Here is a 140623-nt window from a genome sequence, read left to right on the forward strand (position 1 = left end):
CTTAATAATAAATCTTCCTATTCAACCTAATCATGTAACGTCTTTCAAAATTTTGAAGATTCAGTACGTTTAACCTGATTATGTACATTGCTTACGACACATTTTTATTCATAAGTTTGGCATATACTGCTAACTACTAACTTTGGAATGTTTTAATTTGTTGGTTGAAGGATTCTTCCCTCTTGCATTCACATTAGTTGACGGTGAGGACCAAAATAATTGGACATGGTTTCTTAAAAATTTGGCTAAGATTTTGGAGCCACAACAACGTACCATAACTTTCATATCTGATTGACACAAGGGGTTGATTCCGGCTATGACACATACTTTTCCGGACTCCCCTCATGCATATTGTTTGTTTCACATCAAGCTAAACATATTAAAAAAGTTATCTTGCTAGTCTTGGATCTGTTTTTCGAAATAAAATTGTTCAAAAGTTTAATAAGTGTGCATATGCTACCACCCCCGAGATGTATGAATTGAAAATGGCAGCATTGGTCAAGGAAGGAGGTAATATAATGCGCAAATTTTTGAAGGATCTCCCAAAAGAGATTTTTTGCAATGCATTTTTCAAGGGTAAAAGGTAACAGTTCTTGTTAATTTACAATCTTCCATAACACAATACATGTTTCGTTTTTATTAATGCATGTGTCATTTTATTAAAAAACATGTAAATGACTCGTTGTTTCTACACTGTTTGATTTCTCTGTTTTGTCATATCACCAAATTATGGAGATTGCTTTTTATTATTTCAATGTGTTAGGTACGGGGAAATGTGATCGAACGTTGTAGAATCATTTAATGCCTGGATTAGTAACGAACGTCTCTTACCAATTTACCAATTGGTGGATGGTATAAGAATTAAGTTGATGGAAATGAATGCTGAAAGACATCTTGAGGCAAACAAATGGACCACTTTCTTATGTCTAGAAATGGAGGCTGAGATTGTTGCATCTATTGAGGTTGGGAGGCATTGGCTTGTTAGACGGTCTAGTGAGTGTGTGTTTGAAGTGCAAACCGATGATACTTCATTGATGGTTGACTTGGAAAGTCAAATTTGCTCATGTCAACAATGGCAGATAAAAGGCTTCCCTTGCTTACACGCACTTGCTGCAATCTCGAAAAATGGTGCAAATCCTTTTGATTACACTGATTACTACAAGTCTTCATATTCATTTCCAATTCAACCTGTTCCTCAAATAGATAAGCCTCCTATGAGTGAAGATACATAATTTATAGTGAAAACTCCTAAAACAAGGAGGCAACCTGGTAGAACAAGGATCAAGAGAATCAAATCTGTTGGGGATGAAGCAAGACCATTAGAGTGTGGTTGGTGTCATCAAGTGGACCATCACAATCAGAGGACTTGTTCAGTTCTAATATAAGCTTATGCTACTACTTCCATTGTTATTCTGACTTTGCATAATATTTTTACATTTAAGTTGTACACAATTTGAGCTTGGTGTGACAATTTTGCTTCTATTTTATGTATTCAAATTTGGTTTGTTTTTATTTAGAAATTTAGAAGTTGAGCTACAGAGCACAGGTTACAATACTGTTTGCATTGGCTACATTTTTTTAGTTCAGAGAACTTGTCCTTCCATTGTTGAAGGTGTAGTTTCTTTAGATCCCCCTTATTTTTGGCTCGAAGTTGAGCTACCAAGCTATTTACTTTACTTAGCAAAATGAAGAATGCCCGAATGATACCTCATGTTACCCCTCACACTTCTCGTGAGTGTGGGTGCAAATTAACACTATTAATTAACATTAACCAGTTTAGAAAAAAATTCAAGACGACGAGAATGTACCGATTGAGGTTGGGAATTAACACCCACACTCGAACTATACCTCATGTTACCCCCTCACACTTTTCGTGAGTGTGGGTGCAAATTAACACAATTAACTAACATTAACCAGTTTAGAAAAGTTTTCAAGATGTCGAGAACGTACCTAAGATGCTGATGTGGAAATATATTAACAGTAAAATGAGGTAACAAGAAACGAATTGATCATACAAAGTGTCCCAAAAAAAAAAAATCGAACTTTTCAAAAATCTAGCTTAACCCAAGCGACAAAATGCTAAAATCGAGCTGATCATACAAACCTTGAGAGTCGTAATCAATCGAGGCTGAGCACTCCCAGCTCAGAAGGCCAAGTGTCGCCATTGCTACAAGCGTAGTGACCAATAACCCCACCAACAAGCGATGTAACAAGAAACGAGTCGTCCGAGTCCAAGCATTTCTCCTGCAATCCCGATTTTGCCCCGAGAACCAGAACCAAGATCGACGCAATCCCACTGTTGGATAAGAGCTGCACCCAATTCCTCTGCCCACCCTCTCTGAAGTCGGCATCGACACGCCGCTTCTTGTCCTCCCCGACCTTGGTCAGCTTCGACGATGTGAAGAAGAACACCAGCAGCAGAGATCTGTATCTTCGAGGAGCAAAAGTGTGTTAGCAATAATAAGGCTATTTGGATGCCGAGAAAATGAAAGAAAGTGGAAAGAAAATTTGATACCTGTATCCGACGGCAATGTGGATGGTCATGACGGCAAAACCCGCGATTGCCCCTGAGGGGTCGAGTGATTTTCGTCAGGAGTAGAAATAGGTATCACCAACAACTGCTTCAGTGCTACATCATATGCGCATTTTGTAGTGAGAAATCCAAAAACCACAAATGTCAGTCCGATAACAGCGCCTGTAGCTGCCAGTAGTCCCGCTTTTGTAACTCCGCCATTGGTACCCTTCTGAACAGGCTGCCAATACAATGTGGAAACCCAAAATAGTATCCATAGTCTACGTATTCAAGCAGCCAGATAATTTCATTTTGTTCAAGCTTGACCAATACATTCCCCAAAACTCTATAAATCCCAATCATGACAGAACAAATACTTGATACCCTTAGTCTATAAGGCGATCGGTATTCTTTAGAGCAGTTCAAAGAATAAAAAGATGCACAATTAACACTCATAAGCAACGGCACGAACGTAACTAGGCTTTTAAAAGAAAGATGTGAGACGACAGGGAACTGCGAAAAAAATAATGATACATATGTTTGTGTGTTCATATGATAATTGAACTATTTATCGAGTTTAAGGAAACGTTTTCTAGCCAAGACTTTGATTATTAAGTACGAATGAGAAATTTACCTACACCGGGATGCCAGGTAGGTAACGCAGCTCAATCACGCTTAGCCATTCATTTTAACTTTCCAAAATGATTGTGAGTTATTAGATTTAAATACCGCCACAATAACATCCCGTTATGTAAGTTTCTCCAGCTCAAAATATCAATAGAAATGCGGGCACATGCAGCAAAGCGGAACAAGATTGGGAAAGAAAAAAAATTGAAACTTTTCAAAAATCTAGCTTAACCCAAGTGACAAAATGCTAAAATCGAGCTGATCATACAAACCTTGAGAGTCGTAATCAATCGAGGCTGGGCACTCCCAGCCCAGAAGACCAAGTGTCGCCATTGCTACAAGCATAGTGACCAATAGCCCCACCAACAAGCGATGTAACAAGAAACGAGTCGTCCGAGTCCAACCATTTCTCCTGCAATCCCGATTTTGCCCAGAGAACCGGAACCAAGATGGACGCAATCCCACTGTTGGATAAGACCTGCACCCAATTCCTCTGCCCACCCTCTCTGAAGTCGGCATCGACGCGCCGCTTCTTGTCTTCCCCGACCTTCGTCAGCTTCGACGATGTGAAGAAGAACACCAGCAGAAGAGATCCGTATCTTCGAGGAGCAAAAGTGTGTTAGCAATAATAAGGCTATTTGGATGCCGAGAAAATGAAAGAAAGTGGAAAGAAAATTTGATACCTGTATCCGACGGCAATGTGGATGGTCATGACGGCAAAACCCGCGATTGCCCCTGGGCCCTGAGGGGTCGAGTGATTTTCGTCGGTAGGACCTGGCGGGGATCAACAACGAGATTAGGACCGCGATTAGGGGTCGGATTAGGAGTTTATCCATGCTTATAGCTCTAAACTTGTGATTAAGTTTCGGGATTATGGTGGGAAAGAAGGAAACAAAGGGTGGAATGGGGAAGAATTTGTGTTCATTGTGTTCATTATGCACTGCGCCTAATGATGTTTAACATGCCCTGTTTGGTAGATCGGATAAAGGATCGGATAGGATTAGTTATACGGACCCGGGTGTTTGGCGTTCACTCGTACTAAATAAGCACCGGATTAATTTAACCGGTCGGATAGGATAATACGGTATACACCCGCTTAATAAAACCAACCAAAACGTTTGGATTATTTAGTCGGGGAAGAAGAATATGGGAGAGAAAGGGAGGGAGTTTGGGGGGTGTGGCGGAGAGAGCTGGGGAACAATTATTTGGGATTCTTCTATCGTCGGGGAAGAAGAAGGGAGAGAGAGGGAGGATGTTTGGGGGGTGCGAAGAGACCTGGGAACAAAAAAATGATTTCATTTTTTAAATTTTTTTTTTTTTAAAGTTTGATGCCTCCTATCTAGTATAATATCAAACACAGTATAAATAATACGGTCACTAGTCCGATACTGCACCAAACACCCGACTAATTTAGTCAGTACTATCCGGTGGCTATTTATCCTATCCGACAGAAATAGTCAGTAGGAAGATTAAATTTGTACACAAATTTACAAACTTCCAATAAGAATGAGCATTATCAATTCTTGAGTAATAACTTAATCATCAATTTTTATATCATTTAGTTTACAAAATGTTGTTCACAAATTTAGTCTTCCTAACATTACCTATATCATATAGGCTATATACATATGAAGAAAGACTTGTTACCCTAGCTGTGACGGTATTTCGAGACTACTCACACGTTGACATCATGCAATGTAAAGGTAGTGAAAGCCACGACAGTATTTCAAGACTAACCCCAAACTGACGCTCTGAAATCCTGCAATGTGATGGTCAGTGAAAAATTCAATTTTCAGGCGCGAAGTAGAGTATATTAGAGAAATTGTTGACAAGAATGTTATGAAATGGCTTCCAATTACAAACGAATTTGATGTGGCCAAGCACCCGGTTGGAATCAATTGTCGCGTTCAAGTTGTTATCACTCTTCTTTCATGCGGTGAATCGGATGTTGTTCGCATGGTTGGAATTTGGAGGATGGGTGGATTGGCAAAACAACAATTGCCAACGCCATTTATAACCAAATTCATGGTGGGTTCCAATTCAAAAGTTTCCTTTCCAGCGTCAGGGACACTACAAGTAAACCAGACGGTCTGGTTGATTTGCAAAAAACACTTATGTATGACATCTTGGCAAAGATGGCTGAAATAAGTAGTGTTGATCATGGTATCAGTCAGATAAAACTATAATGTGGACATAGAAAGGTACTTGTCATCATGGACAACATACATAAAGAGGATCAACTGGATGCAATAGTTGGAAATCACAATTGGTTTGGTCCAGGAAGTAGAATTATCATAACGACATGAGATAAACATTTATTAAAGAAAGTGGATGGGATATATCCAGCTCAGAAATTGAATGATGAAGAAGCTTTGGAGCTCTTTAGTTGGCATGCTTTTGGAAAGAGTTGGCCTAACGAAAATTATTGTCAACTCCCAAAAAAGGTTGTTTCTTACTGCAAAGGTTTGCCACTAACCCTTAAAGTTTTAGGTTCTTTTTTGAAGCTGAGAACCAAAGCAGAATGGGAAAGTCATTTGGAGAAATTAAAAAAAAATTCCAGATAGAGAGACAATAAAACGACTAAGAATAAGCTTTGAAGGGCTAGATGATTCGCAGAAGGTTATATTCCTTGACATATCTTGTTTCTTTATTGGATGGAGCAAGGAATATGTCGCAAAAGTATTAGATGGAACAATAGATATTAGCATTCTTTATGAACACTGCCTTATAACTATTGAACGCAATGTATTGAATATGCATGATTTGATTCAAGAAATGGCTAGAGAAATCATTTCTAAAAAATTCCCGGATCACCCTGGAAAATGGAGTAGGTTGTGGAATCTTCGAGAGGTCACAGACGTATTGACAAATGAATTATAAGTACATTTCCGATAAAATTTTGGATTATTGCATCTTACAAGAAAAGCATATATGTAACTGTTTGGGCCCAAAATATTATTGGGCCGAGTAGCAGGATGCGCTGGACCCAATGTAATGACAAATACTATGGGCCGAATAATGAAACTTGGGCCAGTTGGCAAGGTCGGCCAGATCCTATCCTAAGTAGTCCAGATGAATAGGAAAGGTCAAGGAAATCCTGGTGTGATCAGGATTCTCGACCAACGAGGAATAAAACCCCAAAAGGGAGGAAAATTCAGAATCCCAGTAGGAGTTGGATTATCCGAGTCAGAGGTGAAATGGGACAAGGACTCCTAATCTGAATCAGAACGCGAATTGATCTCAAGGAATTGGGTGCTATAAATACAAGAAATCACGTAATAGAAAGGACCTTCAACATCAGCACACAATTGCCCTGCGCAAAACCTCTCAAACACCTTGAGATTTTTCTTTTCTTTTCCTGCCGACACACCTTCAGTTTGGATAAACAGCACTGTGGAAGCAACCGGTGAGCACCTTCAGTTTGGATAAACAGCACTGCTGCCGCAGAATCAGCCGACCGAGAAACACCTTCAGTTTGGATAAACAGCACTGCGTCGAGGTCGACCGATTATCTATCTAAGTCTCGGCCGAGAAGGGTTTTCGAACCTTTGTTGGTAGAGGTCATCTGACTAAGCCTTTTCGGCATAGTTGGGTGTTACGAATTGCATTGCTCGGCGTATTGGACGCCGAGTGAGTTTATGATTGGATACTCGCAAGTAAGTTTCAGGGTTCGGCATTCCGACGGCCGAACTACGTTTACCATCAAGACATACATCACATTCGAGTACCTGTGCCCATATAGTTTGGTCTCGATTCGGCGCGCTTATACTCTTACGAATATAATCACAGTGACCGAATCAGGGTCCGACGACTTGTGAACTCTGTAGAATTAGTAGCCTTGTCTTCAGGCTATAGAACCCAGAGGCCGAGAGCGTTCCTTCCTCGGTCGCAATCGCAAGGTACAGAAGTCAATAGCGCACCCAACGCGACAACATCACATTTTACTCCTCGGCCGAGCTCGGCCGACGAGTTGGCACGCCCCGCATTCAACCGAAGGACGTAGTTAGCTCATTAGTTACTCGGCCTGCGCGCCACGTAGGCTTTGTAATTTTTAGGGTCAACAGTAACATACAGTATGTCTATTATAAATTAAACGACATTCACTTGTAAATATATGCATTTGCATTAAGAAGCTCAATTAGGCAAAATCACGTCAAATTATATGCAGATTATCCTTTTTCTTACTCAGTATAACCTTTTCTTTAACAGGAAACTGAAGATTTGTTCAAAAATCAAAAGGGGGAAACTGAAGAAGTTGTAGGACTAATTATCGATTTCCAAAGCTCGAACAATGCTAGTCTCAGTACAGTAGCATTTGCCAAAATGAAGAAATTGAAATTTCTCCAGCTATACCACGTACATCTCAATGGAGAATACAAACATCTTTCCAAAGAGTTAATGTGGTTGCGCTGGTATAGATGCCATTCGGAGTCCGTACCAGATGACTTTTTTAGTCAAGATAACCTAGTTTTTATAGATATGCAGTGGAGCAAACTGGTACAAGTTTGGGAGGGTTCCAAGGTACAATCAATTACACATGATCATGTTCTATTTCTATTTGTTTTTGGATTTCCTTCTTTTTTTAAATTTTTTTATGACATCTTCCCTTTGGATATTAATTTTACTTTTTCTTTGGTTTTCTGCAACAGTCGTTAGAGATGTTGAAATTCATAAATCTCAGTCATTCTAAATCCTTAAAAAAATCACTGGACTTTTCACAGGTCCCAGATCTTAAAGAGTTGATATTGGAAAACTGTGATAGGCTGTCCGAGATTCAACCCCTCATTGGTCAGCTTGAAAATCTCTCTTTCGTAAACCTTAGAAACTGTTACAGTCTTATTTCTCTTCCAAGGGGATTCTATACGTCGAAATCTGTTAAGACTCTTTGTCTTAATAATTGTCGGCAATTCAGTGAATTGCATGTGGATATAGGGGAGATGGAATCTTTGGAAATACTTGAAGCAGAGGATACAGCCATAAGACGTGTACCACCTTCCGTTTTTAGGTTGAACCTCCCTCGTTTATCTATAAGGTTTGGGTACTAGAATTTGGGCTAGAGAACACCATTCCATTTGGTGGCAAACCTCGATTGCCTCCAGATTAGAATATCATATTTCTTTTTCTTTTTTATTTCTTTTTTTCTTTCTGTGAGGAAACAAATTGTAATATAAGAATAAAACAACAAATTTGCATAATTGATCTTTTATACAATTTTGTACAAATGTTGGTTATGAACAGACTGAAAATTTAGAATCAATGAAGGGCTAAGGGACAAGATTAAGCTACTTCAGAATAGGGATGGACAGAATGCCCATGGGTTTGGGTAACCACAGTTATCCGCTCATTTAAGTTCGCGGTTATGGTTATGGGTAATTGTTTAGACGAACAAACGGTTATGGGTATAATCGTTTATCCGTGAAATTTAAATGGGCGGTTATGAGTATTACCCACGGTTATAACGAGTATCCATCGGTTATGGTTATTACCCAAGGTTATAACGGGTATCCATTGGTTATGGTTATTACCCGCAGTTATAACGGATATCCATTTACCCATTTAATTTAATATATGTAAAATTAAAAAAAAAAATTAAAAACCCTAAATTTTCAATCTCTTCGCCGAACTTAGAGTCTCAAATGCCCCATCCCCTGCTCATCTCTCCCTCCTTGTTGCCCTCTCTCTCATCTCCGAACCGATCCCGAAAGTTTCGGCTTGCGATTCGGCCACCTCTTTAAAAGGGTTCGGTAATCCCGAACTGACCGAATATTATAATATATATACATATATATATATATATATAACATAGGCATATATTAAATTAGAAGGCATACATGATACTGAAGCAGTAAACTATATATACACACACACACACACACACACACATTGAAGCAGTAAACAAAATGTTAAAAGGAATTTCGGGTTTAATATAGCTCTTCCAAGCAACTCTGCCCTCTCTCTCGCTTCTGTCGCCCTCTTCTGATTCCTCGCATCATACCTATCCAAACTATCTTTCAAAGACTGAGACTATAACGGTGTTTAATTGTTAGAAAACGAAAATTATGACAAATTTTTCTTTGCATATATAAAATTAGAAGGCATACATGATACTGAAGCAGTAAACTATATATATATATATTATATACACACACACACACACTAAAGCAGTAAACAAAATGTTAAAAGGAATTTCGGGTTTAATATAGCTCTTCCAAGCAACTCTGCCCTCTCTCTCGCTTCTGTCGCCCTCTTCTGATTCCTCGCATCATACCTATCCAAACTATCTTTCAAAGACTGAGACTATAATGGTGTTTAATTGTTAGAAAATGAAAATTATGACAAATTTTTCTTTTGTAAATATCAAGTTGTTAAAAAAAAAAAACATGTAGAGGGTGAAACAGGGGTAATTGGGTAAAAAAAGGATAAACAGGTTCAAAAACGGGTAAACGGTTATGATTAAATGAGTACACGGTTATGAGTATGGTTAACTGTTTATAAACGGTTATGGGTATGAGTATAACCGTTTATACAATTACCCAACGGGTAAACGGTTATGCGGGTATGAACATAAACAGTTATGGGTAAATAACTGCGGTTACCCGCCTGCCATAGTTGTTGCCCATCCTTACTTCAGACTGACATTTGCCCCTTACGCAAAGATAACAGCTTCCTATAAATGCATAGCACCACTTTAACTGGTCTAAAGTGCTTGTTTTGCAAATCCTTGTAACATCTTTGCTCCAAGCTATCAGTGATCTGTGGGGAGAAAAATGGAAACACATGAGATGGAATGTAGAAAGAATTTCTTTTTTAAAGCAAAAGTATAGAATTGGACATGAACATAATTTTTCCTATTTCAACAGAATATAAGTATGTACAAATGTTTAGGCACCATAGGAGAATATAACTGAAAAAGGAGAATACAAATGCATAACACTCACAGGATGACCAGAAAACTTCTGTATCTGCAGCCGCAGTTGCTAATATCTTCCCATCTGGTGCGGAGAATAGGCTATCCACGATGTAGTATCAGCAAAATACCAAACTACAAAAAAGGGCCTTTTGGGACGGTAAGAACGCGTTGCAAAATCTGCAAAAAGCTCCGCAATAACTATGGTCGTAAATGTTGGTAGATTATATGCGATGCTATGAGCGCGTTGCAAATACTATTACTATAGGCTTCCGACGGCAAGTGAGCATTGCAAATAATTGCCACTAGGTTTTTAAAAAAAATATTGGGCGTCAAATTGGACGCCAATGACATTATTTTTAACAGCTTCAACAAAAAAAATTCATGTGAAATTGTACTACAGGTTCCAAACTAAAATGAAATTCAAATCAATGTTACAATTCATAATTTACAAAATGAAAAACACTTATTTGAAATCTTTGAGATTGTAATGTATTTCATTTGGAGTAATTAAACATATTTACATGATTAGACATTTATATAGTCTATAATACAACATCAGACCAGTGCTTCTCTGTCGGACCTAGCAAGAGATCGCCTTGAGTGTTTTTCGTTCTAAACTTTATGCCTCTCCTCTTCATCTTCCAGTCTCTGTAGTTGACAAGAATTTACTACCTCAAAAATGATATCAATAATGACAAAGGAACAAAAGTAACTTGCAGACCACTGATACAACTATAACAAACGGCACAACGCCAGCATTTGTACAATTACTTTCGTAAGAACAATTTCAGTACCACAGATACAACTATAACTGAGCTAATAACCGGATGTCATATCAAGAAATGGAACTCAACCTAGAAATTTTATGTATTACCTGTTATAGTGGAATTTTGATGCAACTCATCTCAGCAACATCTGATTTCACTCGACTTTAGCAGTAGCTTTTACCCAACCAAGCCAATTTCTAGGGAAAGAGGAACAAAATAAGGGGAAAAAACACAAGAAACAAAGATGGAGGGGAACAGTAAGACACCAATTTATAACATAGATCAGCCTTTTATACAGACCAAGTTATTACAGCAAAACAACACAAAAGTAGCTACATTTCTTGAAGATAAATAGTGGAGTAATTCTTAATCTAATAATAGAATTAATGGTCTAACATACATGAATCAATAGAAGAAGCTGACTACAAACACATGATGGTTGAATATGGATGATATCATAACACATTGAAATATTTAAATCATATCCAAACCAAATCAAACATCATTTACTGGATTCTACTCAGACAACTCACTTCAAAAGGTGGTGGCCATTCTAACAAAACGAACTCAATTAACCCAACATCTTAGTAAGTTATTAATCAGAAATATTAAAAGATACAGAGCAAATTAATGCACGGCATTATGTATGCAAGGAATACATAATCGTTTCTTCTTACACTCTTTGCGGTGAACTTGAGCAATTTCGTTAACTAATGACATAAACATAGATTTTTATACAACAGTCATAACAAATGACAACATAAACATAGAATACTAGTTATGTATGCATACCAGATCAATTACATTATAAATCACAACATTGACAACAAATGACATAAACATGGAATTTACAAATTACTTACTTTCTTGGACTGCTTATTTAATTTTCTTTCTTCCTGCTTCGTATGATCCTTTATGGCCCTAAGAAAATAACCTACTCTCTTGCTTCTTTGCAAACCTTTCTCTCTATCGATGTCATCAGAATGCCCCACTTCATCTTCTACCTTTAAACTACACCCCATTCTCACTTTTCTTAGAGGCCCGCTTTCCATTTTATCCTCCGTCTTGCTCTAATTTCGACTCATCATTCACCATTCCTTTGCAAACAGTTCTTCCATTTTCCTCTACAAATCTCACCTATTTTTGACCACTCCGTGCTTCTTCACAAAAGCACCGCCATTGTCTCTGCATTCGTCAATGCTTTCTTCCTCATCCTTCTCCAATTAATCCACCCCCAAATTTTTGCTTCTCTTGCTAATTGAGTTACCAGTGCCACTAAAGAATAAATAAACAAAACCAAGCCAACATACTTCTTTGACTAGCTCCAATTACAAAAAAATCCTCCAACAATATTAGCAATTAGTGATGAAATTGAACATAGAAAAGACAAAAAAAACCCTAAACAACGGGAGAACTAATGGAGAATAGATAAGACTGGAATTTGCGGAAAAATGATGAAACAACACCAAGAAAAAACAAATTAGAAGATAATTCCACAAATATTCTTACTGAATGAGAAGGGATAAGGTTGAATTCAAATTTCTAGCAGCAAAAGAAAAAACTGAGAGATGACAAAAAATATTAGGGTTAGGGAAAGGGGAGATTTGAGAGAGGAACAAGGAACATAAATCCTTGCCAGGTTCAATTGTGTCTCAACATCAGAGGTTGTGGCAAGAGTGGCAAAGAAGGATCTATGCTTTGAAGAGAGGGAGATAGGCGAAGAACGAGAACGAGAGAGGCGGAGAGCGAGAGGAAGATGAGAGCATGCAGTTGTGTGTGTGTGTGTGTGTGTTTTTTTTTCCTTCTACTTATTCACAATGGAGGTGTGTGCGACGGAACTTATTCCTGTCGCAAACAACAGAGCGCCAAAGTTTAGCGCGTAGAAAATAATGAAATTTAATAGTTATTGCGAGGGCCACATCGTGTGTCATAGAAAAGGTGTCGCAATTACCATAATTTCTTGTAGGACAATCTAACAATACAGTTTCAATCCTTGACAAATAATGCAAAAGTTTACATTTTTTTAGCATTAACTACTATACACTTGGAAGTTAGAACTACAATTTGCTTCAACAATCTGACTGAAACCTAATCACTATGAGCCTCTACCAATACACAGGAACTGCAACTAGAATTATAACTAATTTCACCACCGAAATTCCTTTTCTTCTTTCTGTGACTTATGACAAATAATTTGTGAACTACTTGAAGTCTGTTTCTGTTCTATTTTTGTTCGATTTAATTTAAATAGCAAATCAACTCCAAAAATCCCAAAAATTTGTGTGACTGTAGCTCTGTGTGTCTAGTGTTTGCCTATAAAATTCATGGACTTTAGATCAGTATAAGTCGGTCTAATAATTATTTTTCGGTGCCTGGTCAGTAGGGACAGTAACCCAGTTTTTGTGACATTTTAAGTAGTTAGATAAAACAATTTTCTGCGGAAAAGACCGTTATTTTCATATGCTACAATTGACAAATCTTAGTGTTAATAAGGAAAATCAATAGGATATTTGTGTGCTACTTTGTGGTGTGCTTTTAATCCTATCATAAACTTGCAAGGTGGGTCCGTTTGCTCAATCTCGTCAATGAAAGGTAACCTACTTATGTTGGCTACGTCCTTTCGGAGTGCTTCGTTAGTGGTTTTGATGTGCCGGAATTCACGCAGTTGCTTAACTAAGAGCCTCCTTACTTCCTTCTAAATTTTCCTCTGTTGAGCCAGTGGAAACTCTAGTTGCCTCGAATGGTGATCTTCAAGTCTGTGTTGCTCTTCCCCGTGTTCTACTCGTCTATGTTGCATTGCGACACATGTGGTTCATCTCTGATAGGTGAGCGGGCTGCTCGTGGCTGCCTTTGGGGCTAGCTGCCAGTTGAATTCGAGTCAGACTATGATTGTGCTTCTCTTCGTCTCTTTCACAGGCTACCTTAGTTCCTGTAACTAAGTTCTTTCCAAATTCTCCAATTGACTTTCCCACTCTGCTATGGTTCTTTTAAACAAAAATGAACCTAAAACTTCAAGGGCTAGTGGCAAACGTCCACAATAAGAAACAACCTTTTTTGAGAGTTCAATATATTCTTCGTTAGGCCATCTATTTCCAAAGGCATGCCAACTAAAGAGCTCCAAAGCTTCTCCATTATTCAATTTCTGAGCCGGATATACTTTTTCCACAGTTAGTAGTAGACGTTCATCTCATGTTGTGAAATTACTATTGGTCCACCAAGCTACGGAAAGACTACGCTACTATTGGCTCTTGCTGGACGCTGGGAACCGGTTAGCAGGTAACTCCATTACTTTTTTGAGTTTTTATGTTGTGAAATCACTGCACTTTTCAGATTTAGTGACAGATTTTCTACTAGTTGCTTTCCCCGTTCGACATTTCCTCTTGCTCATTTGTACTTTGATTATTTCGAAGATGTTAGGGAAGGTCACGTAGATTGGACATGGCTTGAAAGAGTTTGTCCCACAGCGGACATCTGCCTATGTCAGACAACAGGATTGGGATGCGCCAGAGATGACTGTAAGGGAAACTCTTGAGTTTGCAGGACAATGTCAAGGTGTTGGAACCAAGTATGATAAGCTTTGCGAGGTAACATGTTTGTGTATGAATCGTTCTTGTTTATATGCTGACTTGTCATCATAGGTGTGTTAGTAGAGCTTGCAAGAAGAGAAAAGTGCGCGGGGATAATACCCGACGAAGATCTTGACATATTCATGAAGGTACTTGCACTTGTTAGATTATGTCAATTCCATTGTATATGAATTGATTGCTGACACAACTTCTTTTCCAGTCATTAGCTCTCGGGGGGCGGGGGCGGGGAAGTCGATAAGCCTTGTGGTGGAGTACACAACGAGGAACTAAGTCATGGATAGGGTTTTTACCATCTGCAAAAGTAGAAATAAAAACACTTAAAAATACTTGCAAGAGTACAAGGTTATCATAATATAGCGGCTCAAGCAATGTCGTTTTCTAGAGGGATTGAATGAATAATTTGTATTTAAACTAATCCTTAGTTAATTATTTTGAACAAAGTTCCGAAAAGGTTGATTTTGGAATTTAAAATAATAAAAACGAATTTAAATAAAAACGATTAAATAATTGGCAAATTAAAGAAAGCAAAAGAAAACGGTTTTGGAAAACAATTTAAATACTAGGGTTCTGTCGTCACCATTAATAATCCTTTGTAATTCTACTAATTACTTATGAATTTTTACATACATGCTTTGAAGGTTAGGTTTTCCTAATGCATATTTTCCTCATGATGTTCAAGCGAAAATATATATCTAACATGCAACCCATCTGTGATGTTCAGATCAAATATAAACATACAAGACTTATTAAGCTTGGTGAAAACCCTTTGAAAAACCATGCAACCCTTAAGAGCATGATGTTCACCATAAGTGAACTTACAATTACTAATCACAAGAAGCCCTCTTCAATTTCAAAGTGATGTTCCAACAAAAATTGCATCAAATTACTTGTCTAAAAACCCTAATGGTCACAAATCACTAAGACAATTAGACAGTTTAATCTCGGTGATTAATAATTCAAAGCAAGCATGCATCCATTCATAAGCAAATTAATAAAATCACATATTCATGCTAAGGCTCGTGGCTGCGCCCTAGCAAAATGACTAGTTACAAACAATCATAATAAAAACTAAAGAAAATATATTAACTAGGAAAAGGATTGAAAACACCTTAAAATAAAAAGTCTGAAGTTCTCCAAAATAATGTGTGTGTTCTAGTAGCATATATTTATGCTACTAGAAAATAAAACCCTAACTAGAAAAGGTTTTCTAAAAACTAGGAATAAAATAATAAAAGGATAACTAGGAATTACATTCCTATTCTGACTAAGAAATCTGCCCACCAAATAGATAGCCACATTTCTGGACATTCAGGGCTCCAAAACAGGCCTAAAATGACTCGAATTAAAGATTATGACCTCCTCTTCAAGTTCCAAGTGGAGCCCAAGTCCAAAATCCATCATCTTCCAGCTCAAAAGTCGCAAATAAGCTCTGCAGCCCAATCTGCCAGCACTGCACGCTAAACATAAATTAATTCGCCATGATCTGATGCTTCAAGATAAAATAATGAAATTTTGCTACAACCTTCCTAACAGATTCATGAACCCACTCCAATTGGAATTACTCAAAAATTCCACCGTTTGTTTTAGCTCAAAACAAGTTCGCATGTTCTACATTAAAAATATATAACAAAGCATCAAAATCTCACCAAAATAATAACCAAAATATACCAAGAATAAGGAATAATATATAGTATAAAATCGACTCATCATCAAGGTGTTGGAACCAAGTATGATAAGCTTTGCGAGGTAACATGTTTGTGTATGAATTGTTCTTGTTTATATGCTGACTTGTCATCATAGGTATGTTAGTAGAGCTTGCAAGAAAAGTGCGCGGGGATAATACCCGACGAAGATCTTGACATATTCATGAAGGTACTTGCACTTGTTAGATTATGTCAATTCCATTGTATATGAAATGATTGCTGACACAATTTCTTTTCCAGACATTAGCTCTTGAGGGGGGGGGGGAAGGCGATAAGCCTTGTGGTGGAGCACACAACGAGAAACTAAGTCATTGATGCAATATTTTCGTAAGGCGAAGTCGCTTTACCCGAACTTCCGTCTACCTTAGAACATCTTTAAAGGCACTCCCACAATTACCTTTGAGTACTCATCTAAGGACTTAAAAAAAAATTTTGTGTCCCTAAAGAATATTAGAATCCTTAAATTTGCGGTTTTACAATTTTATGTGACAATTTGATTAGGTGCACATTTTTTGTTTATGTTAACATTTTGAATTAATTTAACATTATGTTTCATAACATATTTTTGTGAACATTTTAGCAAAAAAAATTTTAAATTCTGGCAACAATTGTTTTTTTCACAAAAAAGTAACTAAAACGAGTGAACTGAGCAGAAGAGATGAAGTTGTAGTAAGTTTTTGGTTAGATAATTTGATATTTATAGGAATGATGAGAGAACAACATCAGAGAGAGACCCAAATTGAAATTGTTAACCTTTCAAAGAGAAAAAAAAAGACAATTTGAAAGCCAACATAAGAGAGTAACCTAAATCGAAACGGTTATTTAATTGGAACCATTGATCTTTTAATGATAAAAAAATTGAAAAGCAAGAATCAATCTGGACCCTCCATTTTAATGGTTGAAAAGGAAAAAAAAAAAAAAACAAGGCCATGTGACTGGGATTCACACTTGCCTTTCCACTTAAATTGTCCTATTGGGTCCACTATTTCAGTCCATATATAGTCCTTATATGTGGGTATATACATCAAATATCCGGCGAGTCCCTATACTTTAAGAACTCACTTTCCGATCCATTTTGTCCCTATATTTATTTTATACTCATTTTATACGGTGGTTGTCCCTATATAAGGACTTCATTGAAGATGCTCTTAAGAAAGCCCTACCACCATCTATGATTTGTCTGGCTAATGCATCACCAGAATAATTTAGACGTTGTATTCCATCGAATATGACTAAGAGCAAGTGCAGCACGATCGTCGGTAACGGTAACAAACTCTATTGGACTTACAAAACAAGTATCTATTATAACATAACAAGAAAAAACTCTGGTAAATTAGTGCAAATGTAGCTAAATCACCAAAATTCTTATATTGGAAGCTACAGTTTCACTTTGACAATAAAAGAAAAGACACTATGATTTCACGCCATTGAAATTGGCTGACCAAAATCGATATTTTGGGTTCTTGTGTTAGAACTTAAAAATGTATATAATCGAACAACGTGGATAATGCAAGGTTTATAATTGGGCTAAAAATCTATTCATTTTTTAAATGTAAATGGGTACCTTGGGTAGTGTTGGATTATCTAAATTGGTTATGGAGGGTGAAACACTGTCTCATGTCTATTACTCTTATTTGGTTTATCTAAATTAGTCATATGCCCACACGTTATTCATGTACAATTTATTTTTGTTCAAAAAAAAAAAAATCTATTATTTTATTATAAACATTTATCAACTTTTTTAATGTAAAATGAAAACTTTTTCAAAAAAAAGTTGGGCGTGGAAAAAGAGGAGGGTGTCAAAGTGGAGAGATTTTTCAATGTGACCGGTACACGGGATAGGCAATATGTGTTACTATACAAATTGTGTGATATGTGTGTTAAAAAGTTAATAATTTAAAAAATACAATTTCCCATCACTTATATAAAAATACATAGTGTATCACTCGTATTTCAGTCACAATAAAAAATTTCTCGTCAAAGTGGGAGACGTGGGGTTAAAACTTTCTCAATATTTTTATTTAGTTTTTAGTTTTGAATAGGATGTGCTATGTTTACATGGATGTGAGGTTTGGGTAAAAAAACATCAAAATTTGTGGTGCATGTAATTTCTTAATTTTTGATGTTTTTTATTTTTGTTCAGTTTTGATTACAAGATTAGAATGGTAATTTTGTAAAATTTTGATTAACAAACAAGATTTTATTAATAGGTAGTTTAAATTTATCTTTTTAGCTCTGCTCATGAAACATCGTCGTAGAGGGTATTGGTTCCTCTTCTGTGAGAATGAGGACCAATGGGTCCAAAATTAACGCCTACAATGTAATGGACAATGTCCGCCTCATGTGTAGCGTTAAAGGTCGATATATTGGTCTTGTTTGGGTGGGCCGAAGGCATGAAGATGTTTCGCGTTTGGATGTCGTTTTCACGTGAAACGTGGAGGATGACTTCTGCTTTTCTTGAATCTTGACTGAAGGAGCTTCACTTGGTGTTCTTGCTTCACGTTTCATTATTCCCACCACAACACGTTGCCAATTATCTCGGTCGTATTCATCTGTGAATCTTTTGCCCAACTTCAATCTCAATCTCAGCCGTTCAGTAATCAGATCGTGTGGTCACGTGGTTTTTCACTGAAAACGTCCTTCACTTGGTTTTCCTTCTTTAAAAAGAAGAAAAAGTCAATATCTGATTACGGGCTGGTTTGGTATTGTTGTGCTTTGAAAAAAAGCTGCTTCTGCTGTGCTGTGAGAATAAGCAGCTGTGAAATAAAGCAACAGAGTATTTGGTAACTTTTTTTATAAAAGTGCTTTTGAAAAAAAAAAAAAGCAGTACTATAGTGTTTGGTAAACTTTTATGTAAAATAGATGTGAAAAAAAAGTCAGTTTTTCAAATCTAGGTTTTGCAGCTTCTTGTTTTTGGCTTTTTTTCATCCAAAACTGTGAAAAAAAGCTGAAGCTGAATGTTTACCAAACACAAAAACAGCTCCTAGCTTTTTTTGATATCAACTTTTTTCAGAATCACCTCAGTACCAAACCAGGTCTACGTATCGGTTAGGTTACGGGATCACTTTTTCTTCCTGGCCTGTACTGAAGCTTGTTTGCTATGAGAGGAGACTTGACTTTTGAGCATTTCACTTGGAGCGAATGATTACACACATCATTTTTCAACATTGGATCCAATAAGCCTGCCCCTGCTTGTTTGAGTCAGATATTGGATAAGTTTCACGATTTTAAAACCTTTTCTTCCTAATCCCAAACGAATGATTTTAAAACTTTTAATCTGTCATTTTCTCCTAGTTTGACGAATAATTTATTGAAGTGTTTTAGAGTTATTAAAGGTGCTTCCAGACAACTTTTTTAAGTGTTTATGATGACGTTAGTAAAAAAAAATTATAAGTGTTTGGCTAAATAACCAAAATAGTTCTTGAGATTTGCATAACACATCACTTTAATCCCTGAAATTGAAAATCAATAAAAATGGTCCCTGAGATTGTCCACCATCCATCATTTTGGTTATTCCGTTAAAAACTCAATTAAGTGTCCCGAAGCTCTTGGCCTGAAGTTTGGGCAATTTTCAAAACTTTGTAATTCAATCGTTTCTTAACCAAATTCGACCTATAATATATCAAAATGAAGATAGAAAAGTGTAAAATAAGATTATACCTATTTGGAAGCCCAATGGTTGCTGGAGATGGCCGGAAAATAGCCTTAAAGTTGACTGGTCCGCGGGAAAACTGGAAAACTCGCCGGAAACTGGGTAAACTTTAAACATTCATAACTTCTTCAATACTCAATGAAATCGAGTAATACTTCTTGAAAAGACGAAGAGAATGGTACCTTTCTTGATGGCTAATTCGCCGTGGTTTGGCCGAAAAACGGCTCGAAAGTTGTTAACTCATTTTCTACAGCTAACTCATTGTGGTTTGGCCGGAAAACGATTCAAAAGTGGCTAACTCGAAAATGAGTTAACAACTTCCAATCCATTTTCTGGCCAAACCACGGCGAATTAGCCATCAAGAAGATGTACCATTCTCTTCGTCTCATCGAGAAGTATGATTTTTATTTTTGAATCACTCGATTTCATTGAGTATTGAAGAAGTTATAAACGTTTAAAGTTTACCCAGTTTCCGACGAGTTTTCCAATTTTTCCACGGACAAGTCCACTTTGAGGTTATTTTACAGCCATCTCCAGCAACCATTAGGCTTCCAAATAGGTATAATCTTATTATACACTTTCCTATCTTCATTTTGATATATCATGGGTCGAATTTGGTTAAGAAATGATTGAGTTGTGAAGTTTTGAAAATTGCCCAAACTTCAGGCCATGAGCTTTGGGACACTTAACTAAGTTTTTAACATAATGACCAAAATGATGGATAGTGGACAATCTCAAGGACCATTTCTATTGATTTTCAATCTCAGGAACCAAAGTGATGTGTTATGCAAATCTCAGGTACCATTTTGGCTATTTAGCCTAAGTGTTTTTAAAGGATAGAAGTGCTTTTTTGAAACAAACGATATTATCTATACTAAAGAGATAGAGTAGGCTAAGCCTCACAATGGACTAGCAATACTGTGATTCAAATTTACCTTTGAAGATAATCAAACCTAAAATCTCTCACTTACAAATGAAGAGGAATATCATTAGATCGTAATACTATATGACAAGGATAAAAGTGCTTTTAAAGAATAGAATATACTCAAAATTTTGACGTGCTCTTAGTAAAGTGCTTGTATGCTAAAATGGTTTCTAAAGAACAAAAGTGGCAAACAGAAATGGTTTCTAAAGTGCTTTTGGTAAAGTGTTTTTTAATAAGAAGTCAGTTTTATTTATAATAGGATAAATTGCCAATTTAGTTCTTGAATTATCATATTAGTGAAAATTAGGTCCCTAAACTATTTTCTTTCAAAAAAATCAGTCCCTGAATTATAAAAATCTGCCAATTACATCCCTAATATTATATTCGAAGCTTTTATATTCAATTTTCCTTCAATTTAAGTCACGTTACTTGCATATGATACACATTGAAGAGTATATTGGTAGTTTTTCATAAATAAATAGTGTATGGAGTTGAGTTTGGAGGATAAATTGGTAGTTTTTCATAAAATAATAGTGTAAGTTAACTTTTGAGGGTAAATTAGACATTAAATCCACAACCTATATGAAATGTTATGGGCTTATAGACGAAAAAAATGATGGTATTACACTCTAACGTGTGTCAAATGACTTAAGTTGACAAAAAATTGGATAATTAAAATAGTTTTGAATATAATTGTAGAGATGAAATTAGTAATTTCTAATGAATTTAGCAATTTGTAATGAATTTAGGAACTTATTTTACTGCAAAAATAATTTAAGAACCTAATTTTTACTAAGGTGATAGTTCAAAGACTAAATCGGCACTTCACCCTTTTATAATATAGCACATCGAATTTGGTGGCTTGTTGGTATAGTAACGTTTACTAGCTAATGATGGCTAATATAAGCTCTCATCTTATAACGTTTTACAATCAACTTTGAAAAATGAAAACAATATGCGGTGTCTAATTATCAATATTATTTGACTGAAATGTATTGGTCTTTAGTTTTGATCGAAGTCCCTAACATTAACGTAATAATGTATTTCACTACTTAATATTATTGTCTAATGGGATTCCTTTTCACTTGTAAATGAGAGGTTTTAAGTTATATTTTCGCCAAAAGTGAATTTAAACCACATTATTACTAGCTCATTGTGAGGCTTAGCTTATTCCCCTATCACATTAAGGTAGATAATATTGTTTGTTAAAAAAAAACATAATAATGTATTTCTATGTAGGTTATTATATATTTGACTTAAAAATTATTTTTGTATTTGTTTATATTAATTGATTTTAAATAAAATTAATAATTTGTGGGATTAAATATATTAAAAACTAAATTATACTTTCCAATATATATATATATATGGTGAGTTCATCAAAATTAACTAAAAAATATGGTACCAAAACATGAATACTATGAATTCCCGTTTCCGGATTTCACTATTTAAGTTTTGTATTTCGTAGTACAACGTGTTTTTATTTTCGGTATAGAAATTTTTTTACGAATTTGTAAAAGGATGAAAATGTTCATGTTGGGCTGCGAGGAGTTTTACTTGGACGTATTAAATGAGCCCTTTTTTTTTTTTTGGTCATTTTGGTACCGGTCCCTAATTAACCTAATTGTTAGACTAAAACCTTGTTTGTTTAAATATTTTAATCGAGGTCCTTAACCTCATTTAAGATATTTAACACATGAATTTATGCATTTAACGTCCAACCAATTATGAAATTTAAACAAATTCAAATAATATTTTTAAAATAATAAATACTTAAAAATCAATTTTAGAGTAATATTGTTCTTCACAAAAATTATAGCAAAAAAATAATGTACCCACATAGTTATTGACATATTTAAAAAAAAAAACTATTGATATATTTTAAAACATAAAATAAATACATATAATTAGCATGAGTATATTTAGCAAAATTAAAAATGGGTACAAATACGAATAAAAGTTTAAAAAGTATGGGCACAAAAAGGAATTAATATATGGGTACAAATTAAAACTAAAGAGAATATTGGTACAAATTAAAAAAAGGGTTGTAAGTTAAAAATGGGTACAAACTAAAAATAAAAATATATGATTAAAAAATTTAACCATAAATATAAATATACCAAATGTGACGTTTCTACACTAAATGAATATATTTAGAAATAAAAAATATTTCATTATCGAAATAATTAATGATGTTTATTAAAATCTAAGGACCTTAATAAAAAAAATTGAAAAGAAATAAGGTTTTAATTAATGGAGTAGGAAAAATAGGGATGAGAATCTCTTTTTTTTTTTTTTTTTTTATAACTAACGATATTATCTACACTAAAGGGGAGGGGGTGGGCTTAGCCTCACAATGTGTTAGCAATAATGTGTTCAAATTTGTCTTTAGCGAGAATCAAACCTAAGACTTCTCACTTATAAGTGAGGAGAAATACCACTAGATCGTAATACTAAGTGACCCATATTTTGCCACATTTCTTTGCATGGTTGGATAGTACATATCGATATAAACGCGTGGGTGCAAGCAGAATGTAATTCAGAACTAGAACGAAAATTTTATGAAACTTCGTCTCCTCCTTTTTTTCCTCACATCTCTCTCTCCATATCTCCAGGGCCGGTCCTGAGAATTTGGGTGTCCTAGGCGAGTTTTCAAAATGGGGTCCTAATATTCTCTGATTTCCGGTTCTTTGTAGATTGATATGTATAAAAAAGAATTCGTTAAATACATAAATATTCTATTCCCACATCCAATATCATTAAAAATTAATATAAAAAGAAGATAAATATGCAAACATTACTTAAACATTAAATGACTCATGTTTTTAGACTCAAATGTACTAAATGTTTGTAGTAAAAAATCTAAGATTGAGAGTGAAGAACAATAAAACTTGATGATCAAGGGAGTAAAGAATAATAAAACTTGATTGATGAGTATAATAAATTCAACAACGTCAATTGTTTCTTTTGTGTTTTTTTCATAAAATCAATATCACACTAACGAATCGAATACCAAAACAATCCATTGAATAAAAAATTATTGAAAAGAAAAATATAAATTCAAAGTTTTGATTACCTTTAAGTACAATCTTCAAGACCATGTGATGATAGTTGGTTTAAAAATTCAATAGAAATGAGGAGATTGGGAAGTTGAAAGAAAAAAAGATTGCAAGGGGACTTGAATTTTATAATTTTATATGCATTTGGATTGATGGATTATGAGTTGGACAGATGGATTGGCAGTAAATTTGAAATGAGGAGATTGGCAGTAACTTTATAACTACCATGTGATGATAGTTAGTTTAAAAATTCAATAGAAATGAGGAGATTGGGAAGTTGAAAGAAAAAAAGATTGCAAGGGGACTTGAGTTTTATAACTTTATATGCATTTGGACTGATGGATTATGAGTTGGACAGATGGATTGGCAGTAAATTTGAAAAACAAGAAAAATTTAGTGACTAAAAAAGACATCTCTATGTTTTGAACTCAACACTCCAAAGAAAAAGAAAGCCAAACATTTCCATTGCACCAATAAATGAATTATAATATCTCTTCCTTTTTTTTCGTATTTATATATTATTTATAGGATATAAAAAAAATTTTGGAAGTCCCTTCAAAGTGGGGCCTAGACGGGCGCCTACTTGGGCTACCTCTGGGCCGGCCCAGCTATCTCTCATCTCTCACGCCTCTTCTTTCTCGTGAAACCATAACCATCAGCGCCTCCAAACTTTGACGATTTGAACACCAAAGCACAATCAAAAGATTCCTTTCGTCCCAAAAAAAAAATGAATATAGCAGTTGTTTTCTGAAAATCTGTGAACAGACGCGATTCCATGAACTCCGGTTGGAGCCGAGATTTTCCCGTCAATTTCAGACCGTTTCCACCCATCTTATGAACTCCAAACAGGTAAAAACATGTTCGACCCTTCTCTAGCTTCATTTTGGTATATCGTAAAATTTGGTGAAGAATTGAAGAAGATACAACGATTTGAAAAATTACCCAGAAATACGGTGAAATTCTGCAGAATCCGGTGTACTAGCTAATCACTGCCAAGAAAGTCATTGCATGCAATTTGCAGCCAGAAGTCCAAGTCCAAGTCGTATAAAAAGACACTGTTAGCTCCCTTGTCCTCTCAAAACATTGTTTATATAATATGCATATACGGCATCCATTATATGGTTCATTTCACAATAGTTTTTAGCAGTCTTAATCCTAATGCGCATTTTGCAATAGTTTTTAGCAGTGTAGCCTAAAAATTGGTGCATTTGGGTGTATTATATGGTCTAACCCCCCATATGCCTCCTTGAAATTTCTAAGAAAAAAGGGCATCTCTTTTGTCAATCATATTTGACATGCATCTTTATTACAATATCACTCTAACCCTACTTTCTCTACCTGCAATATTTCTACATGAAGATCGATCTGGTCCGTTCTATAGTTCTACTTTCCCTGTTGAATATGATCAACTGCTAGTAGCCTAGCTGATAGCAAGTCGTGGACTCGTCGTTTGAATTAATCACCTCACCTCCTAGCCATATATAGAAACTAAATTTGTTTCATCACTAATTAATTTCCTTGACGTATATACTACTCAGTGATATAATAAATTATGCACGTTTGTGGTCTTGAAATTATATGATCATAATGATTATAAGGCCTAATTTGATAATTAGTCCCCGTGGTGATAGGGTAGTTGGAAGATAGTTCATGTGGTAAAAAAAACTAGAACTTAAGCCCTTGTGGTGAAGTCTATTAGGATTTATGCCCAAGGGCTTAAATCCTAGTTCTTTTTTTTTTTTTTAATACCACATGGGCTATCATCCAACTACCCTATCATCATAGGGAATATTAATCCAATTAAGCCTAATTATAATGAGATAATGAATATACGAAAATACTTGGCTCCTTACCTAAGTTGTTCTCACTCACAGTTGTAGACAAATTATTGTTTGACACGTGCAAAAAAATATATATTTTTATAATTTAATAAATAACTTTTATACATGTGTCAAACTGTAATTTACTATTAACTAGCCTTTCTACATGCACATACGTGCGTGCAAAAGACCTTCTATTTATCACGGGTGCTGGACGCTCTTAAATTTTTTAAGAGAAAATTTGATATGAGTCCAATTTTGTGAGCCTTTGTGAGGTATAGTCCAATTTTGCTTAATTATTGACTTAGGTCCAATGGCTCATTGTACACATCAGCTTATTTTTGTTCTTTTGCCAAATTTATCCCTAAATTGACTAATTAAGTAATTAATATATTATTAATTTTTTTATATTTATGATGATTTTTAATCCTTATTCATAGGATTATCTTATGCTTAATGATCGGATTAAGTATAGGAATTTAATTCTCTTTAAAACGTTTCCTATTCTTCCTTCTCTTTCTCCCTCACGAATCACGATGTCTCCTTCTCATGCCTCATGATATCTTCTTTTTTTCCCTCCTCCCTGCTCCCAAGCGTAGATGATCAAAGATGTCCAACTCAAATTTCTATTGTTGGTTTGATTTGTAGAATTTAGCCAATCTTGTATATGCTTTAATTCTTTTTTTTTTTTTTTCATGTTTCTCTGTTCTTTTTTTTTTTTTTCTATTCTATACCTCTTCGTGTTTTACTCCCTCAGCATCATCTTTTTATTCATCATTTTCTATGGATCTTCTTGGTATATATATCACATCTTTTTTTCTAATCAACCTATGTGTGTTTTATACTACATGTGTCATGGATAAATTGTATTATCTACCTATCACACATTATTGATAATTTGTCTCAAGTTAATTGTGTTTTTCTACCTGTATCATAGGTTATCTTGTTCTATCTACCTTATACCATGGATTAATAGTGCACACACACATTAGTTCTTGATATTCTAATTCAAATTAAAAATATTTATCTACCTATACCATAGGTTTTTGTTCATTGCTTATATTACAGATTTTTGTTCATAGTCTACCTATATCACAGGTTTTTGTTCATAGTCTACCTATATCGCAGGTTTTTGTTCATAGGTTTTTTCATATGTTTTATATATATCATTCATTTCAACTTAAGTCGTGGGTTTATAGTCATACACATGAACTTACTTTTAAATTTTTTTTCCTTAAATTGTGGCTAGACTGAGGAATTTGAAGATTCAAATTTTGAAATTCATATTTGAGTAAATAATGCATAAATTAGGAAATTTAAATATATATTTATTTTTACTATAAAGGGCAAAACGGGAATAAGATGAGATCAACTAGACCTAAACTGGGAAGAATATCTAACTAGACTCAATCCAAACGTAGCTGATTTTTTTGGACCTGGATCTAAATGCCCCTATATTATAAACCTTTGTTTTTGTTGACTGAAGGATCTTGACTTGTGTTTAGCTATTTCAGTATCATCCTTCGGCAACACAAATACGACGACTGCAGGGCCATAATGGTGGATACCGCCATGACAGCTGCCTCCTCTTCATCCTACTCCAAGTCAAAACTTTGGAAGTACGATGTGTTCTTGAGCTTCAGCGGCGAAGACACGCGCAATGGCTTCACGAGCCACCTCCACGCGACATTGAAAGACAGAGGATACGAGGTCTTTATTGATGAGGACGATCTAAAAAGAGGGGAAGAAATAAAAGAGGAACTGTTTCGGGCAATCAAAGCGTCGAGAATCTCTGTCATTGTCTTCTCAAAGACGTATGCGGATTCGAGTTGGTGTCTTGACGAGCTGGTGAACATCATGGAGTGCAGAGACAAACTGGGGCGACATGTTTTGCCAATATTCTATCACGTTGATCCTTCGCACGTCAGGAAGCAGGACGGTGATTTAGCCGAAGCATTTCAGAAGCACGAAAAGGCCATCCGTGAAGAAAAAGATGACAAGAAACGTGAAGCTAAACAAGAAAGGGTAAAGCAATGGAGAGAGGCTCTCACAAAAGCTGCAAATTTGTCTGGCCACCCTCTTAAAATCATTAACTATAGGTCAACATTCAGCTGATTTTCAAGATTTAAGTTGTATTACTCTAATTAACATGCTTAATATAGCTTAATCTCTATGACAAAAAAAATATAACTGAAATCTCTCACGTTGAACCTTCATATGTCAGGAAGAGGCGGAGGGAGGCTCTTACAGAAGCTGCAAATTTGTCTGACAACCAAACAACTAACAACGGGTAATCATTCACATGCTTTTGAAGATTTGGAACATTTTAGTATATCACTTTAATCTCTCATATAATTAACATGCTTAATTAACATTTTACAAACTCAACATTAATTCACAGGCTTAATGAATACACCTTAGCCCCTCATATAAAACCTAAACCGTAATTGGAGCGATGAATGATTTTCTTTCTTTCATTCAAGTTCGTCACAAAATCACATACTAGCTAGTTGCTTGTTAGTTTATATATACGAAGGAAAGAAAGAAAATTGTTTATGCACTGATATCTCCTACCAAGCCTTCGTTGAGCCCCACTAATGCTTACAAATTGAATTTTTAGGCGTGAAGCAGAGTTCATTAGAAAAATTGTTGACGAGAATATTTGTGAATGGCTCACCAGCACAAACAAATTACATGTGGCCAAGCACCCTGTTGGAATCGATTCTCGCATTCAAGATATTATCACTTATGTTTCAAGTGGTGGATCAAATGATGTTCTCATGGTTGGAATTTGGGGGATGGGTGGATTGGGTAAAACAACAGCTGCCAAAGCCATTTATAACCAAATTCATCCTAAGTTTGAATTCAAAAGTTTCCTTGCCGACGTTCGCGATGCTACAAGTCAACATGATCTGGTTGATTTGCAAAAAAAACTTATTTCTGACATCTTGAAAAAGAAGCCTGAAATAAGCTGTGTTGATGAAGGTATCGGTCTAATAAAAGAACGATTTCGACATAGAAAGATACTTGTCATTGTGGACAACATAGATAAAGAGGAACAACTGGATGCAATAGTTGGAAATCATGATTGGTTTGGTCCAGGAAGTAGAATTATCATAACAACACGAGATAGACGTGTACTACTAAATGTGGACAAAGCATGTGAGGCTAAGAAAATGAATGAAGAAGAAGCTCTTGAGCTATTCAGTTGGCATGCCTTTAAAAATAGTTGTCCTAATCAAGGATATCTTGAACTCTCAGAAAAAGTTGTTTATTACTGTGGAGGTTTGCCACTAGCACTTGAATTTTTAGGATCTCTTTTGATTAAAAGAACGTTGGCAGAGTGGGAAAGTCAATTGGGGAAATTGGAAAGATATCCACTTAGAAACATTGTAAATCGACTCAGAATAAGCTTTGAAGGGCTAGATTCTTCACAAAAGGCTATATTCCTTGACATATCTTGTTTCTTTATTGGAAAGGACAAGGACTATGTCACAAAAGTATTAGATGGATGTGGATTTTTTGCACCAATAGGAATCGCTGTCCTCTTTGAACGATGTCTTGTAAATGTTGAAGGCAACAAGTTGAATGTGCATGATTTGCTTCGAGAAATGGCCAAAGTAATCATTTCTGAAAAATCTCTCGGTCAACCTGGAAAATGGAGTAGATTATGGAACCGTCGAGAAGTCGCCGATGTCTTGAGAAATAAATCGGTAAGTACATTCCTAATAAAATTTTGCATTAGTGCATCGTACTTGAAAACATATATATAACCCACGTATGTGTAAATATGTTCACCTTAGGTGATTTTGCCTAATGAATAATAGTACATGAAAACATGTGCAAATAATCCATTTCTTACACACGAATATAACCTTTTGTTAACAGGGAACTGAAGAAGTTGAAGGAATTGCTCTAAATTTCCCTCTTCCTTATCCTCGAATCTTTAACAGGCCTAGTTTCAGTACAAAAGCATTTGCCAATATGAAGAAACTGAGACTCCTCCAGCTCAGCCACGTAGAGCTGAATGGAGAATACAAACATCTTTCCAAAGAGTTAATATGGTTGTGTTGGAAAGGATGCCCTTTGAAGTCCATACCAGATGACTTTTTTAATCAACCAAGACTAGTTGTTTTAGAGATGCGGTATAGCAATCTGGTACAGGTTTGGAAGGGTTCCAAGGTACAATCAATTACATGGTGATGTTCTGTTTTTATTTGTTTCTAGATTTCCTTCTTTTTTTATAACATTTTTTTTAGATATTAATTTCAATTTTCCTTTGGCTTTGTGCAACAGCGGCTTCAAAAGTTGAAAATTATTGATCTCACTTATTCCCCTTACTTAAAAAAATCACCAGACTTTTCACAAGTCCCAAATCTTGAAGAGTTGATATTGGTAGGCTGTAAGAGATTGTCCGAGATTCACCCATCCATTGGTCATCTTAAAAGACTTTCTTTGGTGAACCTTAGCGGATGTTACGAGCTCATTTCTCTTCCAAGGGATTTCTATAAGTCAAAATCTGTTGAGACTCTTCTTCTTAATTGGTGTACAAGTTTCAGAGAAGTGCATGAGGATTTAGGGGAGATGATATCATTGAGAATACTTGAAGCAAAGCATACAGCCATAAGACAATTACCACCTTCCATAGTAGGATTGAAGAATCTCACTCGTTTAAATCTCTCATGGTGCAATTTAGATGATGATGCAATCCCTAATGATCTTGGGAGTCTAATTTCTTTACAAGTTTTGGATCTTTCAGAGAATAATTTTCATTCCCTACCCAACCTCAGCGGTTTTTCAAAGCTTGAAACTCTGCGGTTAGACAAATGCTTTAACCTTCATAAAATCCCTGACTTACCAGCAAATTTGAAATTTATGTATGCCTATGATTGCCCTGCATTGGAAACAATGCCCAGTTTTTCGGATATGTCAAATATGAGAGAACTGGTTTTAATTTGTTCACCCAAACTCATTGAGGTTCCAGGCTTGGACAAGTCATTAAACTCCATGACACAGATTGATATGCGAATGTGCACCAATCTCACAGCTGATTTTAGAAAGAACATCCTACAGGTATCCTCTCTCTCTCATTGCCTTCCTATCATGCGCATGCACACACAAACGCACAAGTATGTGTGTGTGTGTGTGTGTGCGCGCGCGCGCGTGTGTGTGTGTATGTGTGTGCGTGTGTGTGTCTATATATATATGACACTTGCATTGTATATATAGGGATGGACTTCCTGCGGATTTGGTGGCATTTTCCTCCATGGGAATTATGTTCCTGATTGGTTTGAGTTTGTCAACGATGGCAATAAAGTCAACCTTGTTATTCCCCCCAATGATGGTCGTAAATTTGAAGGGTTGACTCTGTTCTGCTTGTACAGCTCAGGGAAGAGAATTGATCGTCCTCTTCCTCTTGCTATTACTGTTATAAATAATACTCAGCGTACTAAGTTGCAAGCCAACATAAGCAGAGAAGATTGGGTGAAGCAGCTAAAAGATGAACAAAATTATCTTTGGCAGGGGCAATTATCGAACAATAAGCTCAAATTGCAAGGCGGGGATAAAGTCGAAGTTGGTATAATTTTTGCAGAATCTAAATATTCCAGGTCATTGAAGAAAACAGGGGTTAAACTAGTATGGGACAAGTCTATGAAGGAAAATATGCATGATTTGGATCGTGCTAGTTATGTTTTTGACCCACATCCAGCTCGTTTCTATGGTGAAGCACAATCAAGGTGGTGATGCATCATCATCATCACGCTCATCATCACATATCTGAGTCAAACACCCCTTTTGTTTTTCTCTTTCCCAATTTGATGACGAAGGCAAGTACATATTTCATACTTCTTTCATATTCGTATGATTTTTTCGATAAGTAGCTGTTTTGAATTTTGAAGATATATTGAATCTAGAAACATTTCAACATTACAACAATCAATACAAGACATTCATCCCTATATTTGACAAATACTACTCAGAATTCGCACAAATACTTGCCATGCTTCCACCACATATTCCAGGAATTTACTTTTAAGGTTAGAAAATCAAGGATAGCCAGGTAATAGTTTCTAATACCTTTTTATTAAATTTGACTTGCCCTAACATGTTAGCAGACTACTGACCGTACGTTTTAGTAGAAGAACTGCTACCCTTTCTAGTACCTTTGCAGTCGATGAACTATTTGCGCAATCAGAAAATAGTCTTCTGTCGGATTCTCCAAAACTATCGACGGAAGTTGTTTGTAAGATCGTAAAGTTGTTCCTGTTAAGATTAAAAAGCTCATCAACGACGGTTTTGCTCAATAGAATATCTCGGAAATCTTCTCCACTTCCCTTTCACTATGACTGATGTGTTCATAAGCTACTTCTACAGTTTTACTGTTTTAGTTTCTACTAGCGAAGGTGCCCGTGCGATGCTGCAAGTTTTAAAACCATATAAAATATGCCAAAAGTTTTAAGTATATATACAATATGCTATATTTACACACATGCAATTCATGTCTTCTTCACCATTAATCGAACAAACTAACAAAATGAAAACCAAAAATTCAAAAACTACACTACTACTACAACTGCCACCTGGTCTGAAAACGGTCAACTTCGACTGTTCCCACTTTATGAGTGCTTATTACATCCCTTACCTGAAAACCCATAGCAAACCCCACCCCAGCCCACGTTCGGTTTCTTTGGCCCTTACAAAACGCATTTGCTACATGTTGTGTCCTTCTTTAAACACTATCCAGTTAAATAAAATAAAAAATAAAAAAAATAAAAATTTCATGAGATTTTGTGAAATTTCGTGAGAAAGTTGAGGAATTAGAGGGAATTGTAAAGATTTCGCAATGTATTTTAAGCATTCATAAATCTCACCTCTCCCCATGAGATTTCTAGGAAATTGAATCAAAATTTTATATTAAATTCCTACAAATCAATTATACTCCATAAAAATCTATGAATTTATAAATCCATTAAAATCTCTCAAATTCTCAATTGAATACACCCTACAACTCTCCCTTCTCAATTTCTGACGGCAAGCTTTTGCCCTGATCTAGAGCACGAATCTGTTCGTCCTCTTAATACCAAAACACCACCAATCAAATAATCAATTTCGTGACAAACAGTTTGGACCTAAAATTTCCAAATTCATTGTAAATGTAGTGGGCGAGTTTAATCTACACCAGAAAATACCTTAGTTCCAAGAACGACGTCGTCTGCGGTTGCCGGGATATGAGAATACTCCTCAGCTGCTACCTCACCACGGCCGTCTCCGAGCCCAAGTTCCAAAAGCCGCCAACTACTCGAATTCCTCTTAAAATCCTCCACACGGAATGTAGTAACGTCTATTGACCACGCTATCTGATTAAAAAAAAAAAACGCAAACGAAAGACCACATTTTTCTTTCTCTTCATCTATTTTCTCAGCAACCAAACACAAAACACGAGAAACTAACGAGGACTACAAAGAGGTGCGATTGACCTGCAGGAATTTGGGGCCGAGGAGGTGAGAGGACTTTCGGAGCGTAATGCGGGTCGGACAAGGACTTGGCGGTAAAAGGGCAAATGTACGGTGCAATCTCATATAGGTCATGAAACGGCGCCGTAGGAGTATTTGTTCCACTTTTGCGAGTGAGGGCCAATAGCCCAAAATTAAGGCCTACAAGGGCAGGCCCATGTGTAGCATGAAAGATCTTTCGCGTTTGGAAATCTTTTTGAGAAAATTTGTTTGAACTGAGCTTTCTTATTTCTATACCTAAATAGAAAAATTTATCTACCAAACTTCTAAATTTGCCCTTAAATAAATGAAAAGGAAATAATTAATTTTGTAACCCTAAACACAAAAACAAACAGCAACAATATAATCCGGTAAACACAACCCTCCACTCTTTTTTTCTATTCTTTCTATTACATGATGACGAAAGTAGCTTCTTTTTCTTCATCTGATTGGTTTTTTCACATAATAATGCTAAGGTGATCATATTTTTGTACCATCTGATATAATAACTGATACATACAACTAATGTCTAATCAAATAGATTCATTAACTGATGCGGCATGTATCCCACATAAGATCGTATATTTAAATGGTACAAAAATATAATCTCCTTCACATTTTTCATTTTCGCAAACACATTTTGGGTGGTGTTGTTTTATTGTGCTCTGGCGAAAAGTGAACAAGTACAATTTCATTTTTTATTCTTGTTAAATATATGTTTTTTCTCTAACGGTTAAAAAACTCTATTCTTTTTAATTTGGTTTAACGTTCAGCAAGATGGGTTGGAGGGAAAATGCACATAAACCTTGTGCGGCTCTGAGGTTTGGGAGGGTTCCATGGTACGATCAATTACACATGATGATGTTCTGCTTCTATTTGTTTTTTTTATTTCCTTTTTTATTATGAGATCTTCATTTTGAATATTAGTTTCAATTTCCTTTTTCATTATGGCTTCTAGAAAGCAAAAGCGACAAACATAAGTGGTTTCTAAAGTGCTTTTAGAAATGTGCTTATCCGTTTTATAAGTGCTTTTTCATTAGAACCCAGTTTTATATATAATATAGCACACAGACTTTGGTGGCTTGTTGGTATAGTAATGTTCACTAACTAATGATGGCTAACATAAGTTAAGGGTTCATTTGGTAACGTCTTACGAACAATTTTGAAAAATAAAAACAAAAAAAATAGAACTTTACATTTTTTTTTATTAAAATCTCAAAATGACAAAAGCTACATGACTTTGACTCTGCGTTAGTTTGTATGTACGTGAAGATTATCATACTAAAATAGATTGTCTCTGCAATTTCGTGCGTCTTTCCGTCCCCGGTCGTTTCTCAAGTTTAAGACGTGAAGATTATCTGATAAACTAAAAAAGACGTGAAGATTATATTATTATAGACATGAGGCTTGGGTATTTATTTCAGTATGGTCGCTTACCACACACACATAACAAATGCAAATATTGTCAAGATTCGTAAAGACTGATCAATGACCCACTATTAACTACATTGATACTTTCTTTCAACTTGAATTTTACCGTATGTACAAAATATCATGTAACAACCTATTCCTAATTTTACGTTTTTATTAATTTTAAAAGCGTGAATTTACGAAAATGCCCTAGAGGCAAGGACTTTGACTTCTGTTAACCACCGTCTAGAGGAACGTAGGACTTATTCTTTTAGCATAATCTCGTAGTACTCGTCACTACGAACGCATAGGCGAAAGTCGTTTGCGAGTCCGGATTATAATGGTATAATTACGGACGTTTGAATTTGGTTACTAAAAGTTTGGTTTTAATTAAATTAAATTCCTACCTTGTGGGATGAATCAGCCTTCCGCAAGGAATAAAGGACCAATCAAATTAAAGGGACAATGAACCAAATTAGACCATCTCTAACTCTTGGGCTAAAAGCTAAATTTAGCTTTTAGCCCATAAACAACTTTTCTGCTCCCACCATTCTGCCCTAAAATTTTAGCTCAGGATTATTAAAGAATGAACTTAGGCTAATTTTTTTCTTAAATTAAACTTAAAAAATAAATAAATATGTAGACTATCATAAATTAATTTTACGAACATTTTAATCTTAAAAAATTTTAATTCCGATAAATATTGAAAAATCATAAACTTAATACAACTAATAATTCATAAACCACATTATTAATAAACTACATAAACTTAATACAAACAACAATTAATAAACTTAATTAATAAAGCACATAATTCATACACTATATAAACTTAATAATCATATCCACCATCTTTACTTGGTGATGGACTTCGTGGTTGAATTGGGATATAGGGTTCAAAGGATTCATCATCTTCCTTTTGCTTACCACGTAAGAACTTCTTCCTCTTTGGAGTGTATTTGCTAAGGTCTTCCATCATCAAATTAATTTCAAACCTATCTTGCTCCCTATCTGAGATTCCATTTGCAAACGCATTCGGGCCGTTTCTTCTTGGCGAGCGCTATGAGTTTCGTTCAATTTTGCAATTCCAATAGCAAAATGTGCACTCATCGGATCTTGAGACTTCCCTTTTCTCTTTGCTTTCTTTTGCTTATCTTTTCCCGGGGGCCTTGCAAAAGAAAGAGATGGGGTCATTTCATCGACACCTTCATCTCCGGCATTTGTCTGTGCGGCTTCACGTTGAAATAATCTTCCCCATTGTTGGTCCGCATTGGTTCCCCACCTCGGACAATCCTTGAGGACATCCCAAGCAGGTCGCAACTTAAAAACTTGATTTTTTGGTGTTACTCTTGTCTTGTAAATTTCCATTACTTTGTCACCCTATGCAAAAAAATACATAAAAATAATTAGTTGCAAACTAATATTATGTACATGACAAATAAAATATCAAGAACAAAACTCACAATTTCTATGGCGCTCCTTCCACTAGGCATGCCAACCACGACTCTCTCCAAGCTTTCCTTTCATAAAATGCATGCTTTGTTGATAGTCTTCCACCTATCATAAACACCACCTTCATCCCGCCCGCGGTCGTTGCAGTTTTCTTGAAACAATCATAAAGCAACATCTTCCTCACAGGTCCAATTACGACTTCTAATATGCTCTCTTGCCATGTTGAACAACTTGCAAATGGAAAGAAATGGTAGAAAGATAAGTTGGAAGAATTGTAGGAGAAAATTGAGTTTTGTGTGGATGTTTGAACAAATACATATGTATTTGTAGAGTTTTTGGGTGAATTTTGAGTTAAATATATATTTTTTATTATTTTAAACGTTGGATTTAAATTTGGGCCGTTAAATTTGATTATATTCGATCTCAGTCGTTAGATTCAATGTATTTTAAAATAACATATTTTTTAAAAATGACATTTGAATATGGACCGTTAGATCAACCAACGGTCCTTAAATGATGGTTGTCGGATAGGAAAAAGAGGCGTTAGGCTCACGGGAAGTGGCCGACAAGGCCCTGACAGTGGGCCCCCACTCTGTCAGGAGCAGATTCGAAGCAAGCCCGTGGGCGGGCCGAGAGTGGCCCAATTTCAAGCGAGTCGACGCTGATTGGGGGGAGGGGGGAATTTGGCCCAGCTTTAGCATTTGGCTTTTAGCCTAATGTTTTAGCTTGGGTTGGGTGGTGTTTGGGGGGAATTTTGGCAAATAGCTCATGGTTGGAGTAGGTCTTAGAAGAGAGGGAGAGGGCAGCAGCCAATCAGGAAAAAGAAGGATTTCTCCCTTCCATTCCTGTCAGCCTTTCAACCCATACAACCCAATTCGACCTCCCATTTTCCAAGGCCGATTCCGGCTAACTCCGGTAGAGTTTTTCGACGCCACCACCACCATCTTAAAGCTCTCATTCCCCTCTACAAAACCCACCCAAGAACCACCTTTATTAACCATGGTATGTGGCAGTTTGAGGCCACAAAAGTCGACGAAAATCAATAATGCTCCAGCCACTCTTTTCAAATTTTCAGCGAATCGACAAAGTGATGGTCGATGCCACCACTTGGGCTTTATAGCCCATCATCCCAGGAGAAAATCCCAACCAACCTTGACCTCGTTGGACCACCATAGATGACGAATCGACGCCGAGAAGCTTTAGGCACCCTCCGGCTTTGTGGGCAAAATTGACCATCTTCCGTCCACTTTTGAACTTCGTGGTAGGTATGAAAGTTTTTCCCTCTCTTTGAGATCTTCATTTATGTGAACTTTGAGAATTTTTAGAAATAATGGAATTTTTTGGTGAACCGTGGTGGCGGCGAGTGGGCCGAGACCCCACCTGACCATCTTAGGCTAATTTTGAAGCCTCGATTCCATATTTGACATCTGTTTAGTGAAATTATGATGTTTTAATGTAGTATCGTAGTTGCCCACCTAGTTGGCTGTCACGGGATCCTTGCATGAATTGACATTCGGAAACTTTAGGATGTTGTTCTAGAGGCATAATGTGGATCTTTGGAAGTTACGGATCTGAAATCTGAGGCATAGATCTTTCGAATCGAATTACATAGGGTTGTGGACCCTACCGCCAACCTTTGACCAACAGTTTACTTTTGGTCAATGGGTTTCAAATCATTCTAGAACGTCCTTGGAATGTGTTTTACATGAGTTGCGTATTCTATCGATAAGAATCCTGAGTTGTGATTTGATAATTGTTTTAGGCGACGATCGCTTATGATGCCTTGATATTCGTGCTAGGAAGTTGTAGCGCGGACTCCAGGTGAGTGGGCAATTTACTTTTATATATATATATGAATTATGGTTTCCACAAATGCATTTAAATGGATTCATGCATATTATGCCATAATTTTAGTTAGTTTGGTAAATGTTGCTTTGTGATTGGAATTATAAAATGGCAATGGCATATTCATACGCATTTTACCTGATTATTTATATAGTATTGTGGAAGAATACTAAAATGATTCTACAGGACACGCAGGTAAATTCAGGTGAGTTTATTATATTGATTCAAATTGTATGGCATACATATATTCATATAGTTAGCTTATCATTACTACACCTAGGTGTTAATGCTTTCGCCTAGGGCCAGAGCCAGCCTTCACGTGTATGTTCACCTCCCACACCGTATGCTCATCTTAGATCCAAGTTAGGTGCTACCATGTCGTACAGGTCACATTAGGTGACTGCGTTTAGCGCAAGCCTTACGTGATCATAGCACTAGAGTGTATATTATTATGACACCTAGCTTGTCGTACAAGTCACATTAGGTGACTCCGACTTGTGTGATAGTTTAGATTGATGTGACTCCGACTTGTGTGATAGTTTAGATTGATGAGCCATAGATGCAGTTGTACAAGTCACGTTAAGTGACTCCGACTCACGTGCTAGTATATTGTCAAGCACATGCCTATATTTCCATTATTGTTGAATTATTCATGTTGTGGCATATTTCTGATATATATTGTTGGCATACATTAAATCTTCATACTTATACGTAGTATGCTTTAAGGAAACTATACTTGTATTCTGAAGGGGAAAAAACGCACGATTTGGATTCTGAAACGGAAAAATTTCTCGGGCGAACTTACAATTTGAGTGCATGTCCCTTTCTGTCTCCCAAATTTGCTAGTCCTGTGATGGGTTTTTTTCTACCGGAATAAAAGTGAATATATATATATATATATATATATTTTTTTTTTTTTTGTTGCAAGTTGAAGAAGAAGGAGATAATATTTTTTTTCAATTGCAGAGTTTTATGTCTTCCTCTCTCATAATATTGTTTGTTTTTCAACGGGCAATTTCAGGACCTGCAAATATGATCCAGGGATACCATTTTGAAAGTGAGAAATGATTTGAGATTTTTACAGACTCTGCGTTCATCATGAGGAATAGAGAGGCTGAGGAAGAGAGAGAAAATGTTAACTTTAATTGTTATTAATTGTGGAGCCAATACGAGGCTTAATCAAATAAGTGGAAAACCACGTGAATAAAGCACCTTTCAGAGTTCCTAATATATTATATACCCACCACAACAAGTTACCGATTATCTCGTCGTATTCAGATACGAATTTTTTGCGAATCTTCAATTTTAGCCGTCCAGTGATCAGATCTTGCGGCTACTAGTGGCATCGTGGTTTCCAAAAGGAAACTTCCTTGTTCTTTATTTTAAAATGCAGCTCCTGCTTTTCCACCGCCCTATTAAGTGTCGGTAGGTTTACACGACCACTTTTGGCTCTGTGGAGTGTGGAAAGCTTTTGTCTCAAATGCTTCCACTCCCGCGTCTTTTTAAATTCTTCTTCACGGGTTGTGGCATCATTTTAATAGTCTATCCTTTCGCATTCCTTTCTTTCCTCTCTTCTTCTCTTTTTCCTGCACCTTCTCATCAGGCACTATGTCGTTTCTCAAGTTCATACGCCAACATTATCATATTATAGATTTTTGCTTTTATTGACTAAAGGAGCTTGACTTGTGTTGTTTTTAGTCGAGCGATAGCGTTAATACGTTAGATATTAGATTAACCATTAACAGAATTCGAATTCACGCTGTCATGCAAGGGCATAACACATTTCCACCACTGTGATAAATAACTTATGTTTAGGTAACACAACCACTGCCATTTTTTCAATCGTCTTCTAAACCACTCAGTGTCATGGTAGATACCGTCATGACAACCCACGAAGCTTCCTCTATTTTGCCTGTCGAAGTTTTGTCAGGCTAATGCATCACCGTAATAACTTATACGTTGTTCCCCTTAAAATATGACTAAGGCTTGGTTTGGTATTCTGAAAAAAGCTGGTATCAAAAAAAGCTGGGAGCTGTTTTTGTGTTTGTTAAACATTCAGCTTCAGCTTTTTTTCACAATTTTGGGTGAAAAAAAGCCAAAAACAAGAAGCTGCAAAACTCAGCTTTGAAAAACCGGCTTTTTTTTCACATCTGTTTTACATAAAAACTTATCAAACACTATAATATTGCTTTTTTTTTTTTTTTCAAAAGTATTTTTACAAAAAAGTTTACTAAACACTCTGCTGCTTATTCTTACAGCACAGCAGAAGCAGTTTTTTTTCAAAACACATCAATTACAAAGTAAAAAATTTAGAACATTAATAACAAATAAATAATAAGTTAACTAAATGCGTTTCTTGTGTGATCGTTGATACAAACAAAACATAGCTGAAATTTCGTTCACCCTCCATTCCAATGATTCAAGTTTTATCGTGCCAACTTACACCTGCAACCATATATGCACCACTAGAAATAATCAGTGAACAAATCCAAGTGTAAAAACATCGGTCCCCTCTCGACCTCTTCCCCGCAACTAAGTGACATAAAATTAAACTTAATACTACATTAGTAGTGGTTGAACTCCGCATAGAACGGATGTGGCCAAATTAATAGGGATATTTTAGTCAATTGGGAATAAAAATCACGTGAATTTTCTGAGTTTCTTTTTACTCCACAATTTATTCTCCAGTATTTCATACAGACTATACCCTCAGTCCATCCTGCAGCAAACTTGCCAAAGCACAAATCATTAACAAATGATGAGTGTTACACGAACCTAGATTCCAATTGATGAAAAAAAAATAAATAAATAAATCTTAAGATCTAATCACAACTAATTAATCACTACTAGACCTCTAAACTAGAAAAAAAGTTCCACTTGCTGAGGAATCCGGTGTCTAATAAAATTATTTTATTACATTAGTTAATTAGCACCAATAAGATTTGGGGTCGTTACTTGCATATGTAATCACTTCATATTTTATACATATTCATAGTTGAGTAGGTGAATAGTCTCTGTCCTTTCGTGTTCATTTCCTTCCCCTTTCCTCTCTCTTTCCCTTTTTAAACTGACAAAGAGTTGACACTCTCATAGAGAATTGTGGCATCCATCAGTTTCTTTGTCTCCTGATCATTCATCTATTTGCTCAGGCCACATTCAGCCGGACACCTGACTCTCTTGGCCTTACCATTTGGAGAGTGTGAGACTGTGAGAGTTGAATAGCTGTACTAGCTAATCACCTGCTCGAAGGTCATTACATACAATTTGCAGCAAGAACTCCAAGTCCAGGTCATATAATTCAAAACAAATTTTATATATGCATAAATGGCATCCATTTGGGCTCACTATATGGTTCATTTCGTAACAGTTTTTAGCAGTTTAATCCTAATGGCATTTTGCAATAGTTGTTAGCAGTGAGGCCTAAAAATGGGTCCATTTGGGTGTATTATACGGTCCATCCCCGTATGCCTCCTTGAAATTCAGTAGAAAAAAAGAGCATCTGTTTTGTCAATCATATTTGACATGCATCTTAGTATACATACAGTTCGTTTTTTGTCTTCCTTTTTTCGCTGTGTGGGTGTATTTATTTATGTATAAACACAATTCTCAAATATTGTAAATCTAAGTTAGGCTAATACATGCATTTGAAACTCCTTTGTGCAGAAAGGAGATATCTCATTACAAGCAACGCAATCCAACAAAACTATACTACTCTTAAAAGGATTATGTGAACTCTCAGCTCAAGTAAGTCCTCAGTTCCCATAAACTTTTTATTGCTTGATGTCGAGGTGGTTTACATAATTTTTAACCATTAGGTCACATAACTTTACATTTACAATTAAATTGTTTTTGATTGTTTATATAAATTTCTTTTTGTTCCCAGCAAGATGATGTCGTGGTGTTGAATATAATTGAAGAAACTGTTTCTTTAATCTATTTATGGTGTGAGATTTTCAAAGTTGAAAACCACTTGTTTTCAATATTTTTTGAAACAAATTAGCTTTGTAAAGTAACAAAACAAGGACATTTCAAGAGGAAATAAAATTGTTTGGTTTGCTGAGGAAGTTCTGTTTAGATTAATCAATGTTATAGTACACTTTGAAACCTAAGTTATGGATTCGTTTAGCAAATCTTAAATTATCAGTATACAGAAGAAAGATCTGTTACTTTTGATTCTTAATTACCAGTATGCAGAAGAAAACAAATCTATTAGTTTCAATTTTTTTTTTGAACAAACGATATTATCTACATTAAGGGGTAGGGGGTGAGCTAAGTCTCACAATTGATTAGTAATAATGTGATTCAAATTCTCTTTGGAAACTTTTTTTTTTTTTGGAACAAATAATATTATCTACACTAAAGGGAGGAGATTGGGCTAGCCTCACAATGGGCTAACAATAATGTCGAAAGTTAAAGATACATTTATTAGTTAAAAAAAATAATCGCCTTTGAAAGCTTAAAGATACATTTATTAGTTCAAAATTATATACTACTAGAAAGTTAGAGATCTCTAGTTACACTAGATTTAAATTTGATAATCTCGTGTGAAAAAAAAAAATGATAATATTTCAAACATAATTATCCAAACAATCTCTAATTCCGGAACAACACGTGAGCATCACTTTCTAGAAAGTTAACTGAATGTGTTTCTTGTGTGATCGTTGATACAGACAAAACTTAGCAGAAATTTGGTTTTCCCACCATTCAAATGATTCAAGTTTTATTCTGCCACCTTACACCTGCCTATCTACAACTATGGCTTGGTTTGGTACTGAGATAATTCTGAAAAAAGTTGGTATCAAAAAAAGTTGGGAGTTGTTTTTGTGTTTGGTAAACCTTCAGCGTCAGTTTTTTTCATAGTTTTGAATGAAAAAAAGCCAAAAACAAGAAGCTGTAAAATTCAGCTTTGAAAAACCGACTTTTTTTCACATCTATTTTACATAAAATTTTACCAAACATTATAATACTGTATTTTTTTAAAAGTACTTTTACAAAAAAGTTTACCAAACATTCTGCTGCTTTATTTCACAGCTGCTTATTCTCACTTCACAGCAAAAACAACTTTTTTTTTCAAAGCACAACAATACCAAACCAGCCCTATATATGGTCCACCCCATATGCCTCCTTGAAATTCCTAAATATTATATTAAAGCACCATTTAATAGTTAATACAACGATTTAGTAGATTATGATCTTAAGTTCAAATCTTGAAAACGACTTAATCTTTTACCATCCATCTTGAATAATTGTTTTAATTATCCTTTCACATTTGGGTCTTTTTAAATTACTTTTGTTTATTATGTGTTATTGCTATCCTACTTCAAAAATACTTTTAAATTTCAACATAAAATAATGTATTATTGATACTTGAATAGCTTAATCACCGTCAAGAATCTTTTGGATGGTCTTCATCGTGTTTGTTTGTTTCCTCTTTTCCTCTCTCTTTCACTGCACCTTCCCGGCCTGCAGTGAAGAAAGATTAATTATTATGGACGCCTTTGTGGACTAAAGAATGGTTGACTTGGCTTCGGTATTTCAGTAACATCGGTTCGAATACAAACAAAACCGGTGAACCACTCCCATTTTTTCAGTCGTGATCTGAAGCTCTGCAGTGCCATAACGGTGGATACCGCCATGACAGCCCAGGGAGCATCCTTTTCATCCTCTTCCAAGTCTAAACTTTGGAATTACGACGTGTTCTTGAGCTTTAGAGGCGAAGACACGCGCAAGGGCTTCACAGGCCACCTTCACAAGGCATTAAAAGACAAAGGATACAAGGTCTTTATTGATGATGACAATCTAAAAATAGGGAAAGAAATAAAAGAGGAACTGTTGCGGGCTATCGAAGAGTCGAGGATCTCTATCATTGTCTTCTCAAAGAGGTATGCAGATTCGAGTTGGTGTCTTGACGAGCTGGTGAAGATCATGAAGTGCAAAGACGAACAGGGGCAATATGTTTTGCCAATATTCTATCATGTTGATCCTTCACATGTCAGGAAGCAGGACGGAGATTTATCCGAAGCATTTAGGAATCACGAAAAGAGCGTCCGTGAAGAAAAAGATGGCAAGAAACGTGAAGCTAAACGAAAAAGAGTAAAACAGTGGAGAGAGGCTCTTACAAAAGCTGCAAATTTGTCTGGTCACCATCTTCAAACCAATGGCAATAGGTAATCATTCAGCTGCTTTTCATGATTTAAGTTGAATTATTCAAATTAACATGATTAATCAATTAATACATCTTAATCTCTCATATAAAACCTAAACCATAATTGGAGTTTAATTAATAAACCTAACTTGTATATGTCAATGGATGACTTGGTTTCGTCACAAAATCAGAGTCTAGCTAGTTAGACCATCTCCTATAGAAAAGTATAAAAATCTAAAAGTAAAAAAATAATCTGATTTATTCAAAAATTCATCTCTGATAGAAGATTAGACTATAAATCTAAAAAGCCCACTAAGCCGAATAATAGCCGAAAGGCCAATGGGCTGGCTAACTCCAGCCCGTTTGATGGGCCAGCAGCCAGGCTTTATTAATGTTTCAAATCCAATGGTGGGATTTGAAAGCATCCAATTAAACTAAACAGCAAGCAAGTCTTCAATTAGCTAACCTGAAAGCGACACAAAAGCCACAAATACGTGATTAAATAGTTGCGTGTCCTCCTTAATTTTTTCAAATCACCAGGACCCTCATCCCATAATCCCAATTATTAATTTACTATCTTAAGATTGTGTTTCCTGCTTAATCAATGGGTTAATGGGTATTATTATCTCAAGAACCCACTCTCTGAGTAATTGAGTATGATTCCATGTCAAGAACAAATTAATCTCAAGCAAAGTTTCAAATCAAGGTTTCTGATCTACTTTGTTCATTTAAATTCAATTGGGTAAATATATCTCAATTTCGAGAATATTTAATAAAATATGTTGCAATATCAAATAAATTTGAAAAATATTACAAACTTAAAATGTTGTATTACTTAAAATCATGTCTGGATAACCTTATTTTAATATGGTAGTTTAATTTAATTAATCAATAAATTTAAGAATAAACTTTAAAATAATAAATTATTAAGAGACTATGTTTAGCCTTTTCAGTTGCAAATAATATATGAATATGACATGACACTGTTTATTAAAAATAATTTTATGCAGTGCTATAATTCTGAACGGGATTAAATTTAGCCCATTTGGTTGAGATGGTCTTAGTATATAAGCTATATAGACTCTTTAAGAGGATAGATCACCGTTTTACTTAAAAATGAGGATGGTGCTCTCAGCCGTGGGGTCTTTTTTAATGAGATCGTGCGGCTGAAATTTAACATGCCTTTTTTCTTTTATTTTTTTTTCTCCATTTTTTTCTTTTAACGGAGGAAGAAGGGCTGGCGAACAAGACGAATCGGAAATCCTGGTGTGTCATCTTTCAAATTCATATATCTTTTTGGGCGATTCGATAAGTGGATTCAATGATCAGAGGGTTCTTTTTCTTTCTAGTTTTATGTAGAAATGGGTTCAAGGAATTGGGATTTTGGTTTTTCCAGTTCCATTTTACAGCTAATGGATTCAGTTTGAGTGTCATCTTCCTTGATTCAATTTCGCAGTTCCATTTCCTGTTTTTTTTTTTTCTTTTTAATTCCAGTTTTGGAGATTGGGTTCAATAATAGGGGATTTTTTTTCTTTTAAAAATCTGATTATTCTTCAAATCTGATTCTAATTTAGACAAGAAAATTCAAAGACTGCGATTACTAGGAAGATTAATTTTGTAGATAAAATTTGTAAACTAAATAACATAGAAATTGATAATTGAATTATTACTTAAACGTTAATAAATGCACTCATTTTCTATTTGTGACACATCATTTGATTTAGTCTTCTTTCTTTATTCTTGTTTTCTCTTCCCCCGGGGGCGCATTCGCGCATTCTTTCTCCCGACTAAAGAAAAAAAGGAAAAAAAAGCTTGTTAAATTTCAGCCGCACAATCTCATAAAAGAGATCTGACGGCTGAGAGCATTATCCCCATTGGAGACCCCACTAGAGCCTATATATCTATATATATATCATAAAATCCACTAATGCTTGCAAATTCAATTTCAGGCGCGAAGCAATGCTTATTGAAGAAATTGTTCACGAGATTACTACAAATTGGTCTCCAAGCACAGACAAATTATATGTGGCTAAGTACCAAGTTGGAATCAATTCCCGCATACAAGATATTATCACTTATCTTTTAAGTGGTGGATCAGATAAGGTTCTCATGGTTGGAATTTTGGGGATGGGTGGATTGGGTAAAACAACAATTGCCAAAGCCATTCATAACCAAATGCGTCATAAGTTTGAATGCAAATCTTTCCTTGCCGACATTAGTGGCACTACAAGTAAACATGGTCTGGTTTATTGGCAAGAAACACTGGTTTCTGACATCTTGAAAGAGACCAAGAGTCAGAAGATTCATAGTGTTGATAAAGGTATTAATCTGATAAAACAACTTCTTCGACATAGAAGGGTACTTGTCATCATGGACGACATAGACGATATGGAACAACTCAATGCAATCGTTGGAAGTCATAATTGGTTTGGTCCAGGAAGTAGAATTATCATAACAACAAGAGATCAACATTTACTAAAGCGAGTAGATAAGACATATCATGCTCAAAAATTGGATAATGAAGAAGCTCTTAAGCTCTTTAGTCGGCATGCATTTGGATATGATCGGCCTATCATAGGATATCGTGAACTCTCAAAAAAAGTTGTTTCTTACTGCGCGGGTTTGCCACTAGCCCTTGAAGTTTTAGGTTCATTTTTGTTTAAAAGAACCCAAGCAGAGTGGGAAAGTGAATAGGAGAAATTGAAAAATACTCCTCCTGGGAAAATAATAAAACAACTAAGAGTAAGTTTTGAAGGGCTAGATGATGCATACAAGGCTATATTCCTTCACATATCTTGTTTCTTTATTGGATGGGATAAGGACTATGTTGCAAAAGTATTAGAGAAATGTGGTTTTTATGCAACAATAGGAATCGCTGTCCTTTGTGAACGATGTCTTCTAATTGTTAAAGACAACAAGTTGTACATGCATGATTTGCTTCATTATATGGCCAGAGAAATCATTTCTGAAAAATCTCCTGGTCACCCTGAAAAATGGAGTAGGCTGTGGAACCGTTGGGAGGTCACTGATGTATTGAGAAATAAATCTGTGAGTACATTCCTAGAAAAACTTTGGATTAATGCATCGTATATATAACCCACGTATATGTCAATTATATCTTAAACAACACTCATGTGTAAATATATACACCGTACATGATTTAGCCTAATGAATATAACCTTCTGTTTACAGGGAACTGAAAAAGTTGAAGGACTTGCTCTATATGATCCTATTCGTCATCATAAGTATAGTTTCAGTACAGTAGCATTTGCCAAAATGAAGAATCTGAGCTTTCTTTATCTCGACAACGTAGAGCTCAAAGGAGAATACAAACATCTTCCCAAAAAGTTAACATGGTTGTGCTGGCGTGGATTTCCTTTGCACTCCATACCAGATGACTTTTTTAGTCAACCAAGACTAGCTGTTTTGGACATGCAGTGGAGCAAATTGGTACAAGTTTGGGAGGGTTCCGAGGTACAATCAATTACACATGATGATGTTCTGTTTCTCTTTTTTCATGAGATAATCCTTTTGAATATTAGTTTTAATTTTCCTTTGATTTTGTGCAACAGTCGCTTTACGAGTTAAAAATCATCAATCTCAGCTACTCTAATAACCTCAAAAGATCACCAAACCTTTCACGAGTCCCAAAGCTTGAAGAGTTGATATTGGAATCGTGTGAGAAGTTGTCCGAGATTCACCCCTCCATTGGTCATCGTAGACAACTTTCTTTGGTGAACCTTCAAGGTTGTCCAGAGCTTATTTGTCTTCCAGAGGATTTCTACAAGTCAAAATTTGTTGAGACTCTTCTACTTAATGGATGTAGAGGATTCAGAGAAGTGCACGAGAATTTAGGAGAGATGATATCATTGAGAATACTTGAAGCAGATTTCACAGCCATAAGACAAGTACCACGCTCCATAGTAGGATTGAAGAATCTCACTCGTCTATCCCTTAAATATGTGACGGGTATTCGTTTCCCCTCTCTGTTACGTGGCTTAAACTCTTTAAAGGAATTAGATCTCTCAGGGTGTAGATTGTTAGATGATGAAATCCCTGATTTTGGGAGTCTAAATTCCTTACAACATTTGTATCTTCCAGAAAATGATTTTCATACCCTACCCAAACTCCCTAAGGATCTTGAATTATTGGTGACACATGGATGTAAAAATCTTCAACAAAGCACAGATTTACCACCAACTGTGACGGTTAAGAGTGAAACGTGCAATATTATGTAGGCAGAGAACATTGGGAGGAGCTAATGTATGAAGACCATCTGTTCAAGCTTTTACTTTGGAGTTTGAGGTTCTTTAGGGGAAGCAGAGCATACAGCCATAGGACAAGTACCACCTTCCATAGTAGGGTTGACGAATCTCACTCGTTTATCTCTACGGAGTACTGTGCCTATTCATTTTACCCATTCATTACATGGCTTGTGCTCTTTAAGGGAATTAAATCTCTCGTGGTGCAAACTACCTGATGATGCAATGCCTAAGGATCTTGGGAGTCTAATTTCTTTACAACATTTGAGTCTTGGAGGGAATGATTTTCATACCCTACACAGACTCAGTGGCATCATACAGGTCTCTCTCTCTCTCTCTCTCTCTCTCTCTCTCTCTCTCTCTCTCTCTCTCTCTCTCTCCCCCCGAAGTTCTAATTGCCTTCCTATCGTGCGCATGCAGATTCCTATGATTTTTTCAAAAAGTAGTTGTTTTGAATTCTGAAGATACATTGCATCTAGAAGCATTTCAACATTACAACAATCAATATAAGCCATTCATCCAAATATTTGACAAATACTACTCAAATTTGCACAAATACTTGCCATGCTTCCACCACATATTCCAGGAATTTACTTTGAAGGTTAGAAAGAAAATCAATGATAGCCTGAAGATGCCAGTCAATAGTTTCTACTACCTTTTCATTAATCTTGACTTGCCCTGACAGGTTAGCTGAAGATTGATTGTATATTTACTAGAAGATTTAGTACCTTTTCTACTACCTTTGCGGTCGATGAACTCGTTTGCGCAATCAAAAAATCGTCCCCTGTTGGATTCTCCGAAGCTGTAGAAGGAAGTTTTTTGTAAGATTGTATAGCTGTTCCTGGTAAGATCAAAAAGCTCATTTGCAAGACTCAGAAATGGATTGCCCAATAGAATATCTCAGAAATTTTCTCTACTTACCTTCCACTCTTACTGATGTGTTCATGAGCTTTTTTTACAGTTTTCTACTAGTGAAGGTGCCCGTGCAATGCTATGGGTTTTAAAATCATATAAAACACGTCAAAAGTTCTAAGTATATATGTGATATGCAAAACTTACATACATGTGATTCATGTCTTCTTAAACCATGAACAGAACACAAACTGAAAAAATGAAAAGCAAAAATATGAATTGTACATGAAATTGCATTTGATCCAAAAACAACACTTGAAGGATAAATATACATGCGCTCTGCAATTTCATTCCTCAGTTCTATAACTCAAGTGCCACTTATTCTAAAAAGCGTTAACTTTGACTGTTCCTAATTTATGAGTGCTTATTACATCCCTTACTTGAAAACCAATTGCAAACCCCAGCCCATGATCAGTATCTTCGATCTTTTGTTTTGTCAAATTTTTTTCAAAACACAGTATTAAAAACAAAAGTTGCTCACTCAGCTATATTCTTCTGCATGGCTTGTGGCATATATTCATCTGAAAAGACAAAACTGGATTGGGGGAAACACTTTGGAATCACAGATGTGAAATTATACCAAAACATAAGCACTTGATGGCAACTTCTCATTTTTCAGTCTCAATTCATTAGTTTTTGTAGCAAGAGAAATTCAAACACCTGCATAAAAAAAAAAAAAATTCAAAATTTACAATCCACGCAAATCCCAAATTGCAAAACAGTAAAATTCAACAGAAAACCACCATTCATACTGGATTGGGGGAAACACTTTGGAATCACAGATGTGAAATTATACTAAAACATAAGCACTTGATGGCAACTTCTCATTTTTCAGTCTCAATTCATTAGTTTTTGTAGCAAGAGAAATTCAAACACCTGCATAAAAAAAAAAAAATTCAAAATTTACAATCCACGCAAATCCCAAATTGCAAAACAGTAAAATTCAACAGAAAACCACCATTCATACTGGATTGGGGGAAACACTTTGGAATCACAGATGTGAAATTATACTAAAACATAAGCACTTGATGGCAACTTCTCATTTTTCAGTCTCAATTCATTAGTTTTTGTAGCAAGAGAAATTCAAACACCTGCATAAAAAAAAAAAAATTCAAAATTTACAATCCACGCAAATCCCAAATTGCAAAACAGTAAAATTCAACAGAAAACCACCATTCATACTGGATTGGGGGAAACACTTTGGAATCACAGATGTGAAATTATACTAAAACATAAGCACTTGATGGCAACTTCTCATTTTTCAGTCTCAATTCATTAGTTTTTGTAGCAAGAGAAATTCAAACACCTGCATAAAAATAAAAAAATTCAAAATTTACAATCCACACAAAAATCCCAAATTGCAAAACAGTAAAATTCAACAGAAAACCACCATTCATTTCATCATTACAAAACAACCCAATTCTTCAAAAAATGTAAAAAAATATAATTTGAGATTGGACACATACCTGTCATTAAATCTCTCCCTCCTCAATTTCTCACGGCAAGCTTTTGCCCTGATCTAGAGCACGAATCTGTTCGTCCTCTTAATACCAATCAAATAATCAATTTCGTGGCAAACAGTTTGGAGCCATAAACTGTAAGTTGTGACCTAAAACTTCCAAACTCATTGTAAATGTAGTGGAAAATACTTTAGTTCCAGGAACGACGTCGTCAGGGATTGCCGGGATATGAGAGTACTCCACAGCTGCTACCTCACTGTGGCCGTCCGTGAGCCCGAGTTTCAAAAGCCGCCGACTACTCGTATTCCTCGTAAAACCCACCACACGGAATTTAGTAACGTCTCTTACCCAACCTATCTCCTAAAAAAACGCAAATGAAAGACCACATTTTTCTTTCTCTTTATCTATTTTCTGAGCAACCAAACAGAAAACAAGAAAAATTAACGAGAAGTACAGAGAGGTGTGATTTACCTGGAGGACTTTGGGGCTGAGGAGGTGACAGGGCACTGGCGGAGATGGATTTGAGGTCTATGTTGGTGAGCTTGGTTTCCACTGAAATCACCACCGTACGCATGTCGTCGGACAAGGCGGAATGGATCAGGATCATCCCCTTCATTTGTTCGATTTCGCCGAAGCACCACTCTCTGGTTCTAAGGTTTCGATTGCGGCGTCGGAAGCGGCGCCGGAACTCCCCTCCAATTTTTAGGGCCTGTTTGCCGCGACGTTTGATTTTGGGGTTTTTCGGAATTGTACAACGGAGAACGGGAAATGTACGGTACAGTCCCGATTAGCTCATCAAACGGCGTCGTTCGGGGTATTGGTTCGTGTTTAGTATAATGAATTTGGTTTTACTTTAGTATAATGATCTTTAAAGAGTAATATCAAAAATAAAAAAAATTAAATTACGACATTGCTGAATAAAAACAAAATAAAGACACAAAGCAAAAAAATTTAAAAGAGAATGTTCCTGACATTCGTTGGGACTTAATGTAAGAAAAAAATATAATGAGGTGGATTTTAATTATTTCTACCCTCATATCCTTGAAAACCAAACATGAGCCTTTTTTTTAACATGAATGCACAAGAAGGTGCCGACGATGTCCATCGTATTCATATAGAATAATGCTACACTTCCCAATTAGTTATATTATTTTTTATACCATTTCTAATAAAGATAAGGTTTATGTGGATTTTCTATATTTATTAGAATAGAAGTCACTTCTCTATTAGAGAGATGATACAACTAGATAATAAGAATCTTTTGTAAAACTTCAATCTTAACCGTCCAGTGATCAGATCGTGAGACCACAAGTGACATCGTGGTTTTCCACGGAAAACATCTTTCCGTTGGGTTGTTTTTCTCAAAAAGAAGCTACTGCTTTTCCACTTGGTTTTTACCAAACGGCAGCTCGTGTTTTCCACCGTCCTCTTACTTGTTGGTAGGGTTACAGAACCACTTTTGTTTACCCCTTCAAAATTGATGATAAGTGCCTCGGGGTGCAAGAAGCACGGAGACGGAGAGACGACGACGGAGATGATTATGCCCCGTCAGCATGCATAGAAGGTGTCGGCCATGATGTGGATTATGGTTATGCCCCAGCAACATCCATGGGATGGAAGGTGATGACGGTTGCGACCACGATGGTGGCTATGATTATGCACCTGCTGCATAAAAGTTCTTTTCTTGTTTTTATGCAGGCTAACTAGCTTTTTGATGAATTAAGGAATTATAATGTGCTAGCAGGATTGCTCAATCCCTTCGAAATTTTTTGTTAAGGGTCGAACTGATTACGATGACATTAATATATGGATCTTATCATCAAATGGAGGAATGAGGATGCTTGTAATTAAATTAAGGGTTGTTTAGATATAAGCCCATACAACTCATATATTTCGGATAAAAACCCACCTATGAATCAACATCTAGTAAAAACCCAAAATTTAAATAAATTGCCACATAAGAAAACAAGTAACCTATTAATATAAGTTATTTACAATTTATGCCACAACTTTCTATAACTGTTCTCATACAAACATTATTAGCCAACCATTATGGCTAACGTTTTTAACAATTTCTTTTACCAATCTAATAATGGATTAATATAATGCATTACAATATCTCTTAACTATATAACTTTAGATAAATTATATTGCGAACACATAAACATACATATGATAGTAAAACATAAAATAGAAGATACATTTTTTGAAAAGTTAAATTGTAGGTAAATTATATTCATACGAAAACAAAATTGTAGATACACTAGTGTTGTTAAAAAAGGTAAATCTTTTATGTAGTATTGTAGATACATTATTGTCACAGTAGGTAAATTAGTTTCATATAAAATCAAAAAGTAGGTAAATTATATTCATACAAAAATAACATTGTGGATACATTATTGTTAAATAAGAACAGGTAAAATTTTATCCTAAAATTTGAACAATAGGTACATTATTTTATTGATAAATATGTTAAAAGATAGACTATTTCACTAATGTATATATATTTAAATTGAAAAATGTTGTTAAGATTAAGAAAACTTGCCAAATTAATTCCTATATCGAATTAGAAGCAAATTTTATGGAGTGAGAGAAACATGAATCAACCAAATTAATTACAAAGCGTGGAAATATTGAATTCTCATATAACATGCAATGCATTTAGAATATTAGTACTTTTTTTGTTTTTTTTTTAAAATCATTAATCCTCCTTAAAATCTACATATGTTTAATTGTGCACATTAAACATGCAAAAAGGGGTATTTTAGGCATTCGAAAAATTTAAAATGTGTAAAGTCAAACATAATTAATGATTTTGCTTATGTGGAGTCTAGTTATTGGGTTTTATTTGAGTAAAAAATTTATTTCAGGTTTTGTATGAAAGAAATTGAGTTTGAGGGGTTAAAGTCATATTTTCAGTTAAATTAACAAGCAAAATTATGCATGGGTTAACTTGTTATTAGGATATACTGTTTCTTTCCTAGCATACTGAAAAGTACCGCAATATGTATGGAGAGACAGGTCATGCAGGAATACACTGAGGCTAATTAGTGGTTATGGGAGTGGGCAGATTAAGAGTATGATAAGCACGTGGTTACTAATTAATAATAAGTTATTATGGAATGATTAAACCCGAATTAGGAAGACAATTAAGAAAAAAACAAGTAGCCACTTACGACCTGGGATTCTCTATGGATCTCACTGTCCGATGTGAACAGATGCAGATTTGGACCACTTATTTTAAATTATGTAGTTCTCATTAGCTGATTTTACAAGTCCACCTCACATAAATTAAGAATCAAGATCTCTCTTTTTCCTCTCTTCAACGATCCTTCTGCTCCAACACAGAGATCCAGAGAAGATCTCAACTGAGGATGGGCAACGGTTATGGCGAACAGGTAACCGTTGTCATTTACCCATAACCGTTTAAACTTTTACTTGCATAACCGTTTACCCGTTGGGTAATTGCATAAACTGTTATACCCATCCTCATAACCGTTTAAAAAAGTTAACTATACCCATAACCGTATACCCATTTAACTATAATCATTTACCCCTTTTTTTTACCTATCATGGCTTTTTAACAACTTCAAAATTAAAATAGAAATTTGTCATAATTTTTTTTTTCTAGCAATTAAACACCATTATAAGTAGATTGAACATGCATTTTCGTATTTTAATATTATAAATCCTGAAAAAATATGTACATATTATTGTATCGTTGATTAAAATAATTACGACTGACATATGCTCATGTCATACAAGTCATTGTCAATTAGTATCATAAGAAAAAGAGTAAATAAAACAAATACCGAGGCATTAAGATAAAAACCCAGTGTGCGAGTGTCCATGAAAATAAATTAGGAAGCAGGGACTCTCGCCTTGGAGATTAGTCAGCAGCACCGCAAACAATTGCCTCCTTCCTTAATTATTTACCACATGTGAGACCAATCCAAACCTCCAATTCAATTAAATCCAAAATATAAATCATTGAAATAATTTTGAATAAAAATAAAAAGAGAAGAGAAGTGGGTTTTGTGGTTGACGGAAGTCGGAATTAGGTGCCGCCATCATTGACGACAAAAAAGGGGCAATGAATTCACTGTTTTGCAGGAGATTAGAGAGGCGGATATGAGAGAGGGTAGCAAGAAGAGAGATGAGCGGCGGAAGTGTGGGAGGCCGAATAATTTTAGAGTTTTAGTTTTTTAATTTTTTTTTTTTAATGTGACGTATATTAAATAAATGAATAAATAGATACCCATTACAATTGTACATGATAATTATGGTCATTTATTTAAATTTTATAGATAAATGGTTACCCATAATTATAATCGTGAGTTTTAAATAAATAGTAATAACTCATATCCCGGATATTTTGCCCATTAGTAATCTCAACTCGCCACTTCCCAGAAAGCAAGGAGAAAGCCAAATGGTGGAATATTCTGTTGGGGATCAGGATTCTCTTCTAATCTAAGGATGAGAATCTTTTTGATCAAAGAGTGTGGGACGTTGGATGAAAATTTAACATTTATAAACAGAAGGTCTCTTTAAAGTTATAATAATTATAACCGTTGAATTTTTATCTAACAACCCATATTTCTTGATCAGAAGGATCCCCATCCTTAGATCAAGAGAGATCCTGATCCTTGGGTTGGGATGTGATCATGTGAGTGGAGTACACGTAGGCGTTCTTATGTATATTTTAGTGCTTTTGGCAATTGCTCCATCCAACAATTTCCTTGCCCTGCCTGTCACTTGCCAAAACTATGTCACTGTAACCCAACTTTCTCTACCTTCAATATTTCTGTACATGAAGATCGATCTGGTCCGTTCTACAGTTCAACTTTCACTGTAACCCAACTTTCTCTCAAACTCTTCTCCAAAGCGTACTCTTTTTCGGCTCTCTGATTAATCATTTTTATTGAAACTTTAATTCAACTGCAGGATGTTTCTCTCTCTGTTCTGGGTGCTAAGGTTCATTCTCTCTCTCCCTCTATCTATATATCTATCTATCTCTTTCCCTTCTGCCAATTTCTCTGCAGAATTTAACCTTGAAATTACAACCTGAAATTATAAGGAATGGGTTTTTTATTTTCTGTCAGTTAAATTGAATTTACTTAATTGTTTGGGACTAATCCTTTTTCTTTTGGGGTTATTTTCTTCTGGTTGTAGTAGTTTCTGAAGAGAGGAAGGGAAAGCTGCTGTTTTCAGTAAAACGGTACTAACTTTCTTACTTTTTAATAATTTTTATCTTCTGGGATTTTATCTAGATCTTTCTTATGGCCCCAACTTTTGTTTCTGGGGGTTTTGTTACAAATTGCCCATCTGGGGTATTCTGTACATTTCAAAATCTATGTTGATTTTCCCTTTTTTTATTTATAATATAACATTTAGACTTTGGTGGCTTGTTGGTATAGTGTCTTTTTAGAGTAATTAGGACTAATATAAATTAAAAGCTCATCTGGTAACGTTTCACTACCAGTTTAAAAACCAAAACAACAAAAATAGAACTTTAATTTTGTGCAACTCTCCGTTTCCGGGACACGGTCATTTCTCAAGTTTTTAACGTGAAGGCTATATTATTAAGATTTAGACTTGGGTATTTATTTCGGTATTATCTTTGGTAGCTTACCACACACACATAACAAATGCAAATATTGTAAAAGATTCATACAAACTGATCAACGACCCTAATCACACCAATATTTTCTCTCAGCTTGAATCTTACCACATGCACAACATATCATATGTGAAAGTTTCATCATAAAATACTTTGGTATAATTAGAAGTGGAAACCGCACAATATAAGTTATCTTTAATTTTGTCAAATTTTATATGAGCTTCTTGTACACTTCAACATGTATAGGGATGGACTTCTTGTGGAAATGGTGGCATTTATCTCATGGTATTTATGATATTCCCGTGTGGTTTGAGTTTGCTTGTGAGGGAAATGTAGCTGACTTTGTTATACCTGAAAGTGATGGTCGTAATTTTTAAGTGTTGGTTGTCTGATGCATTTACTCGTCAAGTGAACAACCTGAAGGTCCTCATGAGGTTATTGTTATAAATTCTACCAAGCATACTACTTTGCACACCTTGATAACATTTACCTCAGTACTACCAAAATCTCATGAACGCGAAAGCGATTATCTTTGGCAAGGTGAGATACTGCAGAATAAAAACATAGTGCGAAAAAAATTAAGTATCTGTTCTTGAAGAAAATTAATGTATAAAAAGCAAAATTAAAACATGAGCCTTTTCCTTGTGTTCAGATTTTCTTGAAAAGCAAACATGAGCCTTTTCCCTTCACGTGAATATAGCATCTTTCAGAGTTCCTTTCTTTCCTGCTTTCCACCATCCTATTACGTGTCGGTAGTCGGTCCTTTCGTGTTCTTTTCTTTCTTATTTTCCTCTCTTTCCTTGCACGGTAGCGTGTCGTTTCTCAAGTCCATACGCCAACATTATTATATTATAAACTTTTGCCTTTGTCTACTGAAGGATCTTGACCGGTGTTTAGGTATCATCCTTCGGCGACACAACCGCAACCGTTGCCATTTTTCAGTCTCTGATCTGAACCATTGCAGTGCCATAACGGTGGATACCGCCATGACAGCCCACGAAGCCTCCTCCTCGTCCTTCTCCAAGTCAGAACTTTGGACTTACGATGTGTTCTTGAGCTTCAGAGGCGAAGACACACGGAATGGCTTCACCAGCCACCTCCACGAGGCATTAAAATACAGAGGATACCATGTCTTTATTGATGAGGTCGGTCTAAAAAGAGGGGAAGAAATAAAACAGAAACTGTTTCGTGCAATCGAAGAGTCGAGGATCTCTATCATTGTCTTCTCAAAGATGTATGCGGATTCGAGTTGGTGTCTTGACGAGCTGGTGAAGATCATGGAGTGCAGAGACAAACTGGGGCGACATGTTTTGCCAATATTCTATCACGTTGATCCTTCGAATGTCAGGAGGCAGGACGGAGATTTAACCGAAGCATTTCAGAAGCACGAAAAGGACATCCGTGAAGAAAAAGATGACAAGAAACGTGAAGCTAAACAAGAAAGGGTAAAGCAGTGGAGAGAGGCTCTCACAAAAGCTGCAAATTTGTCTGGCCACCATCTTCAAAGCGCTAATAATAGGTAATTATTCACCTGCTTTTCAAGATTTAAGTTGTAATACTCTAATTAACGTACTTAATTAATACACCTTAATCTCTCACGCTGATCCTTCACATGTCAGGAAGAGGCGGAGAGAGGCTCATACAGAAGCTACAAATTTGTCTGACCACCAAACAACTGGCAACGGGTAATCATTTACCTGCTTATTTCAAGATTTGAAACATTTTAGTGAATGACTTGATCTCTCAATTAGTTAACATGCTTAATTAACATTTTACATAATCTTTTTTTTTTTTTTTTGAAAAACCTCGACAGATCTAAACTTTAGTTCACATGCTTAATGAATACACCTTAATCTCTCATATAAAACCTAAACCGTAATTGGGGTTTAATCATACACCTAACTTTTATGGATCAAGGAATGACTTTCTGTCTTTTATTCAAGTTATCGTCACAAAATCACATGCTAGCTGCTAGTTAGTGTATTATATATATAGACACCTCTTGATCGTTAGATAATTGAAATCTCATCCCATCCTGCGTTTGAGTCAAATAAACAGCAACTCCTCCATTCTTTTTCATCCCTCACGCACGTCACCTCTAAACTCAATCCATCATGCTTGTTCATTCTCAAGACCCCAACCAATATATTTATGTATCAACTTCTTTTCTTCTTTTTATTTTTTATTTTCCTTTTATTATTGAATATTAATCATTTTGTTTAAAGAATATTGAATATTAATCTTGATTGTTGAATTTATGGTTGGCTATACTTTTGTATTTCATGGGTACAATTTTATTCTACATTTTATTTCATTCTAATATATCTATGGATACAATATATTTTGTGAGTACAATTTCATTATACATATATATATATACCCATGAGTTTTTTCTCTTTTATTTATTTTTATTTGGGTACAATGTGAATTATATATATATATATATATATATATATATATTTTGTAAATTTAGTATATGTACCATTTGGTATTTGTGTGTTGTGGGCACATACATTTTTTTTTTTTTTTTAATGTTCGTTGGTACTTTTTTTGTCAAGTTTGTGGGTACATTGTTTTTGTATGTACTCATAATAAATTTAATACGGTACATTATTTTCCTTAATACCACTTGATAAAATTTGCAGAAATATGGGCACTATTTTTAATTGTAGACTTTTTTTTTTAAGTCTCATTATCTGTAAGATTTGTAGATCTATGATCCAATAAATTTTGGGAATTTAAATTTCATAAGTTTTTAGATTCGATCTTGGATTCAAATCCTTTAAATTCGTGAGATATTAATTAATTATTTTTTTGGGTCAAATGATAGATTTTGTTAGATTAGATGTTAGGTTAGCCACTGACGGGATTTGAACTTATGCAGTCATAAAAGAGCTCAACGCCATTGCACCACTGTAGTAAAGGGCCACTTGCGATATGAATTAAATTAATTATTTGATCTAAATCCCTTAAATGTTGTTAACTAAAGCCATTTTCACATTTTTTAAAAAAAAAAACAGAAGTCAAAGTGTTTTAAATGTTGGACTCAATCAACAATGTTTAATTTAAAAAATACAAAAAAAAATGACATGGAAATTTAATCAATACTAAAATGCAGGTGTACAAAGTCAAAGACTTTGATAAAAAATTGAAAAACTAAGGTTTCAATCTAACAATTGAGATGACCAAGAACCGCAATTAAAATGACCTATATGTATATATATATGTATGTATATTTACCACTAATGCTTACGAATTCAATTTTCAGGCGCGAAGCAGAGTTCATTAAAAAAATTGTTGATGAGAGTATTTGGGAATGGCTCCCTAGAACAAACGAATTACATGTGACCAAGCACTTAGTTGGAATCAAATCTCGCATTCAAGGTATTATCAGTGATCTTTCAAGTGGTGGATCAAATGATGTTCTCATGGTTGGAATTTGGGGGATGGGTGGATTGGGTAAAACAACAGCTGCCAAAAGTATTTATAACCAAATTCATTGTGAGTTTGAATTCAAAAGTTTCCTTGCCGACGTTAGCGATGATACAAGTAAACATGGTCTGGTTTATTTGCAAGAGACACTTATTTCTGACATCCACATCTTGGAAGAGAAGTCTCAAATAAGAAGTGTTGACAAAGGTATCAGTATGATACAAGAAGTAGTTAAACATAAAAGGGTACTTGTCGTCATGGACAACATAGATGAAGAGGTACAACTGCATGCAATAGCTGGAAGTCGCGATTGGTTTGGTCCAGGAAGTAGAATTATCATAACGACACGAGATGAACGTCTACTACTAAATGTGGACAAAGTTTATCCGCTTCAGGTAATGAATGAAGATGAAGCTCTGGAGCTCTTTAGTTGGCATGCCTTTGGAAATAGTTGGCCTGACAAAGTATATCTTGAAGTCTCAAAAAAGGTTGTTTCTTACTGTGGAGGTTTGCCACTAGCCCTTGAAGTTTTAGGTTCTTTTTTGTTTAAAAGGCCCATAGCAGAGTGGAAAAGTCAATTGGAGAAATTGAAAATAACTCCTGATGGAAAAATAATAAAACCCCTAAGAATAAGCTTTGAAGGGCTAGATGACACACAAAAGGCTATATTCCTTGACATATCTTGTTTCTTTATTGGAAAGGACAAGGATTATGTTGCAAAAATATTAGATGAATGTAAATTTTTTGCAACAATAGGAATCAGTGTCCTCCGTGAACGATGTCTTGTAACTGTTGAAGACAACAAGTTGAATATGCATGATTTGCTTCGTGAAATGGCTAGAGTAGTAATTTCTGAAAAATTCCCAGGTCGCCCTGGAAAATGGTGTAGGTTGTGGGATGAACGAGAGGTCATGGATGTATTGATAAATAAATCTGTAAGTACATTCCCAATAAAATTTTGAATTAATGCATCGTACTAGAAGAGCTTATATGTAATCTACTTATGTGTATTATAAACTAAACAACGTTCATGTATAAATATGCATTTGCTTTAAGAAGCTCAATTAGGCAAAATCACGTAAATATATATGCACATTATCCTTTTTCTTACTCATTTAACCTTTTTTTTGTTAACAGGGAACTCGAAAAGTTGAAGGACTTGCTCTAAATATCCCATTCTACTCTAAAAGTTTCAGTACAAAAGCATTTGCGAAAATGAAGAAACTGAGACTGCTTGACCTCAGCTTCGTAGAGCTCAAAGGAGAATACAAACATCTTCCCAAAGAGTTAATATGGTTGCGTTGGGAATGCCCCTTAAAGTCCATACCAGATGACTTTTTTAATCAACCAAGACTAGTTGTTTTAGATATGCAGGGGAGCAGTCTGGTACAAGTTTGGGAGGGTTCCAAGGTACAATGAATTACACTTGATGATGTTGTGTTTCTATTTGTTTTTTGGATTTCTTCTCTTTTTATTTTATTTATTTTTTTATAACATCTTCATTTCAGATATTAATTTCAATTTTCTTTTGATTTTCTGCAACAGTCGCTACATAACTTAAAAACCCTTGATCTCAGCTATTCCAAATCCGTACAGAAATCACCGGACTTTTCACAAGTCCCAAATCTTGAAGAGTTGATATTGGAAAAGTGTGACAATTTGTTCGAGATTCACCCCTCCATTGGTCATCTTCAAAGACTTTCTTTGGTGAACCTTATGAGGTGTCGCAATCTTATTTCTCTTCCAAGGGATTTCTACAAGTCGAAATCTGTTGAGACTCTTCTTCTTAATGGTTGTAGTCAACTAGAACTGCATGAGGATATAGGGGAGATGATATCACTGAGAACACTTGAAGCAGAGCATACAACCATAAGAGAAGTACCACCTTCCATATTAAGATTGAAGAATCTCACTCGTTTATCCCTTCACCACATCAGCTACGTAGAACTCAGCGGCGTAGAGTTAATATGCTTGCGTTGGGAAGAATGCCCTTTAAAGTCCATACCAGATGACTTTTTTAATCAAGATAAACTAGTTGTTTTAAAGATGCAGGAAAGCAAACTGGTACAAGTTTGGGAGGGTTCCAAGGTACAATGAATTCCACCTGATGATGTTCTGTTTCTATTTGTTTTTTGGATTTCATCTCTTTTTTTTATAACATCTTCATTTCGGATATTAATTTCAATTTTCTTTTGATTTTCTGCAACAGTCGCTACATAACTTGAAAACCCTTGATCTCAGCTTTTCCTATTACTTACAGAAATCACCGGACTTTTCACAAGTCCCAAATCTTGAAGAGTTGATATTGGAAGAGTGTGAGAGTTTGTCCGAGATTCACCCCTCCATTGGTCATCTTAAAAGACTTTCTTTGGTGAACCTTCAAAAATGTGATAAGCTTATTTCTCTTCCAAGGGATTTCTATAAGTCAAAATCTGTTGGGACTCTTCTTCTTAATTGGTGTTTAGAATTCAGAGAAGTGCACGAGGATATAGGGGAGATGATATCACTGAGAACACTTGAAGCAGATGAAACAGCCATAAGAGAAGTGCCACCTTCCATAGTAAGATTGAAGAATCTCACTCATTTATCCCTATCAGGTGTGGAAAATATTCATTTGCCATATTCGTTACACGGCTTAAACTCCTTAAGGGAATTAGATCTCTCATTTTGCAGATTAGCTGATGATGCAATCCCTAAGGATCTTGGGAGTCTAATTTCTTTACAAGTTCTGGATCTTTCATGGAATGATTTTCATACCCTACCCAATCTCAGCGGTCTTTCAAAGCTTGAAACTCTGCAGTTAGATACACGGTTTAACCTTTGTACAATCCCTGATATACCACCAAATGTGAAAGTTCAGCGTGGGTATCCTGAGGTCAATAAGTGCAATGCTCTAACCTTCGTACAATCCCTGATATACCACCAAATGTGAAAGTTCAGCATGAGTAATATCCTGAGGTTGATGCGTGCAATGTTATGTAGGCAGAGAAGATTGGGAGGCGCTACTATATGAAGACTATCTTTTCAAGCTTTTACTTTGGAGTTTTAGGTTCTTTGGGGCTCTTGAAGCAGATTCTACTGCCATAAGACAAGTACCACCTTCCATAGTAGGATTGAAGAATCTCACTTTTATCTCTGAATACCTTGCCTAGTCATTTGCCCAAAATTACCTGATGATGCAATCCCTAAGGATCTTGGAGGGAATGATGTTCATACCATACCCAGCCTCAATGGCCTTTCAAAGCTTGGAGGGAATGGATGCATATATCTTCATACAATCCGTGATTTACCAAGAAGTTTGAAATTTCTATATGCTGTTGATTGCCCTGCATTGGAAACAATGCGCAATTTTTCGGAAATGTCAAATATGAGAGAACTGGAAGCAAGTGATTCTCTCAAACTCACAGAGGCTCCACGCTTGGATAAGTTATTAAACCCCATGACATGGACTGATATGAAAAGGTTTACCAATCTCACAGCTGATTTTGGCAAGAACATCATACAGGTATCTCTCTTCCCCCTCCCCCTCTCTCCCCTAAGTTCTAATTGCCTTCCTATTGTGCGAATGCAGATTCCTATGGTTTTTCCAAAACGTAGTTGTTTTGAATTTTGAAGATCTATTGCATTCAGAAACATTTCAATATTACAAGAACCGATATAAGATGAATCCTTGAGATATAAGATGCATCCAATGATTCGAGAAATAGCACTCGAATTCGCAGAAATACAAATGCACCAACGTTTTCTTGTCAAATGCACGTTCTCATTTTACGAGTGCAACCATACTTAATATTCAACACTGGACATTACATAATCAAGTTCTTGTAATTCAAAAAGGCCATACCTCCACTCACTCTGAGATATAAAGGCACCTGTTTCTTCTTCCTTAGGGTTTTCGTCTGCAAGACCAGCTTTGATTGGGGAAGCGTCACTTTTATAGTCCGTAATAATTCTCTTCTCACTTTCTTCACTTTCAACATTTTTGATCTGCATAAAGAACATTACTACATTCTGAGATGAGCGTTTCAAGATTGTGATTGTCGCAGTAATTGGCTGCCGAGATATTGACTAGAAACAGTCTTCTCACCTTCCTCAAACTGTTTCTTTAGAGCGGCCTGCAAAGGTCTCGATGGGTACTCTTCGATTCCCATGAGCTTGGCAATCAGACTCGGCCCTTTCCCAACCATTTGCGAAGCAGCTGTTGTTGCTGCAATGGTGGAGTCACTGGTGGTATGAAACATAGAACTCTGGGTTGAGCTGGTGGAGGGAGTATCCAAGCACGAATCCATATATCAAAAAAAGGAGCTAATTTGTAAGCTTTTGGATTTCCTGCTTATGTGGGAGGCACAGGTTGACTTGGAGTGATTCCAAACTTAGTCACCTTCGCTGTGATGCCTGAATTTATCTAATTCTATTGGGGTGATTTCCAATGCAGCCTTGTTGTGATGCCAAAGGCCAGAGTGATTCCAGATCTCTCTTTTGTTCCCATCTCTTCTTATTGTTACACACTCTAGATAAGATATACGGTCACTCGTGCAATCAAAAATCTTCTTCTAAGAAGAAGACAATTAAGCATCCAAGTTGAAGAAAATCAAACCCTAGCTTCACTGAAGTCGGATAGAAACTGTCTTTACTGAAGTTGTCTCTAGCTAGGGTGAGATGAAGAGAGAAAATGGATTACAAACTTAGCTCAGCAACGTCAAACCCCAAGACTACTTTAAGTTAGAATATGCCAATCCAATAATGGGGTTTAAGGTATGCATTTCAGAATACAACGTAACAAAAATGTTGATTCCAAGTTGAGCATATATTGGAGAGAAGAAGCTATCCAAAAAGCTTTAACCACCACTTGATATAGAAAGTCACTACTGGAAATAGGATCACACTGCAAAAGAACAAAGAGTGAACATGATCAAAAAGCAATCTCGAAGAAGAGAACGAAGCCTTGATCTCATTAGCTACTAGATTAAAAAAAAAAAATTCACTCACACGACATGATTAGCGTAAAATTATATGAAATGGGCTCGGTCTAAAACTATTAAGAAATTAAGTTGTGCATTTCTTGAATTCATCTAACGGGAGGCTATTTTTCTATCTTATCCAACTATTCCTTTGCGTGGAACAAAACTCCTAGAGTTCAAACAAATGAGAAAAGAATAGAGAAAAATAGATTATAAACGCATGCCAACAATCCAAGTTTAAGTTCCTATCACTACTTAAAGCATTCCATCTTTCAGCATATCTCATGGCTCAAGCTAATAAATTTAACTACTCTCAGCTCTATATTTTAAGAATAATCAGAAATCCAACAACTTTAAAGATATTTGACCCTCCCCACAGCATAGGATTGATGGTTGACACACACAGTATTGATATAGTATTGCATATGAACATGATTTGAACAAAATAGGAGTCAGAAGAAAGAAATGGCCATCATCCTATCATGAACTTTTTGGATGACCAACATCTAACAACTTTGGAAAACGTCTGCGCAGAGATAAAAGAGATAAGAATGATTGTTATGAAGATTAGAAAAAGGAACACAAACACTCAAAAAGTATGAGAAAACTTATGCGGCAGCAACTTAGGCCACCAAAAGTAATCAACTTTGACACACTCTAACCGGTTCTTGATAAATTACCGCTGACTTACGGGACAAATTTTTACGTGCATACCAGTGGTATAATGCAGCAGGGACACCTTTAAACTGACTAAAAGTAAAACGCAACGATGTCACTAAATTTCTTGTAGAAATGCTTAGATATACCCGAATCAATTGTTTGATCTTCTTATCACATTACTTGGAAGCTCGAGCAGAGAAATAGAGCTCTACTCACACCCAAATTTCAAACAAATGAGCGGAAAGTAATACCGAAAATCCAAATTAGCACATTACAAGTCCAAATGAACACAAACAAAACAAGACCCAAATCTGAGTTTGCTCCTCCATTAGCCTCAGAAAACACTAAATCAGACAATGTCAAACACAAAATTAGAAATTTAATCGCAAAAATCAACCCATAAATCACAATTAGCACACACTAACTTCAATTCGCAACCTACGCAAAAACTTTCAGCTTTTCCCTCGAATTTTCCTCCATTTTCTCAGCAACCAAACACAACATAACACGCAAAGCAATGAAAAGAAACAGCAATCGAAACTCACCTCGCGGCCGGTGCGGTAGGAGGAGGAGGAAGACGAGGAGGGTTTGGACGATGCATCTTCGTCGCCGTAGTCCGCCAACGGAACGAGAAGCTCACGATCACGGTTCTCTGTCTCTGCTAGCCGGATTATTACGTGTGAGGAGTTGAAGGAAATGTTGTGTTTTGTTGTATCGCTAATTAAACAGGGGGCGGATTAATTAATGCTTAATCTCTCATTGTTTCTCAATTGTTTGGCAATGAAATCTTTAGATATGAGAGTTGTTGCTCGCTTCTTAATTAGGAATGTAATTTGGATGCTCTTTTAAATTATTCAACCTCAGTTTTGGATTTCTAAGAGCGGATTGGAATGAGTAGAACCGAGCTTAAAGTGAAAAATGATAAGAGCATTTTAAATGACATGTCAAATTTATAGTAACATCATTAACTTTTAGAAAACACAATTGAGTTTGGCTTTAACTGAAATGTTTTAGTCACATGAAATAGCGGCTTCAATAAGTACTGCTAATTTTAACATTATTTTTTTATTCTCTCTTTTTTATATATCATGTCCACCTGTTTCTACTATTAAATTTAAAGAGGGACTCAATGTAGATACATAAATAACTTTTACAAATTAAAAGATCTCAATTGGAGATAGCATTTGTAGATGAACAAAGGGAGGGAAAAAAAGAAAAGAATTTAAGTTGGTTTTTGTTAAGGGAAAGGAAAGACATAACATGGCTTGGGACTTAGACTTGGACATCTTATTTCCTTATGATTGCAACATTTTTGAAAGTTGAAGTTTGAGGAAGCCTAAAGAAGTTGAAAAGTATGTTTTAAAGTTTGTGTGTTGAACTTTAAACATCATATAACATAAATCAGGCATCATAGATTAAGAAATACTTGCACCAAATACTTCACTCAATATTAAAACGCGTCTTTTACGCTGTAAAAGTCACTTCTTTATAACATAAAAGCACATATTGGGTTGTTTGCCAAATAACAAACTACTTCTTCGTAAACGTGCTACTAACAAAAGTGTTTTATAGAGAAGCGCTCTCAAACAACCCAGTATTCGTCTAGTTTTATATATATTTCTTCCTAATAATAATGAAATATAGAGAAGTGCTCTCAAACAACTCCTAACAAAGAAATATTGAGATAAGAGAGGTCTTTTTTGGCAATTTGTTCCCCTTTCAAAATTGATGATAAGTGCCTCATGGTGCAAGAAGCATGGGGATGGTGACGACGATGGTGATGACAGATACGATTATGCCCCTGCAACATGCATAGAAGGTGATGGTGATGACGATGATTTAAATTATGACTATGCTCCAGCAGCATCTATGGAAGGTGATGATAGCGACAACAATGGTGATGGTTATGATCATGGACCTGCTGCATAAGAAACTAGTAGTTTATTTTTCATGTTTTTATGCAGGCTAACTAGTTTTGATGAATTGAGGAATTATAACGTGCTAGTAGGATTGCTCGATCCCTTCGAAATTTTTTGTGGTCGAACAATTTATGAAGTACGTTGAATTTAAGTCAATCAGTTATTGTCTCTGATGACATTAATACATGGTTAAATGGAGCAAAATTGTGCAAGGTTAACTTGTTATTATTGGGATAAACTGTTTCTTTCCTATCATACTAGAAAGTGCCACAATATATATGGAGAGGAAGATAATGGAATTCTTAGAGACTAATTAGTGGTCATGGGAGTGCAGATATTTGTCAGTTTGTCAGATACACAACTTGGTACAACAAGTGTCATAATACAATTAGTTTAAAACTTTAAAAAAAAAAAAAAATTCAACCATTTGTATTATAACATTAGGTGTATTGAAAAATTTCTCATAGGAGTGGGCACATTAAAAGTGTTATAAGCACGTTGTACTGATTAATAAGTTATTCCGGAATGATTAAACCCCAGTTAATAAGAAAATTAAGAAGAAGAAACAAATTAGCCACTTACTAGTAAAGGCATGGAGAAAGCAAAAGGTGGAATATTGGATTGGGATGTCAGTAGAGTACACGTAGCCGTTCTTGTATATATATATGAATGCCTTGCCCTGCCCGTCATGTGCCAAAACTGTATCACTCTAGTCCTACTCTCGTCCTTCAACAATTCTAAATGAAGATCGATCTGGTCCGTTCTATAGTTCTATTTTCACTGTTGAATATGATCAACTGCTTGTAGTTATTTTTAAGAGTTCTTTCAAACAATCATTAGAGTATCAATAACTTCTTTCGTAAGTATTTACTATTAAGTCCCTCTAGATGCTAAAAATACGATAAAGACCGCACATGTATATAAACAGTGGTCTCTTCTTTTCTTTTTGCAAGTATTTTCTAGGTAGAAAATTCTGTGTGTTTCTTATATTATAGATCTGTAGGCAACTAATCCATATGAAAATTGAAATTGTGTTTATCATATGATGACATGAAGTCAGTGCTACAAAGAATAAAATGATTCCTCTTGAGCTAATGGTACATTAAATAATAAATACCTAACATGTATGTCTTGAGCTAAATGATGTTACATAATCGAATGGTAATATACGATGATCGGAACCATTTTTCTAATTCACCATTTAAGAACAACTCTGCAAAAAATCAACCAAATGAGTGATAGTTTAAGGTTAACCACTGATTAAAGTTGTCAAAAATTTCAAGGTTTATTAAATAACATAGTTTGTCTATTTATTACATATCTATCAGATTACTACACGGTTTCATATTTGGTTAAGCCTTAGTATTGTTCATGTTTAAAGGGTAACTTTGAAAATAAAAAGTTTAAATCATGTTTACAGCATTACAAAATGAGAAACAAAATAAAAAAGAGAGAGCGAGGAAATTTTAATTTGAAAGTTGCTAGTATTCGTTCATAAAATGAAGTATGACTATTAATTATTTCTACCATAAGATTGAAAAGCAAACATGAGCTTTTTCTTTAATGCATAAATCATATTGTTCCCACCACAAAACACGTTGCCAATTACCTCGATCGTATTCATATATGAATCTTTTGCAAAACTTCAATTTTAGACGTCCAGTTATCAGATAGTAGCCTCGTGGTTCTTCATTGGAAATGTCCCTTTAAAGTTCATACCAAGAATATAACAAACTCAAGTGCATGTGGACAACAAGAGATTACAGAAATTCCTCTTTGTTCTCATTCATTTGTCATTTATAACTGGTGCATTACTCCGTTTATGTGTGCAATCGAGTCATAAAATTATGGTTCAATCTATAAAGGGTATATACCGTTTACATTTGTTTACTATGTATATAAACAATTTTATATATGATTTTCTAATTCTTATGGTTGATCGCGAATTTGTTCATAGTTGCTCACCAATGTGAACTACTCTCCACCAACCAGCATATAACGAGAGAAGGAAGTTCTTGATGCAATAGTCGCTCACAGGTCATCTCAATTCGAGTGAAAACATGCGTGTGTGCCATGCATATTTCACCTACAAACGATATTATTCGCGTACAATAACAATAAATATTGGATTAATCTCATACATCAAGTATTTTTTTCGTCCTAGTCTGATACCTAAAGTTATTATTCTTGAACACTTTTATACATCCGTTAATTTTCTGTCAGAACCTCCGTTAACTAATCACATGATGTCCATATAAACAATAACTGAGACTACGTGTCAATATGGGCCATAAATCATTTCAAACTGACATATGGTTTTGTACGTATGATCACGTTGTTCTAAAACATGTTCAATTATGTAAATGCCTTAGCAGTCTGGTCAATTTTATTGAAACTTCAAACAATATTTTTGTTAAGGTGTGCACATCGAAAACACATTGCCACAAATTCCACCAATTCTTGGGTGGATTAGAAGGACCAAATTAGAAATGAGGATATTCGATATAAAATAGGAGTGACAGTAATTGAACAAGACGAGAAAAAATCGATTAAAATGGATGAACATGTGAACCAAAAACTTACAAATACTCTTGTTAGAAAAAGCAATTTTGAGACGTAAGGTCACGGTAAAAGGGGTAAAGGAAAACCTCATAATACTTGGAAAGAGACTTAAGAAAAGACATGAAGTACATGGAGATGATGGAAGACTTGGCACAAAGCCAAGCACAGTAACGTTCTAGAAGATATACAGCCGATCCCACTTAGTGAGATAAGGCTTTATTGCTATTGTATATGGTGGATTGGAATGAATTATTGAGTTTTTGCAACTATATATGAACCAGCAGTTGTGATGTTACATATTTCAATGATGTGCCTTGGGCATTAAGTTTTGTCATTGACATCCCAACGCCATTACCAACTATACATGAACTAGCACGCTATGCTAGTCTACTTTTTCAGCGGATGAGATAGGCCTTGGGCATTAAAAGCGACTGTATTTTCTGTTAGCATTTATTTTTACATTTCATACATATTTGTTAATTTTTTATAATTGATATTTTTTAACTCATTTAATTTGACTGCTTAAAATTAAGAATAACTTGTGAAGAGTAAAAATAAGTATGAGAAGAAATCATGTTAAAGATGAAGTGACAAAAATCCATAATTTGAATGTAAAAGATTCAAATTATGCATACCAGATGAAAATAAATAAAAAAATTAGAGCGAAATTATTTTAATGAGAATATTACTGTCATTACAATTAATGGAAGAGGAAATATAATGAGCTAGTTCTTATTTTTTCAAATGAGAATATTAATATCATTACAATTAATGGAAGAGGAAATACAATGAGCCAATTCTTATTGTCTCTGCAATTTCGTGCAACTCTCCGTTCCCGGGACTCGGTCATTTCCCAAGTTTTAGACTTGAAGGCAAAATTATTATGGACTTTAGACTTGGGTATTTATTTCGGTATTATCCTTGGTAGTAATTTTAAGGGTTGGCTGTTTGATGCGTTTACTCGTTAAGTGAACAACCTGAAGGTCCTTTTGAGATTATTGTTATAAATTATACAAAGAATACTGCTTTGCACACCTTGATAACATTTACCTAGGTACTACCAAAATCTTGTGGATGCGAAGGCGATTATCTTTGGCAAGGAAAGATATCAAACGCTTAGATGATCAATTTGCAATACGGGGGAAAAAATTATCGGTGTGTAGTCAGTTGATATTGCAGATGATTATTCTGTGAGAGTGAAGAAAGTAAGGGTTAATCTAATATGGGTGTTATGCCTATGAAGATTCAATAAAGTCTTTGGGTATGAATGAAAAATACAGATAGTGTTTGTCCTTTCGTGTTCCTTTCTTTCCTTTTCACACTCTCTTTCGCTGCACCTTCCGCCGGCCAGTGAAGAAAGATTATTATATATTAATTATTATTGACGACTTTGTGGACTGAAGAAATGTTGACTTGTCTTCGGAATTTAAGTACCATTCGTTCGGCAACACAAACACAACCATTGCTATTTTTTCAGTCTGTGATCTGAACCACTGCAGTGCCATAATGGTGGATACCATCATGACAGTCCACGAAGCCTGCTCTTCGTCCTCCTCCAAGTCGAAACTTTGGAAGTATGATGTGTTCTTGAGCTTCAGCGGCGAAGACACGCGCAATGGCTTCACGAGCCACCTCCACGTGGCATTGAAAGACAGAGGATACCAGGTCTTTATTGATGAGGACAATCTAAAAAGAGGGGAAGAAATAAGAGGGGAACTGTTTCGGGCAATCGAAGAGTCGAGGATCTCTATCATTGTCTTCTCAAAGATGTATGCGGATTCGAGTTGGTGTCTTGACGAGCTGGTGAAGATCATGGAGTGCAGAGACAAACTGGGGCGACATGTTTTGCCAATATTCTATCACGTTGACCCTTCGCATGTCAGGAAGCAGGACGGAGATTTAGCCGAAGCATTTCAGAAACACGAAAAAGACATCCGTGAAGAAAAAGATGACGAGAAACGTGAAGCTAAACGAAAAAGGGTAGAGCAGTGGAAAGGGGCTCTCACAAAAGCCGCAGATTTGTCTGGTCACCATCTTAAATCCACTCATAATAGGTAATCATTCAGCTGCTGTTCAAGATTTAAGTTGTATTACTCTAATTAACATGCTTAATTAATACACCTTAATCTCTCACGTTGATCCTTCGCATGTCAGGGAGAGGCGGAGAGATCCTCTTACCGAAGCTGCAAATTTGTCTGACCACAAAACCACTGACAACGGGTAATCTTTCACCTGCGTTTCTAGATTTGAAACATTTTAGTGAATGACTTAATCTCTCAATTATATAACATGCTCAATTAACATTTTACATAATCCAAACATTGATTCACAGGCTTAATGAATACACCTTAATCTCAGATATAAAACCTAAACCGTTATTGGAGTTTAATTCATACACCTAACTTTTATTTATCAATGAATGACTTTCTTTCTTTTATTCAAGTCACATACTAGCTAGTTGCTAGTTAGTATATATATACATACATACATATATATATATATATATATAGGAAAAATTAGGTTTTCATCTCCCATTTTTATATTGCATTGATTGAAACCTTATTGTTTTTCTATTTTTCATCAAGGTCCTTTGACCTTGTCCACAACATCATTTTAGAATTTGAAAAATTACACGTTAACACTTTGCTAATTATTTATAGTTTTCAGTTAGGGAATTGTTATTAGCATTCCAAAATTATCATTTAGCACTACAAACTTTCTATATTTAAAATACACTTGTGATGAGTGTCAAATGAGATTTTTAGAGTGCTAATAATAGTTCCTTCAGTTAAAGTATTAGCCCTTTTTATGTTGAAATTAATATTAATCGCTTTGTCCAGATTTTTAGTTGATAATTGAAATCTCATCCCTTCCTACATCTAAGTCAAATAAACAGCCATTTAAACTCCTCCATTCTTTTTCATTCCTCACGCACATCATCATGCTTGTTTGTCGGGTCCCTGAGATTTGCATAACACATCACCTTGGTCCCTGAGATTGTCCAACATCCATTATTTTGGTCCTTCCGTTAAAAACTCCATTAAGTGTCCTAGAGCTCTTGGCCGAAAGTTTGGGCAATTTTCCAAGTTTTGTAACTCAATCGTTTCTTAACCAAATTTGACTCATAATATATCAAAATGAAGATACGAAAGTGTAGAATAAGATTTGGAAGCCCAATGGTTGCCGGATATGGCCGGAAAATAGCTTAAAAGGTGACTGGACCGCAAGAAAATTGGAAAACTCGCCGAAAACTGGGTAAACTTTAAATGTTCATAACTTCTTCAATACTCAATGAAATAGAGTGATTCAAAAAGAAAATCATGCTTCTCAATGAGACTAAGAGAATGGTACCTTTTCTGAAGGCTAACTCGTCGTGGTTTGGCCGGAAAACGACTCGAAAGTGGCTATCTTGGTCTCCAGTTAGCCAATTTCGAGTCGTTTTCGACAAAATCATGATGAATTAGCCATTGAGAAAGGTACCATTCTCTTCATCTCGTTGATAAGTATGATTTTTGTCTTTGAATCACTCGATTTCGTTGAGTATTGAAGAAGTTATGAACATTTAAATTTTACCCAATTTCCGGCGAGTTTTCCAGTTTTCCCGTGGACCAGTCACGTTTCAGGCTATTTTCCGGCCATCTCCGGCAACTATTGGGCTTCCAAATGGTATAGTCTTGTTCTACACTTTCCTATCTTCATTTTGATATATTACGAGTCGAATTTGGTTAAGAAACGATTGAGTTATGAAGCTTTGAAAATTGCCCAAACTTCTGGCCAAGAGCTCCGGGACACTTAACGGAGTTTTTAACGGAATAACCAAAATAATGGATAGTGGACATTTTCAGGGACCATTTCTATTGATTTTCAATCTCAGGGACCAAAGTGATGTGTTATGCAAATCACAATGACCATTTTGGCTAAAAAGCCCTATGTTTTATTGTAGATATTTTTTTTAAGTCTTATAATCTGCAAGATTTGTAGATCTTTGATTCCAATAAATTTTGGGAATTTTAAATTTCATAAGTTTTTAGATATGATCTTGGATTTAAATCCGTGAGATATGAATTACATTAATTTTTTGATTTAAATCCCTTAATGTTGTTAATTAGAGCCATTTTCAACAAGACAAAGTGTTTTAAATGTTGGACTCAATCAATAATTTTTAATTTAAAAAAAAAAAAACTGACATGGAAATATAATAAATACTAAAATGGTGAGGTGTACAAAGTCAAAGACTTTGATCAAAAATTGACAAACTATAAGGTTTCAATCTAACAATTGAGATGACCAAGACCGAAACCAAAATGACTCATATATATATATATATGAAGAAGAGAAAGAAAATTGTTTATGTACTGATATCTCCTACAGAGCCTCATTTAGTCCCACTAATGTTTACGAATTCAATTTTCAGGCGCGAAGCAGAGTTCATTAAAAAAATTGTTGACGAGAATATTTGGGAATGGCTTCCTAGAACAAACGAATTACATGTGGCCAAGCACCCAATTGGAATCAAATCTCGCATTCAAGGTATTATCAATGATCTTTCAAGTGGTGGATCAAATGATGTTCTCATGGTTGGAATTTGGGGGATGGGTGGATTGGGTAAAACAACAGTTGCCAAAGCCATTTATAACCAAATTCATCGTAAGTTTGAATTCAAAAGTTTCCTTGCCGACATTAGCGACGCTACAAGTAAACATGGTCTGGTATATTTGCAAGAAAAACTTATTTCTGACATCTTGGAACAAAAGTCTGGAATAAGCAGTGTTGATGAAGGTATCGGTTTGATAAAACAACATCTCCAACATAGAAGGGTACTTGTCATCATAGACAATATAGATGACCTGAAACAATTGGATACAATAGCCCGAAGTCACGATTGGTTTGGTCCAGGAAGTAGAATTATCATGACGACACGAAATGAACATTTACTGAAGCAAGTGAAGGTGAACAAGACGTATTCGCTTCAGGAAATGAACAAGGAAGAAGCTCTGGAGCTCTTTAGTTGGCATGCCTTTCAAAAAAGTTGCCCTAATGAAGAATATCTTGAAGACTCAAAAAAGGTTGTTTCTTATTGTGGAGGTTTGCCACTAGCCCTTGAAGTTTTAGGTTCTTTTTTGTTTAAAAGACCCATTAAAGAGTGGAAAAGCCAATTGGAGAAATTGGAAAGAATTCCTGAAAGAGAAATAATAAAATCACTAAGAATAAGCTTTGAAGGGCTAGATGATCCAGAGAAGGCTACATTCCTTGACATATCTTGTTTCTTTATTGGAAAGGACAAGGACTATGTCGCCAAAATATTAGATGGATGTGGATTTTATGCAACAATAGGAATCAGTGTCCTTCGCGAACGATGTCTTGTAACTGTTGAAGGCAACAAGTTGAATATGCATGATTTGCTTCGAGAAATGGCCAGAGTAATTATTTCTGAAAAATCTCCTGATCATCCTGGAAAATGGAATAGGTTATGGAACCGTCGAGAGGTCATTGATGTATTGACAAATAAATCTGTAAGTTCATTCTCAATAAATTTTGGATTTATGCATTCATACAAGAAAAGCATAGATGTAACCCACACAAGTCAATTATACATTAAACAACATTTATGTGTAAATATATTCACCGTATGTGATTTTACGTAATGAATAATAATAATAGATGTAAACATATGCAAATATACCGTTTCTTACCACTATAACTTTTTTTTTTTTTTTTTGTTAACAGGGAACTGGAAAAATTGAAGGACTTGCTCTAAATTTCCCTGACGAAACTAAGACTGCTAGTTTCAGTACAAAAGCATTTGCCATAATGAAGAAACTAAGACTGCTTGCTCTACTTTTCCATAAAGAAACTAAGATTGCTAGTTTCAGTACAAAAGCATTTGCCAAAATGAAGAAACTGAGATTGCTTCAACTCAGCAACGTCGAGCTCAAGGGAGAATACAAACATCTTCCCAAGGAGTTAATATGGTTGTGTTGGGAAGGATGCCCCTTAAGGTCCATACCAGATTACTTTTTCAATCAACCAAGACTAGCTGTTCTAGAGATGCGTCGTAGCAAACTGGTACAAGTCTGGAAGGGTTCCAAGGTACAATGAATTACACCTGATGATGTTCTGTTTCTATGTGTATTTTTTTTTTTTTTTGTAACATCTTCATTTCGGATATTAATTTCAATTTTCTTTTGATTTTCTGCAACAGTCGCTACATAACTTGAAAACCCTTGATCTCAGCCTTTCCAAAGCCTTACAGAAATCACCGGACTTTTCACAAGTTCCAAATCTTGAAGAGTTGATATTGGAGCTGTGTTGTAGTTTGTCCGAGATTCACCCATCCATTGGTCATCTTAAAAGACTTTCTTTGGTGAACCTCAAGTTTTGTCGCAATCTTATTTCTCTTCCAGGGGATTTCTACAAGTCTAAATCTGTTCAGACTCTTCTTCTTACTGGATGTTCAGTATTCAGAGAATTGCATGAGGATTTAGGGGAGATGACATCATTGAGAATACTTGAAGCAGAGGATACAGCCATAAGAGAAGTACCACCTTCCATAGTAGGATTGAAGAATCTCACTCGTTTATCTCTGAAGGATATTCAATCGCTACATTCGTTCAGAGAATTCGATCTCACACGCGGCGCATTAGATGATGCAATTAAGGATCTTGGCAGTCTAATTTATTTACAACATTTGCATCTTCGATGTATTATGTTTCATAGCTTACCAAACCTCAGTGGTCTTTCAAAGCTCGAAACATTGTGTTTAAATGGAAGCAGATATCTTCGTACAATCCCTGATCTACCAACAAATTTGAAAGTTTTGTTAGCCGATGATTGCCCTGCATTGGAAACAATGCCGGACTTTTCGGAAATGTCAAATATGAGAGAACTGGATGTAAGTGATTCACACAAACTCACTGAGGTTCCAGGCTTGGATAAATCATTAAACTCCATGGCGTGGATTGATATGAAAAGGTGCTCCAATCTCACAACTGATTTTAGGAAGAACATCCTACAGGTATCTCTATCTCTCCCCCTCTCATTGCCTTCCTATCGTGCGCATACATGTCTATATATATATCACTTGTATTGTATATATAGGGATGGACTTCTTGCGGATTTGGTGGCATTGCTCTCCATAGGAATTATGTTCCTGATTGGTTTGAGTTTGTCAACGAGGGCGCTAAAGTCAGTTTTGATATTCCCCCGACCGATAATCGTAATTTTGAAGGGCTAACTCTATTCTGCTTGTTCCGCATATGCACATGGAAATATTTCCCTAATCTTGCCATTACTATTATAAGTAATACCAAGCGTACTAAGTTGCAAGCCTACAAATCCAGTGGAGGTTATGGGACTCAGAATTATGAAGATGAGTATCTTTGGCAGGGACAACTCTCGAACAACGAGCTCAATTTGCAAAGCGGGGATAAAGTTGATATACTTTTTGAAGGTTGGTATGGTACGGTTGGGAATATGTTAAAATGATGAGAATAGGGGTTAATCTAGTATGGGACAAACTTATGAAGGAAAATATGCATGGTTTTTTTTCGGTAAACGGAAAATATATATGATTTGGACGACACCAGAGCCGTTCTTCACTGAGATTCGGATGAGGAAGGACCAAGCCATGATTTGGATGAACCTAGATATGTTTTTGACTCGCAACCAGCTCAGTTCTATGATGAGGGAGGACGAAGCCATAACGCATCTGATAAACTCATTTGTGCAAAATGAAGGTGAAAGCATCACAGTCAATTCGTCAAACACCTCACCACTTTTCGCTTTCCTAGTTCGATAATGGAGGCGAGTCCATATTTCATGCTTTTTTTTTTTTTTTTTTTTTTGCAGATTCCTATGATTTTTTCAATTAATTGTTTTGAATTTTGAATTATTGCATCAAGTAACATTTCAAAATTACAACAATCAATATAAGACATTCGCCCAAATATATGACAAATACTACTCAAATTCGCACAAATACTTGCCCTGCTTCCGCCACATATTCAAGGAATTTACTTTTGGACATGGATCCTCTCCGAATCTAGTGGTCCTAATCCACCAAGTCTAATCATCCGAACCACTGAAATTTAATCCAACGGTTAAAGTTATTATAACTTTTAAAGCAAATTCCTGTTTGTAACCGTTTGATCAAATTTTAATAGCCCGAATAATTGAACTTGGTGAATTAGGACCACTAGATCCAGAGAGGATCCATGTCCTTTACTTTTAAGGTTAGAAAGAAAATCAATGATAGCCTCAAGATGCCAGTCAATATATAGTTTCTACAACCTTTTCATTAACCTTGACTTGCCCTGACATTTTAACAGAAGATTGACTCTACATTTACTAAAAGATTTATTACCTTTTCTAACACCTTTGCAGTCGATGAACTCGTATGCCCAATAAAAAATTGTCTTCTGTTGGATTCTCCAAAACTTTAGACGGAAGTTGTTTGTAAGATTGTAGAGCCGTTCCTGTTAAGACAAAAAATCTCATCTGCAAGACTCAGAAACGATGGAATTCTCAATAGAATATCTAACAAAATTTCTCCACTTCCCTTCCACTCTGACTGATGAGTTCATAAGCTTCTTCTCCGGTTTTAGTTTTTACTAGCGATGCTGCCCGCAGGATGCTACGGCTTTTAAAACCATATAAAACATGCCAAAAGTTCTAAGTATATATACGATATGCAATATTTACATACATGTGATTCATGTCTTCTTAACCAGTAACAGAACAAACTGAAAAAATGAAAAGCAAAAATATGAATTGTACATGAAATTGTGTTCAATCCAAAAATTACACTTCAGAAGGATAAACATACATGCACTCTGCAATTTCATTTCTCAGTTCTACTACTGCCACTTATTCTAAAAATGGTCCACTTCAACTGTTACCCACTTTATGAGTGCTAATTACATCCCCTACCTGAAAATCAATTGCACACTGACATGATAATCATCCAAATCAAATTGATTTTGGAGCTGCCGTGCAATTTCCTTCTCACGACTACTACCTGTACAGGCACCTCCAATTGAAGGCTTCGCCCTGGCTTTTCTCTTTTCCCATCGGGCTCTTCCTCTTGCCTCCCCTTTCCCCCAAACTGTCTGCCTCTTGAATGCTTGTCATCATGGTCTCGATGACTCATTTTTTGGGGAAGCTTTTGTGCGGCTGCTTGGTTTTGAACAGGGACAGATTCAATTGCTGTGGAAGCCATGAATATATCAATATGAAATTACAAAGTGAAAAAAATGTATAAATAAGTTCAACTAAATGTGTTTCTTGTGTGATTCAAGTATAAGTCCATTACAGACAAAACTTAGCAGAAATTTGGTTTTCCCTTCATTCAAAAAATTCAAGTTTTATTCTGCCACCTTACACCTGCCCCATCTACAACTATATATTCACCACTAGAAATAATTAGTGAACAAATCCAAGTGTAAAAACACCGTCTCCTCTCGACTCCTTCCCCACAACCAAGTGACATAGAATTAAACTTAATACTACACAACCCGGATGCAGCATAGAATAATAGTAAAATTTAATAACAAGCTGCAAGCTGGACATGAATGAAGATCCACCTTCTTTTGGCCTCGTAGTCGTTGCAGAACTACTCGGTTTGTCTTGAGTTCTTTCATCATGGGAATCTGCCTTACGAGTGTTATCTTATCTGTATCAATTTTTTTATAAGATTTATCCTCTTGCTTTCAATTGAAGGTTCTGCTGCCTTCCAACTGATCTAAACTCATAATTTCTGGCAATAGCCCACTACTGTCGGAGCTAACATCAGAGTAATTAATCTGCCTATGATTGCATCATGCCCATGAGTTATGCATGCAATAGCAACATTGAGTGGTTGAATATTATGGTAATAGCAACTTGCCCTGCTGTGGAAACCGACTTTTAGCTGCCCCAACTTGGAACTTCTCGAATGGAGGGGGGCGTTACCATCACTTTCCTGTGAAAGCCTTAAAGATAAACGAAAAAAAACCTGGAATATTTTTTATTCATCTGCCATTGATTGAAATTCATATTGAGTTTAGAGAGACACCTAAAACTTCTTATGAAATTCATATTGAGTTTCATGAAAATGTACTTACATCAATTAAAAATTTGATGTGGATTCGCTTTGAGATTACATACACAAATACGAAGCACAATGTTCATTACTAAGTTCTAAGAAAGTGTTAGTTTCTTAATCTAGCTTGAATACTAAATTTGATGTGGAGTCATTTTGTCGGGTATTATCCCACTTGCCGTTGCTTTCCATAACTAGCTGAATTTCATACTAGCTTGAATACTAAACTGAACATATTCAAAATCCAAAATGGAGGTTTTTTCTTAAAAGAAATTTGATATGTGTGGTGCAGATCAAGAGGGAAATATCTATCATGAAGCTTGTCAGGCATCCCTACGATGTTCGTCTGCATGAGGCATGTCGTATCTTTATTTTTAGCTGCAAAAACTTTCTGTTTCTGTAAATTGTTTGATTTGTGCAGTCGGTCACTGAGGATGAATGTTGTTTTCTCCAGGTTCTAGCGAGCCGTACTAAGATTTATATAATCTTGGAGTTCATTACTGGTGGTGAATTGTTTGATAAAATCGTGAGTACTCCTAACTTTTCAAATACCACAACTCAATTTCTAATTGTGGACCATTAGGTCCTTGAGAAAATGGTGATGGTAACGTTGAAGTGGCCTGTTTTTAGGTTCATCATGGGCGACTAAGTGAAGGCGAAGCGAGGAGATACTTCCAACAGCTTGTTGATGGGGTGGATTATTGCCACAGCAAGGGAGTATATCATAGAGACTTAAAGGTCTTCCCTTTATAGCATTAAGCTAGCTATTGTGATTCTTATCATGAGATTCTTATCAGTGTTCTTTTGCACGAGATTCTTATCGTTGTTCTTTGCAGCCGGAGAATCTGTTGCTTGATTCTCTTGGAAATTTAAAATTTCCGATTTTGGTCTGAGTGCATTGCCTGAACAAGTAAGATTCTTATCCGAATCATTCTTGTCCATTGAAATGGAGGGGGACGTTACCATCACTTTCCTGTGAAAGCCTTAAATATAAACGTAAAAAACCTGGAATATTTTTTATTCATCTGCCATTCTTCGGAACGTGAATGAAATTCATATTGAGTATAGAGAGACACCTAAAACTTCTTACGAAATTCATATTGAGTTTCATGAAAATGTACTTACATCAATTAAAAATTTGACGTGGATTCACTACAAGATTGCATACACAAAAACGAAGCACAGTGCTCATTACTAAGTTCTACGAAAGTGTTAGGTTTCTTAATATGGTATTATTCCATTTGCCGTTGTTTTCCATAATCTAGCTCAATTTCATACTAGCTTGAATACTAAACTGATCATATTCAAAATCCAAAAAGTGATCGATCAAAGAAATCTCTAACTTATTTACATGTATAATACAAGCTGAGCATTGAGCAAGCATCAAGTAGCAGTAAGTACCTTACTTCCAGGAACGACGCTTCTGTGGGCCCAAGTTTCAAAAGCCGCCGACTACTCGAATTCCTCGCAAACGAAAGACCACATTTTTCTTTCTCTTCATCTATTTTCTCAGCAACCAAACAGAAAACGAGAAAATAACGAGAAATACAGAGAGGTGTGATTTACTTGGAGGACTTTGGAGCCGAGGAGGTGTGATTTACCTAGCGGATACGGATTTGAGGTCCATGTTGGTGAGCTCGGCTTCCACTGAATTCACCACCGTACGCTTGTCGTCGGACAAGGCGGAGTGGATCAGGATCATCGCCTCCACTTGTTCGTGGTCGCGAAGCTATATCCTCTGGCTCTTAATGTTTCGATTGCGGAGTCGGACGCGGCGCCGGAACTCCCTCCATTTTTCAGCGCCTGTTTGCTGCGGCTTTGATTTTGGGGGTTATCTGATTTATTTATTTATTTATTTTCCTGCAACACAAAACGGCAAATATATGGTACAGTCCCAAATAGTTCATGAAACGGCATCGTCCGGGGTATTGGTTTGCCTTTTGTGAGAATGAGAGCCAGTGGCCCAAAATTAAAGCCTAAAATGTAATGGACCACCGACAAGGTGATATTTTGTATACGCCGAAAGCATGGATTATTACGGCCGAATGGCTATAGCATGAGAGGTCTGAAACTTAATTTTCATGAACGGTAGGTTTGATATAACTTTGTACTTCTGCTTCTAGTGCAAATATATTGTTGTATTAAAAACCAATCCAAGTAGTTTGGTTTGGCTTTTAGAATGAAAACGTAAAACTTTAGGTTGAACTAAATTAAATTATAATTAGCTTGGTTTGGTTCAATTCGAATTGACGTATTAAGAAACTATTAAACCAAAACCAATCTTAACGATGTTGCTACATTGATTGGGGTATTGTTTAAGACTTGAAACGAATCAAATTGAACCACGCTTATCTCTACAAAGTGAACTCCGCTTGTTACATCACTTATTATTGATAATTGACATTTAAATTTACAATCTAAAATTGTAATTCATTTAGAGTATCATCTTCACATTCATATTGTTTATATCTACTAGTTCTCCTTTATTTTATTTAATATAAAAGAATATAACAAACTTAAAGAGTGCATGTGCATTAATTACCCCGTCTTTGTGTACAACATTGTCATAAAATTCCGGTTCAACCTATAAACTGTATATAAGGTGGATTAGTTGTGGGACCCACTCCACATTGAATTTCAACAATCTAAACCGTTTATTTTGTAAGTCTTGATTCATAAATCATCCTTACAAAAATTCAATTCAATATGAAACCATTTAACTATTTAATTATCACGATGAAATTTCATTATTTCTTATAGAACAAAGTGTTCATTAATTTCTTTGCACCCATTTAGATATTTGAAGTATATCCAATTTGGCTATATTTTGCAATAATGATCTATGAGGTACAACTTGAAAAATAAACGGTTCAGATCATTGAAGTTCGATGTAGTATGAACCTTACAACTAATCCCTATTTAAAAAATTAAAGATAAAAAATTAAAATAAGAATTCCTTTGCTTAAAGGCCTAATACACACACACACACACATTGTACATGGTTTTCTAACTCTTATGGTTGATCGTGAATATTGTTAATAGTCGCTTACCATTCACCAATGTGAACTACTCTCCACCAACTAGTACACAATGAGAGAAGTAAGTTTTTGACGCAATATTGCCCGTTAAGATTCAAGAGAGGTGAGGAAGTTTGGTTTTCTTGGTGTAATAATTAAACAACTCACAGAGTCACTAGTCTATGCGCCATGCACATCTCAACCATGCATATTTCAAACTTCAGACATATGGTTTGTATGTATGATCACGTTGTTCCATAAACATGCTCAATTATGTAAATGCCTTGGCATCTTGGTCAATTTTATTGAAACTTTAAACAATATTTTCGTCAAGGTGTGCACATCAAAAACATATAGCAATAAATTCCACCACTTATTTGGTAGATTAGAAGGATAATATTATGATCGAGGATATCTGAGATAAAGTGAGAATAATTGCAATTGAAGATAGATGAAAGAAATTCAGTTTAAAATGGTTGGACATATGAACTGAAAGATCTACAAATTATCATGTTAGAAAATGCACTTTTGACATAGAGGTTTAGGGTAATAAGGGTAAATGATGATTTGACGCAAAACGAGCACAATGATGTTTCAGGATTCATACAAAACAAATTTTATTGTTGTATTTGAAGGATTGGAAGGAATTATTGAGTTTTTGCAACTACATATGAACCAGCAGTGGTGGTGTTACATATTTTCAAAGCTGGGCCTTGGGCATTTAGTTTTCCCATTAATATCCCAACGCCATTGCCAACAAGTAAGGGGCAAAGGAACAGTAATAATATGCAGTTGGCAGGGAAATGTTTTCCAATTTCCATTGTCTGAATAGTTTTTTTTTTTTTTTTTCCTTTGACTTGTCACTTGTTCTGTGTAAACCAAATTCTCGTCCGTAACGGAGGCAGAATTTAAATCCTACCTGTCTTTTTTGCTTTTTGGATCACCGAACTCTTACCATAGATTTCTTTCTTACTAAATCATGTATTATTAATAAAAATGAGCACGTTCATCAACGTTTAAGTAATAAACAAGTCATCGACTTTCATGTCCTTTGGTTTCTAAAATTTTGTCCATAAATTTAGTTTCCTTGGCATTACCCTTTATCATATACATGTAGTGTCGGAGATAACTTCCTAGCTTGATTGTAAAAGTTATGACATTTTCTCTCTACGTTATATATTTTACTTTTTTGGGGGCTCGGAAGACTTGCAAAGATATTTCAGCCTTCCCTTGACCATTATCGTGTGATTCACCAGTATCAGAGATCAAACTCAAAACGTGCTATGTGGAATATGAGTCTGTAATTCGTCTCCTACCATGGAATCATTCCGATGTGGTTCTAGATTTTGGTTTGAGTAGGTCAAATATTTTCTGACCATCAATGGCAGAAATTGCAATATTTTTGGTAGATGAAAACGACTAGGGTTTGAAAATCGACAATTTTCATGCAATATACAGAAGACAACAAGACAATTTAACAGAAGCTATTCTGATGAAAATGTCACTTTCAGTGGGGTTAAGAGCTGCCATGCCATACTGATGAAATGAAGTCCTCATGCTACCAAAAAATATACAAATTAAGAAATTGCATTTACCCTCCATTTATCATATTAACCACATGATCATGTACAATTCTGATCTGAAACACACAAAAGTTTATATGTTCTAGTCGTTCACATACGAAATTGTAAGTGATGGTTTAGACTGTTCTTATCTTACAATGCATTAACAATTAGGATTGTAGGCGATTGACCAAAACATTCCTAACCAATAATGCATCAATGATCAAGAATTTTGAAATACCAGAGCAGCCATGACCCACAATGCATCAATTGTTAGAAATTTTGGATATCAACGATGAGGAATTGTAGATGATAACTATCCATCAACAGTAGACGACTGACATGATTAGTTATAACCTATTATAAATCAATGATTATAAATTATAAATAACTGACAGTGTCAACCTCAACTAGGAACTATGGAGCATTAGAAGTAAATAACAAGAACTAACCTTGGCAAAGAACACACGAGTATAGTGAGCAATGGCAATGGAAAAGCTTCCACAAATATGCAATGCCTCACCTTTTCGACGGGATGGTGGATAATGGATAAATGCTTCGGTTTAAAGAAGCAAAACGTCATGCTTTTTCCCTTGGAAAATTGAACTTTACCTGCCGTTTTTTTAACTCCGAATCACCCCAACAGGGTGGTAAATCAGTAAAATCACACCTTCCCAACCGTTTCATTTAAATTCCCACGAAAATAACCCACACGCGCCGGCGCCAACCCAACTACCGCACGCGCCAGACCTATGAACAAAACCGACGGTCCTTTCACACTTCACAGTGGGAATGTTGGAAATTTGATTTTTAGTGGGCTAAAAAATATGTTTGTTTCTTTAATTTATAAAATATGCTATTTTTGTATGTGAAAAGACTTAATAGGTCTGCGTATTAGTTCATCTCACTTATACACCTCACACAAAAATAAGTTTTTAAACTGTCTAGATGTCATATGTTCCGACATCGAAATACATACAGAATCGACACATGACATTAGGAAGTAACTATTCAACTATTACGCCTCGCTTCCGAGTCATAATTTAATTGCACTCAATTTGTTTATCTACCTTCGGTTGTCACTCTCCAGTATGTCTTAAGCTCATCTCAAGCACTTGTCGAGTCATTTTTATTGTCTTGAGTGTTATATTACTTCTTGTTATATATTCGAGAGGTGGTGAAGGGGCTCGAGTTATTTTTTAAGGGTCTCAAGCAATAGTACCAAAAAACAGAGTTTTCTTATTTTCGTATGAGAAAAAGAAAACAAGGGCATCAATTATTTTGAGTCTCTAAGACCATTTACCAACCCTTGGATTAAAACCTAAAATTTTTAACTTAGAAAATTTAGGTTTTAACCTAGAAAATTTGGACTATTAGATTTTTTTTTTACGTTGGATTTGATCAAATTAGATCTTAACAGTTGAATTCAATGAATTTATAAATATAAAATTAAAAAATATATACATATATGGTAAGTCAGCCCAACTAACCTGGAGGAATCTTGGGCTAAATTTGGCCCATAAATGAGTTTGAGTTTAACTCATATTTGCTCCAAAGGTTAGATTAAGTTGGAGTAAGTTTACAACCTAAAATTTGAGTTTTACTCCAAGAGTTAGAGTATGTTTAAAAATAGATAAATTTGAAAGTTCCCCATTTCACGATTAATTCTAGCCGTTGGATGAGATAGAAGCTTCATCCGTGGAGCAAATAGAATTGATTTAAATAGCCGCGCGCGTCGGGCTTTGCAAGAGGCCTGCTGCGCATTGTCTTTCCCTCGGCTATTAAATGAACCTCGCTCTCTGTCGTCCTGCACAAACTGAAAATTTTAACGATCATTTTAAAGAGAGAAAGTAGAAGCTCTCTCCCTGTCTCTCTTTCTCTCACCCGTCGCAACAAACACCAAGACTTACTTAGAGAGAGAAATTAAATGCAGAGCTCCAACCACCATTTCCAGCAATCAAACATGTCCCTCTCACATTCACACTCCACTTTTAATTAGCCTCTCTCTCTCTCTCTTATCTCCCTCTTCAGCCTAAGCCTGTGCATTTTTCTGTGGCTGGGGAGAGCTTTTGGGGATTTCCGATGTGGAACTCGGCAGAGAACGTGTTCGCGAGATCGGGGTCGTTTCGGGAGGGAGGGGACGATGAGGAGGCGCTGCGGTGGGCCGCGCTGGAGCGGCTCCCGACCTACGCCAGAGTACGGCGCGGCATTTTCAGAAACGTCGTCGGAGACACTATGGAGATCGACGTCGGCGAGCTCGAGGCTAAGGAGCAGAAGCTTCTTCTCGACCGGCTTGTTAGCTCCGCCGACGACGACCCCGAGCAATTTTTCGATCGCATGCGCCGAAGATTTGACGCGTAATCCTCTTCAACTTTACTGATACTTTGATTTACACTGTTTGACTGCTGAGAAAATCATTGATTTCAGTATAATAATGCCAAATGTGATCATTTTCTCAGCAACCAAACGGAGGATTTTCTTTTTGTCCTTTCCAATTTCGTAACTTTTCTCTTGCACTTAATTTGAGTCTGTTCGGCTTCTGAGAAAATGTCGGCAGAGACTGCGAGTACTGAAGTTTCTGTTTTTTCTCGTTTTCTCAGCAACCAAACAGATCATTTTCTCCTTTTCAATTCCGGAACCTTTCTGTTGTGCTTAATTTGTTTTGGTGTTCTTTATTTGAGTGTGCAGAGTAGCATTGAATTTTCCGAAGATCGAGGTCCGATTTCAGAACTTGAAGGTTGAAGCTTTCGTCCACGTCGGAAGCAGAGCGCTGCCCACTATTCCCAATTTTGTTTTTAATATGACGGAGGTATAAACTCATTCCCTTTAATTTTCTTAAATTACATAATTGTCTGAAAAATTTGTAATCTTTGCATTTTTCGGATGGCGTTTTAGGCCCTTTTTAGGCAATTGCGAATATACAGGGGGCAGAGAAGCAAATTAACGATTTTAGACAACATTAGCGGGATTGTAAGACCTTCAAGGTAAGTTTTTTAAGCTTCAGTCAGTACTCGGTTACTGAATTTCCAGTCCAGTGTTTACTGGAAGCACTGATATATAATTCGGATGCCATTGTGGCGGTGTTTCAAGCCAATTTCTCACGTGGTAGTGTTGGATTGGCTTGGTATACTGCTACAGTAGCATCGGAATGTCTGTCAGAGTTACGCCTAACAAGCCGTTGGTATTGCTTCTAGATTGACATTACTATTGGGTCCACCAAGCTCCGGAAAGACTACGCTACTATTGGCTCTTGCCGGACGCCTGGGAACCGGTTTGCAGGTAACTCCGTTACTTTTTTGAGTTTTCATGAAATCATGAAATCTTTGATCTTTTTCCTATTGAGCAGATGTTTGAAGGGTGAGACAATATTTCGTGTTGTGAAATTACCGCTTTTTCAGATTTAATGACAGATTTTCTACTAGTTGCTCGCTCCGTTTGACATTTCCTTTTGCTCATTTGTACTTTTGATTATTTTGAAGATGTCAGGGAACGTCACGTATAACGGACATGGCTTAAAGGAGTTTGTCCCTCAGCGGACATCTGCTTATGTCAGCCAACAGGATTGGCACGCGGCAGAGATGACTGTAAGGGAAACTCTTGAGTTTGCCGGACGATGTCAAGGTGTTGGAACCAAATATGGTAAGCTTTGCAAGGTCACGTGTTTGTGTATGTATCGTTCTTGTTTATATGCTGACATGAATACTTGTCATCATAGATATGTTAGTAGAACTTGCAAGAAGAGAGAAGTGCGCTGGGATAATACCCGACGAAGATCTTGATATATTCATGAAGGTACTTGCAGTTGTTAGATATGTCAATTCCATTGTATATGAAATGATTGCTGACACAATTTCTTTTCCAGTCATTAGCTCTTGGGGGGAAGGAGACAAGCCTTGTGGTGGAGTACATCATGAAGGTACTTGTTTGATGCTTGTCATTTCCGAATACATATATTCTGTCCGGTTATTTTCATTTTAAAAATGAATGAAAATATTTTGTGAGGTTATATTCTCCCAAAAGCAGAAATGTCTTGTTTCAACAACATTCTGGACCACATTGTTAAAGCGGGCAAATTGTAAGTTGAAGTTCAAACGGAGGGAGAAGAGATTATGGAGAATTTGTTTTAGTAGAGAGATTAGATTAGGTTTTTTTCATTTATCCCTTGTTTGGATTTCATTGTCGTGTATAGTATGTCATAATCTAGTTTTATTCTTGGATTATCTTTTGATACTAAATATGTTTGACAAAGATTTTAGGGTTGGACATATGTGCTGATACATTGGTTGGAGATGAAATGCTCAAGGGAATCTCAGGGGGGCAAAAGAAGCGGCTTACTACAGGTGCATACTTTGTTTTTTAATTTTTGACGAGGGAGGGAGTTCTTGTGCACTAGTAAGGTAAAGCTGTTTGCTAATAACTCCGCTATGATTTCCAGGGGAATTATTAGTAGGTCCGGCAAGAGTTCTGTTCATGGATGAAATATCAACTGGTCTTGACAGTTCTACTACTTATCAAATCATCAAATATCTAAGGCATTCAACTCGAGCACTTGATGCAACCACTGTCATATCTTTGCTTCAACCTGCTCCAGAGACCTATGAGTTGTTTGATGATGTTATACTTTTGTGTGAGGGCCAGATTGTGTATCAGGGACCCCGCGAAACTGCTATTGATTTCTTTTCATATATGGGATTTAGATGTCCACTGAGAAAGAATGTGGCAGACTTCTTGCAAGAAGTAAGTTATATATAGAAGTCTTGAGTTGTAGTTGTGAATTTGCATTCTGTTACGTACATGGAATGGTTGATAATTGTTTTCCTTGTACGCAGGTTATATCAAAGAAGGACCAAGAGCAGTACTGGTCCAATCCTGATCTCCCATACCGCTATGTGCCACCAGCAAAGTTTGTTGACGCTTATCGTTTATTTCAAGCTGGGAAGACTTTGTCTGAAGAACTAGATGTTCCTTTTGATAAACGCTATAACCATCCTGCAGCTTTAGCTACGTCTCTCTATGGCATGAAGAGGTGTGAGCTTCTCAAAACAAGCTATAACTGGCAACTTCTTCTAATGAAGCGAAATGCATTTATCTACGTTTTCAAGTTCATTCAGGTACCAGTTCACTTCTGAGTTAGTATCTATTTTTCCCTTATCCCAATCATCTGTAAGATGAAATTGTTACATTGCGCCACAATGAGTATTTTTTTTTCCGGTTTCTTTTTGCTATCTGGTGCTGATTTCCCAAGTAATATGTTCTGTCTTCCAGCTTCTTTTTGTTGCTATGGTCACAATGAGTGTTTTTTTCCGGTCAACATTGCACCACAATACAATTGATGATGGAGGCCTATATCTTGGTGCACTATACTTTTCCATGGTTATTATTCTTTTCAATGGCTTCATGGAGGTGTCAATGTTGGTTGCCAAGCTTCCGGTACTTTACAAGCATAGGGACTTGCATTTCTACCCTAGCTGGGTCTATACCATTCCGTCCTGGGCCTTAAGTGTTCCAAATTCATTCATAGAGTCTGGTTTCTGGGTGGCAATCACATACTATGTCATTGGATTTGATCCTTCAATTACTAGGTAAATCATACGTTCCTTTGGATTTCTCCATGCATTCTGAAAGTTGGGATGAAATTCTTAGGTTAAATTGTTGAATATGCAGATTCTGTGGGCAGTTCTTGATATATTTCTTGCTACACCAGATGTCAATAGCTCTCTTCCGTCTTATGGGATCCTTGGGTCGAAATATGATAATTGCCAACACTTTTGGATCTTTTGCTATGTTAGTTGTTATGGCTCTTGGAGGATACATCATCTCAAAAGGTAAACTAACATTTTGTCAATGCCTATATGTTTCCAATTTGAGTTTATAATTTTACTAATGTCCTTATTTGATTGCGACAGATCATATACCAAAGTGGTGGATATGGGGCTTCTGGTTTTCTCCCTTGATGTATGCTCAAAATGCAGCTTCCGTAAATGAATTCCTTGGACATAAATGGGATAAGGTAACCTTCCAATTCACTGTATATTCAATTTTGATTAATGGATTATAATTTTTTATTAATTTTTCTAAATCGTATAAATATTCACAAAATTCCACACTGTACAGAAAATACATATTTTTTCAAGCTAGTCTCTAGGATTCTATTTTGGAACTTCTAATTTGTATTTTCTGTTATTTATGCAGAGAATTGGAAACGAGACCATTCCATTAGGCGAGGCATTGCTAAGAGCACGCAGTTTGTTTCCACAGAGCTACTGGTTTTGGATTGGTGCTGGTGCTTTGCTTGGATATACAATTTTATTCAACATGCTCTTCACATTCTTCCTAGCTTACCTTAACCGTAAGTCATTTCTGCTCACAAGAATACCCTAATGTTTGTTTTCTCTTAGTGCTACATGTAGCCAAACAAACTCAAAGAAAGAAAGCTAATTGAGTTGATTTATGATATATACAATAGCCTTGGGGAAACAACAAGCAGTAGTCACCAAGGACGAGCTTCAAGAGAGAGAAGGGAGAAGAAAAGGAGAAACTGTTGTTATTGAGCTGAGACAGTACTTGCAGCATTCAGAGTCATTAAATGGTTTGTAAAGAAGTTCAGAAATTGAATGTATTAGAACAACTCTTTTCAATTAACTATGGATCAGTCTAATTTCGAAAATTCTTGTTCATATCCTGTGCAGCAAAATATTTTAAGCAGAGAGGAATGGTGCTCCCATTTCAACCACTTTCCATGTCTTTCAGCAATATCAATTACTACGTCGATGTCCCTCTGGTGAGAATTTAACACTACTCACTTGCGCCATCTATTCTTGGAAACATGTTGACTATATAATCGTTTCTGATCCAAGTACGGCTGCAGGAATTGAAGCAGCAGGGCATTCAAGAAGAGAAATTGCAGCTGTTAAGTAATGTCACTGGAGCATTTAGGCCTGGGGTGCTTACAGCATTGGTTGGAGTAAGTGGTGCAGGGAAAACCACCCTCATGGATGTATTAGCTGGTCGAAAAACTGGTGGGACGATAGAAGGGAGCATTCATATATCTGGTTATCCAAAAAGACAAGAAACTTTTGCGAGAATTTCTGGTTACTGTGAGCAGTCTGATATTCATTCCCCCTGCTTGACTGTCCTGGAATCGCTTCTCTTCTCTGTTTGGCTTCGGTTACCATCAGATGTTGAGTTGGAGACACAAAGGGTACGCACATAAAATTATTTACTGCTTATGTATGTCTTCATTATAAGATCAATTAATCCATCATTTTAATAATTTAAAAAAAATTACATTCAGGCTTTTGTAGAAGAGGTGATGGAACTAGTGGAGCTCACTCCGTTAAGTGGGGCGTTGGTTGGTCTACCGGGGGTGGATGGTTTGTCTACAGAACAAAGAAAAAGGCTAACAATAGCTGTTGAGCTGGTTGCCAACCCCTCAATAGTGTTCATGGATGAGCCAACATCAGGGTTGGATGCACGTTCTGCAGCTATTGTGATGAGGACTGTGAGGAATATCGTCAATACTGGACGTACTATCGTATGCACAATCCACCAGCCTAGCATAGACATCTTTGAATCCTTTGATGAGGTACACACACTCTCTCTCTCCCTCTCTCTCCATGCATATGTATACCGAGAATAATGCTTTAGTATCTTGATTCATCCTGCTACAATCTTATCTATCATTGCAGCTCCTATTTTTGAAGCGTGGAGGAGAGCTCATATATGCTGGTCCACTTGGTCCCAAGTCTTGTGATATCATCAAGTACTTTGAGGTCGGATCTTGCATGCCAGTATTTCTTTAATAAAGTGTGTGATTGCGAAATGGTTACAACTGTCAACTTACCATGTAAATATTTGCTTCTGCAGGCAGTCGAAGGAGTAGAAAAGATCAGGCCTGGATATAATCCTGCCACATGGATGCTTGATGTTACTTCTACAGTTGAAGAAAGTCGTCTAGGGGTGGATTTTGCAGAAGTTTACCGAAGTTCTAACTTGTTTCGGTATGACTACTACATGAATCCTGGCTGTGTTGCTTGTACAGAGAACTATCTGTTCCTTTAGCTAACAACCTATATTCCTTTGTTTCAGACATAACAAAGAGTTGGTTGAAAATCTAAGCAAGCCAAGCGCCAATTTGAAAGAATTAAACTTTCCAACCAAGTACTCTCAATCATTTGTCGAACAATTTCTCACCTGTCTTTGGAAGCAAAATCTGTCTTACTGGCGAAACCCTCAGTACACTGCAGTTCGCTTCTTTTACACTGTCATCATCTCGTTGATGTTAGGAACAATTTGTTGGAGATTTGGAGCTAAGAGGTTTCCTTCTTTTTCTTAATCTTTTGATTTTATTGCTACTCTAATAGATTTTGAGCTATGATGATTAGTATCCGTACCATTAGGTTCTATACATGACAGGAATTTACTTTCGTTCTCTTTACAGGGATACACAGCAGGATTTATTAAATGCCATGGGATCCATGTATGCAGCAATCCTATTTAGCGGAATCACCAATGCCACTGCTGTTCAACCTGTTGTTTCTGTAGAACGTTTTGTTTCATATCGAGAGAGAGCTGCAGGGATGTACTCAGCTTTACCGTTTGCATTTGCTCAGGTTTACCTTTGTTGTGTTATGCGACTCTTTTAACGCACAATACCCTGGTATCCCGAAAAGTTATCTAATGCTTTGGTCATGCCTGCAGGTGGTTATAGAGCTCCCTTATGTGTTTGCACAAGCAATTTTCTACTGCACAATTTTTTACTCCACGGCCTCATTTGAGTGGACTGCTTTGAAGTTTCTTTGGTACATATTCTTTATGTACTTCACAATGCTGTACTTCACCTTCTACGGAATGATGACAACTGCTGTCACCCCAAATCATAACGTGGCCGCTGTAATTGCTGCTCCATTTTATATGCTGTGGAACCTCTTCAGCGGCTTTATGATTCCTCACAAGGTAACGAAAGTGACTGCTTTCTTTCTTCTCAGTTTGCTTAATTTGATCACTTGCATTTCGCGCTACATCTCGGATGTACAGTGCTAGTTTCAGACACGAAACTAGCACGAAAACCTGATTTACAGGTGAAAACACTGATTGATTGAGTTAGCTATCTAACACGTTGCACTTGTTCAGAGAATTCCAATATGGTGGAGATGGTATTACTGGGCAAACCCGGTAGCCTGGAGTCTGTACGGCCTCTTTGTTTCACAGTACGGCGAGGATGAGAGTCTTTTGACACTAGCCGACGGAATCCATAAAATGCCTGTAAGGCAGTTACTCAAAGTAGGGTTTGGTTACAAGCATGATTTTCTGGGTGTAGCCGGCATTATGGTGGTCGGTTTCTGCGTGTTTTTCGCCTTTATTTTTGCCTTCGCAATAAAATCATTCAACTTCCAGAGGAGATGACATGTCTGATTTTTATACCACATTGCTTCAGTTCTGGGAATGTTACTTGTATTACAAGTATAGCAGCTTCTCCTGAAGAAACAGTTGAGGTATATAGCCACAAGATTTACATTTATATATATAGGACCAACTTATTTGTTTGTTTTAGATCGAGTGCAGATAACAGCCGGTGGACTGGCTGGAAATTTTCATTTGTAAACTAATTACTTGTTCCATACTTTTGGTTTGAACGCATTTCTTCAACTTACCGAATAAAATGTCGTCGTCTTTTTTGTTTTCTAAGGTTGCGTCTGATAACTATTTTTGTGCTTTTTATTGGCCTGTCAATCATGCATGACTGACAATAAGAAAAAAAATAAAAAAAGATCCAATGGCTTCGGACCATCTCACAAGAGTTATGATTCAAGAGTCGTGTCACGATGGAAAAGCTTATGTATCAAAGAGACGAGTCAATGGTACAACACTGATCTTATCCCCAACTTAGCCGCCATGCTAACCAAGCACTAGTACAATTCCATCCTAAAAAAGTATCGATGATAATGGTTGTACCCTTTGACATATAAACTGTACATTAGTTTATATCTATGATGTGACTCTATTCCCTGATACATATCCGCTTGCCCTCTCATCACAATCGATTTTTCTAGGGTTATGGACACTCGTATACAATCCGACGTATCGTACGTCGGATGCATGGTAAACCAAATCAACATAAACGGCCTCCAAAGTCCTGGATCCGGCGCACCCGATCCCCGGTGCACTTGTCCTAAACGTTGGTGATTTGATGCACATACTGTTGAACGGACGCTTCAAGATTGCTGTGCATTGTGCAGTTGTGAACAAACCACACCATCGGATTTCGATCGCATACTTCTATGGCCCGCCAATGGACGTGGAGATATCACCGTTGATTGACCACAATCGTCCGCTCTATCTCCGGTAACATGGACAGAGTACCTTGGGTACAAAGCAACATATTTCGACAAAGGAGCTTGAACTAATCCAGACAGATGCACACAAGCTGTAGTAGCATACATCTGATGATATTTCCTTTGGCCGAAAATATATTTACATATAATCCCCTTATGTTGAACAAGATTCTTCGATTGAGATCGTTTTGATATCGCAGTTAGGCCCGGGGCAACAAAATTCTTGTATCGGTTAACTGGGGTTGGTTAAACTAAAGATCTAAAGCGCCTTTTTTTTCATGCTACGACACAGTAACCATATAAACAACTAAAGCATCTAAACACTGACTCACTTCCAGAGCTTGACGCACTTGTCATGGCTGGCTGAAGCAACTAACCCCGTAGCACTTGATACCGCCAGAGAAGACACTAGCTTGTCATGAGCGTGCAGAGTCATTGTCTTGTTCTCGGCCATGTTCCAAAGCTCCAAATTCTGAATTCACACCACATCAAAACAAAAATCCGCTTAGCATCTTCGATAAGAGCAAGTCACCGCGTAATAGAAAGGTAAAGAAGTTATGACTTACCTCATAACAGCCAATGATCAACAATGCAGGATAACTAGGATGGAACACGCACGTATTGAATTTGTTGCCAGAACAGCTCAACTCGTGAATGAATTCCCCTTTGCAGCTGGAACCAACTGTCCACACTCGCACCAAATCATCACTCACTGATGCTAGATTCTCGCCAGAAGGATCCCAGCACACAGAATGGACAGTGCTTTTATGACCCTATGATAAATACCACAAGAAACAAATCAGAAAGTAATCATGATGAACATGATGGTTAGGAAAGTTTAAGAAACAAGGACGGTAATCGTAAGATTTTGATTCATATATTTTGAGGTTTGTAAAGAAAAGAGTGTCCAGGCAAAATAACACAGTAATCTTGTTTTCATATACTTTCACAGTTTCACTAGAGCCCAAACGTGGACACTACTACCCATCCTAACAATTTAAAATCAATACCAAAACTAATAAAAATAACAGGAAGTCAATAAGAAACCTGTAACTTAAGCCTGCAAATTTGTGTCTCGACATCCAAGATGGATACGAAATTATCTGCTGCAGCAGCAAGGTTTCTTCCAAAACGCGGTTGAAACCTCACCTGAGTTGCACCACCCTGAAAAAATAGGGTAACATTATTAAATACAAATGGATTTACTAAACGGAGAAATAGAATTCTGGTAATCCGTATATAGAGCAGACAAATTAACACCAAGTTGTATACCTTGAAAACTCCAGCACAACTACCGTTCTTGATACTCCAGTACCGTACCTCACTGTTGTTATCACAGGAGCAGAGAAAGTCCTCTTTGCTGGGGTGGAAGTCCACCGACATGACAGTGGTAGAATGTCCCGTAAAAGTACGTAGTGAATATCCAGGCTGCACAAATTAACATCAAATCATCAATTGCATGAAACATTATCGGCATTGTATTGAATTAAGAAAAAACAAAAATGTCGACCCACGTTATCAGCATCCCAAACCCTGACGGTTTTGTCAGCAGAAGATGTAGCAAGCCTTGACATGCTAGGACTAAAGCGAACGTCAGTTATCCAATGAGAATGCTCTTCAAGTGTAGACTTGACACTATAAGTTTCAGTGCACCACAATACAGCCTGCACCACAAAATAATCAATTAATCACGAGTATTGTGTGTTTATATAAACCATATGATCAACAAAAACAGTATCAAACTTGAACCATTCATATTTGCAACACTTCTTTGAAAAACAGGAGCAGATAGCAATTTAAGTTGCTCATGCCCACAGTATCTATATGAAATTTCGATCTAGGCTTACCTTTCGGTCATGCCCACCAGTGGCAAGTGATTTTCCATCTGAAGAGAAGTGGCAACATTCAACTTTATTTGTACTTGCAGGAATAAGCTGGACTTCCGTAAAACTGAAGCCTATTTCATCAAGAAGATATAGAAAGCCTTTTGTTACATTTCTAGCATGAAGAAACCAAGACATACATCTTCTGACATAATTAACAAAGTTCATACCTTTGCTGACATCTGAACACCGAACGACTCTACCTCTAGGGTCAGCATCATCATGTGATAAGAATGACTCAACGTTATCCTCCAAAGATCCATCGTCCACAAAACGGTCTACATCAGTCTGCAATATATAGCTCAGTTACAGATTGCCAATGAAGTTCTAAGAACAATCCCTGATAAGTAAATTTTCTACGTTTTCTCGCAAAGGGCACATTAATGATAAGAAAATCACAGGTGAGTCAAGTCTCTAAGAGCATGTTATACCCACTACAAGTGACTTGGGGTAACACAAATTAAGTCATCCCAAATGCAATCAATACAGAGAAGTTAGATAAAATAATTTCAAGTTTCTAACCAATTTATTTGGCGCTGATGCAAGTGAGCCCAAGCCATCAGAGCCAAACATAAGTAGAGACTTCGACGAACCACCATTTTGGGGTAAAGTTGGCATAGACATGACATCTCCTGCCGTGTTAGTAGAAGGCGTTGAAGGTGAACTGAGAGATGGCCCTGTGGTATTAACTGTCCCTGAGCTATTGGCAGGACCCGAAGATGACACTGGCAGCTTTCTCTTTCGCCCAAGTTGATTCTTTGAAGCCTTAAACAAGGAAAACTAAAGTGAGAATCTCATATAACAGTATTCAACACTAATCATGTTCACAGCGAAAATACAGATAAAAAAAGCCGTTGGCTCTAGAAATATGATGAAAATGAGTTTAGTATTATAAAAACAGTTAAGTAGGATGGAAGTTAAAGCATGCAAACTACACAATATATTTCTAAGAACGTTTTTACTGCAATGATCAAGTTGAAGAAAAGAAAAGATAGATAAGAATAAGGACATAGCTATAGAAAACATGAATTCAATAGGCAGTAACAGAAAACCTGGTCATTCCCTTGTAAGGTGTTAGGCATGCTACCATCTGGCGCCATGCTGCTAGAACCCATAATTTTTTCATGCTGCTGAAGGTGTTGGCTTGAATTCTGAGAATGCTGACCTGAAAGCGGATGCTGCGAATATGGCTGCTGCTGTTGATTGTTGCTTTGCATCTGCTGTTGCTGTAACTGATAGGTTGGCTATATAAGCAAATATTTATAGGAAGCATGAAGTTGACATCTAGTGGTAATAGTTAAGCTATTCAAAAAATCTAGTGTAGACGAAGAAATGATACCTTCATCAGCATGTCAGCATCTCCACGAGGCAAGACCGGGCAACCAACTTGCACTGGTGATCCAACATTAGGTACATCGACAGAACTTAATTGACCATCCTTCCCAATAACCAAATTTCGATTGTTGAGAAGCATTTTCATCCGTCTATTGTCCAAGTCATTGGAAGATGGGGAAGCCAAATTTTGTTGTGCTAGCATAAGTTGCTGCTGTTGCAGAAGTTGATTATAGGGTTGTGGGGACTGCATCAAAGAATTTTGCTGCTGAAGAATCCCAGATCGAAGCCGATCAAATCCCTAAAAAGGTGAAACTCAATCAGAAAACCACTGTTTATCTAATTTGAAAGAAACACTAAGAAAAGATACATTACAATCATATAGAGTGGAAGGGTATATTCAGTCCTACCGTTAAAGGCCATCCCTTCAGAGTCAAATTGTTATTGCCTTGATTTGATCCTAAAATGAAAACACGAATCATTTGTAAGAGAAGAATTAAACACAAATATGAGTAATGATTTCTACACATAAACAAGCAATGAAATATGCAACAAACTGAAATGGAAATTGCATTTTCTGCATTAAATATGAGTCCTAACTGATGATATCAATCAGTAGATTCAGTACCGTGAGCACCAATCAATGATCCTTCTGAAGCAACAGCTCTGGGGTTCATCATCTCACTCTTTATGTCCTGTTTCATCAAAGAAAACACACCCACAATAAGAAAATCAAATTATAGGGATAAAAGACAAGGAAACAGATCACTGATGATAATCACCTGTGAAGAACCAGGAAGTTGCTGACTCCGACTGTGAGGTTGTTGAAGATTCCCCAACACACCTTCAGGTGTACCATGCAGCATTTGACTGTAAAGGAGTTCAACCACTTTCATACTAAGTATCAATTGCATGCAGAGAACATGTGTTACACCGTAAAGCTGAGTCATGATAAATGTGGAATCTTAAGAGAAATACCCAGGAGGCAGGCCACCTGCTGTGGCTGCTTTCATCATCGACGCATGATTGGGATCCAAAAGCTGACTCATATTATCGCCTAACCTTTGCTGCATGATGTATGTATTGTGAGTTTGTAACTAGATTAAACGAACATAACATAGAAAGAAAGTCTCTCGGAGGAATATGGCAAAACTCATTACCTTGATAGCTGCATCATCCATAGCATCTCTCTGTGGTGGAAGCTTTAATCTCTCCTCGTACATTTTTGTTGCCATAGAATTTGCAGTTGCCGGGTTCTGCCTCAAAAGAGAATCATTGGCAGTGCCATTATGAAGCTGGGTCCCATCTCGACGCAGCTGTTGCTGTTGCTGCTGCGGCTGCTGCTGTTGTTGTTGTTGTTGTCGCTGCTGCTGTTGCTGCCTTTGTAATAGAAGCTGCTGCATTTGCATTTGATCTTGCTGCTGAGGCTTCTGCTGCTGCTCCCTCACCTTTATCACTTGAGTCTAACGCATCCAGACAAACAGTGAAACGACTTAAAATGGAGAAATTCAAAAGATGCCAACTATATTGCAAGGGCAGCAAAAACAATAGAGCCAGGAATGAAGTCAAATCTAAGTCCACACCTCTATGTAAGATGCAGCTGCTTCTGAATGCTTCTCATTCGTCCTAGCAATGAATATGTCCCAAAAGACAGACCACCATTCGAAAAGAAAGCCACCAGGTGCATCAATAGCTGAAGCAACCATAAAATCAAAGAAATTAAATTAAATTCAGGTATAAATTCACGTATATACAATGAATCTCTTTTCTTTGGCAGATTTAAGTATATTCTCACCTACAGGATCCGTAGAAACTTTTCCTTCATCTTGAAATGCCTTTGCAGAAGCATGTAATTTTCTCTTCATAAGGTAATCATAGATATACACATCCAACCTGTGATCCAAACACATTATAATGTTTCCACACGTCACGAATCCAAAAAAACTCTTAACACTTGAGAATCTGCAGAAAATAACATTGACAGAAGGTACAAAATGCAGAAACAACATCTCACATAATGCTAATCCACCAATCCAGTGCCAAGAAAATGAATGGAACTATTAAAAGTGAAAAATCTTTGAGCCCCGAAAACTCAAATTCTTATCACTAATTATCTTTTTTAACGTCAAATTTTGTTGAAGCGAATTATTTAATTCCTAGAACTAACTGAATCAAACACGAGAAACAAAATTTTAAGCTGTTTTAAGAAAATTCACAGCATCAAAAGACATGTTACTTTACTTCCGCTAAGAAAATGTAAGAAAAGCAACTTTTTGGATCCCCAATGTCCCCATACAAGTCTGAAAAGTTAAATTTCTTTCTTATTTTCCCCTTTTTTCCCTGGAGCATGAGGAAAAAAATAGAAAACTGGGAGCCAGACAGCCAGGGCGTTACCAACAACAAGAACACAACCTTATCATACACAAAAAAACATTGAGGATATCTCGACATAGCTTGCAAAAACATGTAAAATCAAACAACCCAGTACAGATTAAGGTCAGCAAAACATGAAAAACATAAATTTACCACAACCCAACAGCAAAGGTTCAATCTTTAACCGAAAGGATGGTTATTTATGCGAGAAAACGAACAACATAAGTGAAACAAACCCAAATGCCAAAAAGCAAAACACCATAAAATACCCATTTGGAATAAAAGATGAGAAAACAATAGTACCCACCAAAACCCTACAACCAAAAACTCACTACAAAAAACCCCCAGAGTCCAAGTTGCCGCCATGGCAGTAAGAACACGAAAAGCCCCAGAAAATTTTCGACCAAAATAACGTTAGGAGAAAAGAAAATTTTTACAGTGCAAAATTACTAACATTTTATCAGCTTCCCAATTGGTCTGGCTCTGAGACATGACTAAGATATTCGCAGCAAGTTTAATCTGCAGGAAAATCCGAAACTTGGGACACTTAGCAGATGATGAAGTAGAACGTCGGAGGCTCTGTCTTTTTTTGTTCTGCGGAAGCAAACGAGAGTTTGTTTGTTGTTTTTTTTTTTTTTTTTGTCAAAATATATTCTATCTTTCTCACCCTATTAAACTTATAAAAGAAAGTTGAAGGAAGACGGTCACCCCCTCGTTAAGTCAACACTAAAATAATAATTTCTATTTGGCATTTTTACCAAAATGGTTCCCGAATTAACATAATTTTTCAATTTGGTTTTTAAGTTTGAAGTGATTTCTGTGTTTATTCATCGTCAATCAATTTGATCATTCCGTGATAATTTTGTTATATAAGAATCAAAATGAAACAACACCTTTAAATTTCACAGATCAAAATAAAAAATTATATTAATTTCAAAAACTATTTTAATTAAGAAAACTCTTCTATTTTAGTAAAAAGCGTGCAAAATTTTTGGACCAAAAACCCGAGTTGGAACTCCTACGAATGAACTTTTTAAAGCCACCAACTCATCTTTTATGGGCAGTTGAATTTATGGTCAAAAGTGTGTTGCCGCCCCCATGTGCTTCCAAAACTGCATAAAAAGAAATTAATTATGGAAAGTATTATTGGCATTTCAAAAATTTTATTCAACATTCCTCACAAATGTATTTTTCTTTCCAAATATTGAAAATTTAGAGTGTAGAATGAGATTTTTGGAATGCGAATAACAATTCTCTTAATTATTATCGGCGGATGCCTTTATATTAAAAAAGAAAAGGAAAGTTATGCTTATACATAATTCTAAACCGGCACGCAACCCGTGCAAAAACATGTTGGCCTTTAATTTATGTATTTTTAAAATGTTTGTTGGGATTTATATTTTTGCCAAATTTTTAATAACTTGGTTGGTAAGCAACACAGCCATTTTTATATAATTTAAACCATGATTTCCACATCAAATCATTTTAATGGTCTCATTTTTCTATAATTCAAATTTTCTCATGTAATTTATTTTAATGTAACGCATTTTACGTCTCCTTATCTTTACATTAGCGAGATAGGGCAACCTAACAAGTGCATTTTTAATGTTATGTTTACTTGAGAGGGTACTTAATCAGTCCCTAACAAGAGAACAACTTGTTTCATATTTAGATATCATCCGATTATATAAGTACAACTTTTAATATATATAATCTTGCTCCAATATTTGATTAACTAGCTGATCAGACTGTTCTACTTCGAGTTTTGTTTGATTCAATCACAGTAGGACACATAAATCGGTCAAAAGATGAGAACAAGTTTGGAGAGACCCTCTCTCTCTTTTTAAATCTGTGGCCGGCAAAAGGTATGCATATATCAATCACATCACAGTTTATAATATTTACTGCCAATTGTCTTCATTGGTGCCAGAGAAAAGGAGCCAAAAAAGTTGGGACATGCTTTTGCAGATTTGCCGAAAAGGGTCACAGAAGTCAAAAGATAGGTGGTTGGGAAATTCCAGTCCTCTCAATTTTTTGCAGAGCACACCATTAGCTCTGAATAGTTCCAGTTTTCTGAAAAAACCCTAATCCCAAAACTGATGCATAACAAGGCAACAAAAATGAAACTGACTGCATATATAAATTATAGGGAAGAGATCCGGTCCGGATCTCTCTCAACAAAGCCAAAGGAAGTGATCTGGGTTTTGAAATTTGATCAAACGGCTAAAACAAGGGACCCTTTAAAAGTTATAATAATTGCAGCAGTTGGATCAAATTTCAAAAACCCGGATCACTTGATCCTTAGGCTTTAGTAGGAGAGATCAGGACCGGATCTCTTCCCTAAATTATAAACTCAGTTGTGTACAAAAATCTGCCATAAATCACATCACATGGTTGAATTCAAGCACTTCTCCAATATGCATGTGAAGCCCTTTTCTTGATAGAAGAAGAGAAGAGATTCGAACACAGGATCTCAGCGCAATGGTAAACGTTTGACAACTTGAGCGACAAGCTTCGTGTTATTAGCGTTAATGGTAATAAAACTTGACATAAAACTGATATCTAATGCACATATAACTTGGTAATAAAAAGTTAAACCAACTCTAACAAGTAATTTTTAAGTAAAAAAATACCCAGACAAAAAGGGAGGCCAAGTTTCTCATTCCTTGAAATCATCCTTGTCGTCGATTGGAATTGGTCTGTTTCTCCAGAAGACAGCAAGAGCACTCCCACCAAGCTGTTCGGAAGGACAATGTACGATGATAGTAAATAACGTTGTACTTTGCAGAACTCCCATAATTAATTACCTCAAAAGGGTAGTTAAGAAGGAAATTAAGAGAGTTAAAGAGAATCGTACCGCCATGCAAACAACGCTGACAGCAGAAGGGACGGCAACAAGAGGGTTTGTAAAATGTTTTTGAGCAAGTAAAAATCCAAGTGCTGAGCTCTGCGAACGAAATATCGAGACAGTAATTAGAGGGTACTTAAATGTATGAACTCGTTCAACTTGACAAACAGTGCGAAAATCAGTAAGAAAATACCGAATGAGAAGATGGCTACCTGCATCCCACACTCTATGGATATGGTACGAGATGTAGATTCACCAAATGATAACTTCGAAATCCAGTAACCAATACAAAATGCAGCACTGTGCAGAATAGCCACTGGGAGTATCAGTTGCGCTCCTTGTGTTTTCAAGACTTCAGAAACTTGCCCAATCTTAACAATTATGCGAATACAAGTTACCCTATTAGATTCGTAATGTAACTACTATGAATTTACTGAGGAGAAACAAAATGTATCCATATGGAAGTCAATTCAGTATATGTTTGCGACTTACCGGGCTGGCACAGAGTAGAGTGGTGAGCAGTACTCCAATTAAAGGTGTCACCGCAGCTATTTTTGAAGTGAATTTGGGGAAGAACTCATTTGCCAGTACTGTCATGGAAAGCGAGAGAGAAAAAGGTGGGGGGGGGGGGGGGTGTTGATTATAAATTTATGTCCAGATATTGGAAATAAGCTAAGATTTGTAGAAAGATTTCGAATTCCAAGGATAACTGTAAAAACCTTCTATTTACCTCCTACAATTGTTGGCATTAAAACAACCTGGAAAGTGCTGAGAGCCAGGCCCTGCAAAGATGGCAGGGAGAAAATCTCAGTGTAAACAGACTATTTCCGTATCTTTATATTTTATCCGTAAAATTTCTTTAATTACTCTTGGAAGTGCTAGCCAGCAAGTAGTACTTATAAACTGCAGAAGTTCAAGTATTACATAACTTATCAACAAAGTTTGTTAACCATGTTTCAACTTACCGCAGCATCAACTGGAACAAGCTGGCCAGCAAGAAGCTTGGTAAGAAGTGGTGTCATAATAATAGCTCCTATTGTTGAACACCTACAGATTGACCACAAAATAATTGTTGCTTCAATACGTGACATTACGATAAACTAAAGGCTGTCGAGTCTGGTTTTATCATACTTCAGTAGCAGTATAAGTTAATAAATACTGCAAACATATCCAGGACCTGCCAAAAGTCAAAACAAACATAAACATTTGAGGGCATGTAACTTACGTTGTCATGAGAACAGAAAGCGCTACGTTTCCCTTAGAGATATAAGTTGCAACATTTGATGCCTGACCACCAGGACAGCACGAGACCAAGATAAGACCAGTCGCAATAGGTGCAGAAAGTTTGAGAGTCTGAAAATCAAAATGAATTTTAGATCACTTATATTTCGTCAATGTTACATCTGCATCTAACCACTCGGAAGCTGTTCATCAATATAGAATCCAAAATATGTAATCCATAAAACTTAATCTAGTCAACATTCCCCTTCTTTGTAATAGAAGAGAAGATCTTCAAACACTAGCCGTAAAAATGAGATTTTTTCGCTAAAGTCTGACTTGAGTAAAAATTTAATTACAACTGTAAAACATTTCAATAGTAAATTACATGACAGACAACAAAAAATTTGACGAAGAATTACCAAGGCAATAACAAAACCTAGTAGGGGTTTGATCATGTACTGTGCAAGAAAACCTACACCCACCTGAAACAGAAAAATAAATTTTAATTTAAAATTAGATTATTCTGTTTCAGATACCATCCACGATTTAAATGTGAGTGGATGCTACTCACTGTCCAAGGATTACGCAAACATCGTCTAAAGTCCTCAAAGGTCAATGTCAACCCCATAGAAAGCATGAGGAAACCAAGGCCAAGCGTGAAAAGGTCTGTCTGCAACCAAGTTACCTGTAGAAACCCCATGAATAAGCTAGTTATACACTAGTTGATATGCCACACAATGAAGTAGCAGACAGAGAGATTACCGCAGCTGGCTTGTAGATCCCAAGGATGGTGCCCAATATGACCTGTCCACGGAAGTAGATTTAAAACTTGCAAGTGTTCTTGAGAAAGCTTTATTTTAAATATACACAGAACTAAGCAATTAAGAAGTACCGAAGATGAGAATCTGGTTAAATAAAATGTAACACCTACCCACACAGGAAATAGAGTTGTCAAAGTTTCGATTATTTTCTCGTACAGGTTCATCCCACTAGGAGTACTACTAGGAAGATCTCCAGATAAATTTGTTGCAGCCTTGCAGAAAACTTTGGAGTTCCTACATATAGTTGTCAACAAGCTGATGAATGTAGACTTGGGTATTGGTAACCAGGAAGTACACGAAAACGGTAATCATCTTTACAAATAAAATTAGGACAGCCTAGACCGTAAATGGTTGAGACCGTTATTGTCCTACATCATCCAACTGGTGTATATTCCACTTTCTCCTCCAAGACTAAACACACTTATTCCGATTGTCTTTACAAAATTGAACTACGAGACCACTATTGTTCCCACTAGCATTAACCAGTAACTCTTGTGCATGATCACATTGATATACTAACATATATGCTCATTTTTCTCATCAAACAAAGGTAACAAGAAACATAAAACACACCTTGATGTTTGAATTATCGAAGAAGAAGGTTTCACAACGATGGGACTCCATGTCTTGCTTTGGATCGCACAGCACCTTACATTCTCAGGCACAGAAAGTTCACCTATGAAGTCTGAAACACCAATCACTGTTAGAAAAATAAATGCTAGAAACGGAGGGACATAAATAAATGTCACACTCCCCAGAATCCAGGAACCCGAAAAAAGTCTCAAAGCACAAAAATTGACAGATAAAACATCAAAACGAGCTTAACCCAAATTTCTTGTCAGCAAATTTTATAGTCCCAAAGCACAAAACTTTACAGATAAATCATCAAAACAACCAGAACCCTATTGGCAAATTCCCCAAAAAACACAATCCAGAAACAAAAATCAACGAAATATTATATCCAACGTACCCAGATGAGACTGCAGCCTCCTTGCAGATAAAGAAGCAGCTGGCCTGAAGAAAGCGTCGCACGTTCTCAGCTTGAAATCCTTGAGAGCAAATTTCGACGATATGGACGACATTGGATCGAATCAAACTACTCGAACGATTCGATCAGACGGAGAAGACGAAAGGATTATGGGTTTAAGCTCAAATTTCAGTGGGGGTTTTGAGTGAGGTTTGCTGCAGAGGGAGGTTTTGGTTGCCTCCAAAAATGGTGGGGGTCTACGTTGCCTTGTTGGGAATCGTGGAAACCGATGAACCACACAAATGAATCTATCCGTTGTTTGCCTCATCCAAATTCTTTTCGCAAAAGAACGAAAAACATTGATTGGTTTTTCGATGCTGACTTTTGAAAATTACAGTCTAGTCGGCATTGTAAGTACAGTTGAACAGTCGATCGCTTGAGCCTTGAGCTGATAGCTCCCATAATTTCGTTTTGATTTGGGAAATCTAATTACAATTGACTTTCACTTATTTGACCTGAATTTTTAATCAAAAATACGCATTATAGTGATAAAAGAGCTGGGGTGGTGTTGGATTGAGATCTACTTCTGAATTCTGTGTCCCGCCTTCCAGAACGAGAGATTTAGATCATCCAATTTCAATATTACGGTTCCTATTAAATTGAGATCTATTCTAGATCTTTGTTTAGAGCTCGTAGACAGAGAGATCCGGACGCTCTCATTAACTCATCTCACTTACACATCTCAAAAATTCAAAAAATTAAAACTACATGGATCCCTTTCTCTCTCTTGAATGGTCCAAATCTCTTGATTTGCAGACTCTAGACATAGATTTGGAGTGGGTCTCATTCCGAATGATGTTTAGAGATCATATTCTCAACCACGTGATGTGACGTTTAATAGTTGAATTTTTTCTTTAAACCACTAAAATGAAATTCAATCATCAACTATCACATCTTTTAATTTACAAAATATGATTTAAAAAGATAATTTGTCTACTATTTCCAAAAAGATAATTTTCAAACATTTTTTTAAATTTTTTGATAGAAGGAGTGAATCATACGAAAACAATAGATATAAACACAGATAAGAAAATAAAAAAAGATGTGTTTTTAATATATTTGTTAGCAAATACTTGTGGTGATGTAATATAAAATTATGCAATTTTCCGAAAAGAGAAAAATAAACTATTAAACTGTGGGCCTAGTGAAGGAGCACTCCTCTATCATTGGGAGTTGGGACTGAAGGAATCATAAATATCCATGAAGTTTAAGTGGGCCTTTGGGCCTTTGTTTTCCCCTGGCGATTGTAATCAATGGGCCTCTGACATTTATAAGTGACCCATATTGGCACTGACAAGGGCGGTTCTACCCTACTCTTCGAATGTTTTATCATATAGAACTATTTTTTGGAGAGTTTCTAGTATATTTCAGTGTATTTTATACACGATAATTTTATACCATTAAATCTTTGGTATTGAATTCTTGACTACGGATTTAACGGTTAAAAATTAAATAGTAAAATTTTAGACTAAGGACACTTCCCGCCATCGAGGTTACATGTGGATTTCTAAATAAGTCATGAGGTTATAATTTTTCACACTGCACCTCAACTTTTGCGACATTTGTCCAATTTACAACCTTGTAGGTTGATAATCTAGTCAACCATTAACGACGCATTGTAAAGCAAGACCCACCAGCAGTGCCACAAGAATCACACCAAGAATGTTTTGCAAGTGGGTCCATCACTTACACGTCATTAGTTAACACTAAGTAACTTGTCAAAAAGTGTAAATTAGTTGAATGTCAAAATGTTAAGACGTTAAAAATGCGAAGCTCGTGGCTCATTTTGATACTAACTAAGACTTGAATGGTGGTGTAGAACGTAACTTAGGCCTAAAATTGTGGTCCATAGGAGCCAAAACTGGTGTTCAGTGGCTTCTCAAGTTTACACCAGGAGGATGTCCGGATTGCCCTGTTTTTTTCTTCTTCCCCCATTTGCTGTCACTAATCAGAAAAACAGTGATAGCGCACGTGGTAGAGACTAGACATGTAAAGTGAGATGGACCGCCGGGCCAAGATTTTTGAAGCAAATGAAGAATTGAGATTCTATCCGAATCTCACTCTAGAACTCGTTGATTAAGTAATACTGACCGTTCAATTTAAATCATGTGATTTTTATTAGCCTATACCACTGGCTCATCTTACACACACTTTTTCTTTATATATTTTTCTCTTGAACACTCTGAATTGCTCGGTTCACAAACTTAGAAGTGTTTTAGATCCGGAGAAGATCTCAATCCACCGTTGAGAGCAGCTGTAGTGCTGCGTTGGCTCTTTCTATGCTGTAGTCTTGTGTTGGCTGTTTCTATGTGATTGGTTACTGCTCCTACCTTATTCTTCCACATCAGCCACCATTTTCATTGAGATTTGTCTAGTATGCTAAACATGCATCACATGATCGACAATGATCAAAATTTAACGATTAAATAATCTTATTGTATACAATATATGAGAACATAGTAAAATTTACAGTCCTGTTAAAAAAAAGGTGGCCGCATGTAATATATATTCGACAGCTCTCACAAAAATACAATCTGGCGTCGCTAGTTCCACAGGGTGTAAGAAAATTGTCCTAGGCAAGAAGTTCTACCAACTAAATTGGTTCAACTTCTATAGGTGGTTCATCTTCTATAAACAACTAAGAGTGGTTAGTGGTGAACCACACATGAGATGGATTACACTTTTCAACAGCCAAGACGCCCCAACAACCTAATCACTCTCTACCTATATTATATACTAATTATGTCATCATTAATATGTTTTCCAAGTTAAACATATATTCTCCCCCATGCAATCCATGTATTTGTTCCAACTCAATGACAACACACCCCACCTAAACTCTCCATCTCATCTTTACTCCCTCTCTCTCTTTAATGATATCAGCTTTTTTATCTCTATCTGATATATTCTTTTCTCATGCATCATTCAGTTTAAATCGGTTAAAGTGGTTTGAACATGTGAATCGAAAATTTACAAATGCTCCGGTTAGAAAATGCAATTAGGAGACAGAGGCTTGAGGTTCAAGGGGTAGAGGAAGACTTAGAATGAGACTTTAAGAAAAGACATGGAGTACTTGGAGTTAACGGAATACCTTACTTAATAGGGTAAGACTTTGTTGTTGTTGTTTATGCATCATTAAATTTCAATGTTTTTAATAACACTATGTTCGTCAATTTCTTTGATCGCAGATTCATAAATATAAATATGTGTGTCAGTGTGTGTGTGTGTATAGACATTATAAAGTGTAAGAATATTGAGATGGATTGTACGAAGCCATGATAGCAACTGTGGTAAGTAGAGTTGACACATTTCTTCACTTATTCTCTCGACTCTGTATCTTGGGTTTTAGTTTCATGCCTATAAATAGGTGTAACAGAGTACAAATAAATTCTGCACCAATACCAACTACAGAGCAAGCATGTTGTATCTATTTTCCTGCATAATTGGTTTGTTTCTGTAAGAAAAATAAGCACTGGTCTTTTCAAATATGCTCTTACCGAATATCAAGTACTTAGGTTTTGTTTCCACAGAAAATCGAAGTTTGGTGAGATATGTAGGAACGTTCATTAACACAGACCTCAGTGTATGTATAAAATTCGTTGTTTCCTCGGCAGTGGAAGATCCAATATTTTTACTTTATAGGGTTAAGACGTGAACTTTTTTTTTTTTTTAAGGGAACTTTAATAAAAAAACTTCTGGTACTATTTAGTTTAGCGAAAAATCACATTTTTACACTAAAAAGTCAATCTTAGTACTATTCACTTTACCCTTTATTTTGTCCTTATCGTTAAAACTCAAAGTTTTCAAGCTTTTTTCATTAGTTTTTTTTTTTTTTAATTATCGATATACTAAAGTCCGCTTCTCATGGATGGCCATCCGAGACGATCACAAGGTCATTTGAGATTCTCCCTAACCATCTTTTCGGCGTCTATGAGGTCAACTGACTCGCATTAACCCCTTGTGGATCCGCCCTTGGTCATCTGAATACAATGCCCTGTGTCCACACCTTCAGGTAGAGGCAAGACATAACCAATTTGAATTCGGGGCCCCTACTTGAAATGTTAGTGAAAATAGTACATTTGTTTTTCATGTTTGTTTTTTGTTGAAAAAAGTACAAATTGAAGCGGAAGGTTTCTTCAACGAAAAAAAGCTTTGATCTTCTCAAGAAACAAGTGGAGTATGCAAATTGTTGGGTGATGAATACTGTAGACACAATTAGATATATCCTTAGTCATAAGGCAAAAAGTCTTGATCGTGTGCGTTGTTCTAGTTAGGGACTATATGTAATATATTTCCATAACTATAATTAGTATTGGTCTAGAAAAAAATCCGGACGTGACCAAAACAAATATAAACAACTAGAAAATAATCTATATCCATCTGAGTTCAAATTTTCCGCTATAAAAATACCGTCCCAATAAAACAAAAAAGTTACACAAGGATACATGCATTATTTTACAATCTATCATTTAATAAACTCAGTTTAATATATTGCTCAGCGGATGTCTTTTTTCGGTAACATAGAAGAAAAACAAAAAAGAAACACAAAGGAAAATTAGTCTAACTCTAACAACGGCATAGCAATTATCAGAAGAAGTTTAAAATAAATAAGGAGAGGACTCCGCAAGCTCTTGAAAATCTATTTCACTATTTAAGCTAACTCGGCGAACCCGTCAGTTTAATATATTGCTAAATACACTTCAATAATAATTGAGAGCACAAAACAAAAGGGTCTAAATCCTAAAAGAACTGGGACATAATAAAGAGATAAAAAGAGAGGATGGCTTTCAAGATTCTACTATACAATGGTTGACACATCTGGCCACATGCTGCCTTCCCCATTTGGTTGGCCATAGACAATCGTCATCGAACCAGTCTGTGATCATATTAACCACTTGATTTTATCAATTTTTGTTTTGTGATGCTTGATGGCTTGGTGGGGACCGATTAAATCCAGAGCAAAACGAACAACGCTTTTTTCAATATATTGGTATCTCACTCATTTTTTTAGCCTACTGTGAGAGGCCGTATTAGCTCTCAAATCATGAGGATTTGTATTTTATTTTGAACTTTTCACGTATTAAAAACAATACAAAATAAATTTAAAAAATTAAAGGAGAAAATATATAAGCTGGAGCTGCCGAGGGGAGCAGTATGATTTATGCCATATGGCTTCAGTGGCTGCCAAACATTATGATTTTGCTGGACTTGGTCTCTGCTGGCCTTATTTTCTTATGCATGCGCTTAGCTGGTTTATTCTTCTTTCAGATTAATAAAATATTAACATATTTTAATGATCTTGGAAAAAAAATTATTCTCAACCATTTCTGAGTCTATGAAATATTGAAATTATACTTCCTGGGAAGAAAAGAAAACAGAGAAAAGTCTTCTTTTTTTTTTTTCTTTTTTTTTTCACTGTATAAATGCTGACATTCTCTTGATTTTGTAAAATAATTAAATATAAACTTATTTTAATCAGATTTCTGGCCTAATAACACCACACTCAGTGATATAAACTATTGTTTCACAAAGTAAGCCTATCACAAGGCCGATTCTATACTCGTAAGGTGGATCTAGAATATGAACCTTTGGATTTTAGTGTTAAATGTCAAAGTTTTTTGGATTTAAACAGAGTGCATTTGGTTGAGCACTTATTAGACTTGTTGTCGTTAGTCAAATTATGTTGCATACATATCAACATGTATCGACGTATGCCGAAGCAATTTGATAAGTGATATTAAGAGAATTTGTCAAGCATTGTCGATGCAATTTGTCAAGATATGTGTAGCAGACGTTATATCAAGACACTTGATAGATACAAAAAGAACTCGTATCAAGCATTCAAAGGTTCTTGGAAGACCTTCACATGTATATTTTTTTTTACTCAAAGTGATCCTAGAATCACCTTAATTCCAATGTACATTCGCCCCTGCTTGTGTGACGATAGATTTTCCTTTGTCATTTGAAATATAGCTTCATAAGGCTACAACACTCACTATGCGAGGACATGTAAACTTGTGAGAACAGACCTTCATTGCAGATAAAAATCTCTTAATAGAAATTGTATTTGATTGGATATTGAAAATGTGCCTTATGCACAAGCACTTGTTGAAAAAGCAGCTTCAGCAGATGTTTTGTTTTATCACTGCTTACTCTGGCCAAATTAGGATTTACGTGGAAGCTTTATTTGTCATGATTTGTTTGATTTACACTGTACTGGAAAAATCTCCAGTTCTGTTTTGGCAAGAAGTGATTAGTTAATACTTAACTTTACACAAAGCGAAACAACTTCTTTTTCCTGTTTCTAACTTTCCAATGTCCTTTTCCCTAGAATTCCTTCTCATGTTTGTTTTTCTTCCACAGAAGAGGAGCTTGCATAAATCGAAAGATAATGTTAATTTTAAATTAAATTTGTAAACTAGCTAAATAATGTTTCACAAATAAAAAATAAGTATTTTACTAATAGGCTCATTTGGAAGTACTTTTAAATAACTGAAAGTGTTATTAAAGAACATGTTTTTGAGTTTTTGCAAAAAACACCAGTTATATCCCCCATTACCATATCATGGAAGCATTTAAGTGTTTTTCTAATATTTATTTGCATTTTTACTAAAAACAACAATGTCCCCCGTTACCATATCGTGGAAGCCCCTGACAGAGGAAAGGGCCTAGAAAGCAGTTTTCTATTCATTCAACGTAATGCCTTGTTGGTTTAGCGAAAATGGCAGTTTACTTGCTTAGTGCTTGCGCTAAGAGCTTATACCCAAAAAGTATGACACGCACTCAATGTAATGGGACGGGCTTTAGTGTTCGCCTTCTCCAACTACAAAGGGGATATTCTACTTTGCACTTGTAGTCATTTTAAAAACACTTTCAAACAAGCCCTAAGTAATAATCCGATCATCAATAACTACATCATTTGGTTTACAAACTTGAATTTAAAATTTTAATTTTCCTAATATACCCTAAATGAAAATGTCACGATAGTGATAAACGTATTACAAGTAAGTTGCTCTTCTTTTAAAAACTCCAATGGGAATAGGATTGATCAATATTAGTTTATACCGTATTCATTTATCCAGCATTTCATACAGCCAAATGGTATGAATATTATTATATTACTTACCTATTTCATCTGTTTTTAAGGCACATAACTACTTATTATTAGGTACATAATAAAAGTTTTGTTGCCCTTAATATAAGTTAAGAGTTTAACATTTGCTAATATTTTGCTTGGAAATTAGTTAAAAAACAGGAGCTTATTATGGTACAGAAGGCATAAAGTGCCTGCTTTGAGTTGGTGAGCAGCATTGGCAATTGAGATAAATGAATTATTTACTCCAGACTTGGAAGCATTATCATCAAATAAAAACGTTAGAAAGATCAAATATTTATATCATTTTTTGTACACTATATGATGTAACATTTGATGGTTGGACTCATTTTTAATGATCTAACAAAGGAGTCCAACCATCAACTGTCATATCTTATTATATAAAAAAAAAATCTAAAAATTTAGTCTCTTTAGCATCACTATCAATCAAAACGAGAAATTTTGCAATGTATTTGGAATATGAGTTGTTACACCGCACGTCATTGTTTAATTGGAGGAAAGTTTTTTTTTTTTCTCTCTCTAGGTATCCCTTCAATTGTATAATCAAATGTGACGTACTGCTTCATGTTCCGAATACACTAAAAATCTCTTGAATCAAACCACATGAAAGAGAAAAAGAAATGTTAAATTTAAGAATACAATCGATTGCCATACCAAACATACGTGAAATGGCAAATAATCTTAAAGGTGAAAAACAAAGGATGGATAAAATCATGTAAAAATCCTAGTTCCTCAACCAATAATTTATAAAAAGTGGTATAAATCTGAATTTAGTTAAGTTGGTTAAAAGAGTTCAGCTCTTTGTAATTTTAATTAATTTAGTGACTAAAGATATACATAGGAAGCCACCAAGTTTATAAGTTAACACAAAGTTGCAAAATTGAGTTGGTTCAATTATATCGTGAATGTTTTTAGGTCATTAGAACAAAATAGTGAACTACATTGAATTTGTATTTCGATTGGTTAATGGTGTTTTACTTTTATACGTAAAGTGTATTTAAGGTTGTCTTGCGATTTTGAGCCTATCAAGTTTGCTTGAAAACTCGAATTCAAAAGCCTTAAGTTAATCAAAACTTAAGCATCTTAATACTTAGCTTACATGATTAATGATTTGTATCTTCTCCACAACTCACCTTTTGCTTCCTCTCATCAATAAATAATCTACAATTATTCACTAATTTATTTTCTTACCAAATGCTAAACCCATCTGCGACAATTTATGATATTTTCAGTCCAAGAAAAAAGAAAAGTAAAGCAATGATATTTGATTACAAGATTATTAGAAGATGTTACACTTAACGGAAATCAAGAAAATACTATCGCTTGATAACACTGCCACTCTCCTAGCCTTTCCTCACATGCAATTTTAGGAATCAAAATTTAGAATCAACAAACAGAGTAATTCAGGCAACTCATTTTAATTTTATGATCTCTGTTAATCTATTTCATTGACTCATATCACAAATATTAAGAATCCTAATCTATTTCTCATTCTTTTGAACAGCTCGAATTATGCAATCTACCAGCTACATACCGCGATATTTGGGAAGGATCTAAATTAATTTTAGCCTGTTTGCAGAGTCAGTAACCTACGACCCGTCATTTTACCTCCACGAATTTGCTCCTTGATCATCGAATACAACCCCTAAACGGCGCGTGGCAGCCGCTCCTTCCTCATCATACGGTCAAGCAAAAATTGTCGTAGGCCTGACTGCATAAGACAGACACCTACGACTTTCAACACCTTCATGTTTTAAATTTCATTTAAAATTTAGGAAAAGTACATGCTGGTGAAGAAAATTCAAATTATTCAAAGTTTCATAACTCGTCTTCCAAAAAAACACAACCTCATAACTTAAATCTATTTTAAATTGCATTTAAACAGTCAAAATATAATAAACAAAAAGTTTTTACCAAAAAAAAAAAAAAACAAAACAAAACAAAAAGTTTCATGAAATGAAAATTTATTTTAAAAAAACTATATACTCAGATCAAAATATAATATCAAACGAGATATATACATATTTGAAAAAAATATATATACGTACGAGATGATACGGTGCTCTAAATTGTTTCTTTCGTGAGTAATCATGATTCGTTATGGATTAGAGTTAGTTTGTTAAGCTCGCATACTTAATTCAATGTTCTTCTCTTTCTTATTTCTACGAGTAATGTACAAATACGCCTATCATACTAAGAACTTGAGGAGTTAAGTTACTTGATATTTAATTATTACCCTTCTAGAGATGACAAAAATAGATAACAATTCAAAACTAGTAATGATTTTCTCCGACTATTTTAAAAACTCTCATTCTCTTGCAATTTGATGCGTGAAACTCCAAAATTTTAGAAGAGTTTCGCTATTAATACGTCGATGTTCATCCTTTTCGGGATCTTATTGGACAGAATTTGAATCATATCAAATGAGTCAAAGAAACGATTTTTTAACAAAATTATAATAGTTTTGGTTAATTTAGAAGTGCGATTACTTTTAATTTTTTTTAATAAATACGAATTTTTAGCTGTCTTCCATCGTATTTTGTTCTTCGGGCAGGCCAAGCTGAATACTGTCGCCAAAGTTGCCACTCGTGAGTGCCGCCAAAACCACGCGCCTACAGCAAACCGTAGCAAAAAACTCCAAAACCCTTAACGAAACGTTTTTATTAATAAATAATCCAATAAATTCAACCCCATAAATTACTAATAAAAACGTTTTCCAGTCCCTGACAGCGCACCACTCCACACCACACCATATGAGCATCTGTTTTCTTCCAGCTTTACTTTCACTTTTCTTCCTCGTGATACCTCAAATCCCCCCTCTCTCTCCTCCCTCACATCACTCACTGCTCTCTCTCTCATGGGTATTCACCGGAAACCCATTCACCGCCGTCTACAGAAGCGCCGGCAAACCACCTATTGCTTCGGTCCAAACCACTGTTGAGACAACGCCCACTTTTCTTCTTCCTTTTATGTGTATTTTATTTTTAGAAATATAATGGCAGTGAGTTTTAGTGCTGCTACTGTGGTGGGTTTTCTTCTGATTACGCTTCTGTCACTGAGTGGCGAGCGAGTCAACTCGGAGCCGATTCAGGACAAGCAAGCCCTCCTTGCGTTTCTTACCCGGACGCCACATGCGAACCGGGTCCAATGGAACGCGTCGGTTTCGGCCTGCACCTGGGTCGGAATTAAATGCGACGACAACCAGTCCTACGTCTACTCCCTCCGCCTCCCGGGTGTCGGTCTCGTCGGGTCGGTTCCGCCCAACACGCTCGGCCGGCTGACTCAGCTCCGGGTTCTCAGTCTCCGTTCTAACCGACTCTTCGGCCCCATCCCCGCCGATTTCTCCAACCTGACTCTGCTCCGCAGCCTCTACCTCCAGGGGAATCAATTATCGGGTGAGTTTCCGACCGGGCTGACCCAGTTGGAGCGGTTGAACAGGCTCGATCTCAGCTCCAACAAGTTCACCGGTCCGATTCCATTTGCCGTCAGCAACCTGAGCCACCTGACCGGACTCTTTCTTCAAAACAACGGTTTCTCTGGCAAGCTGCCCAGCATCCCAGCTCCCAATCTGACCAACTTTAGCGTTTCAAACAACAAACTCAACGGCTCAATCCCGGAATCGCTATCACACTTTCCCGCCTCTGCATTCTCTGGAAACTTAGATCTTTGCGGTGGCCCGCTTAAGCAGTGCAACCCGTTTTTCCCTGCTCCCGCTCCGTCGCCCGAGTCCCCGCCCATAATCCCAGTCCACAAAAAGTCCAAGAAGCTCTCTACCGCCGCCATTGTCGCCATCGCCGTGGGGTCCGCTCTAGCCCTGTTCCTACTTCTCCTCATACTCTTCCTCTGCCTCCGGAAACGGCGCCGCCAGCAGCCGGCGAAGGCCCCAAAGCCACCTGTGGCCGCACGGTCGGTAGAGACGGAGGCTGGAACATCATCCTCGAAAGACGACATCACGGGCGGGTCCACCGAGGCGGAGAGAAACAAACTTGTGTTCTTCAACGGCGGAGTTTACAGCTTCGATTTGGAGGACTTGTTGAGAGCGTCGGCTGAGGTTTTGGGGAAGGGAAGCGTGGGGACGTCGTACAAGGCGGTGCTGGAGGAAGGGACGACGGTGGTGGTGAAGCGGCTTAAGGACGTGGTGGTTACGAAGAGAGAGTTCGAGATGACAATGGAGGTTCTTGGGAAGATTAAGCACGACAATGTGGTGCCGCTGCGAGCGTTTTACTTCTCCAAGGACGAGAAATTGCTCGTCTCCGATTACATGTCCGCCGGCAGCTTGTCTGCCCTTCTCCACGGTACGATTTCGATTCCGAATTTCCCCTTAATTTTTCCATTTTTTAATTATTCAATTTAATGCTGATTATTTTTTATATAATTAAAACTTAATCGTTTTAATCCGAGGGAATAAATGTAGTTCTCGTACGTATAATTCCATAGAAAATTAACTTTGGGGTTTTTTTTTATATTTTATAATTCTTCAGTTTCTGGATTTTCTGATCGGCGGTGGGTGCGCTGAAATCACTGGGATATTGATGTTTCTGTGCAAACATTCTTATGCCGGTTTGGTATTGGTTTTTTATTTCACCAAAATCGGCTTTCTAAGTTAGCAATTAAAATGGTTTTGCAAAAATTAAATATCTGCTTATTATAAAAATTATAATCTCTAGACATTAACTTTCAGATTTAGCAGTAGTTTACCTTTAAAAATTATTTTAATAATAACCGGATGGAAAATGGAGTTAAATTTTAACAATAATTTTAATTTCTATAATACGTTTTAAAAAATCATTACTTAATGCACGGCAGAAATAAGTTTTCGAAAAAACCGCAGCAATCTAAAGCTATACGCATAAATGTTTTTATTTTTCGTTTTTAGAGCAAAATAAATAAAAATTTGGATATAAAAAGAGAAACATGAAGTTGTCGTCATGATTCACCATGGACCATGGTGGTCTGGTCACCGACATTATTTCACCTTTCTCTTTTATTTTCTGTGCAAAGGCTTTTTACGTCTTTTTAGGAAAAGGTAAAAGATATCTATCAAAATTAAAAATTAAAAATTAAAATTAAAAATAAACAAGCAGTTCATTAAAGTTACGAACAATTCGATGCAAATATGTTGCGAGTTTGCGCTTTTGCCCGCTACATATGATTCGTCTCTCTTAAATTAAGAGAAAAAATTACCTTCGCTTGGCACGTCAATGTAGTGGCCTAAATCAATCTTTCATGCATATGATAATATTTAAGAATAGTTACATTTCAAAATTTTCATTCTACGTTTATTAGAAGAGTATTTTTTTTCTAATTATACAACATTTTGAAGTGTCAAATTAAATTTCTAGAATGCTAATAATAATTTCTTAATATTTTCGTGATTGATTGAGTTAAAATACCGCTACTTTAGCATTAAATAATTTTAGAATGTAGGTTTCTCTAAAAAGAAAACAGATAATAATTCGGAGGCCTAAACAAAAAGATTTTGATTTGGTTGCAGGGAGTAGAGGCTCAGGCCGGACGCCACTAGACTGGGACAACCGCATGAAAATAGCGCTGAGCGCGGCAAGAGGAATAGCTCACCTCCACGTGTCAGGCAAGGTGGTCCACGGCAACATTAAATCCTCCAACATCCTCCTCCGACCCGACAACGACGCTTCCGTTTCCGACTTCGGGCTCAACCCGCTCTTCGGGACTTCGACGCCGCCGAACCGGGTGGCGGGATACCGCGCGCCGGAGGTGGTGGAGACCCGAAAGGTCACGTTCAAATCCGACGTGTACAGTTTTGGCGTGTTGCTGCTGGAGCTGTTAACCGGGAAAGCGCCCAATCAGGCGTCGCTGGGGGAGGAGGGGATCGATTTGCCACGGTGGGTGCAGTCGGTGGTCCGGGAGGAGTGGACGGCGGAGGTGTTCGACGTGGAGCTGATGAGGTACCATAACATTGAGGAGGAGATGGTGCAGCTTTTACAGATCGCCATGGCGTGCGTGTCCACGGTACCCGATCAAAGACCCGCAATGCAGGAGGTGGTCCGGATGATCGAAGATATGAACCGGGCCGAGACCGATGACGGGTTACGACAGTCGTCCGATGATCCTTCGAAAGGATCGGACGGTCATACTCCTCCCGCTGGGTCGAGGACCCCACCCAGCGTCACACCCACGCCTTAGGGAATAATCTCGATTTAAAAAAGAGAAAAAAAGGAAGAAAAAATTGTAAAGGATCGGAAACGGAAGGACATAAGGCAATGTTGTGTATTTGTGGTGGGCCCAATATCTGTTTTTTTTTTTTTTTTGGAATTTTTATTTTTTTAATTGTGGCAATTATTTTTACAGGTGCGACGTGGGAGGGAGGGTTTATTTTGTTTATGAAGTTTTCGGGGGTGGGGCCCGTGGGGGAGTTCCATGAGCTGATTGGAATTGACCATTTGATGGACTTTTGGTTTTTACTTTTATTATTTTTAATTTTATGATTCAGAATTTCTGTCTCGTTACACATGGCTCTTTGTTGTTTTTACGTGTACTTTTTTATTGGTCCATTTTTGTTTTATTGGAATCCAGCTCCTGCAGCCAACTTTTTTGAAAATTTCCCCTAAAAAAATTCTTATTAAATTATGGCCCATCACTCAAAACAAAAACGCCCTTATCTGGGTAACAAGGTTCCCGTTTTAAGAGACGTGAGAGATAAATATCCATCGTAAAGAGTCTTACACTTGTTTTAAGATATTTTCACGATTCAAATTTGTAATCATTAAGTCACAAAGAAGTAATTTTTCTGTTGTATCAACGTTCGCATTGGAAGGAAAATAAAAGGACAATATTTGGTTACAAATTATGAAGCTATTCTTCTTGTCTTGGTGACGTAAGACGCTTACGTCATAATTGGAATTGTTAGTCATCTTTGTAGTGAGCCACAATCAATTCTTATTCATTTTCAAATTTGTTTTGTTATCTGTGTGTAAATTAAATCGTTGGTAACAAATAACATCTTCACAGTTGATCGTTAAATTGAATAAATTTTTTAGATATGACATTTGCACAGTAATAATGTGTCCTTGTAGAAAGATTAACTTTTTATATGTAAAGAGTCAAGTAGTGTGCAAACAAAAGGATAGTGCTATTCACACATTTTTTTTTTACTTCTCACATCCTTTGTTAATTTTTTGTTATTCATTTTCTTCAATTTATTCTATCTGACGGTCATAAATTAAAAGTGATGTGTAAGAAGTGAAAATAGATGTGTAGATAGCACTACCAAAAAAAAAAAAAAAACTTATAGGCCATTATGACTTATTTCAATTCAATAATATTACAACAGCGCATCCATCTTACAAAAGTGCTGATTAAGGAAGAGGCTCCATGATTGTATGATTAATTGCAAATAGGTTTTTTTATCCAAAATAATCATTAAAATTGGTTTAACTCTTTACTTTAGTCTTTGAGATATAAAATCGATAGAAGTCGTCTTGAAATTAGTCACCGTCAATCCTTTTGGCTATTATGTGAGAAATCTCCGTTAAATTAAGGATATTTGTGTCAAATCAGCCCCACCTCTTAAACTAGTAGTTTCTTCAACTTAACGGAGATTTTCACATAATGACCAAAATGATCGACAATGAACAGTCTTAGAAATCACTTCTATCGATTTCAAATCAGAGATGTCAAAATGAAAAATTATATCAATCTCATATACCATTTGAACTAAAAAAAACCTCGAAAATGTTGTTATAATGGAATGCCGTAGCTCTATGAATACTCTCACAGCGGCATCGCATTCTCTTCATAATTGTATGCCACACCACTTACGGTGTGCCAAGTAGTTATTAATGAAGCAGCTCAATGATTGAAAATCAGTACCGTCGAGTCCGGAATCGGCGGTGTAGGAGGTCGCTGTGACGGTATGTGGGGGGATAGTTTGCCACGTGGCTCAGCATTTGTCCCTTTATCTGTGGGTCCTGTGAAGGAATAGTGACAGCCTGGCCAGCTTTCTCTTTTTACTTCTTTTTATTGCCTGACCGACTGAGTAGAAGAAAAGAGTGAGTTTTGACCTCTAGGAAAAATCTCAGCCGTTGATTCGCATGATAAACAGAGGCCCCACCTCTCCCATGCGTCAATCTCCATCCGTCCATCAGGGTCCAGGGTCCTTGGGACCCAACTTTATTCATTAATCCTCCTTTCGTCTTTTTCTATCTTCCTCCAGAAGCCCCAAGCCTTCCCCTTCAGGGGCCCTTGTGTTTCGTCACTCGTCTACTCGCTAATGAAATATCTCTGTATAAAACGGGTGTATTTAAAAATGTTAGACAATTGCTTTCATGGAAAAATTACTTTCAAATCAATGAAATTTCTAACTTCTATCTTTCGCCAACATGTTTTATTGATCATACAAAATAAAAAATAATGATAGTACATATGCAACTTACCACAGCCTGACATCATGTTTGTACAAAATATGAGAGGTTTCAGGTTTGATATTCTGAGTTGGTGAGTCCACTTGAATGTGGTAACGGGCAGGAAAATAATAGATAACCGTAACTTGTCACTAGTTGCTCTTTTTTTTTTTTTAAATAAGAAAAAAAAATGACAACATGTTCGTACTCAATGACGTGAATCTTGAACAAAAATTCTCCAATTTTAAATATCTTTGACAAATAAACTCTAATTTATACGTTAAGAGACGTGTCTGATCATGTGCACTCACTATCACTTAAATTGAAAAGGCTCAACCAAAATCCTATAGTTTTCGTACCAATTCGTTTCATATATATGCTTATACCAATTTTACTTCGGCCGTTGACTTAAAAACAAATAAAAAAGATTTACTTCGGTCATATCCTTTATCGCTTAATTTTTGAAAATTAAAATTCTGCACCTGTTTGGTTTAAGAGAAATGCTTGCATAACTTTCTAAAAAATACAAGGGAAATGCTAGAGAAATGCTTGCATAACTTTCTAAAAAATACAAGTGAAATGCTAAGAAAACTCTTTTAAAGTTGGACCATCTGTCGCTCATTGTTTTACGTCAATTCCAGTGCCAACCTTATAATTCTTTGTGTCAAAAAAGATGATGAATGATGAAGAGTTCATAAAAAGTCTCACTTTTGACAGAGTCTTCTTAGAATTTCTCAAACACTACATGCTACTCAACTTATCCATAATCCATTGATATTCTAAAGAATCCTTAACTCCTAATCTTCTTTGTAAATTGCTAATTGGTCAACTATTGAGAACTAAATATGATTACTCTTAACTCAACCGTGAGAACAAAATTACCGTCCAAATATGTGTAGGTCAAAGCATGCACGTGCCTCCTTCGGAAAGCCTCAATTTTCATGGTTTTGATGCACCGAAAGTTGGACGCCAGCAGCTTGTGGTCGCAAAAAAAAATTGACATTTTCCTTCTAATTTTGTCTGTTGTTAATGTAACGAATCAATCAGAAGATTAAGTTATCTAAGTGATATTTACTTGATAATAACATGCATAATATACAGCTTGTTTAGAAGCACATTTAAAGTAGCTGGACGCACTTTTGATAAAAATGTTTTTAGAACCAATCCTTAGTAAAAATGCAAGTGAACTTTGAAAAAAACACTTTAGTACTTCATGAAAGAGGCATATAATTAGTGTTTCTTACAAATTCACGTTAAATGTTTTTAAAACTCTTTCAATCATCTTAAAATTTAATTATTTTAAAGCAGTTTCAAATAAACCCAAATGTGAACATCCATGCTTAAGTTCTTGGAGTTCCGTATGGGACATGACAGTCACTTGACACCTTTAATTAGAAATTGGTTTTTTTTAGGGGAAATACTATTGACTGAGATTCTTCAAAGATTATATGCTTGTGTTATTGTGGATAAAGTTAAACAAGACGGTTTAAGACATGACTCTTTGCTTAATTCCAACTGATTGTGAAGGTTGCAGTGAGGGAGTGTGCCAATTGGGTAGCATGATATGACCCAATTTTTGTTTCATTTTCCTTGGATTTTCGTTCATGTCAACACTTCGAAAATAAAAGGAATATCTCGCATTTTCTATATTCAAGCGATACGTGAGTTATACATGACACACTTGTTTCATGACAAGTTTTTTTTCTTTACTTAATCCTCGTTTGGTCTTTAGAATTATATTGGGATGGATAATTCAGGATATTAGAAGAATAAATAAGTTTATGAATGACTAATACATCTTCTCCTTTCAAGTTGGTTACAGATTTTTTGTTTTTCTATTTGACAGACCTTGAATGTCGGTCTAATCTGAAAGCCGAAGCGATACTTACGATGTGAGAAGGGGAAGTCTGACACCAGTTTAATGAAGCTTGAAAATTATTAGTCAATGTGGAAAAAGCTTGGTTTTGTGTGGTCCATGCAAGATAGAAAGGGGTGTGTGTGTGTGTGTGCAGTTCACACAAGTAGCCATCTACTACAGTGATGGAAAAGAATGTTGTCCTTAACCATGGCGTGGATTTAAACTTCATCGGCTGTCTAATCTAACATCTAATCTAATAAATCTATCGTTTGACAAAAAATACAAAAAAAGTGTGTGCAGTTCACCAAACACCGTAGCCCTAGACACAGATGAAGGAGGACCTAGTCGGAGTTACAAGATATTGGATAATGCTCAATAGTGCAAGGAATGCATGGTTAACCTAATTACAGAAAGTTCATGTTTGAAGAAACCTAAATTCTGTTGGAACACAGTTTGCCTAAAACTTCAGCATTTGGTATTTTAATTCAGTAATTTATTTCCATATTAAGGTTTTGGTGGGTTCAGAAAGTTAGGTTCTAGAGAGTATGCATGTGTTGGGAACTTTTTTATTTGAAATGGTGACGGAATTCAAATTCGGATGCAAAGGACGATAAATTTCATTTACCATTCTTTGATCACATGTGATATTCTAAATTATAGGAAGAGAATCTTGAACCTTGATGCCAAAGGCCAGCACAAATGTTTATCAAATGACCTAACTTGCATCTGCAATACAGAGAGAAAAGAATACAAAAAAACAATTGTTGACATATTTTTGCTCCTTCACGAAAGGAAATGTACCAATTAAATACAAATGAGAAGTGGATGACAATGTATGATTGACCATTGCCTACCTACAAGTTCAACATTATATATATTTATAGTTGGTGGTGTTATCGACACATCTCTTTTTACCTCTCAAACACTCATCTAAATTTTTGGCCATCGAAACAAGTGAATTGAAGAATATCTAATGACAGAAATTAACAAAAAATGTGTGGAAAGTAAAAATATGTGTGTGGATAGTACCACCCTTTACAGTTACTTACCTTCAAAGTAATACTTTGAAGTTACTAAAAACAAATATATGGTTGTAACTTATAGGGTTTAAATTTGGGCTGTAGGAATTCAAATAAATAATTATCTTAACAGTTGAATTTAACATCAAGAGTACTGTGCCTATTTTGTCTCCACCTACAGCATCAGATTGATGAACTATGAATAATATGCATGTTTAGGTCATCTATCAAGAAACAAGAATCTTCAAATTATTAGAAGTTGTTCTCAAGTCATATCCAACCCAACCAACCAAATTTAATAGCAAATTAAGATAGCGGCTAATATTTCGGAGAGCGGGGAATTAAATACATATGCTCAAATGCGATAAAAAATGCTCTTAATCACTTCAGTTGTACATCCCTAACTCTTATTCATGTACTCGATGAAGCAAATAGTGAAACAACTTTGATCTGTTTGGAAAAATAGCATGACATCTTACCCATGTTCCCACATGAAACAAGGTCCGTGCTACTTTGATCTGTTTGGAAAAATAGCATGACATGTTACCCTTGTTCCCACATGGAACAAGGTACGTACTAGTGACTGAGAAAGCAAATGTTTTTCCCCTAAAAATTACACTTGGGGAGCGGAAATTCAAGTACACAAGTTCGGATGTATCGACAAATACACTTAATCAGTTGAGTCATGGGCTACACGTTCTTGCTCATGTTCACGTACTTGACGAAGTAAATAGTGAAACCCTAGAAAAAGTTAATCAACTGCTCAATTCTCTGCTTTGCTCTTCAGTTGTATTAGTTTCCCGCCTTTTTCTGGCCAATAATTAAAGAATAGCTACGTAAAAAGCAAGCATCACACCCAGCTCATCACACTTTTTATTGAATTGTGGGTCTCGTTGCTTCAACAGTTCAAGCATTTCTTGAGTTCTTTGTACTTCTCAGTGCCAAAGAAAAGGACTCCTTGGAGGTCTACACTCAAATTCCCATGTGAAAGCGATAGCCAACACAGCAGACGATGATCAGATGGTTTAGCGGCCCTCCGTCTTTACTTGATAAGAGGTGGTCTCCGGTTTGATATTAGGTTAGGAGACATTGGGCTTGTTGTGGATAGATAATGACCTGTTGTAAAATTATCTTTCTGGTTTTCCTATCGTTTGTTGAAGAAATACAGCATACAATCAGTCACAGAAACCGTATAGTTTTCAAACGAAATACACATAAGATTCAGTATTTTGTATTTACAGATCCCACCCACCGAGGGAAAGCAGCAGCATTCGAAAGGACGAGTATAGTTTGAAGGAAGACATCAGCGAAAAGACATTTCCATTCGCAACAATGCCAATGTCGTATAGATTTCTTCAGTTTCAGGGTGTGACTTGTCACCAGCAACAAACACATTAAGTTCTTCTCCGACTTGAATCCAGCTGCATCCGGGAATTTTTCGCAAGCCCCTTTCTTTCATTAACTGCCTCACCTTTTTAACCTCATCCCATCTTCCTACAGCTGCATATGCATTTGACATTGCTACATAGTTTCCGGAATTGTCTGGCTGTAATTTCAGTATTTGATTGGATAGATACTCTTCAAGTTCGATCTTATTGTGTTCCCTACAAGCAGCAAGTAATGATCCCAATATCTGCACATCAGGCTTGTAAGGCATCGTGCTAATGAGCCTAAAAGCTTCATCCAGATCTCCACACCGCGAAAGAAGGCTAACCATACAGCCATAATGCTCTATACTCGGATTTATATTGTGATTGGACACCATATCAACAAAAAGCTCCAACCCTTCACTAACCATCATGGCATGGCTACATGCGTATAACGCATTGGTAAAGGTTATGTTGTCAGGTTTCAAACCTTCTTCTTTTAAGCACCGATATAGTGCAAGAGCTTCCACAGCTTGACCGTGTAATGCAAAACCGGAAATCATTGCATTGTAGATTGGTAACTCCTTGTCAGGAATCATATCAAACACCCTCTTCGCTTGATCTCTATTGCCACATTTAGCGTACATATTTACCAAAGAGGTCGCGATTGGAATTGACAAGTAGAGTGAATGCCGTATCAAATATCCATGTAAGGCTCTTCCAATCTGTAATGATGCCAAGTTTATGCAAGCCAAGAGTACACCAATAATGCTCACAACATTCGGTTTAACTCCAGCTTCTTGCATCCGCTGGAATGTTAGAATCGCTTCGTAGCCAAAACCACTCCTAGCCAGGCCCGAGATCAGGGTAGTCCAAGTGACCAGGTTAGGTTGGACTCCAAGGGACTGCATTTGCAAAAACATATCTTTAGCCTCATTAACCTGGCCACTATTCAGAAACCCTAAAATCAGAGAGTTCCATGATATCACATTTGGCGGCACGCTTTCTAGCTGCATCTGATAGAACAAATTTAAGCCCTCACCACTGTGACCCAATTCTGCAAAAGCAGCCAGCATTGTGTTCCACAGAATAAGATCTTTCATTATCGAAGAGTTGAAAACTCGTCTTGCACAACCGATTTTCTCACATTTGGCATACATGTCTACAATGCTACTCACAACAACCACGTCGGATTCAAGGTTGTTCCTTACACAATAGCAATGTCCTTCCTTACCCAACTTCAAATTACGCGTATCTGCAAAAGCAGACATTAAGGTTGCAAGACATACAGAGTCAAACCTCAAGTTTTCCAGTCTCATTAAACGGCACATATTCAGTGCTTTGTCAACTTCCCCAATTTGCACATATCCAGATATGAGCAAATTCCATGTGACCACATCTTTCTCAAGCATCCTACTAAAAACCGATTCAGCATCCTCAATCAAACCAACCTTGGAATAAAAGTTTATAAGAGAACTCCCCAAATTGGTCGTCATTTCTATTCCACATATCACGGCAATTGCATGACCTTGCTTACCGTCTTGTAATGCGCCTAAATTAGCCGAAGCAGAAAGAAAGCTCGATATAGTAACTTGAGTGGGCTCAACTCCTTCCTCCCTCATCTCATAAAACACCTCAATAGCTTCCTCATTCAAACCGTTTTGTACATAACCCACAATCATCGAATTCCAAGCGACTGCATTTCTTTCGGGCATACCATCAAACACCTTTCTTGCATCCTCCACCTCCCCACATTTTCCATACATATCCACAAGACTACTAGCAACAAACACACACCCACCACAACCCAACTTCACCACCAACCCATGAACCACTTTCCCAATCCGAATCCACTCCAAACCACCACAAGCCTTCAACACATTCGGAAGCACAAAATTGTCCGGCAGCAACCCATTTTCCTGCATTTCCCTAAACCCTAGCAAAGCCTCTTGATGAAAACCCTTCCTGCAATTCAACCCAATAACAGCAGCCCAAGAAAACACATTTTTGAACCTCACCCTCCTAAACAAACTATTTGAAGCCTCCGGATTATCGCATTTCGCGTAGAAAATCACTAACTTGGTTTCAATGTACTCATTCATCGCAAAGATGGCACCTTTCTTGACAATCTGAGCGTGAATTTGCCTACCCGTTTGAAGAGCTCGCTCGTAGACGCACCCCTGGAGGAGCTCGCCGTAGACTTCAGGCCCGATGCGGAGGTTTTTGAGCTCCATTTCGGTGACCAAGTCCACAGCCTGTTGAATTTGGCCTTGCTTGCAGAGAGATGACATGCGACTAAAGTACGATTGGTACAGAATTTGATTGCTTTTCGCATTTTCTGGGGGTTTTGTGAATTGGGTTTGTGAGATTTTGTGGGGTTCTGTGGGAAGAGAGTGTTTGGGGAGAGAGACGTTTGGGTTGGGAATTGTGGTGTTTGGGAAGAGAGAAGCCATAGCCAAAGCTTGAAGCAGAGGAAGCAAGGGAGCAGGATATGGTTGGCCGTTAATGCCACCGAAAGCAGGAAGGGTATTGTCGTCAATATAAATTTTGTTTGGGTCAGAAGTTGCAATTTGGGCCTCAGATTGAAACCTGGGCTACAAGCACGAAGATCCATCGGTCCATAGAACTAAGGGTTAACTCTTGTTTTGTTGTATTGGGGCCTTGGGCTAGACGTTACAATACGTATATGTGTTTATGTATATATACGATAAGAAAAAATAATTTCCTCACATTCATTTTATCCTTTTGCCCTTTCATATTTTTTTTCCATGCCAAAATCCCTACTAAAGTTTAAAAGTACTTAATAAAGAAACAATAAAAAACCATGATTTTCTTCAAAAATGCTACTCTTATTATTATTTTTTTTTCGTACCATATTTATACCATCTCTCTAACAGATATGTGACCCGCATGTATTGATGAGCCTTACCTCTATTAGAGAGGTGATTTAGAGAATGTTATTTTCTTGGAAACGAAATACAACATAGCACATCAAGAAAGACTGAAGCGATCAATTAACTTACAATGAAACCGACCAAAGTAAGAAAGAGATTATATCGATGATGTTGGGACAATATCAATAATGTTGGTGGTGGATCATGTTAGATGTATAAAGTTTATCATAAACTAGATATTTTACGACTTGTCGTGATGCATGTACCTACATGATGAAGACTTTTGTTTTTTTTTTTTTCTCTCTCTAAGAAGAAGACTTGATTGGAGAATATTTTTGTTGTGTTTGGAAACATGGCCCAGTATACTAAGTATTATAGTACAAGTAGTTGGGGACTTAGAAAAAGATATGTCTAACCACTTATATTATAACACTAAGTGTACCAGACCGTGTTCCCAACAACTGAAAAAAAATCTGTTGAATACTTTTTGTTGATTAGGAATCCTTTAACAAGAGGGATCCCCATTTTTCTAAAAAAATGGGGACACCCTTTTAACCGTTGGATTTGATTTTAATGATATTGTTTGACCTGTGATTTAATCTCAACCACACAATTTCATTAAAGCCATTCCAACGGTCAAGAGGGTACCCCATTTTTTTTTTTTTTTTTTTAAATGAGGATCCCTCTTGTTAAAGGGCATGTTGTTGATTAAGACAATAATAGGTCAACAACATAATATATATTTAAGATATTTGTTCGAATTCGTTTCTTCATAAACACTCTAACTGTGCCTTCTTATGAGTATTATTAATTAAGTAGTTCATATCTTTTCATAAGAGGCCGATCAAAGTGATTCTAATTCCATACTCCACTCTCTTGCTTATTCAGATTCTATGTGCACTCAGTTCTTAATGTTTTTGGTCAAAACTCCAATTCCATCAAATTCCAATAAAAGATAAGTGCCAGTCTTCCAGAAAGAAAAATCAGAATTTCATTTTTGACCAATTAAATCCCAAGATGGTTTTAATTTCTAGCTAGGAAATTCTCAAGAAGGCTTGGAAAAGTATAATTAATTTGCAAATTAAATACTTTTTTTGTTGTTGTAATTTTTATACAAGAAAATATTTTATTTTAAACTAATCTAAAGTGAAAGAATGCGGATTCAAACTCAAGTGCATAAAAAAAAGAACATCCACTCTAGCTAATGTCTACGCTTACGTCCGCCACTCTCTTCTTCTCTCTTCTTTTCTATATCTGTTTGCTTTTTAAGGACTAAGGAAAAAATTTGTTCTCGTTCTTGAAGCTATGCAAACAGGGTTAAAAGCGGTAGATAGCCTGGTTCCTGTAGGCCGTGGTCAACGAGAACTTAACTTTCTCAGTTTACAATAAAAAAGGGTAGTTCTATTCACACACCTCTTTTTACCTTTTCGCTCATTCTTGTTATTTTTATCCATTGACCTTCTTCAACTCATTCAATCCAACGGCCTAAAATTGAGAGAGTTGTGTGAGAGGCAAAAATGTATGCATGGATAGCAGTACCCTATAAAAACAGATTGAGAGAGGGCACAACCTTTTGTTGAAGATAAGTATATATCCAAATATAATTCAAATGATCTTCTCAACAGCTAGATTGCAATATTAATCATCAATAAAACATGAAATTCTGATGCCAAAGCGTGGAATCCATAAATCTGAAGTGAATTAGGGAATTTAGTAGAACAAATCGTCTTTCTCATCAACAATTTTTAGTTGATGATTCTCATTGACAAACTTACAGCCCGTAAATGTAGCTTTCATTTGCCTTTCCGCAAAGTTAATTATAGGAAATAAGAATATTTCATATAATGCTTCTTAAAGCTTCTCAATATTCCCTTTTGTTATATTTTCGGCCTTTAATTTGAAACCAGTCGCAGCAACCTTGACATTATAAATGTATATATATATATATATATATATATATATATAGGCCGGATACATTACACCACTTTTTTTTATACAATTTTTAAAACATGTTTTTGTGGGCCCATTCTGTATTGTATTTTAATTGTCCAAATCATCTTCTTTTGGAATATCATTCATAGATGATCTTTGTAAAAAATTAGACAAACTTAAAACCATTAAAACATTCATTTATACCAAGGAAAATCGACGAAGAGGTTCTACAAAGAAACCCTAAACCCTAATCCAATGGTTATATGGGTTCGGATTCACATTAGGGTGATTTTTGGTGGACATGACTTTGAGAGAAGACCTAAAAGATAACGGTTCGGATCGTTGAAATACATTTCAAAGAGGACCACAAAAACATATGTCAAAAATTATATAAAAAAAAGTGGTACCACCTATCCGCCTCAGACGACACACACACACGTGTATAATCAGTAGTTCCCGCTGAAAGTAAATTTAGATCATAATCAATTAGTGGATATAGAATAGAATAGAATCTGACAATGTCGTATTCCTATTCAAAGCTACTATACTGAAGACTGGTACTGATCTTGAAGACTCCTTGTGGCGCATTTTAAAGCATATACTAAATCAGGTGGACTTTATATCTACAACTAGCTGGTATAATAATTTGCTGTGTGTGTATATACGTATATAGGACATATATATACCACCTTTCAGATAGGTATTTAGATAATTTATCATAAATTAGAATCAAACTCAGATTGTCCCATCATTATGAAAGGCCTAACTAGCTGGTATAATAATTCGTATTCCTTCTTTGAATATGTTATCTAAACAAGCATTATGTCATGTTCAATATGGTATGTAGTATGACATTTCCTGGCATAGATGATTTAAAAGTTAATTACGAATGGAATCAAAGAAACACCTTTTTGAACATTTACCTTTTTAACATGAATTATCATCCAGCATCTGAGAGAGCGCTTTTAAGTATGCATGGCATAGAGCATAGGGAAAGTTTAGCCTTGGAGTTGGTGGGGATTTCTGTTAAAAAATAGTGGTCCTTAACTAGCTACTAACTATGGCTTTGTTTTTTCACTGTAAAGTTTATTTCCAAAGGCTAGCGAAAAATATAAGATAGGCTATTTGTGGTATCACACCTTTTTGCCCATGTGAAACCCATTAAAAAACCGGTGGCAACCATATATTATCTATAGTTGGAGAAATTTTTCAATGTTTCGGAAATACGACTTGGTATATCAAGTGTCATAATACAAATGATTGAAATTTTTTTATTAAAGTATCTAACCACTTATATTATGATATTTGATGTACAAACCGTGTTTTCAGCACACTGAAAATTTTCTTCTATAATTGAATTAGGGGCATGCATGCATGCATAGGGAAAACGTTGCCCCGGCCCGCACCTTTCTAACCATATAATTAAGGGACTGTTTGAAAGAGAGAATTCTTTCTTGTAATGAAATATAATTTTAATGATGTTAATTATATATTATTATATGCTTAAAAGATGAACCACTCGTTTGATAGATGGTCACATTAATATAACTTCAACCCAAAATATCAATCAATTTTAAGCTGCAAGTTGCTGTAGCCTGTAGGGTACGCAGAGAACTTACAACAGGACTACGAAAGCCTAAAGCATTACATGGATTTCAGCAAAGGGCCAATTGGGGCAGAGCCTTCCCACCTCGGTTTCTGTTCATAACACAATTTTAATTCTTCTAATTTGAAGGCAATCAAGGACGAAGCCAATAAAGGCTCACTCAGAGCATATGTCCTCAATCAAGTGATTTGTTTTTTAAGTTGTAAATTATAATTATATAATACACACACGTTATTTTTGAAGAAAATATATGTACTTAGTATCCAACATACTTTCATACTATGTATACTCCATATCAAATATTATATGAGTAAAAGTGTTATTGTTTTATAATTCAAACCGAAAAACCTCACTCTTGCGTAATTATGTATTGATATTTTTTTTATCATTTTGCTACTTTTCACTACTATACTGAAATTTTTGTAACAATAGAATTGTAATATATTATTATTTGAATTCATTTCTATTTTCATATTAGTGATAAGTCATACTATAGTAAGATTTTTTTAATCAATTTTTAGATTGCCCCGCTAAAAGAAATTTCTAACTTATTCTTCGAAGGCAATGCAATTTTAATCGTAAAACGGGAAAGTAAAAGAGAATGAATATTCCTTTATTTTTGCGCCAGACAAAAGGGATATTCAGAGGGGACGATATGGGGGAATATCATGACAGTTGTCACCAGGAGAATCTCTTTCTTTACTTTTGTTTTCCTTCTTTTCCTTTGCTTTGCTTTGCTTTCCTTTGGAAAACCCTAAACAAAAACAAAACAAAGAAATTAAGAGAGAGACAGAGAGAGAATCTGCAGAAAAGGTTAGGGTTGGAGGCTTGTACGAGAAGACTGATTTCAGAAAGCGACCAACCATCATTATTTGCACCTCTCTTTCTATCTTTCTCTTTGGAACAGATAAAAGAGAATTCGATGCAATGCTATTAAGTCCTCTCCCTCTCTCTGCGACATCATTTTCTAGTAGAAAAGGTATCTGTCTCTCTTACTGCTAGCTTAGGTCTTTCCCTGATAATTCATGGACCTGCATTTGGACCGACCGTTTTTCATTTTTTTAGTTGCATGCCAAGCCATGCAGCAACCATATTATTTATAACAAAAAGCTAATTAAATAGTGTACAAAGTTCATATGATGGATTGAAGAAAGCCTAGAAAGCGCATGCATTATACTGCAGTATCAATACTAAAAGCTTGTTGTGACCTGAGAGGTGGAGAGACTCAATCAGTATGTAATTCTTTATTGGTATGCATCATGGTGAATATCTTTAACTCTTTGTATTATGCATTAATCTTGAGGGTTTAGTGGTATCTCTCCGTTTTCCACTCCTACTTAAAAAGTTAAATTCCCTTTTCAAAAGTTGTAATCCATTCAGCAGTTGAGTGATCGACAATTTTTCGATCATCCTCGCTTATTTAAGGATTAAAATATAATACACATTATGGTGAGGATACAATACTCTATGAAGTACTGTAGAATTTCTCTAATTGAGTATTAAGATAACTAGCTAGGTAATCTGAGTCATTACATGTCCATTCATGTAATTGCCTGTGTCAAACTAACAAGCTATATATCGAAGTGGGTACTTCTAGATCTTATCCACAAACTGTTTGATTTTTTTGCTACAGCCCTCAAACATAAGGAATATTTTTGCTTACCGTCCTGTTTGTGTAGCGGATAAACACAAATTTCAAAATTTGAACTCATCACATAGTAACAAATAGGGTGGTGTGAGCACTACCCACTTGAGGATAGTGAACAAAAATGTACCCTCAAATATATTTCTTTTGGTACAAATATATTTCAAATATATAAATTCATTTCATTCAAAGGTGAATCGAGATTAATTGTTATGGAGGTTCAGAACCCTAAGAAAATTCCCCTAATTTTAATAAAGAATCTTCTTACCTTCCAACCCACTTCATTAAAGTGAGTAGCAGAAGAAGATTCCCATCTCTTAGGCTCCTTTATTATTCTTTTTTGGGGTGGTAATGGTTTTCCTATTCCCTTTAAGCTTTGCGGGTTTTGTTCCCTCAATTTAGAGTCGTAGAATTGGAACGAAGATATTCCTTTTCCTTAGAGGCAAAATATTATGTTCTTTTAACATGAATGTTTCATCTTTTTATTAGATATTCCCCTTCCTATCTCTGAATACACTCAATTGCACAGCACTTATGCAACTTTTGAAACCAAAAAGAAGGTTTCATGCAATTGCAGCATGGTGCTTGGAATATTGATGCTAATTATCCAGTTTGAATATGTCCTCTTTTTCTTCCTCTTTCGATTCTTTCTAGCTCATATTCCATTTCGTTGGTAAAAAATTAATATAATGGATCATGGATGTGGATGATATATAGTATATGCTAGCTCCTCTCCCAAGGGTGTTTTTTTTTTTAATATTTAATCATCATGGAATCATGAATACATAGAATTATATGTAAATGATAGAATACTTTGGTAAGGGTACCCTCTGTCTCGAATACGTACTACTTGGCCGTACACGTGTCCAATATCTACAATCTGCTGCTGCTTTGGACTTTGGTATGGTGTGAGAGCTTTTCCCTGGCTAGACTTTAGATGTGATACACGTACATCACAACCATGGAATATATCCTACATTCTCTTTGACCCTTTAATTTGTGGATTTGATAGGTTATTTTATTTAACGTTTGCTAACTATATGTGTTTTCATCACATTTCTAACAACGGTGTATAAGATAAACTTTCTCCAAATAGTGGTTGATCTGTTTAAGGTTGATTTATTTAAGAGGTTGATTTTGTCAATTCTGTTTGTGTATTTTAAGAGTTGTCCCATATTGAAAATAAATTTGTTGCCTTACTAGTTCAAATATTTTGACCTCTCTCAAGTTATTTATTGATTTTAGGTTGAATGTTCACGTTCTAATTGTGTGTAGTCATTAGAATTTGAGGATTCAACGGATTTTAATTTTGTAAATCCTAATTACTGTAAGGCAATTCTTCAATTTGCAGTACCTAGTTTTGAACCATTCCATTCCATGGTCATCATGTCAAATATCACGGGCAATGTGTGTATGCACATATGTTAGACTAAAACAAAACTAGGTGAAGTAGAGGACATGAATGGAAACAAGAACTAATTTTTATAGGATAGCTTGAATATTAATACATATATCTTAATTTGGGTTGAGTAGAGAATAAGAAGTTCATAGCAGAGTACGATTCCAAGGACCAAAGAAAAGTAAGGGAAATAATTACTAAAAAGAGAAAGGGAGAAGAAAAAAAAGTTAGAGCAGTAGTAGTAAGAAGAATCAACTTTTATTTTGGTGAATTTGAAATCGTACAGTCTAGACGGACAGACTTAGAGAGAGAGAGAGAGGGAGAGTATCAAGTCCAAGCAAAGGCTCTTAGCACATGACCCTCTACTGTTAGACACCTTGATTCCTTCTCCAACACCCACAGCCAAAGGAGGAATTTTTAGTTGTGACAAGAACACGGATGATACATTATGTGTTTTTATGTAAGTGGTGGAAAATTTTAATTTTTAAGTTATTAACCTTTTAACACATATAACCCACCATTTATATAGAAACACGTGGTGTACCACCACGTGTGACCATCACACTGAAAAATCTCTCCATCCAAAGACCAGTAGAGAGAGAGCATACTCATTTTTAGCTTTTGTTCATTTGCCTTTGTTCTTTGCAAGAAGTTACCATCCCTCTTTATCCCCTCTTTGCTTTATTTTCTCTTCCTCTCTCTCTCTTGTCTCTCTTAAATCTCTTCCAGCAAAAAGCACTTTATTCCCTTGAACTCACCCTATAAAGAAGACGATCCCACCTCGATCCTCCTTGTTTTCAGAAACCAACACCCCCTCACTTTATCTCTATATATATATATCTCTGTCTCTCTAACCTTGTTTTGAAAAACTTCTCCATCCTATCTAGAGTTTCCTAGAAAGAGCCAAAGACCTTCTTTTGCTCTTGTTTGTTCCCTCATAACCCTGTTCTTGTTTTTGCTTGAGCATCGACATTTTCTTATAAAAACAGTAGTGAGTTTTCTGAGAAAGTTACAATATTTAAGTCAAATGGCATCGTCGCCTTCAGAGCTGATCAGTTACTCCATGCTCCTCAAATCCTTTGCGGATCTGCAGGCGTCTCACCTCCACGACCAGCCTCAGACTCAGAAGCTTGAAGAATTCCTCTCCCGCCTCGAAGAAGAACGTCTCAAGATCGACGCTTTCAAGCGCGAACTCCCTCTTTCCATGCAACTCCTCACCACTGGTATGCATGCACCTAGATAGCTTTCCACCATCGTACTAGGTCTCAAGATTCATGTTCTTCTAACTTCCTTCAAATTTTAATTAATTTACTAGGTCCAGCTTTCATTCCCGACCCTTTTTCTTTATCCCTTTTATTTATAGAAGGGAGAGCTATCTCAAAGTAGCCACTCACATACATATGAATATCCAACATATTTTCTAAAGAACTAAAGCAACCACAATTCGGAAAATAATAATTTTCTTTTTCTTTTTAAAGCTGTGGAGGCTTCAAGGCAGCAGCTACAGGCGTACAGAACAAACAATATCCAAGGCCAAACCAGGCCAGTGCTTGAAGAATTCATACCCCTTAAACATTCAACCTCTGAAGGCTCAGAAAAACCCACCAACCCTACTTCTGATAAGGCAAACTGGATGACCTCCGCCCAACTCTGGAGTCAAGCAACTGATCATAATCCTAGTGCAACGTCCAAACCTCAATCAACTATAACATCTGGCCCGAAAGAAGCCGATATCGGCTTCAGCGTCAGCCCCAAGCTAGGGTTAGACACCAAGCAACCTAGGTCCTACGGTGGAGGAGCATTCCTTCCGTTTTCCAAAGACCGCAGCCCTACTTTGCGGCCTCTTCCGGAACTAGCTCTTGCCTCTCCGGAGAACAAGGCAGAGATTATCTTGGAGGACCATCATGAGAATGGAAATAATAATTCATCATCAGCTGCTGGGAACTGTAATGAACAAGGTAATAACTCGGAGGGACAAAATGGACAAACAACTACAGCCGCCGCCGCCGCTCAAACCCATAGAAAGGCAAGGAGGTGTTGGTCTCCGGACTTACACCGCAGATTCGTCAATGCCCTTCAAATGCTTGGTGGTTCTCAAGGTAACCTAACCCTAGCTACCTCCTAATTAATAGCTCTCAATCGTTATTTATTTGTTACGATGATTATTTTTGCTTGTTTTTTATTGCTATTACTATTTGTTGTGATTTCTGGTCAATTTCAATCTTATTTACATATGTTTTGTTTGTTATGGTCAAATTTGCAGTGGCGACCCCGAAACAGATCAGAGAGCTGATGAAGGTTGACGGTTTGACCAATGATGAAGTTAAAAGCCATTTGCAGGTACAATATATATGGGTCCATGGCTTGCTCTTTTTCTGATCCATGCAGGCAAAGATGCAGGCACGAAAAACCTATGCCTACCCTTTGCTCCCTTTGTCCTATTTACAAGTATATTGTCGATTGTTTTCCTGAACTTGTATTACGTCGTTGATTTTTTTATTTTATTTAGGCAAATTTTGCTATGAACTATTACAAACAACCAGTTTCCCCCCTTCAGTCATATTTTATGACATTTCATATAACTTTTTGTTATAAATCTCAAGAAATAAAAAGTAACAAATTATTATAATTAGAAGAAAAAATAACACTTAATGATGATGTTTGTTTTTCTTAAAAAAAATGGTGACTTTTCTGAATAAAAATTAGATGGGAAGCGCATAAACATGACTATAGAGGGAAATTGGCCATTTATAATAGCTCAGCAAGAAAACTTAATTTAAATAAAAGTTTTAATTAAGGAGAAATCGACTGTGAACTAAAGAAATCCGCAAAATACCCATATTTTAAACATATCCTTTTTTTTTTTTTTTTTCTCTTTTCTCTTTCTTAATTGTTAATTTTGTTATATTATTGTGAAAATTACAGAAGTACAGGCTCCACACGAGACGACCAAGCCCAAGCCCCCAAGCAGGCGGAGGACCAGCGCCACAGCTGGTAGTCCTAGGCGGCATCTGGGTGTCGCAGGAGTACGCCACTGCAGCCCACAACGGTCCCACGGCTCTTTACAGCCCGCACCCGGGCTCCCATGCACCAACGCACTATTGCGCCACCCCAACGCCACAAGATTTCTACGCCACGCAGCAGCAGCTGCACCACCACACTCTCCAACACCAGCTCCACGTGTACAGGACGTCGACCGCTTCCCACACCCAGAGCTCCCCCGAGTCTGATGGCCGAGGAGCCGGGGACAGGTCAGGGAGTATCGAAGAAGGCAAGTCGGATAGCAGCAGCTGGAAGGGTACTGAGAGCGGTGATCATGTTCACATGAACGGCGGAGATCAGAGAAACGGAGGAGGGTTGGCTGCGAGGAGATCGGAAGACGGCGGGGACAGTAACGGAAGTCAGATCACGCTCAAGTTCTGACCTTTTGATGATTAATTTTCATAGGATAAATAGGAGAAAGATTAGAGCTACCCATATGTATGTTCTATGGGCTAATCATGTTTAATCTAATATTTGTCCATTATTTATGATGTGAAATGTGCCCATCGGGTTAGGATTAGAGGAGAAGTTTTTCAATGTGTCGGAACATGGAATCATATATTACATGTTATTACAGGTTTATTTGTATAATGATATGTAAATCACAACCCTATGTTTTGAACACACAAGAAATCTCTCAAGTTAGACATTAGAAAGGGATAAAAAGAACGGGAAAACTGAGTGTTTTATTTTCCCCTTTTCCTTTTTCTTTTGTAGATTGGATTCTATTTGAAGGAATAATTCACATCTATCTCCATTCAATTTTTTTAATATTCGTACACATGAATTATAGAGGACAAGGAGGTCCTGGAATTAATAATTTTAAAAATTTAGTGATATGAACTTGTTATACCTCTTAATTATATCTTCATCGGCAAAGGTATATTTCGTCACCTCACCTTCTTCGACTAAACTCGCCTGACACGTGGCAGCATCGGACAACGACTGTCACTGTTCCAGCAAGCAAGACGACAACGATTACGACTGTGTACTCGCCGACGCATCTCGTTTTTGTTCGTTCTCCACATAATTTTAAAAAAAATTTCCCCCCAATCATTATATGGTCACATTTTTTTCTCACTTTTACAGTTTTACTGATAGAAAAATCGACAAATTTAACTGTGAATGACAGATTCGCACATTTTAAAAATACTTGGGCTTCAAAACGTAACGCAATAAAAAATATATGGGCCATGTAGGAAACTTGTTGGTTGCACTCACTTAAACCATGTGTTGTGGTGTTGTTACCCAGAAAGAAACTAAAAAGAGGAACAAACCGAAAGTGCGCGTGCGTGCGTGTTTTACTGCCTAACTCAGACTTCTTTCCACCCTGATGATCTCTCAAAGGCATTCACAAAAACACACAACAGCCACTTTATGCCTCACCCTTTTTCTTTCTGTTCCTTTGCTTTATGCAGTTCTGAGGAAGAAGGTTACTACATTTTACCATTTGCACAATCTTTCCATCTTCGGCGATAAAAGATGTATATTCGACACCCCAACAAAAATTCGATAACGAACCGCTTTCGTGGAGCTAGATAAATATCAGCAGACAAGACCCTGTCCTGAATTACACACATGCAATTCTAACCCAAAAGAATTCTACTTCTTAGGAATGAAGAAGCAATGAGTTAATAAACTGTCAAAGTGAAAATGCATATCACAAGACAACAGTGTTGTACCAACACGAGACAAACCACCAGCTTAATCGGGAAACATGATGTAGGATATACGTCTCAGATACAATCAGCTGAATCTCTACTTACTTTCAAGTAAATATCTACAGATGCTTCATAATCTCCCACCCAAAAAAGGGGGCAATAAATATACTTTGTTACATGTTACTCTTCTACCAGATTTCAACACGATGTACATCATGCATCACCAATTGTCAAGATTTCATCCCCTAAGCCAACATCATCACTACCATGTTCCAATAATTCTGTATCGACGAGCGACTGCAAGCAAAATGGTTTAATGTTAATTTCTCTCGCAACATTTACCCCACCACAATCTAACAGTGCAGAATGTAAAAAGTTTTACCCCACCACAATCTAATATGCTAGAATAGACTTTTGAGGGAAAACGAGGGTATGAAGATCTTACGAAGACCAAACTTAGGGGTTTGATTTGACAAAAGCGTTAATGTGCCACCTCCAATGAAATTGGATAACTTTA

General features: G+C 36.2%; 14 protein-coding genes, 3 long non-coding RNA genes and 1 pseudogene across 51 annotated transcripts in view; 9 read left to right on the forward strand and 9 right to left on the reverse strand.

The window, feature by feature from the left end:
* Positions 1-1947: 1947 nt before the first annotated feature.
* Positions 1948-4053, reverse strand: LOC103960724 (protein PGR-like). 4 transcript variants are annotated; one of them, XR_007251948.1, is made up of 4 exons: positions 3823-4053; positions 3412-3738; positions 2516-2753; positions 1948-2431 (listed from the first exon to the last, which is right to left on the reverse strand). XR_007251948.1 is itself a non-coding variant. In XM_048567482.1 (3 exons), exons 2-3 carry the CDS (start codon positions 2542-2544, stop codon positions 2119-2121), a joined length of 336 nt encoding a protein of 111 aa, XP_048423439.1. In that variant the 5' UTR covers positions 2545-3738; positions 3823-4053; the 3' UTR covers positions 1948-2118. The 4 variants fall into 4 exon arrangements, 3 of the variants coding, with proteins under 3 accessions (XP_048423439.1, XP_048423437.1, XP_048423438.1); XM_048567482.1 differs by having other exon boundaries at positions 1948-2425; positions 2516-3738; XM_048567480.1 differs by having other exon boundaries at positions 2516-3738.
* Positions 4054-4978: 925 nt separating this feature from the next.
* Positions 4979-8184, forward strand: LOC103939147 (annotated as a pseudogene).
* A 2254-nt stretch (positions 8185-10438) lies between these two features.
* LOC103960669 lies at positions 10439-12583 on the reverse strand. Its single transcript, XR_669305.3, has 3 exons — positions 11680-12583; positions 10924-11013; positions 10439-10697 (listed from the first exon to the last, which is right to left on the reverse strand). It is a non-coding gene; the product is annotated as an uncharacterized LOC103960669 (long non-coding RNA).
* An 11737-nt stretch (positions 12584-24320) lies between these two features.
* LOC103960670 (disease resistance protein RUN1-like) lies at positions 24321-31535 on the forward strand. Of its 4 annotated transcripts, none has more exons than XM_048567162.1 (8): positions 24321-24591; positions 24689-24799; positions 27077-27661; positions 27787-27852; positions 28183-29275; positions 29451-29744; positions 29859-30635; positions 30792-31535. In XM_048567162.1, the coding sequence occupies exons 3-8, from the start codon at positions 27120-27122 to the stop codon at positions 31305-31307; spliced, it is 3288 nt and encodes a 1095-aa protein (XP_048423119.1). In that variant the 5' UTR covers positions 24321-24591; positions 24689-24799; positions 27077-27119; the 3' UTR covers positions 31308-31535. The 4 variants fall into 4 exon arrangements, with proteins under 4 accessions (XP_048423119.1, XP_048423118.1, XP_048423117.1 ...); XM_048567161.1 differs by having other exon boundaries at positions 24710-24799; positions 27068-27661; XM_048567160.1 differs by having other exon boundaries at positions 24710-24799.
* On the reverse strand, positions 31446-33399 carry LOC103960671. 3 transcript variants are annotated; one of them, XM_009373149.3, is made up of 3 exons: positions 33041-33177; positions 32753-32920; positions 31446-31826 (listed from the first exon to the last, which is right to left on the reverse strand). In XM_009373149.3, exons 1-3 carry the CDS (start codon positions 33149-33151, stop codon positions 31788-31790), a joined length of 318 nt encoding a protein of 105 aa, XP_009371424.2. In that variant the 5' UTR covers positions 33152-33177; the 3' UTR covers positions 31446-31787. The 3 variants fall into 3 exon arrangements, with proteins under 3 accessions (XP_009371424.2, XP_048423139.1, XP_009371426.1); XM_048567182.1 differs by lacking the exon at positions 31446-31826 and adding an exon at positions 31833-31980 and having other exon boundaries at positions 33041-33399; XM_009373151.3 differs by lacking the exon at positions 31446-31826 and adding an exon at positions 32441-32636 and having other exon boundaries at positions 33041-33356.
* A 7386-nt stretch (positions 33400-40785) lies between these two features.
* On the forward strand, positions 40786-49085 carry LOC103929427 (disease resistance protein RPV1). The gene is given in 7 exon segments (XM_048567181.1): positions 40786-41050; positions 41426-41506; positions 43302-43929; positions 45857-46955; positions 47100-47381; positions 47480-48490; positions 48855-49085. Coding segments are annotated over 4 exon segments (2580 nt in total). The 5' UTR covers positions 40786-41050; positions 41426-41506; positions 43302-43396; the 3' UTR covers positions 48146-48490; positions 48855-49085.
* On the reverse strand, positions 48837-52185 carry LOC125469609. 5 transcript variants are annotated; one of them, XR_007251842.1, is made up of 6 exons: positions 51013-52185; positions 50548-50901; positions 50264-50387; positions 49834-50172; positions 49563-49741; positions 48837-48971 (listed from the first exon to the last, which is right to left on the reverse strand). It is a non-coding gene; the product is annotated as an uncharacterized LOC125469609 (long non-coding RNA). The 5 variants fall into 5 exon arrangements; XR_007251843.1 differs by having other exon boundaries at positions 48850-48971; positions 49662-49741; XR_007251840.1 differs by lacking the exon at positions 48837-48971 and having other exon boundaries at positions 49345-49741; positions 49834-49957; positions 50049-50172; positions 51013-52175.
* A 3045-nt stretch (positions 52186-55230) lies between these two features.
* On the forward strand, positions 55231-65984 carry LOC103960672 (disease resistance protein RPV1). Of its 16 annotated transcripts, none has more exons than XM_048567175.1 (9): positions 55233-55515; positions 55714-55759; positions 57040-57680; positions 57781-57846; positions 59430-60528; positions 60731-61003; positions 61139-61681; positions 61803-62190; positions 62267-62408. In XM_048567175.1, exons 3-9 carry the CDS (start codon positions 57148-57150, stop codon positions 62269-62271), a joined length of 2907 nt encoding a protein of 968 aa, XP_048423132.1. In that variant the 5' UTR covers positions 55233-55515; positions 55714-55759; positions 57040-57147; the 3' UTR covers positions 62272-62408. The 16 variants fall into 16 exon arrangements, 15 of the variants coding, with proteins under 15 accessions (XP_048423136.1, XP_048423132.1, XP_048423135.1 ...); XM_048567178.1 differs by having other exon boundaries at positions 55234-55515; positions 61803-62153; XM_048567172.1 differs by having other exon boundaries at positions 55239-55392; positions 55486-55515; positions 57059-57680; positions 61803-63260.
* Positions 65985-70969: 4985 nt separating this feature from the next.
* LOC103960673 (disease resistance protein RUN1-like) lies at positions 70970-77673 on the forward strand. The gene is made up of 6 exons (XM_048567164.1): positions 70970-71749; positions 71850-71915; positions 74110-75208; positions 75423-75785; positions 75898-76710; positions 76794-77673. The coding sequence occupies exons 1-6, from the start codon at positions 71202-71204 to the stop codon at positions 77178-77180; spliced, it is 3276 nt and encodes a 1091-aa protein (XP_048423121.1). The 5' UTR covers positions 70970-71201; the 3' UTR covers positions 77181-77673.
* LOC125469608 (CBL-interacting protein kinase 8-like) lies at positions 77364-80666 on the forward strand. The gene is made up of 4 exons (XM_048567183.1): positions 77364-77498; positions 80066-80128; positions 80228-80299; positions 80404-80666. The coding sequence occupies exons 1-4, from the start codon at positions 77493-77495 to the stop codon at positions 80524-80526; spliced, it is 264 nt and encodes an 87-aa protein (XP_048423140.1). The 5' UTR covers positions 77364-77492; the 3' UTR covers positions 80527-80666.
* Positions 77567-81672, reverse strand: LOC103960675. 4 transcript variants are annotated; one of them, XR_007251838.1, is made up of 4 exons: positions 81175-81640; positions 79277-80756; positions 78471-78899; positions 77567-78007 (listed from the first exon to the last, which is right to left on the reverse strand). It is a non-coding gene; the product is annotated as an uncharacterized LOC103960675 (long non-coding RNA). The 4 variants fall into 4 exon arrangements; XR_007251837.1 differs by lacking the exon at positions 77567-78007 and having other exon boundaries at positions 78355-78899; positions 81175-81274; positions 81375-81672; XR_007251836.1 differs by lacking the exon at positions 77567-78007 and having other exon boundaries at positions 78355-78899; positions 81175-81669.
* Positions 81673-86173: 4501 nt separating this feature from the next.
* Positions 86174-94039, forward strand: LOC103960664 (ABC transporter G family member 32). The gene is made up of 24 exons (XM_009373146.3): positions 86174-86709; positions 87041-87161; positions 87248-87336; positions 87547-87631; positions 87832-87991; positions 88068-88144; positions 88215-88268; positions 88602-88692; positions 88788-89089; positions 89182-89463; positions 89618-89934; positions 90017-90177; positions 90259-90362; positions 90545-90701; positions 90819-90941; positions 91042-91133; positions 91221-91553; positions 91647-91937; positions 92041-92124; positions 92219-92352; positions 92441-92668; positions 92793-92964; positions 93053-93307; positions 93485-94039. The coding sequence occupies exons 1-24, from the start codon at positions 86435-86437 to the stop codon at positions 93755-93757; spliced, it is 4260 nt and encodes a 1419-aa protein (XP_009371421.2). The 5' UTR covers positions 86174-86434; the 3' UTR covers positions 93758-94039.
* Positions 94040-94749: 710 nt separating this feature from the next.
* LOC103960663 (transcriptional corepressor LEUNIG) lies at positions 94750-100888 on the reverse strand. 3 transcript variants are annotated; one of them, XM_018650749.2, is made up of 18 exons: positions 100729-100888; positions 99697-99794; positions 99485-99594; positions 99062-99364; positions 98880-98968; positions 98684-98771; positions 98530-98596; positions 98312-98361; positions 97909-98202; positions 97622-97795; positions 97092-97334; positions 96740-96857; positions 96534-96643; positions 96201-96350; positions 95959-96114; positions 95734-95850; positions 95253-95459; positions 94750-95158 (listed from the first exon to the last, which is right to left on the reverse strand). In XM_018650749.2, the coding sequence occupies exons 1-18, from the start codon at positions 100764-100766 to the stop codon at positions 95015-95017; spliced, it is 2556 nt and encodes an 851-aa protein (XP_018506265.2). In that variant the 5' UTR covers positions 100767-100888; the 3' UTR covers positions 94750-95014. The 3 variants fall into 3 exon arrangements, with proteins under 3 accessions (XP_018506265.2, XP_048423381.1, XP_009371419.2); XM_048567424.1 differs by having other exon boundaries at positions 97622-97813; XM_009373144.3 differs by having other exon boundaries at positions 97622-97801; positions 100729-100887.
* A 1777-nt stretch (positions 100889-102665) lies between these two features.
* Positions 102666-106286, reverse strand: LOC103960662 (sodium/pyruvate cotransporter BASS2, chloroplastic). The gene is made up of 13 exons (XM_009373143.3): positions 106135-106286; positions 105738-105849; positions 105275-105398; positions 105106-105147; positions 104915-105028; positions 104763-104825; positions 104348-104475; positions 104088-104169; positions 103853-103904; positions 103615-103712; positions 103335-103493; positions 103132-103221; positions 102666-103011 (listed from the first exon to the last, which is right to left on the reverse strand). The coding sequence occupies exons 1-13, from the start codon at positions 106244-106246 to the stop codon at positions 102934-102936; spliced, it is 1254 nt and encodes a 417-aa protein (XP_009371418.2). The 5' UTR covers positions 106247-106286; the 3' UTR covers positions 102666-102933.
* Positions 106287-116162: 9876 nt separating this feature from the next.
* Positions 116163-119790, forward strand: LOC103960661 (probable inactive receptor kinase At2g26730). Its single transcript, XM_009373142.3, has 2 exons — positions 116163-117600; positions 118800-119790. The coding sequence occupies exons 1-2, from the start codon at positions 116301-116303 to the stop codon at positions 119465-119467; spliced, it is 1968 nt and encodes a 655-aa protein (XP_009371417.2). The 5' UTR covers positions 116163-116300; the 3' UTR covers positions 119468-119790.
* Positions 119791-125665: 5875 nt separating this feature from the next.
* Positions 125666-128451, reverse strand: LOC103960660 (pentatricopeptide repeat-containing protein At5g55740, chloroplastic). Its single transcript, XM_009373140.3, has 2 exons — positions 125813-128451; positions 125666-125704 (listed from the first exon to the last, which is right to left on the reverse strand). Exon 1 carries the CDS (start codon positions 128378-128380, stop codon positions 125864-125866), a length of 2517 nt encoding a protein of 838 aa, XP_009371415.2. The 5' UTR covers positions 128381-128451; the 3' UTR covers positions 125666-125704; positions 125813-125863.
* A 7764-nt stretch (positions 128452-136215) lies between these two features.
* Positions 136216-139112, forward strand: LOC103960659 (myb family transcription factor EFM-like). Its single transcript, XM_009373139.3, has 4 exons — positions 136216-136626; positions 136882-137502; positions 137667-137743; positions 138329-139112. The coding sequence occupies exons 1-4, from the start codon at positions 136431-136433 to the stop codon at positions 138824-138826; spliced, it is 1392 nt and encodes a 463-aa protein (XP_009371414.2). The 5' UTR covers positions 136216-136430; the 3' UTR covers positions 138827-139112.
* Positions 139113-140080: 968 nt separating this feature from the next.
* Positions 140081-140623, reverse strand: part of LOC103960657 (U1 small nuclear ribonucleoprotein 70 kDa) — a 3165-nt gene continuing 2622 nt past the window's right edge. For all 3 annotated transcript variants that reach the window (XM_009373136.3, XM_009373137.3, XM_018650747.2), the window contains one exon: positions 140081-140403. In XM_009373136.3, coding sequence (XP_009371411.1) covers positions 140320-140403 — 84 coding nt within the window. In that variant the 3' untranslated portion in view covers positions 140081-140319. The remainder of the gene's footprint in view (positions 140404-140623) is intronic.

This window comes from the organism of the source record quoted next, unplaced genomic scaffold (genome assembly GCF_019419815.1).
Source record: "Pyrus x bretschneideri cultivar Hongxiangsu unplaced genomic scaffold, Pyrus_bretschneideri_v1 Contig44, whole genome shotgun sequence".
Lineage (NCBI taxonomy): Eukaryota > Viridiplantae > Streptophyta > Magnoliopsida > Rosales > Rosaceae > Pyrus > Pyrus x bretschneideri.

Coding starts and splice junctions, on each gene's coding strand:
- LOC103960660 (XM_009373140.3), bottom strand. CDS start 128,380: ATGGCTTCTCTCTTCCCAAACACCACAATTCCCAACCCAAACGTCTCT.
- LOC103960661 (XM_009373142.3), top strand. CDS start 116,301: ATGGCAGTGAGTTTTAGTGCTGCTACTGTGGTGGGTTTTCTTCTGATT. Junction 117,601..118,799: donor CTTGTCTGCCCTTCTCCACG/GTACGATTTCGA, acceptor ATTTGGTTGCAG/GGAGTAGAGGCTCAGGCCGG.
- LOC103960724 (XM_048567481.1), bottom strand. CDS start 3,851: ATGACCATCCACATTGCCGTCGGATACAG. Junction 2,432..3,822: donor CACATTGCCGTCGGATACAG/GTATCAAATTTT, acceptor TGCTCCTCGAAG/ATACAGATCTCTGCTGCTGG.
- LOC103960672 (XM_048567172.1), top strand. CDS start 57,148: ATGACAGCCCACGAAGCCTCCTCCTCGTCCTTCTCCAAGTCAGAACTT. Junction 60,529..60,730: donor ATGTATTGATAAATAAATCT/GTAAGTACATTC, acceptor TTTTGTTAACAG/GGAACTCGAAAAGTTGAAGG. Junction 61,682..61,802: donor AAGTTTGGGAGGGTTCCAAG/GTACAATGAATT, acceptor TTTCTGCAACAG/TCGCTACATAACTTGAAAAC.
- LOC103960673 (XM_048567164.1), top strand. CDS start 71,202: ATGGTGGATACCATCATGACAGTCCACGAAGCCTGCTCTTCGTCCTCC. Junction 75,209..75,422: donor ATGTATTGACAAATAAATCT/GTAAGTTCATTC, acceptor TTTTGTTAACAG/GGAACTGGAAAAATTGAAGG. Junction 76,711..76,793: donor TTAGGAAGAACATCCTACAG/GTATCTCTATCT, acceptor TTGTATATATAG/GGATGGACTTCTTGCGGATT.
- LOC103960659 (XM_009373139.3), top strand. CDS start 136,431: ATGGCATCGTCGCCTTCAGAGCTGATCAGTTACTCCATGCTCCTCAAA. Junction 136,627..136,881: donor CATGCAACTCCTCACCACTG/GTATGCATGCAC, acceptor TTCTTTTTAAAG/CTGTGGAGGCTTCAAGGCAG. Junction 137,503..137,666: donor AATGCTTGGTGGTTCTCAAG/GTAACCTAACCC, acceptor TCAAATTTGCAG/TGGCGACCCCGAAACAGATC.
- LOC103960663 (XM_048567424.1), bottom strand. CDS start 100,766: ATGTCTCAGAGCCAGACCAATTGGGAAGCTGATAAAAT. Junction 98,969..99,061: donor TGGATGATGCAGCTATCAAG/GTAATGAGTTTT, acceptor TACATCATGCAG/CAAAGGTTAGGCGATAATAT. Junction 95,460..95,733: donor TTTGCAGGCTTAAGTTACAG/GTTTCTTATTGA, acceptor TATTTATCATAG/GGTCATAAAAGCACTGTCCA.
- LOC103960662 (XM_009373143.3), bottom strand. CDS start 106,246: ATGTCGTCCATATCGTCGAAATTTGCTCTCAAGGATTTCAAGCTGAGA. Junction 104,826..104,914: donor GTTTGCGTAATCCTTGGACA/GTGAGTAGCATC, acceptor TTTCTGTTTCAG/GTGGGTGTAGGTTTTCTTGC. Junction 103,222..103,334: donor CCATAGAGTGTGGGATGCAG/GTAGCCATCTTC, acceptor TTTCGTTCGCAG/AGCTCAGCACTTGGATTTTT.
- LOC103960671 (XM_009373149.3), bottom strand. CDS start 33,151: ATGACCTATATGAGATTGCACCGTACATTTGCCCTTTTACCGCCAAGT. Junction 32,921..33,040: donor TCGGCCCCAAATTCCTGCAG/GTCAATCGCACC, acceptor TTTTTTAATCAG/ATAGCGTGGTCAATAGACGT. Junction 31,827..32,752: donor ACGTCGTTCTTGGAACTAAG/GTATTTTCTGGT, acceptor TAATCTTAACAG/GAACAACTTTACGATCTTAC.
- LOC125469608 (XM_048567183.1), top strand. Junction 80,129..80,227: donor ACGATGTTCGTCTGCATGAG/GCATGTCGTATC, acceptor TGTTTTCTCCAG/GTTCTAGCGAGCCGTACTAA. Junction 80,300..80,403: donor GTGAATTGTTTGATAAAATC/GTGAGTACTCCT, acceptor GCCTGTTTTTAG/GTTCATCATGGGCGACTAAG.
- LOC103960664 (XM_009373146.3), top strand. CDS start 86,435: ATGTGGAACTCGGCAGAGAACGTGTTCGCGAGATCGGGGTCGTTTCGG. Junction 89,464..89,617: donor ACGTTTTCAAGTTCATTCAG/GTACCAGTTCAC, acceptor TCTGTCTTCCAG/CTTCTTTTTGTTGCTATGGT. Junction 92,125..92,218: donor ATATCATCAAGTACTTTGAG/GTCGGATCTTGC, acceptor TTGCTTCTGCAG/GCAGTCGAAGGAGTAGAAAA.
- LOC103960670 (XM_048567162.1), top strand. CDS start 27,120: ATGGTGGATACCGCCATGACAGCTGCCTCCTCTTCATCCTACTCCAAG. Junction 27,662..27,786: donor CTTAAAATCATTAACTATAG/GTCAACATTCAG, acceptor TTCATATGTCAG/GAAGAGGCGGAGGGAGGCTC. Junction 29,276..29,450: donor ATGTCTTGAGAAATAAATCG/GTAAGTACATTC, acceptor TTTTGTTAACAG/GGAACTGAAGAAGTTGAAGG.